A 125,256-nucleotide genomic window follows, 5' to 3' on the forward strand; every position below is an offset into this window, starting at 1 on the left:
TTGGATTTGACAGTACCAAAAGTTACATAGTTCGTTCTTTCATTCGAAGATTGAGCAGATTCGTGAGAAGATGTCATTTGTTTCACCATCTGACATCTCTGTTAACTCTAGACTCAGTTTATGTTCCTTTGAACCAGTAACCATTGAGTTTGTTGAGAAACTAATCAGTTCATTACCTTCCAAATCCTCAAGTCTAGATCCTGTACCAACAGTTTTGATAAAGCAGTGTATACACCAGGTATCGCCAATAATTATGCATATAATTAAACAGGTGAATTTCCACAGTTGTGTAAATCAGCCATTGTACGTCCTTTATTGAAGAAACCGGGTTGTCAAGAATGTTTTGAAAAACTACAGACCAATTTCGAACTTACCATACATATCTAAGTTGATCGAAAAATCTGCTTTAACTCAAATCAATTCACATCTGGCCAACAATAATTTATTTACGAAATGTCAGTCAGCCTACCGAGAAGGTCATAGTACCGAAACCGCTCTCATTAGGGTCCAAAAGACGTATTGAGGGCTCTTGACAAGTGGGATAATGTTATTTTAATTCTTCTTGATTTGTCAGCCGCTTTTGACACCATCGACCATAAAAGTTTGATACATAGACTTCGTCACAGATTTGGTTTTAATGGCACAGTTCTTAAATGGATTGAATCATACGGTATATTTACAAGACAGAACAATGAAAGTGAGTGTTGGGTCGGTGGTGTCAGGAGTACAATTTCACTTGATTGTTGTGTCCCCCAGGGTTCCGTACTTGGACCCGTGTATACACAGCACCTCTTGAGGACATTAAAATTAAACACAAGCTGGAAACTATGTGCTATGCTGATGATACTCAGTTGTATGTCGTCTGCTCACGTGATAATTTCCCTGTGATCAGGTTGAAAGTTGTATTCGGGAAATTCGTCTGTGGATGAGCAATAACATGCTTGCTCTCAATGAAGGTAAAACCGAGGTTATCAGATTTTCCTCTAAGTTTGTGAAGAGGAATCAACCACGGGAGTGCGACATTCAAGTTGGTGATGTCGTCGTCCATTCTTCACCTACAGTCCGTGATCTTGGCGTATTATTTGATTTATGTATGTCTATGAAACCACACATTTCCAATTTATGTAAATCAGCGTCATTTTCTTTGTGGAGAATAAGTAAAATCCGACACCTTTTAGATCAAGACTCGACAGAAAATTAGTCCATGCCTTTGTAACATCTAGGCTTGACTATTGTAATAGTCTTCTTTATGGTCTGCCTTGCAATCTACTCAACAAGATTCAGTTAATCCAGAACTCGGCAGCACGTGTAGTTTCCAGAACAAAGAAATCAGATCACACTACCCCTGTGTTGAGTAGATTACATTGGTTACCCCTTCAGAAACATATTGAATTTAAGATTCTCTGTATTGTATACAAGATTTTACATGACATGGCCCCTGTATATCTTCAGAAACTATTAACCATTTGCTCTTCTGGTCGTGCCTTACGTTCTTCCGTTCATGGTACAAATATGCTCTATCAACAATTTCTAATACAGCTTTTTACGGTGACAGGGCTTTTTCCATTTGTGCTCCACGTTTGTGGAATAGGCTGTCATTTTTATTGCGTTCATGTTGCTCTTTTAGCAGTTTTAAAGCTAATCTTAAACACATCTCCTTAAACAGTATTTTTAGATCTTTTTAGAACAGTTTTGTACCGCGCTTTGAGATGTTTTTACATGTAACGCGTTTTTTTAAGTAATAAATATTATTATTATTACTATTATTATAGCCAGTAGCTGTAACTTTTGATAATTTTTTTTCACTATTTTTTTTTAAATGTCGACTGCATTTTCTTGTTCTACTTTCCAAAGCATCTCGAGATCTAATGTTGAGCTTGTCAACCCAGCATGTGTATGTGTAGACTACATTAATTAATTAATCAATCAATTAATTAATTAATTAATTTATTTATTTATTTGTTATTGACAAGTGAATGCTGGCCCGGACTAGAATTCAAAGTGAATGCTGGCCCGGACTAGAATTCAAAATGTAAAACTGACGTATAGATGTTGTGTTGACAAACAATATAGAGAGTGTTTCAATATTCTTCGGGGAGTAGAACAAGAACTTGCACTGATACACAAAGCAAAAAAAAAATCAACAACATCGTGCATGTTTTTTTTTTCAAAATATTGCATCAAATAAATCCGTGTAGGGAAATAATCTCACATCGGAAAACGAAACAAAAATCATAATTGACACTGGGCTCTTATCATATATCTTTACTTTGCGTCGTCATTAAACAATTTTCTGCATACAAATGGTGACAGGATTGTATTCAAAGAATGGCTTACGTCCTATTATTTTATTTCTTGCTAACATTCCAAGTCCTCCCCCGCATAACTTATGGTCCATACCTTAATGACGTCATGTGCGACTTCACATGGCAGCTTGTCAAGTAGTATATTGCGAACTGCAGGAGTTGAGGTGTAGAGCTCAAGGACAGCCGGCGGTCCTATTTAGAAAAATGTAGTCAAAGGTGTTGTATCTTTTAATATGCTATCATAACCTAATTGAAATTTGATGAGGTAAAGTGAAAGCTCTTCGTAACTGATCCAATTTTTACTATTCGGAAATTTTCGCTTCTGCTCATTAGTTCCGAATCCCCTCTCCCTACTCCTCATCAGGAATTGCTTCTTTCTCTCAGATTAAAAACTCTCCTCCTGGCACAACTTAGTCCCGGGCTCACCTGTGTGCCTCGCCCTATTACATTCTTCTCTTCTGGCTCTTCATTGACAACTTCGAAAACAACGCCGTTTACCGTGTTTTCATAACTTGCCGCAACTGATAGCCTACCCGCATCAATTCCGCCCCCGCCTGTACGATAAATAATACCCGTCATGAAATTGTTCGTGCAGCCCACATTTTTGTACATGAACAGTTTTGATTACCACTCCTATGAGCCACCTTCAGAATGTGATATTGTTCTGGTCTGGTCAAACCCAAGTCTCTGAGTTTTTTTCGCACATTTTACCAGAAAGCAGCAGCAGAAGGGGACAACATAAACGTTACTACGACCACGACTAACCGTCAATGGGAAACATCATAATGGCTCCAAAAGCCACTGATTGGCAAGGAAAGGTGATGCTATATTTCTTCATTGAGGTAAAAGTTTGACCTTGACTTTGCTTCCTTTACGGCAATTTTTTTCTAGTTTTGCTAACAAGGACCCGGCTACCAAGTCGACATGAAATTAAACAACAATGCAGGTAAAACCTTATGTTCCACTCGCAAGGTTCCAGCGTCTTGAAGAAACAAGTCGATCTTTTCTTTGATAATCAAGGCACCAGTGTTGCGAAAGTCTTGATTTGACTTAACGGTGAATAAGTCTGAGTGCCATTTGCTCGTGGTGTATAAATTTTGCGGCTCCTGAGATACGGGGCAGAGCTTGTAACTCATATGAAGAGTTTCGAGAGAGACACAATAAGCACCTGAGCAAGTGAGACAGGAATTCACGAAAAGTAAATTCGTTATATCATTTAAGAAGCTCTGTTGTAGAAAAGGACATGTACAATGTAGTGTCGAAATATGACATGGCTTTTTCACAAATTATAAGTCATGTCGGGCGATACGCTGGGCCAATGTTCTCGTGCATCCTTAGCGGTATTTCCGTAATAACCTTATCATATACATCTTACATTCGTGACTTGGGCATCAAATTGTCAGAGTAATGACCGTTTTCGTGCAATGTCAACAATTTTTCTTCCGATTTATAGCGCAAGTGTGGAACGCTTCTCGGACGCGCTTCTGCAATTTTGGATAGTGTGTGTGCAATACACAGGTAGGCCCTACGTACCACACTGAGAAGGAAAAAAAAAGTCCCCTGGGGTCGGGAGGGAGGGTTTTTGGTGCAACGGTTTACCTGATTTGATTTTAATACTTTTGACAGTGATATTTCAAATACAGAGTTCAACTTCACGTCATATGACTACTTTCTTTATTACTACAAGTAATTTTATTAATTTTGACTGTGGTATTTCAAATAAAGATTTCGACTCCACACTGTCTGACTGCTTTATATATTACCGACAAGTCCTTATCTCCTCTCCAACTTGTGTATACACCACGTGTCGGCTGTCTTGTTGATTTAATCAATTAATCCGCTGATACGGACAGCGGATTAGCAAGTTGGCAATGTTTTCGGAGCAATTATAGTACTGTATATAAAAAGGTCACCAAGAGGTCACCTTTGCTGAAACGAGGAGTAGAGACAAGCAAACAAATAGCCATCAAAGATGGCGGCACACTGCAGAACGTCGAGATGAACTGGAGCGGCCCATGTTTTGGCTAATTTCCGAATTTAACAGGCCTCCACTCTTTTCTTCATTTCGTAATGGATGATGTGAAACCGAGGTATGTTGACGTATGAAAGTATTTCGTGCTGTTTCAGCGTTATACACTCAAACCGAAAGCAGACATGCGTGGGGTTCCCATCGGGTTATGTTGTGATCATATGATTATCACGTGCAGATCACATAGCGTGACACAGATTAACGCTACTCGTACGTGTAGTAATGTATTGTCGATTATAGGGTTCATAATTTCCTTTTCATCGTGTCACAGTGTGGTTAAAGGTTGAAGTCTTTGTCGAACAACTTCACAAGCAGCCACATACTATCAAACAATGCCCTTGACCTGATGACATGAATACCCATTGGAGGGAGGTGGTTCCCAGACACTACGCACCAAAACCACTTCGCACGATACCATCTCGTCCCATTCCATTTCGCACCAAAACCTCTTCGCTCCAGGAGTCATGTCGCCTCAAAACTATTTGACCCCCTAAAAGTAAAACAATGCCACTTTGCCCCAAACTATCGCCAACCGGTAATAAGTTTTCATCACCTCTCTATCATCCCAGGATCTGGGCTAATGTCTTGAAAGTGAATGCATTTCGAGAAATGACATCGCAAAATTCATGCAAGGCAGCTGATTTGTAGCATTTTGTACTTTGCACTTTTCTTTTTTCTAATTCTGTCGTTTATATGCAAGAATAAATGGTTCGTGGTAGCCAAAATATCCTGACACAGTAATGCTTCCAACTTGAAGCTGAAAACATAGCTGCAAAATTGTACATGTAGCGCTACGTGAAAATAAGCGCACCCCACTGGACAAGGTGTGTTGATGTGAAATGCTACATATTTACTGCATTTGGTCGTACTGATTTATCACTACTGAAGACTCAATACTATACTTCACTAATCTTGTCGTTTATTGGGTTTGGAATTTGTTCAAATACGTTGATCGCGTTCCATAAACATTGGGCGTGCGTTGGCATCTGTGTTTCTGGGAGCCGCCATTACCGGAAGTTGGTAATCACATCAACACGCCTTGTCCAATGGGGTGCACTTAAAGGGCCATCGGCATTGTAGCGCTACTGGTGAGCGAAGTCGCAAATGACCAAAAATCACCGACCGCCTCACCGTAGCGCTACAATTTTGCAGCTAGATGAAAACAATGCGGTGATATATCATAGCACCATTGTTTTAGGATGAGTTGGTAGTATTATGCATATGATGGTCCTATACTCGGAATGAAGTAGTTTTAGTACAAGGTGGTACTTGGGACAGAGTGGCATGGGACGAAGACGTACCTTAGCACGAAATGATTTTGGGACGAAGTTGTGTGGGGTGAAGTGGTGTTGGTGCAAAGTCACTGGATCCGAGGTTCTAAATGTTTGGACACTGAAACATTACTGCCCTAGACTTTTCAGCCCCATATATTCTGGCCCCAATTGGTTTCCACACCTTAACCTAAAATATTTCAACACTGCTTTATTATTGTTTCAGGGCTCGAAATATTTTTTTTCAACCACCTGTCCATTGGACAGGTTAAAATAAACCTGTCCCAGTCAAAAAAGTGCCTGTCCATAAAAGTTGTTCTGCTTATTCTTAGAAAATGTACCAAATTAAACTCATCCGAGACAAACAGTTTACATATGAATTCTAGTCTGGACCAGAATTCACTTGTCAACAACAGGGATGTAGATCATTTTGGTCACAGGTGGTAAAAATCAAAGTATAGGTTTTTTAAAGTGTTCTGTGTGAGCACATAAAGCTTGTGTAAAATGTCTTGATTTTGTACTAAACTCATAATTTTCAGAGCCGGCAAATTTTAGCTGACACCCAGTTGTTCCTGCTGCCTGTTGTACATCCCTGAACCTTAACAATGCTGTCTGCACATACATTTACACAGGCTGAGGTGACAAGTTGAAAACTGTAGTTGACATTAACACAAAAATTAGTGAAAAAATTCATCAAAAGTTACAGCTACTGGCGCTATAATGGGCTAGAACCAAAGCTGTCAGCTGTCAGCATCTTGTGTATGGGTAATGTGATAATGAGAATACTTTCGAAAATTGATAATGGAACAGAAGGTACCGGGTAGTGATTCAGTTCTATGCAAAAGCCACTGCAGGTGCCAATGTCTGAGTGCATCCTTTGTAGTATTTTCATGATAAGGCAGAGAAACTGTGCTGTTCTAATTACCTGACCTACCCTATTTTCTACCTTGCTGACCCAAAACTTTTTAAAGCTACATAAACACAGAAATAAAAAAAAGATAGAAAAAACCCATAAAATCACGCATTCATTACCTGGCATTTGATTTTTGCTTGAACGAGGATGTCTTTTATGTTTTTATTCCTTTGATATGTATGATACGGTTTTCTGGAAATATGGCCAGTATTTGATCGCTCTGAACCCCTGAAAATTGCATACTTAAAATATTTTGGAAAACATAAATCCCTGCTGACCTACCTACCCTATTTTTTAAACCATGTTATCGGAACAGCACAACTTTTTTTTGTCTAACATTATTATCGTACAAATTAAATTCGTGACTAGGGCATCAAACTGTCCAAGTAGTGACAATTTTCGTACAATGTCAACAGTTTTTCTTCCAATTTATAGTGCAAGTGTTGAACACTATCTCGGACACGCTTCTGCAAGTTCTGGATTGTGTGTGCACTACACACGTACGTACAGAGCGTGTGAGACATGTTTTGGCACTCATCCAATGAGTCTCTTGAAACTGTTCAATAGTGAATGTGCAGATACAGCCGCAGGGGATGGTGCGCCTGGAAACTGTTTGTGTTACAGAATGGGCGTTCCATACGGCTTTTTAGAACACGCAAAATTCTATTGTTCTCGATGGTAGATTTATAATAACAATTGGTTTATCTAGGCAAAGCCATGAAGCATCAGAACCCATCAACTACAGAGTGGCATCCTATCATATACACTGTGATGTTGAACTTGAGAGAAACATCAGAATAAGGCAGCAAAGTTATTTGAGTGGGAAACATGCTTAACTCTTATTGGACGACATAAAATGATTTTGATTGGCTGAGAGTTCCTGTCCCAGGATCCTGGTGTCTGTTATGAAGAGATTTCAAATCAACTTCTCTAAACATCTAAACTCCAGCAGCTACTCACATGGTTTAGCAAATAACACTTTAAGTTAGAGTCAAAACCACGAACATTAGATCCCCATGTCACGGTTGTGTTCATTTGTCAGATTTACACCGAACCTTTTCTATCCAGTATGTACATGTAAAAGACATGTTCCTTTTGTGCCATGTTGAATGTTGTCAAATGTTTTGATTTTAGTTTTGTGCAAAAGCAATAATGATCTTGCACTGCCAGTTTAATAGTGCATGGAAATGACAATGTAGTCGTTCTTCTCCTTATGGCTTTTACATTCAGAGAGTCGTCATGAGAGCTTCATCTATTTCAGTACATTTCATTTACCATGAACTGATGTCTGTGATACAGTATGTCTACATTTGAGTAACAGGGTATTTGATTGTATATCTGTTTAAAAAACAAATTATGTTTCATGTCACCAGGTTTGTGCCAGAATGACAGAGCAGCCACACAAAGAATCACTGCGACAGAGATTTAAGAATTTCTTTGGAAAAAAATCTGGTGGTATCACCATCCACGTCAAGCCAACCCGAGAGGAATTCTTTGTAACTGAAGAAGTTTTAAGGGTAGGTATACAATCTAGTAACAGATTGGTGCTCACATTCTCATCCAAATGTCAGCCATTAGACTATCTTGCGCTAGATCAGTGTTGACAGTCACATTAAAATGAAAGCCATGCAACAATTTGGTGCCACATTTTGATAAGTGAAAATTTTTTTGATACCTTTGCATTATTTGTTATATAAGCAATTGAGCTATAAGTACATGTACTCAAATTAAATAAGCTGAGGATGTACACGTACCTTTAACATTGTGTGTTAGTTTTATACTTCCTCTCACATTGTACGTGTTGGTTTATCTGATAGGCAAGTATGAGCTGGGTTGCAGCGGTTGGCTAGTCCTTGAAAAGTCCAGTTTCAAAGCCAAACAACATCTTCGCTTGCCGGGGTGTTGATGACATTCAACTCAAGTATGAATTGCCCCTTAAAAGTACTAAATGGTCGTTGAAATGTAGTCACTTGAAAAACAACTTTGAAAACAAAAGATACCTAACTCTTGCACTTCAGTAATACACTAAAAGGGCACAGTTGTAAATTCTTTCTCTCGTACTGTAAACGTGCAAATAGAAATGAAACAATCATTATTCAAAAGTTCTCTTCTTTCATCAGTCAACATTCATGGCGGCTGTCTGAGACATTTTGTGTTGCTACCAGGCAGCTTACAGGCGATAAGTAAACAGTCAGTCAAACCACAAGTAAGAAAACATGGTGTTTCCCACCAAAAGTAGTTGCTGGCCAACACAAATATGTAGGGTCTACTTGTTTGCTGATCTCAAATATAGTAATACTCTGTGTCATTCGTCCTCAACCTAGGGAGTCTGCTCTGAGTCCCCCACAAGTCAGCGGTTGAAAGTCCTACGTGATCTGAGTGATGTTGTTACCGAGAAACAGCTGGAGAACGTAAGTGTATGGACTTGTTATGTCCCTGCATCACTTGCTGATGAGATTTAAAAACATGCCGCAATTCTCATCCTACATGTGAGCAGTAGTAGTACCAGTATTTTTCAATATAATGCCAGGTCAAAGAAAAAAAGAGCAAAGTAGTGTAAAAGTTCTTCATTCTTGTTGTAGTTCCATGCAATGGTTTGATTTCTAAGGTATATAGCTACCTATGAGTAGTGTAGTATTATCTAATTCCATAAACTTGCACGTGGAAATGCAGGAAAATGTCATTGTAAATGTTATATGTTTCATTTTCTTGAAACTTTCACAAATGTCTTGGTTTAAAAATGCATTCAAATAGTAAAAATTAGTAAAATCATGTGTTTCTCCATGTAAGAACCAATGAAAAAAATGCTGACCCTGCAATTTTTCTGAGTGCTTTCGATAAATAATTCATCATCTATGTATCTTCTTTTCCTGGTTAGTAACCCACTTGTCTCTTCCTACATCTGACAGTCATTTGAAAAGGAATAGTTTGGAAATCTACACTGAAAGGAAATGACAATGCTTCAGTCTCAATTATGTGTGTCCTTTTTTGAAGACAGAAATTTATCATAAAGCTGTGTGAGTTTGATAAAATCTGAGGGTGCAGCAAGATGTATTATCTCAAACAGTACTGTAAAATGGGGAACATTAAAGGGACAAAGTCGACCATTTTTCATGAATTTTGTTTGATACGAGATACTACTTATATTGTTTGACATGTTGAAAGATACTGAATGAATGGGTGACCATGCATATATTCGACCCCGATTTTAGACAAATTAAATGAAACCATGACGAAAATGAATTAATGGTCATGACCATTAATTCATTTTCGCGATGGTTTCATGTATCGTGTCTAAAACCGGGGTCGAATATATGCATGGTCACCCATCTTTCAACATGTCAAACAATGTAAGTAATATCTCGTATCAAACAAAATGCATGAAAAATGGGCGACTTTGTCCTTTTAAGTTTCTCATGGTATTTCTTGTCTATATACTCATATCTATGACCAACACAATTATGAAGAAAAAAACAATACTTTTACACAGTCACCCACCTTAGTCCTATCACCCCATTTCCCTCTGTAGAGGTCCAGCTTTACCATAGAAAACAATGAGATTATTTCAAACCACAGTAGTGAAACTGAAAAGGTTAAAGAGAGAGACCAAAATTTCGCAAATTGATGTTGAAATGTTCACTTAGTTTGTGCATGTATTGTATCAGTGTTCATCTCACCACATCGGTATGACAAATGCCATGAAATGAAATCAAGGGATAAGACCCTAGTGAACCTGTAAGATACTTTGGTCAATCTTACAGCTAACAGGCAAGGTTTTTTGCCTTTCCACTGTCATTGAGTACACTAATATAATGATGAATAGTAAGACTACTGTGTGCTAGACTCTTTTTGTTCAGTGTTTCCGTGGATGCAGCTACCAACTGCATATTCACCAAGAGTGTGACTGCATGGCTCACAGAAACTACTTCAGTCTGCAAGAATGCTAACTTTAAATCCAGCTCAGTCTGTCTGTCTGTGCTGAAACTCTTGACTGACAACGTAATGGTAGAAAGAGAATCTTGAAAAGCTTAAATAATGCGGTCAAACTACGCTTGCTTTTGAAACAGTTTTTGCAGCTTCTTAAATGAGTCCCCTGTTAGTAATATAACCGGTATGATCATTTATCTGTGCGTAGAATGCAGTTGAAGCACTCTGGCTTGCCATGCAGGATTTGCTGAATCCTCAGATGTCAACGGAATGCAGGCACACGGCATTGAAGTTCCTGAAATGTCTTGTCACTGGCCAAGTAAGTGGCCTTTATGTCTTAGTCGTTGTACACACAGACACACACACTCATACACAGACACACACTACCTTATATACAGACACACAGTCGTACATATTCACATACAGGTACTCAGACACTCAGCCGTACATACTGACATACAGGTACTCAGACACTCAGCCGTACATACTGACATACAGGTACCCAGACACTCAGCCGTACATACTGACATACAGGTACCCAGACACTCAGCCGTACATACTGACATACAGGTACCCAAACACTCAGCCGTACATACTGACATATAGGTACTCACACATATGTTCTTCATTGACAATACAGTATCTTAGATTTTGAGTGGCTCTCCTTCTACTCAGGGTAATTAAGTGTCTGATGAGTAAAAACTAGGCCACATCCTGAATTTAAAATTAGTACATAGCTGCCCTACATCAACATCAATCTTTCTGACCCTACACAAGTCACCTCAATTATGGAGGTATATATAGTGAGGCCCTGTGACAAGCTGGTGTTGTTTATTAAAATTGATTTATGTCAATATTTATGAAATACATGTAAATCACCATAATACTCTAGAGTTGTTTGTGTCTGGAAATAGAGACCAGTGTTACCAGTAGGTTGTAACAAAAAAATTCTTCAGTAAACAGTCTACAATATCAGCTAAAAACTATTTTTATTACCCGGACTTGAATTTTGGTGCCAGTAAATTCAGAAAACTCGTTGACGGAAAAGTCAAACTTAGCTAAAGGAAATGATTGAAGATGTTGTTTTGTCGGTGATAAGCTAGAGTTTTGTTTGTATTGCTAGATCCAGGAAGGAAAAGTCCAAACCACACTCAATAAATCCTAATATTGACAAAGACACACCTGGTCCAAGTTGTTCCAAAATAGATCAATAAAAACTATCTACTGTTGGTTGACCAATCAGAGTGCTCAATTCAGGGTGTTTTATTTACTGGTAAAGCCTTGGTCACCAAATTCCAGAAACGAATGACAGCGCTGTAGTAAAGTACTGTCCAATCAAAAGTGAACATGTCATATTCTGTAGACATCTGGTACGTTTTAATATTCAAATTTGGTAACACAGCGGAAACCAGCTGCAACATAAAATCTGCTGTGCCCTAGAGCATTTATATAATGTGCCCTAGGGCATTTATAGGATGTTCCATTACATTGGAAGGCCATTTCACAAATAAAAGTTTTAATTCATATCCTAAACATGTTACATTGACAAAGGGGACGGTTGACGTAAACACATTGAAAATGAAAATATATCACTTCTGGGCGATAGTTTTTAAGTCGGATAAAACCCTCGTACTCGGGCTCTTCTGGTATATAAAGTCCAACCCTCGATAAAATGTCTCGGCCTGCGGCCTCGACATTTTATCGTTGGGTTGGACTTTATATACCAGAAGAGCCCTCGTACTCGGGCTTTATCCTATACATATCGCATATCTGAAAACCACAAGAAAGAGAGAAGCGGTATTTTGAGATTAGTCCTGCCTGGTTCTGAGAGATACAAGTAATATTTTATCAAAGTGTGAGATTTTAATGATGGGAGTGGCCCCCCATTAAGATGAGTAATGTGCTAAATGCAAACACTGTGGTCAGTTCAAAACAGCGCAATGGACCATGGACCCTGTCCCACTCCAGGGGCTATGAATGGATCTATTGTGACTACTCCATTTACCCTGGAGGCAGTCTCACTCCAGTGTCTGTAAAGTGACCCAGTCAAACAAAAAATTGTTTGAAGACATTCATGGAACACAATATGCATATAATTTAATAATGCTTCTTCAAATTTGACTGATATGCTATGCAGGAGAAGTGAATTTTATTTATCTGTTTATTTATTTTATTTATTTATTTATTTATTTATTTACAGTTTGAAAGACTTGAAATCAAGCGAGCATTGTTCTTCAGATTGATTAAAGACCATACAGTGGAAGAAGACCTAGCAGCAAGGTGAGCTTCAGTTTTATGTCAAAGTTCAAAGTTCAAAGGAACCATGTCAAGGCTTGTGCAATAGGTCAGCATTGTTTGCATTTCTTAAAACTTCCATGCAATGCTTTCAACAAATTCATATCAACAATAGGCTGATTCTCTAGAATTGGACCATTATATCATGGGAGAAGTGGTTCAAAAATGGAAACTCAAGTCCACATATCAAATATTGATAAAAAATATTTTTTGGGGGCTGTGTTTTAAATCTGTCCATTTCAATAACAATATATATTACTTCGTTCAACTCCATCACTCACTGTCAGTTTCAAAATGTGTGTTAATTAGTCAACTCACTTCTATCCATTACCAAGATTTGATCTGTTGAAAGCCCTCAGTGATAATGGAAAAATCATCACCAACTTTGAAGAAGATTTGGGACCATTCCTTTACGAATGGATGCCTGAAGTTGTCCATGCAAATAAGTAAGTCACATGTCCCTAGAATGCCTCAACAAAAGATGTATAACATTGAGAATATCTTGAACTGTATTAACTTTGCCAATCCCTTATCTTGGTAGATTGACCCTTGCAAAGTATATTTGTTGGAACAGTAGTAGACCATGAGGTTATTACAAAAATACTGCAAAGGATGCACGAGGACATTGGCACAGCGTATCGCCCAACACGAAGTGGAGGGTGATGCACGGCGCCAATGTCCAAGTGCATCATTGGCACAGCGTATCGCCCAACACGAAGTGGAGGGTGATGCACGGCGCCAATGTCCAAGTGCATCCTTTGCGGTATTTTCGTAATAACCTTATTATTATACATCTTACATTCGTGACTGGGGCATCAAATTGTCAGATGACCGTTTTCGTCCAATGTCAACAATCTTTCTTCTGATTTTATCGCACCAGTGTGGAACGCTATCTCAGACGAGCTTCTGCAAGTTTTGGAGTGTGTACACTACACACTTATGTACAGAGCACACACAAGACATGTTCTGGCACTCGTCCAATGAGTCCCTTGAAACCATTCAATAGTGAACATGCAGATACAGCCACATGGGATGGGGTGCCTGGAAACCATATGTGTCACAGAACGGGTGTTCCGTACGTTTTGTATAGCTTTTTTAACATGCAAAATTCTATTGTTCTTGATGGTAGATGTATATATAGGATATTTGCCAAAAGTGAAATGAAGATTGTGATGCAAGACAGCACTACCCCTTATCATAGTAATGTCTATCATTGTGTCAGTATGATAAATTTGACTATCCAGGTCTTGATTTCATTTCCCTCCTTCAGTATAACAATGTAGGAAATTCCTGGAAAGTAACAACAAGACATTAGGTCAGGTATAAACTTTGAGAAGTTAAAAAAGCATCATTTAATCTCAAATGGAACCAATACTCTTTCCTATTTTGTCCTCAAACTTTTTCGCTAGATTATCAAGTTAGTTCCATTCTTTTGGTGACTGTCCATTTCTCTCTCTTTCTCCACAGGGAATACGATTTGTTGTCTTTGTTGGTCAATGTCATCAAGTTCAATGCCTGTTACTTAGATGAAGATATTGTCTCCGGCTTTGTACAGTGAGTAGAGTGTTTTCCAGGGATTGAAATTTCTCACCGTTATTATTATAATTGCACAGATCTTATTTGAGAAATGGAGGTATCTCAGTGAACAAATGGGATAAAACACCTACTTTTTGAAGAGTGCATTATTACCCTTCACCTATTGTTCAGTTATTGTGATTGGATAACACGTGAACACAGTGAAAAAAGTGACATTATGAGATTTAGGAGACTTCCTTGCTTTGTGCAGTGATATTTCTTGTTGTAGATGCATTTTAGTTCTGTACATTTCTTTCCTCCACACAAACAAATTGTCATGCACTGGTTGTCACAAAAGGCATGTGTATTCCTTGGACCCTGGGGTATACACCAAGTTACAGTAACTTCAGCTGAATCAGTGGACATTCTGGTTCAAACGGTGATGTCTGTGCTTTTATAAAGTATTTGGCCAGTAATTTTAAGTATGTGGGTTGGAAAATGGAGCTGATTCAGAGCGGCAAATCTTGTCACGTCTCTTCATTCTGTGCTGTGACTTCTTTCCGCTCAGCAGGTTGGATACAAAAGTTTCTGTTCTGGGTAATAAAATTGATAACACATGGTAGCAAGGGCAATATCACAATTTGTCATTGTCTTCTAGGCCAGGGCTCATGCACGTAGCATTGATGATACACCCTGGCCTTTGGCTAGGGAGTTTGTTAGTGTGTTTGATTGAACTGAAATCATCAATTACAACAATATTGCAGTGTTTTTCCTTTTATGGCTAATTATTGTTATTGCAATTCTTATCATGATCATCAAAATTGGTATGTGCACAATGTCACTTATTTTGTAAAAATAAATGTGGTTGAGAGTTAAGTGTCATAAAACTGTCTGATTACAGTGAATGTTTGCATTGAAACATTTCACATTGAAAGTTCAAATATTCTTCCACACTCAGTAGATGTCGGTAAATGTCACAGGTATGCTGTTCTTTGTCTGAACTGTGTGCTTACTGCTACTCTCACTCCAGGAACACCTGTGTTATCTGCAGCCATCCAAAGACAGAAGCTAACATTGAGATATCATTGCAAGTTCTGGACACTGTCATCTGTTACAGCTGTCTACCAGTCGACTCTCTCCACCACTTTATCGAAGCCCTTTGCAGAACTGTAAATATTGAGAAATTTTGTCAGACGAGCTGGAAGGTAAAAATTTTAATGTGTTGTGAAATGTTGAGAAAACCATACTGCATTCAAATTTCTGCCTCCCATGATTCACCATCCAAAATGGCTGACATCAGCGTGCATGCTGCACATATGAGAGTTTTTATGGTACAAATATTTTTAAAGTTTTAATATTATGGTTGTATTCATTGATATTAACAAATTTATCTACTCGTTTTTCCTCATTGCAAATTTTACGTAATGTGATTCCAGGTGTAATGTTAATTATGGTGGCACAAAACCCCTGCAGAAACATAATATCAAATGCTCATATTTCTGGTGCCAGTTTGAAAATTGTTGTAGGATAGTAACATTTTGTTTTTTTTCAGTTGATGCGTAACTTATTGGGAACACATCTTGGACATAGTGCTGTGTATGCCATGTGTTGCATCCTTGAAAACAGGTAAGGTTATCCTCCATGAGATGGTGTGTGTCTATTCCCATGGTTGTGTAGAGCGCCCTCTAGAGAGAATGTAGATGGTGGAAAGTCACTGATGAATGACAGACATGTGCTGTGTGATTTCTCTCATGAAATGCACCACATCGGTAAACAAGTACTATAACTTAGCATACCTAATTACGAGACTTTCAATGTAAACGTTGAAAAAGAAATTGTATGCTGTGCAGTTCTGTGCCAGAACTTTAAACGTAAGCTAAACCGGATCATTGAGACTGTGTCAAGCTTGCTTTAACTTTTAGGATAAGACATCAGTTGTTCAGGATGGGAGATTAGACTGTGATGGTATGATGCCAGCTCAGAGCTCAGGTTCAATATGATTACCTCAAAGTGAGAATTCCATTTTAGGACCTACCAACAAGTTAACATACAGAAAAGTCGCTTTTCGTCAGAATAAAACTTCTATTTTTCTCAGCTTATCTCAGAATATTTTGCCATGGTGACATGAATTCAACCATTTCTGTCTTGCTCACAGTATCCACAGGAATGATTCAGCATTATTGCGTGGTGCTGTTTTCTTCGTTGGAATGGCTCTGTGGGGATCAAAGAGGGTGACGTCGTTGAAACACACTCCAAAGTCGGTACTTCCATCATTTCTCAAGGTCAGAATGAAAGTGTAATCTCTGAAATGTTCCACAATCTTACACCAAATCAACCATCAACTTACTGCAGCTGTTTATGGTTAAAATGTTTGGTGCATTTGAGTAATGCTACGTAGTTCAAATTCTTCTTTGCAAGGATCATTAATATATTGTTTTTGGCTATATGTCTGGATCTCAAGGTATAGGCTTGAATTCCAAAATAGCATATATTCATTGGATAAAACCAAACACTCTGAAGGAGAGCCCACTTTTCAAAACACATGCTGGGTCTCCTTTCACAACATCACGTGATCCTGGTAAGCTATTGGTAGTCTGATCAAAATCGACATTTTCTGTTTCAAAGAGAAGACATTGTTTTCTTCTTCAGCCTTAACATTATGTTGTATAGTGTTCTCTAGTGCACTGTTTTTGTGTAAACGATGAGGTGACCGGTAGATTTTATTTATAAAACATCACTCTGAATATCATCCAAACAACACAAATTGCTCTCACCAGCAAAAGGTAACTTAACCCTTTGAGCACCAAAGTCAATTTCTGTCACCTACATAAAATATACCTCAGTAAATTTTTTTCAGATTTTTGCCTAAATTTTGATAAAAAGTTCTAGCCAATGAAATGTGATGTTCCTTTGGTCCAAAATTATCAGAAAAATCACAGAAAAATTCATAAAAATTGGTAAAATGTTGTACTGAAATTTTGATGGGAAAAAATTACAGCACTCAAAGGGTTAATAAGTGAGTTCGTAATTTCGAAATGTTCTAAAGCTGAATATTTAAAGCTGTCAAACTTCTCTCATTGCATCCAAGGAGGATACTAGAATCTTTACTGTCTGTAGTTCACACCTCAAACAGTCAGTATTATCCATTGTTTGTCCTTAGTATCATTTTCTTCAATTGACATTACACAGTAGTCATCATCCAATGCTTTACAATGTCTTGAGGTGTCCAGCCTGAGCTACCCATCATTTCATTGCATAATCAAAGCAATCAGATTGTTAAAATCCATGCAACTAATGAGTTTTATCATCTGTTTTCTGTTTTCATAGTCCCTGGATAGCAATCACATGATCGTGTCTTATGAAGTAGTCTTGTCCATATCCAGACTTATAAAGAAATACGGACAAGATATTGAAATGGTGACGTGGGACGTTCTCTTGGATGTCATAGAAAAGCTCCTCCATCAAGTCCATGTAAGTGCATTCATTGTTATCTGGGTTTCCCCATGTTGTTTCAGTAAGGTTACCCCAGGAATACCAAAACTGTAAATATTAGAGGACTATTTGAAAAGCAGTTAGGGTAACATACCTGTGTGTTCCAAAACATTTTCAACAAAACACATGTACACTCAGACTTTCTGTTCCAGGAATATTCTGCAAAAATCACAATTGTTGAAAGATTACACACTGCCAGGAAATGTACATCTCCCAATATGTGAAAAATTTCCTGTACATTTTACAGTAGGGCCCTATCACACCTTGATGAATTAACCAGTGTATGCCGACGTACCAAATTTCTCTGAAACATTGGCTTGCTGAACTTACGATGTATTTTCAATTTTTTGGCTTATATATAGCATATTCATAATGTACACATAGGTTAAAAATAGGTTTTTGGTAAGCTAGACAAGTATCTTGATGCATTTTGACTTATGAGTAACTTACAAGTAACGTGTGTGAGCATGTGTCAATGAGCGCATGACTTACCTACAACTTATGGCCTGCATGTGCGTATGAGACATACACTAGCATACGTTGAAAAGTTTTGTGCTTGCATAAAACTTTTCAACAATCTCACCATACTACAACGTATACCAGCGTGCTTCAGCATGCTGTTAACTTATACAAAACTTACCCACAACATATTCGACATACCCCCAGTGTACTTGTCAAACTTTCCATGCGTCGGCATACGCTGGCTAAATCATCAAGGTGTGACAGGGCCTATAGGTATCCCACTGTGAGAAAGAAAATGTTTTCAGTTTTACTGTATGTATAAACTGTCCATTACCAATCCATGGTTAAACACCATACTTGACAAGAGTGTTGATAGAGTGAATCACATTGGAATAGGAAGACGCATTTCAAAGTTTATAGTTTTAACATCTGCAGGGTTGTCTCTTTGCATCTAAATGACAGGATCAGTATGGAACCAATGAGGCTGTGTTTGAGGAGGTGCATGATATCCTGAGTTGTGTTGAAAGTTTACATGAAAGTAATCAGTTCCATGGATCGGCTGAGAGACTATTTGATATCGTAGAAAACTGGACACATCAGAGACCGGTAAGTAACAATGCTAGTTACACAATTAAGCAAGTGAGAATGACTCTGCCATGTTTCTCACACAAGTTATCTCCAGTTCATAGTATGTTAAAGCTCCATTAGTTGTAACTTAAAATACTTATCATTGTGTTTGCCCTGTCGGTAAAAAACAATGTCTTCTTGTAAGCACAAAATCATGCTCGAAATACCTGGTATTTGACTTGTCAACACAACCAGTATGTGTGTGTGGTGTCCAGTCTTATTCTTGACTACTGAATTCTTGTCTAGACTAAAATTCAGTCGCTATGTTGAAAATAACATTGGATGCAGTTCAGGGTTGTATATATGTAAGGCTAATACTTTGCATTTCAACATGCTTTATGCAGGAAAATAAGAAATAGTTTTGTTTTAGAGAACAAAAATAATGAGAGCATTATCAAAGGTTACAGCCATTGTGCCCTTGACATCCAATGGTGACCTTGCTTCACTAAGCAGTCTTTTTCATCATTCGATTGTGCAGTAGACATCCAGGTTTTGAAAAGTTTTCAATTCATCCTGATGCAGAGATGACTTTAACACTTGACACCTAACCTTTGGTAAATCTGCAACATCCTGCAAAGGAGCACCTCAACTGAAATAAAATAAACAAAAGTTTAATTAAGTATATGTTGAGGGCGCTCACCAAGACTTTTTGACAGTCTCTTTGTGACTTTGCTTTCCTTATTTACAGTCATGTAGACATGTTGGTGGTGGACATACCAGATATCAAAGTTTTATCCATGAATAAATTTGAACTTTCAAAAAAAAATCTGTGTTTACTAGAAACCTGTAGAACTGCAAATAAACTATTTTTGAAGGGGTGATCTTTAATGGATCACTCAGATTGACTTCTTAAGGACTGCTGTCTTTTGCTCAACAGATTGTCAGAAGTACAAGACTTATTACACCAGAATGTCTTTACTATGCTTTTCTTTGTAAATTTTCAAACTCTATTATAAAAATCAAAGATGGAAAGTTAACACTCCATTTTTATTTCAGGAAAGTTCAGTGTTACGGCTGATAGCATACAAGGCCCAGGTCATTCACCCCACCAAGGAAGGATGGATCCAAAACCTTCAGAATCTGATGGATAAATACTTCAAACAAGACAAACGGACATGTATCAGAGTCAAAGTACTGACTGTCCTGTCATTTGTGCTGAGTTCAACCAGACATATCTACGAGGTAAGTGACAATGATAGCGCCTTCAGTGCAGTATGAGGGCAAAGTATAGTCGTTTGAGTTATGGTAGGGTTTTCAAATGAATATCTTGAATGAGCTGTTGTCACCATGCACTCATGACTGGCAAACTGATACTTTTGTAAGGAAAACCTCTCTTCTGTATATTTTCAAAAGCCAAACGCAACAAATATTTTCAGAGTTTGCACTGCTTTTCTGCTTTGTAGGACAGTGCACTTCGAAATGAAGTATCTAGTCATGCTTTCTGGTTAATCATTTCACTTCAGAATCTCTAAATGTTTTTACTGGGACATCATGGTTTTTCAGTGATATGATAAAAGTCTATGTAAGTTTTTTGTTTCATTGAAGACATCAATGAAAACAGTCACAACTGTGTGCTGATTAACTTTAATAAGGGATCAAAACTTTCTGTGACTTACAAGAAGGGGGCTATCATCATCAGACCCTAGATCCAGGGTCTGCACCACTACGAACATTTTCTGCTTTTTTCTCTCATGCACAGGATGATCTGATAGAACTGGTGGTCCTGCCTCAGTTATCTCACATTATTGATGATACTGACGCAGAAGTTAGAAATGAAGCTGTGCAGCTATTGGTTGACGTCGCTTTGGACTGTCAGACTCCAAGATTTATTGAAATCCTCAGTATCATGGAAAAGGTAAATGTGTTTATTTCAATCCACTGATATTACATGGCTGTTACAAGTTGATTGATGAAATAAGACAAAAGAGAGATGGATCTTGGAATATTTTTGTTGTGGGATTAGACTGTGGCTCAAAGATTATCTTATAATCAGAACAAGGAAACACTATAATCAGGTATTGAGTATTAACCAGTGCACTGTTTATGTGTGTCAGAAAGATGACTTAAACTATCAGATCTTTCTTCATTAACTAATATCAGCATACGTGTATTTTCATATATGACGTCACATGGTTATACCCAGTCTAAGGTACCATGTCATATCGTAGCAATAACTTTTTTAAAAAACTTATTGTCATTTGCAAAAGGGTGCAATCATCTAGAACTGCAGACTCTAGCTCCTGGTGATATACCATATATTTCTTGCTTATTATCCCTTGTACCCAGGATGGCCTGGCTCATGTAAATATTTAATCACATAACATCATAACAGGGGCATTCCTGATCATGGAATCAGAGACCAGGAATTTGGGAAAAGAAAATCTGCAAACCAAAATAGTTGACAGACGCTAGACAATGTATGCTGGAAGACAGATGACAGATGCTGCTAGTCACACCCATCTGATAATTTAGACGTCATTGACACTGTAGCCAAAATTAAATAAAATCCTGTAAAATATCAGTCAAACAACAAGGTCTTTTCTTTCAAATGTTTTTATTTGTTACACATCATCACATAATGAATGGAGCATCCTCTTTCCATTTGCTTCTTATGACAACTTTTCATATTGCAACTCTGTAGATATTGGAGAGGCCAATGGATATTTGCCTAACTCCTCCAGCGTCTCCTGAGACTGGTGATGTGAAAAAGCAACCACAAGTTAAAACCAGTGTGGATGAATACCAACTGACAGACATCAAGACAGCGGCACTGGGATTACTGGAAGTATTCAAGGTAAGGGTTATAATGGGTGATGTCATTTTGACTCATGAATTGTCTGAAATTTCACACAAAACATATCAGAAAATGTGCTGAAACTATTGAAAAAACAGTATGCCATGTTTTTCTTAGTACCACTGTGCTGATCACCTGATACACTCTCATAAGAAGGATTAGTTTATACAATATGGAAATGTACTGAGATTATTACATGTAGTGTTTCTGGCAGCTGTCAGGCTATTCTTTGTGTAGTACCGACAAACAGGTAAAAATGTGCAGTCCCTGCTGTACGAACCGAACATGGAGAAATTTCAACATTGCAAAACAAGAAAAAAGACAGGAAGTAGTGTATAGTTGTTTGATAAATGTCCCAAGCTAATTTCATCAATATTGCTCAACATCACACTTTTGGTGACACTTCATTTATTGAAAATCTGGATATGTTCATGAGTAATTTTACTCCAATTTCATTCCATGCTCTGTGTTATATCGGCAGTCTGTGACCTGTTAACAGTGACAGCCAGATATGTCGCCATAAAGAGTTTGACTTTTGCATTGCTGCGTATTGCAGTAGTGAAAATCATATACTTTATATTGATATTTTATCAATGTCAAAGGTCAACAGAGACCCTAAAGAGCACATGACAAAATTGCAAATAGTATGATATATCATCGTTTTTGTCTTTTTCGAAAGCAAGAGTAACTGAATGAAAACTTTTCTTTAATTTTCTTCTGCACTGTAGAACAAGATGTACATACTGCCATCGGTGCATGCTGTGAAAACCTTTGAGCTGTTGGTTCGTCACATCCACTCTCATTACTCCAACCATTACACGTCTGAATTGGCTTGCAGTATAAGATTTGAGGTAGGGGATTCTCTATATCATTGATCGTGTTTTGCCAGTCAGAACATACAATAAAAAAAACTATAGATTATTGAAAACTTTGTAATATGCATGTGAAAAGTCCATGAATACTCTGATATTTTCTCTAGAGTCCATAACTTCCAAATTCTGGACATATGCTTACATTGTACCACAAGTAGAAGTTGGGAAAATCATCTTTTTTATGGTATTTGCTAGCTGGGATCAATATACACAGATACACTTGTTCAGTACAAGAATTCTATAATTCACTGAAATAGGAGTATCGGTAAGTCTAGCAGCATGCCATAGTGCTTACATTATCCTGCAGTGGTTTGGACAAGTGTTTTTATGTCTGTATTATTCCAAGGGACTAGAAGTGAATGGACTTTTCTCTGAATAGGTCATTGGAATATGTGAAGACTTAGCCCAAGAAAAATAAAAAGTTTGTTTCTCATCATAGACATATTGCAAAAATGATGCGGTGACGAGGGTTTTTTTTCTTCTCAATTTTTTTTTATTCTACAACAAGAACACGTAAAAAACATGAAAACAACATAGGAATGCACGCAGAGATAAATGCACAGCAGTGTTGCTCTAGTATTTTTGTAAAGCAACAGTTCTGTGGTTTGACTTTTAGCACAGCAATGCACAGTTTTTTAGCGTAATATAACAGTGACATATTTGTACAGTTCTGGATGGAATGTTAATGCCAATTATTTTGTTTACAGTTCTGTTTTATACAGCTCAGTGTTATGCACTATCGTCATGTATTTTTTCATTGTTTTTTTTCATTTTCCCCATGAGCAGAAAAAAAGCGTTGACGCGGCAGGTCTGAATTGATGCATGCAAGGATGAGAAACAAACTTTTCTTGGCCTTAATGATATACTTTGATGTCATTCAGAAACATAGTGTGCTTTGGCCAGTAATATCAGGGTTGAATTCTTACTCTGTGGTCTTTAGAATGTACATGTACATTTTGTACTTACTGCAGTCTACTAGTACTGTGTCTGTCTTGAATAAACTGCACTGTCTGCAGAGTTTGCCTATGTGCTTGTGTGTCAGCTACCGGTATGATTAAACAATTCACAGAATATTTCGACAGATCTAACATCACACTTCATTTCTCCCGAGGGATTTGAACAAGACAGATTTTCAATTTTCCTCTTTTCTCTCTCATCACAGGTATTCAAGTGTCTGTTGAGAGTGCGTGCTGATCCGCTCCACAGGGTGGGTTACCCTGACAAAGATGGCGGAATGAAATACAGTCCGTATCTTTTAGTCAAAGAAAGGTGAGTATGTTTTTCACTAATTAGGTTTGTGATTCCATGTGGTATTGCTTGTCAGTGCATTTTATGATTGAGAATGTGGTATTTTCTGACGAATAAGGGAAGTGACAGCTACAGTATCTGCCAATGTCAGCCAGTCTGTGTCATATAAATAAAGTTTAAACTATTGGTGTATAACCATCACTTCACTAACATTGTGGACAGATTCAGATATACAGAAATTAATCTATGGAATATGTACATGTAACAGCTTCTGTTGATTCAGATGATTGTATAGTCTTAACTTCAATGAATTGCCAAGTCTGAACATTCTGTGCCTTTCCCATCACCCCAAGTCAAGTGAGTCACTGTGCATGCGTACAACTTACCTCCACTCTATGATACAAAAGCGTAGGTCTTACAGCCTTATACATGTATCAGTTTCCAAACTTTACAGTGTATATGACAAAAGTACTAGACTACCAATAGAGTTGTCGCTAATGTCATCATCATGGAACACTTTTTCTACTACCAGTGACTTCTCGCCTTTACTGTAGTCTTAGCTTTTATATTTTGAAGTTGATGATGACAATGGTTGGTACTCTATATCAATAACTTTACGTCATGCTGATAATATGCCAAACTCAAAATGTTAACTGAGTTAACGAATTCTGTAATTTCATACCAGGATTGGCGTGCTTGTATCTCCAATTTCATTGCTCTCAATTTATTGTAGATCAGACATCAGCAGCGGCAAGTCCCCGCCACCTCCAGCACCAACAACATCCAGATCACCAACACCCACCCCAAACGCAATCCAGTGTAAGACATCAGTTTTGCCATTCATGGATGGTTTTGTGACTGTCACGCTTTGCTTGAAACAAGTAAGTGCTTGATTCAATAAATTAAAGTGTATCAAATGATAATCAGTGTCTTTACAATGGTTTTTCCCTTGATTTCTAACTTGTGTTGAAAACATTTCACTCAATGTATGTCAGTATAGATTGCTGCAGTGTAAGCCCCTCATGGCCACACTCCGTCTTTCAAATACTTCCCATCCTTATATGATTATTTCAAACCAGTGTAGGAACTGATGTGGAAAAACTTGAAGAATGGATCAGTTACTGTCACAAAATTTGCTGGAAATGTTCATGATTTCGTCCATGTTCATTTTGTGACCTTCAAATGATGTGGCTTGGACAGAAACAGTTATTGAAAGTTGGAGACTTTACCAGTAGTAGAACAGTACTATTTACTGAATGTGGTTTTGAGTATGGTCAAAATGCTTGATCAGAATGCCCAGTGGATTTACATTCCATTGATTCCACTCAAGAAATGTACAGACAGGCAACTAAGTGGCAGCAAAATACAACCTCTTCTGTATTTGCCTGTAGCCTGAAAAATTCTGTGTACAGATGCACTGTAACCTCCAACTCCAACACAATTCACAACAGATGGAAGTCACAGGACTTCATGTTTTCATATAATTTGACCTTAGAGATGACCTTGCCTTCCATTTCACCATTACAACATCACCCAATGAATCTGCAGAGCTCTTTGTTTCATTCTCTCTCTGTCTGTAGTTTTCCATCAACAGCCTGGGTCAGCATCTCTACATCCTGGCCATTTACACATTCATGAAAGCTGTATCAAAACTGTAAACTCCTGACATTAATCTTCTTTTCCTCCCCATCATCCCTGTTTTAATTTTCCTTCACTTCCTTTGACCAGGAAACAGACTGGAGAGTCTTGGAGCTTGTACTTAAAGAAATTACAAAGGCACTTGAGAATAAAATTCTCATTCTGGCTGCTGGTGCCAACATGGAGAGACTGTGTAACAGATTATGTCAGATGGTGAGTGTGGTTCTTTGATCCAAAATAAAAATATTACAGATGAAGCAAATGTTTGTCCCCTGGTTGACTTGATAACCTCCTGTATAACAGGTAGCCCCTCTATTTGTACAAAACAGCCCCTGTGTCCTAGATACCCTTGAATACCAGATAGCCCCTTGTGTATCAAACAGTCCCCAGCTGTACCAGGCAGCCCCTCTATTACCAGATTGCCCCAAATTGACTTCCAGTCTGTATTTTTTGCCAACATTTATATGTAATATCACTAAATATTCTTATAAAGTTAAGTGAACTCAGAATTGACTATTAATTTATCTCTCATGCCAATACTAACATTTTTTTTAATCTTTCGAGATCCAAGACACCAACCTACCATCCAAGCTCAAGAACACACCGCAAGGTTTCAAAAGATCAGATTTCCACCAGAGCGTGTATCCTGTGTTGACGGCTTTGGCGTCTTATCATGCGTACCTTGACCCCCAGAAACAGGTAAACTTTAACCTTTCACCTCAGTGTGATGTAAGGGGTAGAAGCCCAATACCCAAGAAGTTAACAGAAAAACAAAAGATTTTATTCTTTGGTGCTTGGTAACCTACTTTCTACCCTCAATTTCACTAGAAGCACAGTACCTGTGAGTAGAGGGACTGTGTCTGAAGTGAGAGATACATGTACTTCACTCTTTGGCCTTGAGGCTTAAACTACATGGCAAATATCAATCCTCAAAAAATTTTGACCAAAAAACTGGAGTTTACAATAAGTACTGTCCACCTGGTCCAAAATTTTCAAAAGAATTACAGAAAAATTCATAAAAATTGGTAAAATATGTCACTATAATTTTGGTGGGAAAAATTACAGCACACAAAGGGTTAATACCTTACATATTATTTATCTTTTTGATTTGAAATGATCTATAATTGTAGCAAGAGATGATCCGTAGTTTGGAATCTGGTTTGCTGTCCAAGTGTGCCCAGCAGTGTGTCCATGCTTTGATGATATGCACCATTGAGATGCAGACAGTCATGCTCCGAGCCTTGCCTTCCGTACTCCTTGGATTATCCAAGATCTCAGCCACTGTTGTCATAGCAATATCAATGCTAGAATACCTGTCAAGTAAGTTAAGGCTAACTTTGTAAATTCTGATATCCAAAAATTTTCTTGAAAGAAGGGGTCCTTGTGGTGTCAAAGCCCATCCCATAAGCTGTTGACATGAATTTTGGCTGAAGGAACATTGGCACAATTGTGTGCATGCATATGTGCCTGTATACATGTAGGTCTGACAGGATGTACTAATGTTATTCCTCCACTGAAGTCAACTGAATAGGTGATATTCACAGCTGTAAGGTAGAGCATGCCTCAAAAAGTGAAAGACTTTCAATCAAACTTTCACCAATCAAACTTTCAACCATTCTCTTACCAAGTCAAGAGTGAAAATCGGGGTTCACCACGCAAAGTTTAGTAGTAAAGAAACAAATTATCTAACATTTACTGATATTTGAAATTCAAAATGGCTGCCATGCCTGTGTTAACTCTATAGAAAAAAATAAAGTTTTAGATATTCAAAAAAAACTAAAAATGTTTCTTTCTCCAAGAGCTTGAAACTAAGCACCCACAAGTGGTTGATCAGAAAAGACCTGTAAAAAATTGACCAGAAACACTTGTAAAAAATTGAGCATCCAAATATGTATTCCCTGGGACCATTTCCCTGGGAGCATTTGCAAAGAAACAGGTTGACATAAAACACCAAAACATAATACATAAGGTTTTTTGATGTCACAATCCAGCCTTAATTGGCAATCAGAGACATCTCTTTCCTTCAGAAAATGACAAGACTTTCTCAACTGTATTGTCATAAAAACCATCAACTAAGGCTATTTTTGTATTCCTGCAGCACTGACAAGATTACCAAAACTCTATGCTAACTTCAATGAAGATCAGTACATGAGTATATTTGCCATAGCATTGCCATATACAAACCCTTTCAAGTAAGTACTGATGGCCGGGATATGCAGTAATGCATCATTCTATCTCTTTGTTGATGTAAAACATGGAATGACGGTCAAGAGAAATTTTTACAATATTAGTGATTGCATTAATCTGTTGTCAGATAGACTCCCTAGAATAGCGGTAACCAGTTTTATAAATAATTTTTTAGAAATATGTAGTTCAAAATGTAACACAATTATGAAACACAAGACTTCTCGCAGAAGTTATTATTTACTTCAATTTTAGTGTTTCCATGTGTGCACTATACAAGGTCTTAGATTTATTTTGGATCTAAACACCAGATGTTAAAATTGTGGGAATTAAAATCAGATGTTGAAATTACGGGCATGAAAATCGGATGTTAAAAAAGTGTTACAAAAAATGCAACAGCACTGCTAATATGTCAAGCAGGCAACTATCATCTAGAGTACGAAATAGCTCTGGAAAAAGACAAAATAGAGAGACATTGCAGCAAATGGATTTCAATTTTACACACAATTGTAGATAACTAAGCACTGTACTTCATTTTAACTTAAGTTACTGTTACTAAAGAAAATGTTGCCAATAAAACAACTTAAATACAAAAAAGTAGGCTTTAAGTTAATGAATCTATTTATCTATTACACATCAGTCAAAAATTCATGTTCCAGATTTTTCTGCAAGATGTCCAGTCAATCATTTCCTGAAGGCCAATTTCAAGTGTTTTATAATTCCATGTGATATGTTACACATTGACAATGCAATTTTCCCTTTGTACTTTGATCACAGGTTTTCCCTGTATGTAGTATCCCTGGCACACCATGTTATTGCAATGTGGTTTATCAAGTGTCGCTTGCCATTCCGGAGAGATTTTGTCCGCTTTATCACAAAGGTAGGAATCACTGCTCCACATTCCAATGCATGCCTTCTGATAATTTGCAATGGTCACAATTAACTGCATCAAATATGCTACAAAATGACTCCCAATCTTATAATCATTACAAATACTACAGTGATCCTGAGAGACAGCAAAACTTTGCAGCGTTTTTTGCTTAGGCCAGTATCCCAGTAAATTTTATCTTGGTTCCTAAGTCATGTTACTGGGGTTCCCCTTGGAATATCAATGCTATCGTATTTGAGGACAGCAGAAATGTTACTTGGGCTCTCACACCATTTTCCTACCTTCACAAACGTGAACAAAACACCGCTTTGCATCTCACCATATGGTCAAAATCGATCACTGTAGGTACATTGGTGCTTTATTGAATGACATTAGTGTCACTGCTATCGTCAGATGTCAAACATGCATTTTCATGGCTACATGGCTGTACTTTTTATGTGTTTATCCAAGTAATGAATTACTGACAGCAGAATAACATGCCATCATCACAGGCATTGGCATAACAATATTGCTGCAAATGAATAAAGTTAATTACAAGAAATTTGAATTTGTTGGAAAAGTATGAACAAAGGTCTACAATATCATTTTTGATTTTCCTTTTTCACTGTCAGAAGCAACACATTTCTTACAGGGATTACTAAAAAAAACCGGAGATTAAGTTGCATCTTTGATTGTTTGGTTTCCCAAAGTATGAAAACAGGTATAAATTCTGTAAAATAGTTTCATTCTCTCAGTAGAGTATGATTGCAAAGTAAGCTAAAGTGCCATATTTCTTTACAGGTACACATATTATTCAATATGTGTATCTATTTATTATCTTTCTAATTTGCGCTTTGCAAACACTTTTGTTTTCCATTGAATTTAAATTCAGTGAAACCATTTGCATTTTCTTAAATCTCATCTGGAATATGCCCCTTCATGTGAGTGCCACCTTGGTCTTGCTTTGACCATAGTTGTAACTTCTGTTGTGCAAAATTTCATCATCCTGATCTGTAAACTTGCTATTAGGTTTGATTTAATGTTTTATGGATCAAGAAGATCACATTTTAGTCACTAGTCTGTGTTTTGACCTCTGACAGGGGCTAAAAGCCAATGCATTGCAACTATTTGACAGCAAAGAACCAGTCTTCATGAAACCTGAGATGAAGTTAAAGAGAAGTAGCAGCTTGACGGAAAAATCAAGAGGGTAAGAACCAATAAAATGACGTCATCATTTGTCTTGTGGTGGGAGGTGTCTTCAGAGAATGATATTTACAAGATTGTTTGACCAACAGGCACCGGAGTGCACCAACATCTGTCTATGTGGCCGAGCTGCTTGCATATGTATTTGTGGTGCACCCACAAGCACCCGAAGTGCAGCATTGGATATCCCTATGGCAGAGCCATGTTCATTTGCAACTGTAGTGCACCCACAGGCACATGGCGTCCACCGTCAGCAATTGCTATTGTTTAGCTACATACACTTGTATATACCGGTATGATGCACCCACAGGCACCGGGAATACATCAATGGCTATCTGTATGGTACAGCTGCATGCACTTGTCTGTATGGCACACTCAAAAGTCCCCATTTGTACGAGCCCAACAACCACAAAAACAGACAACCTAAGTTGCAAGAGAATAAACACAAATCCTGCATTCACTTTCCTTGTTCAGTTTTATAACAATGGTTGTTATAGTCACATTATTTGAGAAGCTCGTATATACTGGATAGCAAAAAGTAAACGTTGCTTCCAGGTGAAATGTCGTGTCTGTCATCATTTGGTCATCAATGAAATCAGGAGAGACTGTACGAATTATATGCTTCTTATGTGGTTTAATACATGTCATAGTAAACTCATTTTATCTGGTGAAGAGCTGTAAACATTTTAAGAGGTCTTCTGTTCTTATGATCACATAAGACAAGTCCTTGTGATGAGGCATTAGGGGAAGGCTGCATTAACTTGCATGGTACCTGAAACCCGAGTTCTTGCCTGACCAACTCGGGTGACAAACAGAAGACTTTTAATCCCCAAGGTGTGAATGTTCCATTGTTATGTTTATCTAATCCAGCTGGTGCCATTATAGTGCCATTGTAGGAAAGGCAGGTCTGTGAAATTGATCCTCTAGGGAAGTCGGGTATTCCTAAGTTAATGGAGGTTTCCCGTAATGGAGTGAACAATAGAAAATTCAAACTGTTGCAGTTTATATGAATGGGAACCCCTCTGTTTGTATAAAAGAACGGTCCCTCTCAAAAAAAAAGTAGAGTCTGGGAACAGAAAGGAATCAATATGATCTCTGTTATAGAAACTGATATGATTTTTTTATGACTTGATTTTTATAGATAAACAAAAATATGAGATTGATTTATGAATTGTACAGTCATTTCACTGTATAGAATATCATCAGCTGGAAGAGAGAGAGCCTTGAAAGTGGACAAATTTATTTTTTTAGAATTTTCAAAATTTGCTTGATGACTTCTTACTGTGAGATTTCTGAAAATATTTTCATTGTTTACTTCAGTTTGGGTTTCATTAGAGTCTCTATTGACATGAATGGCTTCCAAATACTAAACTGTATCTGTATCTTTGGTGCAGTTCCCATGGTCCGTCATCACCTGTAGCGACAAAAGTACCTGAGACACTGAAGGAGAAAGATCAGAAAGCGATAGATGAGGAACTGTTGAATAATTTACATTTAGAGCTAACTGCAACATGTATCGACCTGATGGCAAGGTACACGTTTTCAACCTGCTCAGCATTGCCAAGAAGGTAAGATTGCTAAAACTGTCAAAACAGCAAATAGTATCTCCGGCAGATAGTATCTCCATATGACTGTTGTACCAACATTGCGTATGGGCAACATGCGGTGTAATGGTAAAATAGTTGTCAGTCCCCAAACATGAGATGTAGACATAGGTACATTGAGGGGATGCTAGCCCCATACATATGAAGAGTGGCCATATGATGAACAGAAATTTTAACCCGATCCCCCTCATTCCTTGTAAAGAGGTCCACATTCTCCATTGATAACAATGAGTTTGGGCTAAACCATGGTGGTGAAAGGGTTAAAAATGGTCACATTGCCTGTAGTCGCTTTAACTTGCAAATCCCATGGTATATTTAAATTTTCATGTTTCTGACATACTAGTAGACCAAGAAGCAGTGCAATAACAACCAGGTCTGACAATCGTCTCAAGGTAGTTGGTGAAAAGTTATAGAATTATTAGTCCCCACGGACACTGTCTGGGGAAACTTAAAGGTTTGGTCATGTCCGTGCGTGCATGCGTGCGTGTGTCCATCCATTCACACAGATATCTCAGAGATGCCTGGAGCGATTTCATTCAAACTTGGTACAAGGATTACTCCTTATGTCATACATATGCATGTGGATTTGTTTTGTGATACAATCCAATATGGCTGCCGTGCAGCCATTTTGTTACGACTTTTCATGTACGGAGCCATAACTCAGAGGCATCTCAACCAATTTTATTCCAAGTTGGTACAAAGACATTGACCTATGTCATACATATGCACGTCAATTTGTTTCAGGATATGATCCAATATGGCCGCATGGCGGCCATTTTATTACAATTTTTTCATGTCGTGAATCATAGCTCAGGCACGTCTCAACCGATTTTATTCAAAGTTGGTACAAGAACATGGACTTATGTCATACATATGCACGTTGATTTGTTATATGATAAGATTGAATATTGCCGTATGGCAGCCATTTTGTTACGATTTTTTCATGTCCAGAATCATAACTCAGATATATCAACCAATTTTGTTCAAAGTGGGTAGAAGAACATTGACTTGTATATCATACGGTACATATGTACATTGGGTTTTTTTTCATGATATGATTCAATATGGCTGCATGGCGGTCATTCTGTTGGGTTTTTTCCATGTCCAGAGCCATAACTCAGGCACTTCTCAACCGATTTTATTCTAAGTTGGTAGAAGGACATTGACTTTTGTCATACATATGTACGTTGATTTTTTCACAATATGATCCAATATGGCTGTGTGGCGTCCATTTTGTTATGTTTTTTTCCATATCCAGAGCCATAACTCAGGCATGTCTCAACCGATTTTATTCAAAGTTGGTACAAGGACATTGACTTATGTGATACCGGTACATATGCACGTTGATTTTTTCATGGTAAGATCAAATACATTGGCTGCGTGGAGGCCATTATGTTACGATTTTTTTATGTCCGCAGCCAGAACTCAGACATGTATCAACCAATTTTATTCAAAGTTGGTAAAAGGACATTGACCTATGTCAAAATGTCTATTTGTTTCACAATCTAATGCCAAATGGCTGCCTGGTAGCCATTTTGTTATGATTTTTTTCATGTACAGAGCCAAAACTCAGACGTATTTCCACCAATATCATTCAAAGTTGATACAAGGACATTGACTTATGTCATACATACATGTATGCACATCAGTTTGTTTCACAACATGTAGCAGTATGATGTCAATTACTGAATTTTCATAATTAAGCTGATATGTCAAACATATACTTTATCAAATTTCATGAAACTTGGTACAGATGTTAAGCTCACATTGCTTTAACATTGAAAAGACATTTATCAGTGTCATGTTAATTAATTTCTTATTGCATATGTAATGAACTTTCCTAATTAGAGTGATATCTCTACAAATACTGCATCAAATTTAATGAAACTTGGTACAGATGTTGATCTCATAGTGTTGTAAATACAATTCAATGACACTGTACGGTATCGTTTAATTAATTGCTAATTTGCATTTACATGATGAATTTTTGTTTTTAGGGTGAATGTCCAGAAGCACTGCATCAAACTTTATGAAATACGGTACCAGTGATAATCTGTCAGTGTTATGATTGGATGTAAAAATGTTTGGCAACATCCTGTCGATGAATTACTAATTGACTCATTTATTGACCTTTTGTAATTAGGATGGCGGCCTTCATTGGTTTTATGTTTTCACCACCATGGAACTAATTCTTGGCCATTGAGCGCCATCTGTATCGCAGAATTTTTATCACAGACCTAATTAATTAAGACGACTCTGTCCTCATCAAGGACTTGTAATTAAAGTACCCAATAAAAAGTGGGGACTGTGTCATCAACGATGACTTGTTGCAAAATGTATTAGTATTCTGGCACGATTGAAAACATCCCTTTTTGCAATTTTTATAACCAGCAACTGGCTAATAGTTACATATGCCTTATATGTTCATACCCTGTCCCCTTTCTCTATAGTGTCTAGTATTGCCCTTCATAAGATGTCTTCAACAGAGATTTTGAACATATATTATGTTGAATAATATGACTTTTCGTATCGCATGTGTATTTAGTAGATAATATTGAAGCTAATTCATATCTCTGTAAAATTTCTTTATCAACAGATCAGCTGTAGCTGAATTTCTATTGGCTGGTGGCCAGTCCCAGTCATGGTTGCTTGGCAACAAAGTAGTAACCATAACAACCAGTGGTGGGGGAATCAGCATGAGCAGGAATGGGTTGTGTGACAAATGTACAGCTCTTGTCAAAAAGAGAGACTCATCACCAAGGGAAGGACCATCTCCGAAATCCCTAGCAACCAAGGAGGAGGAGGAGGTGTCTGCTGCCATGGCGCCGTTGCCGTCGTCAACACAACCAGTCTTGCATCACAGAGAACGTCAACGGTGCAAGTCTGGGAGCAGTCATCGAGTTGACAGTTCAGGGAATGCTCTTCCATTAAAACCATTAAAACAAGAAGACCAGCCAGAATTGACTCATTTGTCACTGATCCCATCCATGAAATCCGAAGACTCCAGGCTGACCACATCAAGAAGAGACGATACATCACAGAGTCTACAGGTTTCAGTTTTACATAGTAGTTCACCACAGACAAGTCGGTCGAGCTCGCCGACACCGAAAATGGGATCTGCTTCCGTCACTGATACCGGAAAATCTGACGATATCCCGGCAGTCAGGCCATCACAGTTGTCAATACCTGTCACAGAGAAATTGTCATTGTCATCAGTGAGAGGCTCGCCGTATCTGTGTAATTGCTGGTGTCAGGGATGGGCCGAGGTGCACATCCGGTGTCCAACCGGAAATTCCTCATGGATGATGAGAATTCAGAACCAGCAGTACTTGGCGCCGGCAGTCCAGGAATTACCACTGACGGATTTGTCAGAGTTGATACTTGCCAATGTTAGACTGGAGAGAGAACTTCTGGATACTGTCACACCAAGATCACCAGGTCAGTGTGTCCAAAATTATGACCAAAGCGTTTTAGGTACATGTATATTCCAAAATCATGACTCCAATGTATTGTTCATGCAGAGCGATGTAAAGCATGTTAAAAAGTTTGTACGTGCATGTGAATGTTTGTGTACTTGACAGTTACCGTTGTCATTGATGATTCAAGTTTAACAGTGTGCCATAATGTCATTGAAAAAGTGTAAATTTTGATTCCAAACTGCAACTTCAGCCGTTGTTTATTGAAGAAGATACTTTGTCTTTTGATAAAGTAATTGTCAAATTATTTATCCATCTTCAAGTGATATGTAACAAGACAACAATAAGTGTTGCTTTTCTGTTAACAGGTGTCAATTCCTTTGAAAGAGATCACACAGAAGAAACACAGACGTATATTGACCAGTCCATAGCCAGCGAGGCATCTGATTGGTCAATTAAGGGCTCTTCCAGCAGCAGTTCTGCACCCCTGAGGAGGAGCAGTTCTTGCCCAGATCTTGTAAAGTCTTTGAGGGGACTGGACGCAGGCGTGACTGATCACAATGCTGAGCTTGTAAGATCTTACGATGCCACTTCGAGAGACTTGTTCCAGAAAACAAAACTGCTACAGTCCAAGTCCGCAATCGAACCTTTAGAGAGAGACAGGAAACACAGTGACCCTACGGAAATGAAATCCATCCTTGAAAGAAGGGTGGCACAACGAAAGCAAGCCACACAACAACAGCAAGAGCAAACATCCAGCACTCAGATCAGTTCATCACAGAGTGATGAGACTCAGTCCACACGGCCTGTCATCAGGCTTGAAGACAATGAAGGCAAGGCCAAGAGCCAACCCTCTAGCAAAACTGAGATCAATCCTGCCAAAACCGTGCAGGAAAGGAGGGGGCCACACCAGTTACATAAACAGCCGTTTTCAGTGGACATACCAGAGAAGGTTTCCCAAGATGAGCTGAGCCAAGAAGATGCAGTACACCCTCTCAGACGACCACGTGGCTACACTGTGTCTGTTATGTCACCTGCAAAACATGTGCAAGACATCCAACCCAAGGAGTCACAGTCTGAGATAAAAAAGAAGAGATCGTCAACATTCAGGGAAATTCACAGAAGTGGTGTAAACCCTGGGTAAGTATGTGTGTGTATGTGTGTTTGAGAGAGAGAGAGAGAGAGAGAGAGAGAGAGAGAGAGAGAGAGAGAGAGAGAGAGAGATTGAGAGAGAGAGAGAGAGAGAGAGAGAGAGAGAGAGAGAGAGAGAGAGAGAGAGAGAGAGAGAGAGAGAGATATGAGAGAGGAGAGAGAGAGAGAGAGCGAGCAAATGGCTAAGTTAGAGAGTGAAGTGACTACATGTATGTATGCTTTCTGCAATCCAGGCAAATTTTAATTTGACTTAGAATAGAAATCATCAGTATTCCGATGCCCGTTGTCAGGATACACCAATCCTGGAATTCTAGACCTATCAAGGTACTGTTTCAATTGAAAAAATATTGCTAAATGGATATTTTCTTTGTGTTCTAGGTTTGTATTCCTTCAGCTTTACAACTCACCATTCCTCAGTATGGGTGAAGAGAGACCTCGGCTGTTGCCTAGCAACCAGGTACAGTCCTTTGATAATCTCACGAGCATATTTGTAAGAATGCTGGTTTCTGTAACCCTGTCATCACCAGACTGTGGTATGTCCCAACAGTGTTCATTAGAGTGGATGGACCTATATACTTAGAAATAGGGGTGTAAGGTTGAATGATTGAAAGAGTTGCGTGGTCAGTGTGCTAGATTTTGTATGAGCGTCAATACATTTTATTGTGTGTGTATAACTTTAAATGTGGGGTCTGACTGCAAGCTCTTGCAAGCTCTATTATAACAGTTTTACAAATCAATACAATTACCCTGACGTAAGTTGTTCTGGTGTATGCATTGCAGGTCATTGAAAGAGCTGTTAAAGTTCTGGACCGGATACCTCCCTATGAGACACACAAGATTGGTGTAGTTTATGTTGGACCTGGCCAGGTGAGTGGTTCAATCCTAGAAATCCCCTCTGAACCTCGTTATCAGAAAATTGAAAGCCCTTGAAGAATTTATATGCTACCTCATATTAACATTGTTGTGTTTAGTCAAGAAAGAAATCTTCATTCTTATTCATTTGTAAATAGACAACTTGTACAAGTGTCAAATATAACCTGTTCTGTCCTGTCCTGTACTGCACTGTATTATACTGTACTGTAGTGTATAGTGTACTGTACTATACCCTACTCTACTGTTCTGCACTGCACTGCACTATACAGTAATGTTGTTTAATATTTTGTTGTGTAGTGTTATGCAGTGTATTGTGGTGTACTGTACTGTACTGTACTGTACTGTACTGTACTGTACTGTAATGTACACAAACATTTTTACTGTGATAATCACTATTAGATCAGTACCATATATATCTAGATAGTTATTGGAAATCATCCATTCTTACTGCAACCAGGGTGACAAGTAATCTTTTAGGCCACTCTTACACCATACATGTGTATTTCAAAGTTCCGGCCAATAAAAGTGACTTCTCAAAAAAGTCAAATTATCAGAAACGATGCTCCCAATAACTGTGACTTTGCTCCCGTCATGTAAAACTGAATAACTTCACTCTGTATGTCTTCCTATTGCTACTGTAAAACAGGTAAAAAACCAGGCAGCTATCCTGTCCAATGTGTATGGTTCAGGGCGGTATGTTGAATTCCTTGGTGGCCTTGGGCAACTCATCAATTTGCAGGACTCCGCTGCCAATGAGATTTACACCGGAGGGTTAGAGTGCAATGGAGCTGATGGAAAATTTGCATACAGTTGGCAGGATGACGTCATGCAGGGTGAGTTCTTGATTGGTTGACTGATTGATTGATTGATTGATTCATTGACCTGTGTGTAACAGCTTTTACCCAGGCCTAGTCGAACACGATACAGAGGTTTAATAGGAAAAAGGTGCTGTGTGTGTGACTGCAAAATGTAACAAAATTATTTTTTTGGCTTTTGCAAAGACAAACATTTCTCCCCAAGTTAAGAATCTGGCTCTCAGTTCAAGTCCAGAGCCTGAGCATGAAATCATATCAGCCATAAAGTGCTAACACTGGATAATGCAGTTATTGAGTCTTCAAAATATCAGTATACAGCTCAACCCAACAGGCAGTATGATGGTATTACATCACGAGATGTCTTCAACCATGAACAAGACAATATCAGCAGCTGTTTCATTCAGCAAAGCAGAAAAGATGAAGATACATTTGGATAACCACATAGCAATAGGAAAGATGTGAAAGATTTGAAATACTTACAGAAATCAAATTCTGTGTATTGATGGTTTGACCTATGTGTAAAATAGTATATTACAAACAAAAGCCAGAGATACTCACCTTGTGATTTCTAATGAAACTGAATTCTAGTTTTCCTTACTGTTCAATTTTGTAATTTGCAGTCATATTTCATGTGGCAACTCTGATGCCGAACAAAGCGTCTGATCCAAACTGTAATCAGAAGAAATTGCACATCGGCAACGATTACGTTACAATCATATACAATGACAGCAATGAGAAGTACCCACTAGGCACCATCAAGGTATGTTCTTTTTTCATAATTGCTTTGTCAGGAGTGACCGTATTATGTATGTGAGTGTGAAAGTCAATTTTGTCGCCGCTATAAAAAATATACCCTGGTCAATTTTTTTCAGATATTTGCTGAAATTTTGATAAAAAACTGTAGCTGATGAAATTTGATGTTCATTTGGTCCAAAATAATAAAAACAATTACAGAAAAATTGACAAAAATTTGTAAAATGTTGCACTCAAATTTTGGCGGGAAAAATTACTGCACCCAAAGGGTTAATGAAATAAAGTTCAAAATAATTCACCCATAGCATGTCCCTCATCAGCTAGTGTCAACTGACAGTTCAATGTGTTGTTTATAGCCACTTTTGGTTAAATTCATTGCCTTTATAGAACAGAAGTTTCATCCAGCTTTTAATGTCGGAGAATTCAGTGTGTTTTTAAGCCACTTTTGGATGAATCTTTGCTCTAAAATTAGAGAATCTTTCATTCATTTTTGAAATTATCCAGCCATGTCACAGTTATAGTTTTTAAAAGAGTTGTAATTGTGTGAAGAAGCATAATTGTCTTTTAGATTGCAATAGAAACAGAATATTTTTGTTTGTAAAATGCCAAGATATGTCCACATAGTAAATTTTTATATCTGTCAGAGGTTTGGAATGAGATGCCTTGAGCCAAAGCATTGCCAAAATATAATTGTTTTTCAGTCAAGCTGTGAAAACGTAGTATTTTTTGTGGTACCATTTCTTTGTCTACCAAGGCAAATTTTGTTGACTGCCTCTGTGATATCCTTGAATCTCCAAAAATATGAGAGAGCTTGGTGTGAACTTGTGAAAAACAGCAAGAGCTGCAATCCTCGTGCAAGGTGATCAAAACTATAGCATAATTTTGGCAATTTTTTTGTCTCTGGATGGCTAACCTGTTCTCAGATGATTAATACTTAATATATCTCTGTGGCACAGTCTGTCTTCCATCTCCTAAAATTCCTAATCTCTTGGATTGGAGGAATGTTCTGAAATTTCCACGGTTCAGCCTTATACCAATACGTGAATTAAGTGAGATTTCCTTGAATCAAGGAAAACGTGCATGAATCAGCAGTTTGTCAGTTGAACATAGAGGGCAGCCTTCCGTAGCTATTTCCCTGTACTGGTATATTTGTTTCCTACATGTTGGAAATGGAAATGATGATAATTGTTACATATAAAAGCATCTGTCCTTTTTCAGGGTCAGTTTAACTTTGTGGAGATTGTGATCCAACCTCTGGACAATGAAAGTAACATTATCCATGTCCAAGCCAGAGATGGTGAGTAATGCAGATGTCTGCCTCGTAGAAAACTTCCATTGGTCTGGCATTCTATATCAAACCAAATTCAAGATCATTCAGACAACTCATTCATTTTATGGCAGAAATCACAAAACGGAAAAACTCTGTCAGTTATGCCAGTAAGAATGCATAAATGTCAAAAACTTACAAACAATCAGAGTAATTCACCCAGTCTTTGCAAGTTTTCACATATATGATACCGGTAATTGATAACTTGCTCAGTAAGACTATGCTGAGTTTTGACGACAGTCGTTTTGCAGGGCCACAAGTTACAACCAGCAGTTAGGTCATATAAATACATGTACTGATGACCAGATTTCTTCGAGTAACTAATAGTAACCAGATTCTGTTAAAACTGTGTCATGATGAATACATGTACCGGGGTAAACCGTAGACTCCTATTTCCTTCTATGAAGTTTTGTTAAAATTTTCAATTGAATATCTTATTTTGTTGTTGAACAAAACTTGTCCATGAGAACGAAAGAAAAAAATTAGTTTAGTTTAATTCACTACTTTTACAAAAATAGAGAGAATTAAACCTTCAGCAACTTCCTAGAACTTTCTATCAGCTGTTATGAACCATTCTTTTCAATTGAGTATACTGGTATAAGACCAAGAAAATTAAAGTAAATGCAGTTTTGAAATTAAATGGATGACAAAAATTTGTGGATGTGTATCTATATAAAGTTAATTGCTGATGCAGTTACAATCATTAACTGTTAAATTGGTATACTAGGGTGATGTGGCCATTAGATTATCTCTGGGGTGAATTAATTAAAACTTGAGGATTTAACACTTATGAATTTGCTACAATGTCAAGTCTAGTACGGATCATGAAAATGCTTTCACAGCATTGAACGCTACAGTTGCCACACACTTGATTTAATGTCTTAATTTTCAACTCAGCTGTACTTTGCTAATAATCACAGTCACATCTTGTCTTAGCCATTACTGCCTCACCTCGGAGTAGCCACCACTGTCACTTCTTGCACTAGCCACCATTCTCAGCCATTAACATTATCTTTACAATCTCATTTCAGATTTGAAACATCTGATGGGTAACAGTGTTCCGAAGATTGTATCAGACAAGAACGTTGCTATGCTCTCAAGGCAGATGGCATTACATGCAAATGTGAGTGCATTTGTGACTTTAGAGTGACAGCTTTTGTCAAATACTCTCTGGTGCCATGTTACAGTTAATCCACCATCTTGTCAAGGCTTTGCTCCACCCTGTGTTAGTTATTTCTTAGGTTTATTCTTTTATTAGATACTTTGGTAATAATTTGACTTTTCACAGAATTGCCTTTTGTATATTTTGTGTCTTCAGATTCAACACAATCATACGACCAAGATTGCTGGTCCCTTTCAAAGTAGTTTTATCATGTGTTGCATCTGAACATTGAAAATACAGAATGAGATTAAAATTAAATTCCTTTGATATATTGCTCTGATTGAAGAGTGAGAATAGATATGCATTATTTTATCCGTTCACAAAAGCTTAAACACGCAACCCATGTCAATCTTCATTTTTGCAGTATTCGAGGGATAAATTAAATCTGGTATCAATTTCCGTTAATTCGTCAGATAATTCTCAGAAAATCTGAGACATCAAAATCATCATTGGTTTTCATCATTGTTTTTCTTCTGATAGTTGGCGTCATTGATCCACCAAAGCATGAGTAAAGGCAGTGTAGCTGGTGCCTATGCCTCAAACTGGCTTGAAAGACTTCGTCAGATCAAACGACTTGCCAGCAAGATTCAGCAGGAGACACAAGACCAGACTGCTTCACCAAGTCGTAGACCTTTCGGAGGACGTTCACGCAGTGATTCCAATTTTGATGATTTCACAGACTTGGTGTGATGATGACTCGGGGTTTTCTCCGTAGGGAGCGTTGTCTTGCAAGTTGATAACTTTTCTGTTTCTGTGAAAATACAGTGGCAATTAGGTCACTGCAAATTTGCATATGTCCATATATGGTATCAGCCATATCAGCCATGTGTATTCACAGAATGACAATCTTGAAAGATTCTTTGGCAAATTGGCATTTTTGATTCAGATGAATACGGTATATGTGACCATGATTGAAAGATAATTGGGCTCACAAAATTTGCATATATCAACAGAGGTGTGTCGACCATATTTATTTGCACAGTGCCTCTTTTGAAAGACCATCATCCGACAGATTGCCACCTTGATCTGGTTGAAAAAACTGCCAGTGATTGAACGAGAATTGGTCACTGCAAATTTGCATATTTCCATATATGGTAAAAAAGAAGTAACGCAGGTTTATTCACAGAATGCCATATTTATAGGATTATCATCTGGCAGGTTGGCATCTTTTTTGTTCTGGTGAAAATACTGTAACAGTTATCAAAGACAATTTGCTACTGCAGATTTGCATATGTCCATATTTGGTCAAAGTTTCAGCCATAGTTTCTCTTAGAACGTCATTAATACTGTCAGTTTTTGATGTTTGCTTGTTTTTGCATTGCCATCCAAGTGAAAATAAGTTGGCTATTGTAGATAGGGGAGACTGAATTTCTTTTAAAAACAAGACTGTAATTTTATTTATTGTGAGGTGGGCATTCGATTCAGTAACCTTTGACCTCTGAACAGTGAGGTCTTGTCAAAGGAGAATTTTAATATAGCGTTAGTGATGTTGATGATTTATGGTCTATGACATGTAGAGAACACTCCATCATCTGATGTAATTGATGTCACTTGGTGTATTCTTATTTCACGATTGGTGAAGAAAGTTGCATCTTATCTTGTGTATATCCATGGAAACACTCAACAACTATAGGAGGAGTTAGTTTCTTTCTGTGTTGCTGTTTATTCTATTTGATCAAGGAAACCAACAATGTTGTTCCAAGTCTCTCAGTCCACTACAGTGTATTTGTTTTCAAAGCCTGCTTTCTGTTATTTTATTGTAATTTCCATCTTGCTCCAGACCTGTGATTCATTTCGGCGGGTGACTGCGGTCATATCGACCTTGACATTGCATCTCCAGGACATTCAGTGACCCAAACCGTGATGCCTTTATGTGAGAGTAAGGTCAGCTTTTATGATGGTTGGAATATTGCACGGGCAAGTCTTTCGAGGGTTTTTTTGAGCATGTGTGGAAAAAAAACACCCACACCAGTCACTTTGCAAATCCATGCATATGATCCTGAGGGGCAATACTTTAATGCAGGTCATTGTGGTCTCCCACAAAAGTCTGTGAATGGTATCAAGTCTTCCGATCTGTGCTTTTGCTACAAAAGCTGGAACTCAGAGCAATTCTGACTACCAAACTATATCACTGCATAATGGACCTGGAAGTAAATCACAGCCCTGACACGATCTGTGCCAGAGAAATCCAATTGAAATGGATAGACTATCATCTTGTTAAATTCCTTTGCATTTGGTTTTAATTGATGTCACAAGAGTTGTAAAAGTTTCACATTTATCAGAGTGGCTTCTTCTAGAATTGCCTTTTTCTCCACCGATAACAAAGGTGTTTTCACAGTTCATTACAAATGCTTATAAATGTGTAGATATATTTTATTGTGTACTTGCAAATTTGGATGTAAAACTTCAGAGCATGACTTGAAAGTTTAATTCTTGCTTTGTTGCAGCCATAAATGTTGCTTTTTATTTTCAATATGTCCAAATTCCATTTGACTTTCGGATTTGATTTTGAAAAAGAGACTCTCATAGTATCAATAAATCATTTTGTGATGAATTTGCAGAAAAATTACGATAAAAAACAGCATGCAATTTCTAAATTCAGTGGCTGAATTGAAAGCTATATGTTGCCAAACAAATCTTTGGATCCCCAGGCAAAAGATTAAATTATGTACAATTAATATTTCTAGCATATCAATTGGTATCATTTATGAGTGAATATTTTGAAAAACTCCAACAATGGAGTGGTGATGACTTTATTATAAAATTTACATGATCAGATATGCCATCATTTATTTTTTTGAATTTTTGATTTTCTTTTGGTTTAACCATGCAATACACTAATGAACTGTGAATTAACTATTAATCTAAGTGATTGCAATGAAATGATGTATTTTGCTTGGTTGTCAAGACATGTCTGACTTCACTTACTGAGAAAACTGTCAAATATGATAAACTGTATATACATGTATGTAGGGTAGCTCTACAGATGAATAAACCGTAATGTTATGTTGAAATGCTAAACAATGGTCCCATGTTGGTATTTTTTTATCACAACTGGAAGTTGTGATATAGAGGTGGTTTCAACCGGTGTTTGATGTCGTCCATTTCCGTAAACGACAAAAAGTCAAAAACTGCTGAACAGACTGCGTTAATATTTGGTACCGATACATAGACTGGTTCCAAGGTTCCAATTCCGAAAAATGGAGCCAAACGGAGCGGAGGTTATATAGTTTTGGGAAATTTCTAACCCCCCTTTTTAACTAATTGATTTTAGGGGTCTTTCATATATGTAGTTTTGGAATGTACACCAATCCTGCATTGTGGACTGTTTTATGAGTTGTGGAACAGAAATGAGGTTTTGATGAATGTTAGAAATATGCAGGATGGCTGATTCAAAGTATAAGAGATTTCTATGCTCTTTTGGGTATCAAAAGCAATAAAAAAAACCATATTTCATAGTTTAGATTCTCACTTTTGAGATGACCCTAAGCATTTGTTATGTAACATCCTTGAGTCAATATACAGACTTTGACATTCCTGAGATTAAGTATCCATGACCTCACATGTTACAGTCTTTCACTACCATGGTATGGCCCAAACCCATTGTTATCAATGGTGAGTGTGGACCTGTCTACAGGAAATTGGGGTGAACAGGTTAGACAATGCCATGACAAGTTGCAAGGTAGCACCAGCATAGAGTCCTACGCATGTCCATGTGTTCTCACAGGAAATTACAGGGAAAAAATTATTTGAGAAGTTTCTCTCCTTTAAATAGAAGTATATAACAATTTAAACCTGTCATGGATGGATTGCTCTCAAATGATCTGAAACACAGTTATTGCCCATTAGCAACAAATCTATAGCAAGATTTATGTAAAGTTCATGAACTTACACAAGGTATTAGACAAAAGATGACCATGACTTTGCTACTTTTCAACATTTATTTCATTCAGATTTCCTCAGCTTAGTGTATAATTTTGTAATCTTAATTACTGTCAACTTAGCTTTACTCACTTATTCTAACCTCATTATTCTTACACTACCGTTATACCTTATAACCACAAAATTTCAAGAGATGCATATATGATTGTCACTTAACAAACAATTTACAAATATGTCTTCTGCTGTTTTCTCCATATACATATACATGTCCCTTTCTCATAAAAATGGGCTTAAAATCGCAATGTGAAAAATAGTCTTTCAGCTGTATATTGCTCATTGACTTCGTGGTCTGTCTAATTAGTCTCCACGGACACCGTCCGGGGGGACTTATAGGTTTGGTCATGTCCATGTGTGCGTGCCTGCGTCCGTGTGTGCATCCGTCCGTCTGTTCACGCAGATATCTCAGACATGCCCAGGTCAATTTCTTTCAAACTTTGCACAAGGATAGTACCCTACCCCATACAGATGCACGTCGATTTGGCCATGTTAGAGGACTTTTAGTTTACACCACCATAGACTACCATGTATAAGTCAGCTGTCTATAGAATCCCATGTATAAGGCCAAGTAAAATAAAAATTTAGTTTGTCATCATATTCATATTGCAAAAAGGATTCAGTGACACAGTTTTTAGTCCCCATGGATGAAGTCCAGGGCCTTATAGATTGGGTCATGTCCTCCGTTCACGCAGATATATAAAATATTTTGACAAAATCTCCCGTGACCTCGGTGACCTTTGACCTCAAATATACATATTTGTCCATAACTCAGTAACCACAAGTGCTACACCCTTCATATATGGTATGATGGGACACCTTATGACGCCACATATTGTACCTCATTAATTATGTGCATATCTAATTTGAGCGAGCCAATAGAGCTAGGTCTGATTTTTGGTATATAGGGATGACTTAGCAATTCAATTTTTTTGACAAAATGTCACATGACCTCAGTGACATTTGACCTGAAATATACATATTTGTCCATAACTCAGTAACCACAAGTGCTACACCCTTCATATATGGTATGATGGGACACCGCATGACGCCACATATTGTACCTCATTAATTATGAGTAGTTTCACAATGTGCCAGTTGTGATCAAGTGCCATTGGCGCTATTTTTTATTTCTCAATTAAAGTAGAACGTGCCTCAGGGAGACAAATATTTGGAATTTCAAATTTTCACAATACTACCTCTTGCAGGAGGCTCAATTTTAGCTCACTTGTGTCACACTAGTGGGCTTATGGTTTAGCGATGTCGGTCTGTGTCTGTCTGTCTGTCTGTATACACAATACCTCAAGAACGGCTGGACAGATTTCAACCAAATTTTGTACATAGCTTTAAATATCCAATGGCAAGAACTCATTTTGGTGGGCATGGTATGCATATTAATGAAGTAAAGTTTTCATTTTTCTGTTACATGGTTGTCTATGGGACGCATGATGACCATAGTGATGAAAACTGCCATATAAATTGTAATATGCAAGAAATTATAATATTTAGAGCATCATGCCAATTTAATGACAATTTGAATATTGTAATTAGTGGTAGAATTCTGAAATTGGTTCACCAATTTTGATAAAACGTGCAGATATTGAAGTGACAGACACAGTGTTGATGGTATATTAAAGCATACAACATGCCACGCAAACGCAATGTTTGACCAATGCTTACAACTTCGGAGAAACAATAACAAGCTGTACTTACAGTAAAGCAAACTGAATAAATTAAATATAAAGTATTTGTACTAAGCTCATTCATCAAAAACCCAAGCATATCCTAGAAATTTACACAACAAATCCCGAGATCCTACAAATTTACAGTATAAATCTCATAAAGTTACAGTGCTTGTAAAAACGTCAACGTGGTTAAAACGGGACTCCCAATCGCATGTAACAAAGAGTTATCGCTCAACATTTGAGTTAGTCTTATGATCTTCACAACGGAAATCTTTCTTTTCTGAATATTTATTGACATGCCCCGAGGTCCGCTAGAACCAATCTTACCTTTTTTCTTCCCCTCTGCAACAGAGCTCATACAGAAAGGAGGAGACGAATGCTGGGATATGTTTTCAAGCAATTGCAAAATAGCCCTGTTCACAAAACTTATGCTTCCTGCTGCTACCTCCATGCTTCAGGAAATAGGTGGAGGAGAATGAATGAAAGGCAAGCTGAAGCTAAATGACAAATACCTTTAACATATGGCAGACAATTTTGGCTTTCCAAAATTTCAATGAGCAACGCAAAGTGCCCACTACAGACATGCCTAAAATCTGCTTCACTCAGGTCTACTAGGACAATGACGAGAGTCAAAGTCAAAATTAAGTTTTGATACTACACAGGATTAGAAGGTTGAGTAGCGAGTTGATTGGGCAGAAAGTTTGTTGCACTGATCGTTGCCTGCTTAGTAGAGATCACAGGGTCTGGCGAGCAATATTTGTCTATAAGTTATGTATATGATCAATAAATGTCTTGTATTCAACTTTTTTTCATTATGACACAGGTAAGGCTTGTTTAAAGAAAAAAAGTTTAATACAAGACATTTATTGATCATATTCATAACTTCTAGACGAATATTGCTCGCCAGACCCTGTGGTACAGATTGGTAAAGTCTATCTGTTCTGCAACTACCACCGTCCGCAACGAAACCGTGAGTCGATCCGAAGCTGGAAGCTGAAGTACTTGACGAAATATGGTCGCAGGTTGCCCGGTAAAGGTTGCGAGAAATTCTTTGACAGTCACGGAATCTGACGTTGCTGAAATAAACTGCTCATGAGTTAGTTTCATCTTCTTAATTTTCTGTTCTCCTCTCCTCTCGGAGCGTTGCATTCATTTCTCGTCATCGGTATCATACGCTAATTCGTCAGACATCTATTCGTAGACGATCCTCCAGCCGAATTCGCTCGTCAGCTAATTTAGATAATTTCATACGATAAGTAACGAGACAAATACCTTACTTCAGAGACTTCTTTGCTTTTTCGTTTGCCCCTTTGGAGACTGCATACAATGAGACTTCCAGGTGATCAGATACTCTTTCTTCGTGCTCAAACTGCTGTCTGTTGCATGATGTACGGAACTTCGTAAGTGTCACCCTCACATTCTGGGCAGCGTAATGAATGGTTTCTGAATTGTTCTAACTGAACTTCCTCTTGAATCGTGCGAGGTAGCTTCAACTGTCGAGATGGGGCAAGAATTGCCAGTAATGATGCTACGCCAGGTGGCGTTGACGTCAGCTCCTTAGTATCTCTGCAGTGTTGACTGTTGTGTGGACATCGTGGAGTTTCGACCGAGACTGAAGACAAAAGACCTTAAGTTTACGCCAATATTAAACACCTATTGCCTGGTCATGAGGGCTAAAGCGCCCGTCTATCACCCCGAGGGACCGTCTGTTACCAGAAACACATCGCTATTCCCCGAGGCCGTAGGCCGAGGGGTATAGCGATGTGTTTCTGGTAACACACGGCCACGAGGAGTAATAGACGAGCGCTATAGCCCGAATAAAGACCAGGCTATAGGTGTTTTATAACACACCACATGCTCATGTTGTATTGTTATATAGTTTTTAATGTGTTTTGATATTTTGCACCACAACAATCCATTGTGACAAGTTTACCTGGCGATGTGCGGTTTCAGTTGTACGTACGTGGTAACACTATCTTTCGAAAAATATTCTAAGCATACCTAGCGACATCCTTAGTTGCACTTTAATCTTTTCCGTCGATGAGCTGTTCAAATTCCTACGCTGTTGGAATGTTGGAAAATGTTGGAAAATCTGTTTTAGGGAATGTGTCGTCACCTATCCCGGACGCACATCACGTTCTAGTCACCGCCATTGTTGCAAAGCTGCAGACGACACTACGGTCACGTGACCGGGCACTTTTCCAAATTTGGTCACAACTATTTCCTTAGGGAAATAGCTTTTCAAAAATACCCTCTGACGTCACTTTGTCGAATCGATTGGGACTAGACATATCTATTTTCTCGTCACGTGACGTATTCTGGCGAATCGCGACACGGAATGAGCATGTGGTGTGTTATAATATATATTATAACATCTGGTGGAGCTCTTGGAGTATGTAAAGTTATCACAGGCTTAGTTTATTTTCAGTGAAAGACAGAGTGCATATTTGTTGAAAACCAGCATTTTCAATGCACAATGGGGTGAGCATGGAGGTAAACCATTTGCGAAAGCTTCCCTTGAGTCTCTTCTATTTCATACAAACCTGTTTGAAATTTGGAAGACAAGGTTAGGTTTTCCTAGCGATCCGATGCGTTTTCTTTGAGTCGGTGCAGTAGTGAGTAAGTATGTGAGGGGTGAAACTCACCTGTATGCAATCTTTCACTTGTTTGTTTCTTGTCTTACTTTATATTTATGTTTTCATTGTCTTTTTGTCGTGTTTGATTTTCTTGTTTTTCTTTGTCATTTTTATCTTTTCTCTTTTCTTCACGAAATGAACCTGTATTTTGGGCAACCTGTTGGAAAATAAATAAATAAATAAATAAATAAATAAATAAATATTGCGTTCACCCCACTCACTCATCTCATATGAGAACAGAACAAAACATTGCACCAACCCCATTCACACACACTTACAAATCACCAACTTGAACCAAGTCTAGGATAAGGGCAGTGTTATCAGTACAAAATATGACGAAGGACAAGATTGCTCATCACAACCGATAAAAACAATTTTGTGGACAACTCCCCACAGGTGATTTGCAAAATGATACGTTTAGAATGAGACTTTTGATAACTGCGATTAAACATGCTTTCGATTTATTTTCCCTCATCTTAATTATTCTTGTCGTAAAACATACTTTTTTGATTCAAATCCAACAGTTATGTTGAAAAATAATGCCAGTCAGTACAAGAGTTGGTCTCCTCACAATCAGACTAAACGATCCGCTGCTCAACGGCGCTCTCTACGCTCCCTCGAGCGACCGATCTTTCAGTCCAAATCACAATAGGATTGCAAAATATAAGCAATGCTTTCTGCCTGCGATATTTAAGGGTCAAGTAGCTGGTTCAGTGTCAAGGACAGTTTCCAGTTCTACTCCCAAAGCAAGCTGAGATAGCATTCAGCTTGTCCACTCAACATGTATATTCATAGGGGGACGCCTACGTGTCCGTCCCCAGGGGTTGGTAGGTGTTTCGTTGTATTGCTGATAAAGATATATTCTACCAAACTTCCGCTCGTTAAACCCATGATTCACTGACGTGGCTTTACATCTAGTTAACAAAATCGTAGTATTTTATAGAACTCAACTCTTCATAAGATTGGAGTATATGATTTATGTAACCGAGAGTTGCTCGGTAAATGGCGTACGCGACGTATGTTTTCTAATTGGCAGACTTGGAAATTTATTGTCAATAGAAAGACATTCCGTTTCTTGGAATCGTTTGTTCACAGGTGAATTTCCTTTATAATAAGATACAATTTACTTTTATCACTAGATACGCTTCTTCTTTTTTCAAGACATTTAACACAACAAAGATCGTTGAATTCATATAACGGCGGAAATCTGCTGCCACTGTACGTGAAAACGTTACAATTTTTACAGGACAAATGTAATGGCTGTGATTGAAATGTATCCGAGCAAGAGCTTATTCGCGGTCACTCAACGAAACCGTGGGCTAATGTACTGTATGGTAAAAGTACAATTGTTTCTTGATCGAATTTTTAGACTGGAATTATGAAAAAAGAAGTCAATTTCTGGTTTAATTCTAATTTAAAATGACTGTCTCGTCCGAAGATATACGCTATCGCGTAAGACGAGCAAACTCAACCCGTTACCTGAGTCGACCAATAATTGCTATACCCATGGGGGCTACCTCCATGCTATACCTGACAAGCTCCACATGCACACAAATCAAAGTCGAAAACGTGTAGAACAACCTTGGACACCCTTTAACCACCACAGAAAAAGTGTAAATATAATTTGACTTTGGTCTGGTACGGAGCCGGAACAAGTCTACAAACTCATGTAGACCATTTAAGAACATGACTGGAACTAATTTAATTGTTAGAATAGGATATTTAAATTGTTCAAATTTATCGAAAGTTTTAGTTGCCCGAACAAATTGAAAGTGAATTACACGAAAAAGAAATGTAGACGAGCTTAAATTTTTCAATAATTTATCTTCTTCCACCGCCATCCCCATAAAAATCGAACTCAACAAGGCAACAACCAAGCTTGAATACCCTTTCCACTACATGATGTATTTATCATGTTATTTTACATCGCCCATGGACAGGAAAATTCTACTAACTGCGATGTTGGTGTTTAAAAAAATATAATGATCTTTGAGTTTCTTCTTCTTCCACTATTTCAGACCACTCTGTCTTTCCTTAGAAGAGAAAAAATGTGTGGCGACAACGGATTAGATAACTCACCGAAATCTCGCACCCCATGAGAGTGTTACCGCCGGCAGGGAGGGGAAAGGCTGCTCCTAGTCTAATGCCAAACCCCTTCTCCAGGTCAAAGCCTGGTAGCCCCAGCACGAGATTAGTCAGGACGCGCCTGGGAAACGCCTGACCCTACCGCCAACACCTCGACGTGCTCCTCTGTATTTACATCACACTGCCAACTGCAAAACTCTATCCTCAGTTTCAATCAACTCCGACCCACTACCGTAAAACAACAAAATCCCGCTATCCCACTTCTTTCTCTGCATGAAAACTATAAAAGAGGAACCAGAACAACTATATAGGGAAGGTTGATGGTTTCGTTGAATGTTAAATATTTAGTTATAACGTTCTTATCCGGCGTTCAAAGTCAACGTTGAAGCTCTGCATACATCTGCATAATAGTCTAAAATTTAGCCATGACCTTTACTCACCGCATATTTGACACCTAATTGATTAACACCTTGAATACAATGATTGTCGGACAGCAGTTCAACACTATCGTATTCCTTTTCCATTTCAAACATGACATCAAAACTAAGCACATGATGTTGCAAACAAGGCTTTGCAGTCACCTCTATTTGAAAAAATTCCAGTTCAACAGGCAAGATCGTTTCAAACTTTGGTATAGGTAGCTTGGTATCATGTTTTTCGTTTTAATATGTTCCTTTGCAAAATGTCCTTTGTACTGGAGATCTTTTTCTCACATCAGTAGTAACATGTATAAAAAAGATTTAAGACGTCGCTCTTTCATTAATATTTTATTTTCTCGCCAAACACATGCTGCTTGTTTCCGTATTTCTAATTGTTGTAACATTATTTAAAAACAGCATTGATACCCATGAAACTGTACAAATTTTAAAAGACCTTTGTATCACTAAAAGTGTCCCGCGTAGAGAATGTGTGTATCGTCTACGAAAAATATAAGATAGCCATGAAATATGAATATTATTCATACATTAAGATTGGTATTTATTAGGGTGGTTGAGAAAGCTCAATACAGATTCAACAGGGTTAAAGTTTCCTTTGATCTCCGCTGTACATGAAAGTATTCACTGGACATCTATGGGTAACACTCAATGAAAATACGTGTTGTCAGGCAAAGAGTACCGTTACATAGATTTGAAGAACATGAGGGCTCTATCTTGATCGAATTTCCACACCGTATTAGCTCAGCCTGAGGTACAACTTAGCCTGCGGACCATGGATAACCAAAGTACTCCGCATGACAGTGAAATAACTAATCTCCGCAAAGTCCACCGACATTGAATATGATACTGGGAGCTTTAACTGATTTCTCAGCAACCTTTCAAATCTGAAGCTCAAGTTAGGCAAGAGTACTGTTCAGGTAATAGACAACTTAAAATCAGGCACTACTTTTTTACGAACGGACTATCTTCGTTGATAACCAAAGCACAAACCGCATGACCGTCAACTCACTCGTCTATACAGAGGATCCACCCATACTGGAAAAGAATTTAGACAGGGCACAAAAACAAAGCAACAAAAAAGACAATTTTCTGCACTTCGGCTGGACATGGGGTCAGTCAGGGTCATTGACCCTACAAGTACGCTGGAGTAAAGGAGTTTTCGGCATGCAATTCTTTGTCCTTTTTGGTCCCAATTATAATTTGGGGAAGATGCCCGATTGTTTCGTAGCTAAGGAATGCAGATTAATATCGTAGATATCCGATATACCGTCGGCAAAACCGGGCCTGACATTCTAAACTTCAGCTAATAATAAATTATGAACGCTATCTAAAAAGCGATAATTGTATGTTGTAAATATCAGATGTATCGTTGAAAAACTATTTTGCCTTCAGGCCCGACTTTCTAAACTTTATTTATTTTTTATATTGTGAAGGATATTTAGAAAGCGATAATTATCGTAAATATCCGATATATCACCGTGAAACAAACTGTCACCCAGCGAGGAACATTCTAAACTTCAGCTAATTTAGGAAGTTTAGAACGATATTTAGATGAAGCTAATTGTAGTTAAACTTTATAATTTAGATATGGACTGTCTGATTCTATAAGTTAGATTTCTAAACTTTAAGCTTAATGTTCTAAGCTTAGATTTAGATTTGGATCATTCTAATTTAGCTTTCTAAACTTCTAGCTAATCTTTCAAAAAACGATAAAACACAATTCCGCACCTTAATGACCTACTCACTGCACTCAACAACATATGTAATTGTAAAATAGATTCCGATATGTTTGCGCAGTCGCCAACTTGACATAATTTTAGAGTCGAATTAGCCAAGAAGTAGAGGCAGCCGAATTGATAACACTAGTTAATTTTAACAGAACATTGAAATACATTGCTTACGTAATTACATCACACTTGACAGTATCGCAGCACGTGAGCATGTCGCCCGAGAACTTGGAAGTCCACGGGAAGCTGGCAAAGCTGTTGAGCGATACCGTTGCTTACCTACTGCGGATACATCGAAAATCTGAAACTGGATAACAACGCATTGCGGAGGGAAATCGCTATGGTGTAGCCGATATTGCTTTGAGTATAGGAGTCTTCCTCAGAAATACGCAATTCTCCTGTGTGGACGTGGATCTACTGATAACGTGGAATTCAGTACATGCAGTACAACCCCTGTTGTACGTTATCTTATCGTGTAGAATCTGCAGACTGGGTTCAACACCATGAGTGTGCGTATCACTGCGAGACAATACTTTTGGGGAGTCGCCGTAGCATTTCTACTGACCCTTGTCGTGGTTTACACATCATGGTTCCCAACTGAACATCTGAAGAGGAACTTTACAGTGTAAGTAATTCCAATCTGACATCAAATAACGACACAGAGACGGGTGATGGCATCTTCCAAAGTTATAATTATTGATTATCGAGTAATAACGCAATCGTTACCATTGCCGCTATTTGCAAAAAACGGCTCACTGCTTACCATTGAGTAAAAAATACAACACTTAATATGCTTCCTTTCTCCAATATCTCGGCTTTTTAAGTCTCTGGAGACAAAAGTTAACATGAAAATGGCGATAGCTAGGGTTCAGACAAAAGCGTCAGGGAAGTGAATGGTGATCAATACTAATCGAACACACAAACAACTATGAGTTATCAATTAGGACGCCACTGCCCGGTAGTACTCAAGAAAAGCAAGGCACATCGAATACCTGCACATCTTTCTTGATATTTTGCATTTTAAAAATTTCCCGACAGCGTGTTGTGAAAATGCGTAACTTGAAGGCTTTTGACACTTTAATGATTAATCTTCTTCTATCAATCTTATGATGGTAAATACACTTGGGCTAGTAAAAATGTGTGCTTCCCGAAATCCAACTTACCCCTATTCAAACTGTCTGGCCCGCAATGTGTATTTTTTTCTCCGTTTGAAGGAAACTCAGGCGAAATAGAGATTTGGCAAAAAAGTTTAAATCAAGCATGATTTCAATTGTGCCCTCCAATCAAACATAAGGGACTGGTCAGTTTCTTCAGCCTGGGGGGGGCGGTGGATTCATGGGGGGGTCACCCTGTTTTGACTTTGGTGATAGGGGGGTCACCATGTTTTTGAAATGCCCAATAGGGGGGTCAGTGTGTTTTTGAATTTTGACACAGGCTCATCATTGCCTTAAAATGCTAGTGTCAGCCACAAACACTGCATGAAAACCCAATAATTCAGATAAATTCACATTAATGAGTTGCCTGTATTATAGTATAATACACGTGAATTCACATGAATCCACATGAATACAGGCTGGCTGAATACAAAAAATGGATTCTTGACTGTATTCATCTGTATATGCACTCTTCAGCTAAAATACAGGCAATAATCCATGTTAATACAGTAAGTATTATAGGGTTTTTATGCAGTGAAAATTCATCATTCAGTTGTATTTTTCGGCGCGCCCTTCGGGCGCGTAACTTTAATAATCAGTCATATTTTTCAGCACGCCCAACTTTAACATATCAAGCATACATACATGACAGATATCTGTATGTTCAATATTTTTCAGCGTGCTCTTCAAGCTCATTACTTTAATATATCATACATCTTTCAGCATGCCCTTCAGGTGCATGACTTTAATATACAAGGCATATATATCAGAGATATCAGGATGTTTCATATTTTTGGCGCGCCCTTCGGGCGCCATACTTTCAGAGATATCTTGATGTTTGCTAAGTGAAAGTGTACCATTATGAAATCTGCATTTCATATGAAAAGGATGACAAATTCCTGATACTTTTCTGTTCTCTCTGTGAGAATTCAGTATGAGAAAGCAACATGCACAAATATTTCACAATATATATTTGATACAGTGACTTATTTTAGAGATAGAAAAATGACAAGATATCTTTCCTTCTCATTGATGCAATTATTTTCCTTTGTTTCATAGGTTTTCTGTAGAAAGATGCTTTTTTATGAACAAAATAACAGTTAAAAAAGGCAGTTTTTGTCATTATTAGCTGTGCTTTTATGGTTTCAATGTTACACAAGAAAAGGTCCTCTCAGACACTGTACACATCAGATTTGGCTAAAAAAGCTCTCTATGGCTCCTCAGTAGATTTAATGGATGGTTGGCAAGTCTTAACACCCATCAAAGTTTTTGATTCACTGCTTTTTCCTCTTTGATATTAATGATTGACATCCATTTCTGTACAACAGTTCAGGACATCTGGTTAAGCAGAGAAAGTGTGAAATACATTCACAGCTCATTCAAAATACAGCTCATTCAAAATGTACTGTATTTAAACTTTAAGATTGACACTTTGAAATTCCTATCTTACAACTGACATGTCAACAATTTCACTAAAACATACCGTAGAATGACTATTTAAAATATAAATATATGTAAAATGTAAAATATAATATATATATATATATATATATATATATATATATATATATATATATATATATATATATATATATATATAATATATAATTTATGTCTATCTTTTGTTTTACCTTTGTCGCGCCCGGGGGGGGGTCACCCTGTTTTAGAAATTTGGAATAGGGGGTCACCCTGTTTTCAAAATTTGGAATGGGGGGGTCAGCCACTTTTTGACGTCAGCAAAAAATAATCCACCGCCCCCCCCCCCCGGCCGAAGAAACTGACCAGTCCCTAACTGTGAAGCAAGCGTGCAATTACAAGTCCGACAACATTGGCTCGATCGCAAACCTGCATACAGTGTACATAGACTCCAACTCCAACTGGAGTCTGTAGAGAACCATACAAGACTGGATCTGTCAGTCTAGAATATGCACAGAAATATGTACTTGACTACCATTGCCACTCACATTCAAGAATTGTATGGAAAATCCAACTTCATTGCGCTGTACCACCCAATGATTCGATGTAACTGACAATCTGCAGGGAGAAGCATGCCCTCTGACACAATTTTACGAACAGTGTTACTTTAATACCGTCGAATAAACAACCAAAACTACGATGGTTATATCCAGGAATTGTAGAGTGTATTGCCAAGTTGATGTGTTATCAGAGCAGTAGTATTTTTGGGATTGTGACAGAAGGCAACTGTCATAACACAGTAATCGCACGCTATAGTGCGACCTGGATTTGTGAGTTTACAGTGAACAATAGAAAAAGCGTTGAATCCATACATTATCACCGGTATGTTGCTGTTGAGTATGAATATTCAAAATCACAAAAAAATTGAACGCCGGAAGATCAGTGTGAAGCAATAATTACACATTGCAATCATGGTGATACTCGCAAATAAGGCGTTCGCAAAAACTTTTCTTCAGGACTAAATTGAAAGATCTGTCACTCGAGGACGCTCCCTACGCTCCCCTCGTCTTACGTTACGTAAGCAGGGGGGGGGGGTGTAGAGAGCGCCCTCGAGCGACGGATCTTACAGTCTACTTCAGGACATCCGTTGAATGTCAGCGATGCTGTGACACTATACGGTTCACTCTCTCCAATAGAGAATTAGGCCCTAATTTGGAACACAGAAAGACTAGTCGAGACTCGCAGTTTGAATGACAATATTCATTAACTTTACGCCAAGAAGCCACTCATTGTAACGTACGTCATCACATATACGTTTAATGAATGTTTGCACACAATAAATGCAAAGCCATTATATCACTCCTGTAGGTGTGGATGTCAAGCGGGATCAGATTGTGCCAGACCTGCAATGTCAATATCATTATTTACTTCTTATTACAACTATACTTCTTGGTAGGCCAAAGGTCACGAGTGAATGACCTTTCCACGTAGTATATGATAATAGAAAATTTTGTATATTTTTCACGATAAGTACAATTGGCTCGGACCTATATATGGCATTTTGGACTTCAGCAGGGAAAATGGGCCTCTTTGCATGGTGTCAGTTACATCTCCTGAGAAGCCCTAGAGCGCTATATTGATAAGTATTAGCAAAAGCTGATGTGCACAGTTTCTGAGAGGACCTTTCTTATCGTTGAAACCATAAAAGTACAGTTAGTGATGACAAAAACTGCCTCAAGCTTGTTAACTACCATAATTTCACTCCTGAAAAAACACCTGTTCGGAAATGCGTCACATGAAGAAAATAAAGTTGCATCAGTGAATACGAAAAATATCTTAATCTTGTCATTTTTCTCGTTGTAAAATATGTCACAGTATTATGAAATATTAGTACGTCTTGCTTTCTCACTCTGACTTCTAGAGGAAAAAAAGAAAGACAAGGTATATATAGTAATAATAATAATAATAATAACAAGGCAGTATTGCTGAAGGCAATGAGTACTTGGGCCGTGATAGAGTAATTTTGAGGACAATATATACTACTATTCAAATATGGTCTTGAATTTCCTCCTGTCAATTAGGCATTTGATTAACTGGTTATTAAACGAAGCAATGGCCTGACAACGGCAAAATATGTCTAGCAATTTTTGTGGAGTTTGAGGCAGGGGTTCTTTATTTATAGTGGAAATTGCTTAAACTCCTTAAATATTCAAATTACAGCAAATTTCTTTTGTTCTCGATGGTAGATGTCTCATATTTAGATGGGCATATTTAGATTTCTACCCTATAGTTATCCCTACATACCAAAAATCGGACATCCAGCTCTATTGGCATGCTCAGAATAAGATATGCACATAATTAATGAGGTACAATATGTGGTGTCATAAGGTGTCCCATCATACCAAATATGAAGGGTGTAGCACTTGTGGTTACTGAGTTGTGGACAAATATATATATATTTGAGGTCAAAGGTCATTGAGGTCACGTGACATTTTGTCAAAATAATTGTATTGATAAGTTATTCCTATATACCAAAAATCAGACCTCTAGCTCTATTGGCTCGCTCAAAATTAGATATGCGCATAATTAATGAGGTACAATATGTGGTGTCATAAGGTGTCTTATCATACCAAATATGAAGGATGTAGCACTTGTGGTTACCGAGTTGTGGACAAATATATATATTTGAGGTCAAAGGTCATTGAGGTCACGTCACATTTTGTCATAATAATTGTATTGCTAAGTTATTCCTATATACCAAAAATCAGACCTCTAGCTCTATTGGCTCGCTCAAAATTAGATATGCGCATAATTAATGAGGTACAATATGTGGTGTCATAAGGTGTCCTATCATACCAAATATGAAGGGTGTAGCACTTGTGGTTACTGAGTTGTGGACAAATATGTATATTTGAGGTCAAAGGTCATTGAGGTCACGTGACGTTTTGTCAACAAATTATATTGTTAACTTATCCCTATATACCAAAAATCAGACCTCTAGCTCTATTGGCTCGCTCAAAATTAGATATGCGCATAATTAATGGTGTACAATATGTGCGTCATAAGGTGTCCCATCATACCAAATATGAAAGGTTTAGCACTTGTGGTTACCGAGTTATGGACAATAATGTATATTTGACAAAGGTCACATGATATTTTGTCAAAATGTCTGAGATATCTGCGTGAACCGATGGACTCACTGATGGACTCACGGACGGATAAGACCCAATCTATAAGCCCCCTGGACTTTATCCGTGGGGACAAAAAACTGTGTCACTGCATCCTTTAGGCAATATGAATACGATGAGAAACTAAATTTTTATTTTTCTTGGCCTTATACATGGGAGTCTATGGAGAACTGTCTTATACATGGGAGTCTATGGAGGTGTAAACTATAAAGTCCTCTAACACGGCCAAATTCGATCGCATTGTGAAACAAATCGACGTGCATCTGTATGGGGCTGGGTACTATTTTTGTGTAAAGTTTGAAAGAAATTGACCAGGGCATGTCTGAGATATCTGCGTGAACGGACGGACGGACGGACTGACATGACCAAACCTATAACTCCCCCAGGACTTCGTCCATGGGCACTAAAAACAACGCAACAGTTATTACAACTACACCGGCGGTAGGTTCATATCCAGAGCCCCGTACGGTCTGCCGTCGTCGCTTGAAAACAATCTCATAAACCTGGTCATATGGGCAACTGTGTATGGGCAGCTGGATACTTTACTTCCCGGAAAAGGCGAGCTGTCACGTTCAAGCTCAGGATTATTTGTCGATCAAATTTCAGTAAATTTACTTTACCTAGATGAAATTTTGTCTATAGGCTGAAATTTCGCCGAAGTTTGACAAAATTGCATCGATTTTTCAGGTTCATATCCGACATTTTTGAGTTTTGAGTGCAGACAGAAGTAAGTTTTGAGGCAACATGGCTGCGACCCCATGTTGACCCCTAGCCCTGCGTACGATGCTATGTGCTACAGCTAACACACAGCATCGTACGCAGGGCTAGCGAGAGAGTTGCCGACATCGACGGTTATTTACGAGAAGTGAATAAAAGACTGTCATTTTTGGAAGCGATCGAGTAGCTGAGGTAGGCTGGGATATGACTTGGGCCCCAAGAACGCTGAATTTCGGCAGTAATTTGGCTTTTTACGTCAAGTCCCAAAATGGATTTGAAGTCACCGACCCTACGTATGGGTCTTTGCAGGGCTGTGGTGAGCAGGGCGATTAGCTGTAGCGGAACACACAGCATCGTACGCAGGGCTAGTTGACCCCAAGTGAAAATGTGTTCGCGATCAAATCTTCCCATATTTTTTTCAGAATTTTCAACAAAATCATTGCTTCTTACATCTTTTGTAAAATATAAAATACTAAAATAAAACTGCGATGTGCCATGTCTCCAGATTTCTAAAATATCGTTCGTTGACCGTTCGACGGAATACTCATTTCGCAAACTTGTGACGCAGTTGAAATTCAATACTGACCGCCAAATAATCTTAATGAGACGAGATCATTCTAGACATCCTCCAAATTATCCAACCATTCGCGTTAGAGTTCAGCTCGCTTAGAGTATCATAACATTCTTCGGTCTTCGTTTAGATCGACCCTAATCTCTCCCATTTAGGAAATAAATACACAAGCTACCTTGACAAAACTTCGTGCACCATCCAGGACCAAACGCACTACAAATCTGTCCTGACGTCATCATCTCCTTACATGGTAATCGGCATACCGTATTTTTCAGCAAAGGAGACACAGAATACGTCGGAGTATTCAGTTTCAAAACGTATTACATTGTGTGATGTTGTCATAAAAAGGTAATGTTACTGCAGTGGTATAAATTACAAAACACAAAAGTTCAAATCAGTTTATTTTGGACTGGCTTTACTCAACATTTCATATTGTTTCTTATGTAAGATTTGACCACGTGCTTACTGGCGACCCCTTTACATGCAAATTTTGTGTCAAATGGTGTGTTCTCCTGGAAAAAAAACGTACGATTTCTATATGAAGGAGGCGAAATTTGCCCTCAAAACTCGAAACCACCCCTTTATGGGGTGTACCTAGCTATTTTGAACGAGCTTCTCGAATCTGCAGCTCTATTTCGAAATGATGGTCTGGTTTTCTCAGCTCAAGGATAAGTGTTCTCCATCGCTGTGGGCATTACTATTCTCAACTGGGGGTACAGTTTCCAGTCGTAATGTTTTTCATTGTGTCCGGGATATAAAACCTTTCCTTTTCACACTTTTACTTTGATTAACACTAGTCCACATCTTGTCAGCGATTAAACATGTTCCAAGTTTAAATGTTAAATTCTGGTCTCGAGCCCTCTTGTTCGACCAAACTGAAATTACCCCTCCCACTTTGGCTCGTCCAGTGGGTGTAGCAAGGGTCGTGCCATCGCCTAGGAAACGGAGGGTGCATTAATTGTTGCATTTCGATGCACATTTTGATTATATTCAGAAGATTTTGTGGCAAAAACTCAGATAGAGAAGCATTAATATTCACATCTCACTTATTCAAGACTGGCTGAGAGCAGCACTTCCATTCAGTTAACATCATTACGCCATTTATTATGCCAAGAAAGATGAAGCCAAGACATTTTGCCCTCCCTGGTCTCAGCCAGAAATGGTTATACCTTACAGAGTTTTTTCCCACGGAATGAAAACAAATGTACTTGGGCTGAGGCCCAAGTACAATAATAATAATAATAATAATAATAATAATAACAAGGCAGTATTGCTGAAGGCAATGAGTACTTGGGCCGTGATAGAGTAATTTTGAGGACAATATATACTACTATTCAAATATGGTCTTGAATTTCCTCCTGTCAATGAGGCATTTGATTAACTGGTTATTAAACGAAGCAATGGCATGACAACGGCAAAATATGTCTAGCAACTTTTGTGGAGTTTGAGGCAGGGGTTCTTTATTTATAGCGGGAATTGTTTAAACTCCTTAAATATTCAAATTACAGCAAATTTCTTTTGTTCTCGATGGTAGATGTCTAATATTTAGATGGGCATATTTAGATTTCTACCCTATAGTTATCCCTATATACCAAAAATCGGACATCCAGCTCTATCGGCTTGCTCAGAATTAGATATGCGCATAATTAATGAGGTACAATATGTGGTGTCATAAGGTGTCTTATCATACCAAATATGAAGGATGTAGCACTTGTGGTTACTGAGTTGTGGACAAATATATATATTTGAGGTCAAAGGTCATCGAGGTCACGTGACATTTTGTCAAAATAATTGTATTGATAAGTTATTCCTATATACCAGAAATCAGACCTCTAGCTCTATTGGCGCGCTCAAAATTGTATATGCTTATAATTAATGAGGTACAATATGTGGTGTCATAAGGTGTCCCATCATACCAAATATGAAGGATGTAGCACTTGTGGTTACTGAGTTGTGGACAAATATATATATTTGAGGTCAAAGGTCATTGAGGTCACGTCACATTTTGTCATAATTGTATTGCTAAGTTATTCCTATATACCAGAAATCAGACCTCTTGCTCTATTGGCTCGCTCATAATTAGATATGCACATAATTAATGGGGTACAATATGTGGCGTCATAAGGTGTCCCATCATACCAAATATGAAAGGTTTAGCACTTGTGGTTACTGAGTTATGGACAATAATGTATATTTGAGGTCAAAGGTCATTGAGGTCACGTGAAGTTTTGTCAAACAAATTATATTGTTAACTTATCCCTATATACCAGAAATCAGACCTCTTGCTCTATTGGCTCGCTCATAAGCACATAATTAATGGGGTACAATATGTGGCGTCATAAGGTGTCCCATCATACCAAATATGAAAGGTTTAGCACTTGTGGTTACTGAGTTGTGGACAAATATATATATTTGAGGTCAAAGGTCATTGAGGTCACGTCACATTTTGTCATAATTGTATTGCTAAGTTATTCCTATATACCAGAAATCAGACCTCTTGCTCTATTGGCTCGCTCATAATTAGATATGCACATAATTAATGGGGTACAATATGTGGCGTCATAAGGTGTCCCATCATACCAAATATGAAAGGTTTAGCACTTGTGGTTACTGAGTTATGGACAATAATGTATATTTGAGGTCAAAGGTCACCAAGGTCACATGATATTTTGTCAAAATGTCTGGATATCTGCGTGAACCGATGGACTCACTGATGGACTCACGGACGGATATGAGCCAATCTATAAGCCCCCTGGACTTTATCCGTGGGGACAAAAAAACTCTGTCACGGCATCCTTTAGGCAATATGAATACGATGAGAAACTAAATTTTTATTTTTCTTGGCATCATACATGCGAATCTATGGAGAACTGCCTTATACATGGGAGTCTATGGAGGTGTAAACTAAAAAGTCCTCTAACACGGCCAAATTTGAAAGCATTGTGAAACAAATCGACGTGCATCTGTATGGGGTTGGGTACTAGGCGTGAACGGACGCACGGACATGACCAAACCTATAAGTCCCCGCGGACTTCGTTCGTGGTGATTAAAAACAACGCAACAGTTATTACAGCTACACCGGCGGTAGGTTCATATCCAGAGCCCCGAACGGTCTGCCGCCGTCGCTTGAAAACAATCTCATGCACCCGGCCATATGGGCAGCTGGCCGGATGCATGACTTCCCGGTCACGTTCAAGCTCAGGATTATTTGTCGATCAAATTTCAGTAAATTTACCTTACCTAGATGAAATTTTGTCTATAGGCTGAAATGTCGCCGAAGTTTGACAAAATTACATCGATTTTTCAGGTTCATATGCGACATTTTTGAGTTTTGAGTGCAGACAGAAATAAGTTTTGAGGCAACATGGCTGCGACCCCATGTTGACCCCTAGCCCTGCGTACGATGCTATGTGCTACAGCTAACACACAGCATCGTACGCAGGGCCAGCGAGAGAGTTGCCGACATCGACGGTTATTTACGAGAAGTGAATAAAAGACTGTCATTTTTGGAAGCGATCGAGTAGCTGAGGTAGGCTGGGATACGACTTGGGCCCAAGAACGCTGAATTTCGGCAGTAATTTGGCTTTTTACGTCAAGTCCCAAAATGGATTTGAAGTCATCGACCCAACGTACGGGTCTTTGCAGGGCTGTGGTGAGCGGGGCGGTTAGCTGTAGCGGAACACACAGCATCGTACGCAGGGCTAGTTGACCCCAAGTGAAAATGTGTTCGCGATCAAATCTTCCTATATTTTTTTCAGAATTTCAACAAAATCATTGCTTCTTACATCTTTTGTAAAATATAAAATACTAAAATAAAACTGCGATGTGCCATGTCTCCAGATTTCTAAAATATCGTTCGTTGACCGTTCGACGCAAACTTGTGACGCAGTTGAAATTCAATACTGACCGCCAAATAATCTTAATGGGACGAGATCAGTCTAGACATCCTCCAAATTATCCAACCATTCGCATTGGAGTTCAGCTCGCTTAGAGTATCATAACATTTTCGGCCTTCTTTTAGATCGACCCTAATATCTCCCATTTAGGAAATAATACACAAGCTACCTCGACAAAACTTCGTGCACCATCCAAGACCAAACGCACTACAAATCTGTCTTGACGTCATCATCTCCTTACATGGTAATCGGCATACCGTATTTTTAGCAAAGGGGACACAGAATACGTCGGAGTATTCAGTTTCAAAACGTATTACATTGTGTGATGTTGTTAAAAAAAAGTCATGTTACTGCAGTGGTATAAATTACAAAACACAAAAGTTCAAATCAGTTTATTTTGGACTGGCTTTACCCAACATTTCATATTGTTTCTTATGCCAGATTTGACCACGTGCTTACTGGCGACCCCTTTTCATGCAAATTTTGTGTCAAATGATGTGTTCCCCTGGAAAAACAAACGTACGATTTCTAAATGAAGGAGGCGAAATTTGCCCTCAAGACTCGAAACCACCCCTTAAATGGGGTGTACCTAGCTATTTTTAACGAGCTTCTCGAATCTGCAGCTCTATTTCGAAATGATGGTCTGGTTTTCTCAGCTCAAGGATAAGTGTTCTCCATCGCTGTGGGCATTACTATTCTCAACCGGGGGTACAGTTTCCAGTCGTAATGTTTTTCATTGTGTCCGGGATATAAAACCTTCCTTTTCAAACTTTCTCTTTGATTAACACTAATCCACATCTTGTCAGTGATTAAACATGTTTCAAGTTTAAATGTTAAATTCTGGTCTCGAGCCCTCCTGTTCGACCAAACCGAAATTACCCCTCCCACTTTGGCTCGTCCAGTGGGTGTAGCAAGGGTCGTGCCATCGCCTAGGAAACGGAGGGTGCATTAATTGTTGCATTTCGATGCACATTTTGATTATATTCAGAAGATTTTGTGGCAAAAACTCAGATAGAGAAGCATTTATATTCACATCTCACTTATTCAAGACTGGCTGAGAGCAGCACTTCCATTCAGTTAACATCATTACGCCATTTATTATGCCAAGAAAGATGAAGCCAATACATTTTGCCCTCCCTGGTCTCAGCCAGAAATGGTTATACCTTACAGTTTTTTCCCACGGAATGAAAACAAATGTACTTGGGCTGAGGCCCAAGTACAATAATAAAGTACATTTGTAATGCGTCTAATCTCTGAACAGAGCTCTAGGCGCAATAGTGACAATACAATAAAACAGAGGAAATGTTGAACCACCGGGACTGGAGACTACGTAAACGAAAAAGGTTAAACTACTGTTTAAAGAGAAAAGTCTTGAGGGAACGGCGGAAAGAAAGGGTAGAGTTGGAGTGGCGAAGGTCAGAAGGAAGTTTGTTCCATAATGCAGGGCCAATGTAAGAGAAAGATCTCTCGCCAAACGTCTTCGTGGAAACTCTTGGAATACTGAGAAGTCGAGAATCTGAGGAAGAGCGGATTTGTCTTTTTGGAGTGTATTGATGTAGAAGTTCAGAGAGATATTGCGGCCCTGTGCCCGTACTAGTGAATTGAAGCAAGTAGATACGACTTTGTTGTGGATACGAGAACTAATAGGCAGCCAGTGTAATTTGCAAAAGGGGTTGAACATGATCGTACTTTTTAGCATTACAGAATAGACGAGCGGCAGCATTTTGCACTCTTTGCAACACGTCTATAAGCTGTTTAGGGCAACCAGAAAGGAGACAATTGCAATAATCTAAACGAGACAGAACAAATGCAGAGACCAACGTTTGAGTAGCCTGTACGGAGAGAAAGTGACAAATAGAGCTAATTTGTCTAATTTGAATGTATGCAGCTTTGAAAATATTCTGCATATGTTCACACATATTCATGTTACAGTCGAGTGTGACTCCTAAGTTTTTGACACTCGGGGCGAAAAGTATATCAAAATCGCCCAGAATTATGGATGAAGGGAGAGATGATTTGGCAGCTTGTCTGGGTGAAGATATAAGTATTGCCTCTGTTTTACTGTCATTCAACTGAAGTTTATTAGATGTCATCCACTGCTTGATGGCAGTGATACAACTTTGCACAGATTCAACAGTTGATTTTATTTGATCGATTGTGGTTTCCTTGTATAATTGATTGTCATCGGCAAAGGCGTGGTGATTTAATGAGTATTTTCTGACGAGGCTAAAAAGAGGGTCAGTGTACAAAACAAATAGGACGGGTCCAAGAACTGAGCCTTACAGGACACCAAAAGAGATAGATGATGTTGTTGATCGTATGCCATTGATAGTTACAGTTTGAGTTCTGCCTGAGAGGTAAGATTGAAACCAGGATAGAGCAGTTCCGGAGATGCCAAAAGTATGTTCAAGACGGTGGAGGAGGATGCCGTCATCGACAGTATCGAATGCAGCAGATAGATCTAAGAGAGTGAGAATGGTAATTTTGCCAGAGTCCAAGGAGGTCAGAATGTCATTGACTATTTTCAATAGAGCACTTTCAGTACTGTGGTGTGGTTTGTATGCAGACCGAAGAGGATTCAAAAGGTTGTGGGAAGTAAGATGAACAGTTAATTGTGATAGAATAATTCTTTCAAGTATTTTAGACAAAAACGAAAGGTTTGAGACAGGTCGGTAGTTTTTTAGTTGATTTGGGTCAAGAGATTGTTTCTTCAGCAGTGGTTTAACAAGAGCAGTTTTGAAACTAGTAGGGAATATGCCCGATTCAAGGGAACGATTGAGAACCCGTGTGATGTATGGTAACACGGTGTCTAGCATTTTATCAACAAATCGTTCGGCATTGCGTCTAGGTCGCATGTCTTTGCAGTGGAACTTAAAATGGCATTCTTTACAATATCATCGTTTACAAGATTAAAGTTACTGAGAGGCATACCTCGAAAGCAACTTTCTGAGCTCAAAGGCTGGGAGATATTTTGACAATCAAGACTGGCTCTGATTGTCTCAACTTTTTCTTGAAAAAAGTCCAGAAGTTCTACTGCAGGGAATATTGTTGGTGTAGGGGAGGCTTTTTTAGACCCAAGTAATTTATGTGTGATACCAAACAGTTGCTTCGATGTACGACTCTCACTAACCTTATTACAGAAATAGTTGTTTTTTGCTGAGTGAACAAGTTTTGTGACAGCTCTCTTATATATGTCAGAAAGGCAGTCGGACAAACAGAAAATGACAGACGGGCAGAAGCGATACCAACTGTGCTTTTTGTGACTTTTGAAATATTCTTTTTCTTTGTTTTAGAAAATTAGAACATTTTCTCTTTCTCTCTGTATGAGTATGTCACAAAAGTATTAATCACGTCAACAAATGCATTTGTGTACAAGACTGTCACTGACTGAGTGTCACGATTGTTTAGAAGTAAATTATTGTCTGGACGAAAACTGCGTTGTCCATAAAAACATAGTAATGTGATAACACTCATAGGGGAGTCGGCATTTCGATTCTGCTTGAGGTTTTGAACATGAAACTTGAATTTGCAAAAACACAACAAAAGCATTCCAAAATAAACGACACAACTAGTGGAGTTTAATTTCAACCTATGTGTATTTCTGAATTCAATTTCAGGATATCGAATATGAACAACGGACATCACACTGACGTACCAACCTCGGTTTCGACAACACTCCCAAATATTGCCTGTAATTCAACCAAACACATAGTCTTTATTAAGACTCACAAGACAGCAAGTTCAACTACCAACTCCATCATTCAACGTTTTGGTTTTACGCATGGATTGACTTTCGCCCTACCGAAGGATAATCATATTTTCAGTACCACAGAGTTGTTCTCCCGCAAAATGCTCCTCACACAGAATCCGAGGCCCGGTAGAGGTCGCTCTTTCGACATAATAGCCAGTCACCTCAGATACAACAGACGGGAACTTGAACAAGTTGTCGCTAACGGGACCTACATCACCATACTACGCGATCCGGTCCATAGGTTTGAGTCAACATTTGGTTACTATGACTACGCTAAGAAGCTCAAAATCTCTGGAGTGAAGAACCCGATTGAAACATTCATGAAAACCCCGGATGTATACCGCCAGAAACTAATGCAAGGATTTATGAAGGACGAAATAAGAAATGGTATGTTGTTCAGTCTGGGTTTCCATCACCGTTTTGATGACAATAAAGAGGTTATCAACGAGACGGTAGCAAAATTAGACAATGAGCTTGATTTGGTGTTGATATCGGACTACTACGAGGAGTCTCTGGTCTTAATGAAAAATGTATTGTGTTGGGGACTGGACGATATTTTGCACATTAGTAAAGGCATACGGAGCAAAAGTCGGCGATATAAACTTAAACAATCAACTGTGGACAAAATACGAGAGTGGAATCACGCCGACGTACTTCTGTTTGAACATTTCAACGAGACCTTTTGGAGGAAGGTGAACGGCTTCGGGAAACGTTTCGACGACGATCTCAGGGAATTCAGACTGAGACAAGAACAATTCTACGATCGCTGCGTCGATCACGAACGAACGAAGAAGATACAACAGCGCGAAGACGGATTTGTGATGAAGGAAAACGCCGATGCAGATTGTCGCATTAGTTTCATTCGTGATGTGGAGTTTCATGCCATGCTGAGGAAAGATGCGATGGGAATATGAGATATGTCATTCCAGTTTTTGACCTTTGAACTTATTTGAATGCGTAATTTGGTAGCGTAATAAATATATTCTGTGCACTTAAACGCTGACTTTATCGCCACTTGTTTGCACCGTTTCTTAACTTCAATTTAAGCTCGCGACGGATGTCACCTCGGTTCAAAGTAACATAAAGAGATAATATTTTCAACTGTCCATGCTGAATTCGATCACGTGATTCCTTTTCAAGGCCATGCGCATTCTTCATTTATGACGCAATTCAAGTGGTTCCAAAGATGTGATGTCCAAAAATATCGAAACAGAAAGTGTTGACTCATTTCAGCTACACCGTGTACCGCGTCTCTTGCAGAGGCGGACTAAGTCGATTTTTCATCGAAAATAGTTGAAGGTCGCGCGGTGACTTATCATCATGTACGATGAATGAGAAGTAGTTGAATTTTGTTGTTTTTAATTTTACTTCCCGCGTAGTTTATATGTATACTGGGTCACATTTCTCTATATAATAGATGCACACAATTTTACACAATTTTTTCTCAATCTGACCAATGAAACTGCTCTCATTTAAAATGGACTGAGTATTCGTAGCTCCATTGCTATGTAGTTATGATATATGTAAAATATGAAATTGTTTGATTGGATTCATTAACAACGATATTTGACCTTGCTTATATATCCCCTCTTTTCATGCCTCTCTGTTCATGTTTGACAGCGATGTTTTAAAGCCCCAATAGCTGCGAATTTTATGCATTATTTTCATGATTTTATTTTCAACCAAGGTTGGTTCGTGTAAGTGTGCTAACTGAAGAACATGTGTAGAAGTATCACTGCTCACTGATTTGGAACATACCTTCGCAATTTAACAGGTTAAATAACAAAAGGGTGCCGCACTTATAAAATGGCGCACCCACGGAAAAGTACAAAAAATGGAGTATTTCCTGCACATATCAAAAAAGAAACAAGCATGATGTCATTCACTTGAATGCACAACACATAATGGCAACATTTTGTTGTTGTAATATTTATTTTCTCCAGTCTGTCACATGATAAGTTTTTTGAAAATGGCGGGAAATCTAAAATGGTGTTAAAACGTGAGAATTTAATTGCGACTTTCGACGCTAATGAAAGTGTTATACACTTTTTCAGTCTTTAAATGGGTCTTATTCAAAGAAAACCCTTGGAAAACTGAGGATATTTTGAGATCGGTTTATTGCACAGTCGCAGCTATTGGGGCTTTAACGTTGTGTATTGAATCATCCAATTTATTTTATTTTCAACGTTTGAAGCATTTCATTTTCATGTGGCAATGTCTCATAGTAGATATTAACAAGCAAAACTATTACGCGTGTCATCTATTCCGTGAAGGGTAGCTCTTTATCATCATATTTTATTGACTGCCTCTAATCGTTTGTCTGGCTTTAAAGCTGGTTCTAGGTAAAATCAAGACGAATATCGTAAGTTTTCAATCAAATCTAGCTGGTGTATTTTCCGAGAAAGGTAGTAAAATTTTCGTCAACACAAAAAACAACGTCAAGTTTGTGTTTTAGCAATCATATAACATCAACAATATCGCAAAACGCCCAAAGTAGTCTTCAGAGCTAAAGTGTGTGCCTGCAGCGACCATTTCAAGCCATCTTTCGTTGAGTGTCGATTACAACCGATCCTCAAATGTTCTTTGGGATGATCATAGCGGGGCAAGTGTGCCTTCCAAGTACGTCTACTAGTCCCTCGCTGTATATTGTGAATGCTAACACCAATTCTCATAACAATTTTAATCTCTTTACGATGTCTTCAGATGCGTGTTCCTTATTTCTGTACTTATTTGTTCGTTACACAGATTTTTTTGTTTATTTATTTCCATGTTTACTTATTCGTAAATCCTGTAAACAAAGCCAGCTTCGAACAGGTGCGAGTAAGCCTGAATTTTGTACGTTACACACACAGACGACCTTGACTGTTTATTCGACTCAGCAAGAGGTTACAAGGTTGTAAAGGGGGCGCTTTACATACACGTAACCACAGTCCCTCCACCTAAACACTATAATTGGACATGCCATGAACGGTTGTGTCGGGTGTAATCCATTGGTTTTTAATGACTCTTCCCTGTACTGCAGAGCAGTGAGGAAACTCAACCCCTGTTGGATCTGTTCGTGATTTTAAAGTACTGCAGAATGGAAAAGAAGCTCAACCCTGATAAAATACCAATCTGATTTCATTTAATAATATTCATATTATCAAACGCCCAATCTGATTTTATCAATAACATTCATATTTCATAACTGTCCATATATTTTACTAGTCGATAAATGTCGTATAGACGGTACAATTAGTATTTGACATGTCCAAAAGAGCTTGAAAGTATTGAGTTAAAATAATTACTGTGGATCCTCCAGAACTATTACATGTAATTGAAAAGGTGAAACTGACGTTTACACCCAAAAATCTTCTCAAACAATCCAAGCACGAATTATCCAAGCACAGTCCCTCAGGAGGTACTATGATGCCTCCATCAGGAAGGACTGTGACCCCTCCATCAGGAGGGACTGTGACCCCTCCATCAGGAGGGACTGTGACCCCTCCACCAGGAGGGACTGTGATCCCTCTATTGTGAGGGATTTTGTTTGATCCATGTTGTGCCAAGGGGTCACAGTAGAGGTCGTCATCAACACTTTTAAACATACAGGTTTTAATTTAACAAGGCACTCACATTCGTCCCAGTTAAATATTCCTTATACATGCCCTGGTCGAGTTAGGATACGGTAAATCACATTAGGCGCTTTAAATAAAATTCTATGTTTGCCGTGTTGGTTGGTTTTCAGAGAAAATTAAGAAAGCAAACGCAATTTTAACACTATTACAAATAAAAATATTATTTTTCCAAAGGAAACGAAATAAAAATTGAACCTATGTTAATACACTTGTGTTTTTTGTCTGTGTTTTTTCTGGCTGGCTGTAGGTTTTTCAAAAATCCAAGGACGGAAAACAAAGAATTTTCTTTAAATGGCCTTACCAAGTGACGCTGTGTTCGTACTACTTATTTTGTCACAATGGTGACAACCAGATGTGAGTGACAGAACGACATGTACATCCCGTCCTTGTGCTGTACGTAAATGTGTTCCTGACACGCCTAGAGGATTATCTGTTTTCATAGCGATATTGTCGCCAGGTTAGAGACAGAAGAGGCGCCAATTCAGCAGAGCGAAATGCGGACAGTGACACCATTACGAAGAGAGTCGCGACGTTCACCATAAGGCCCTCAGGTCAAGCTATGAAATGAACAGTATGAATAAAATGCTTGTGAGCAGTAAATAAGATAAAGTTGTCTGACTTTCGAAAAGGTAAACTTTAATTACTGAAAAATTTTATATTCAATAAGAAATGAATGTCTTACAATTGAAGGACAGATTATCTTAGCCCAAGAATTTGGCCATTCTTCAATTTTAAGGTTGTTTTCTGGGCTACATTTAAACATAAATTGTCAAAGTTGATAATAATGCAATCCGCACTTGTGTCCTTATAAGGGTAGTGTCATCATGTCTGGCCTTGACTCATGGACTGGACCTTTAGACTGGACTTTGGCATGAAAAATCGCATTCATAAACTCGATACAGAATTTCGGAATGGAATTTTCTAATCAGACTATGATGAAATTTTAAAGCATGCTTTAATATTTACTCGATGATGGTTTTTGTCAATCTTGCTTTTGTGTCATCGATATCTGTTGAAATACACGCATCGACAGCGGCACGACATCAGCAACATCAACGGCAGTACATCGAGTTCGAAATCCTGCCTGTTACTCTCTCATTACTATGCAATTTTTACAACAGTTGTCATGTTGGATGTAAATACTGCATCACAGCACAACGTTTATACAACTATTTACCCTATGACAATGATAGGAAGTTCATCTTTGCATGCAAGCTGTTATTTTTTAACATTTCAAATGAAATGGTGATATTTTTAAGGCATCAAACTTCAATAGTTCATCAATCGAAAACACGATACAGTTCCGAATATCGAAATTCAAGTAGCCTTATTTCAAAGATGGAGTGAGCTAGAGTCTAAAGTACAGACGGGAGCAAACATACATGTTTCGAAAAGATGATAAAATGAAATACAATGCTTCCCTCCCTGCCTATGTCCACCACACCGTATGACTTTACTATTAAAATATCTTTCGTCTTCGTTCACGCATTTGCCAGGGAATTTCTTCTATGTTCGGGTTCCCCTCCCTCTCCATCTCCGTACGTGACAACCCTCTGTACAAGCTCATCAAATATTGATATGCCAGGCATTCGCTTCTGATCATCTATAACGCACTACTGTCAAATGTATGGGAACTGACAAGCATGGCAAAACCACAGGGAGAAATACGAATTTCACGTAACCTTTGATGATAGCTGTGACATTTTCAATAATGAACTTAACTGAACTTGAAACACGGCGGAGGGACAGTGCTTTACACAATAATTGCAACGATTGAGCACTTGACCACACACTGCCGTTAGTCAATTAAACACTGATAAAAAGGATGTTGTGTTGACCTTATCAAGAATCAGTCATTTGATATTCCGCAGTATACTTAACCGTGAAAGGTCATTAGTATATCGCGAGACATTGACCGACGTGATAAGTTCAACTTCAGTCCCTCCACCTACTGTGGTTCAACACAATAGTGTCTAGATAATAACAGTGTGGTCAAGTCACCGGGTTTATAAAGTAAATTGAGCACAGGGTATTGCAAGTAATATTCGTCTAGAAGTTCTGAATATGATCAAATGTCATATATTAAACTTCTTTCATTATACAAGCCTGACCTGCGTCTAGTGTGTGCCTATTACTTTACCCTAGCTATTTCAGTATAGTATTTCAAAGAAAACAGTCTATATCTGTTAATTGCCCTCCCTAATCCCCTTCATTAATTTGTTCTGCCGATCCCCAACGTGGCGCTTATCGCCCGGACCAAACAACTCGTTAGCAGCTCATAAGGTATAATGAAAAAGTTTAATACATGACATTCATCGATCATATTCATAACTTCAAAACGAATATTGCTAGCAATACCCTGTGAATAGAGTGGAGACCATTGATAAATTACAGAGTTCTCTATCAGAAATATCACAGATATCATCAAAAGAGAGTGTAATATTTTGATTTTCGAGTAGGTTCTGTGGTAAAACGGCGAAAAAGGCACAAGCAGTGACGGCAACAGCAGCAGCAACAAAAACAACTTTAATCTAAAAAATCAAATGGTAGATATCTCGGGAACACTCGGGTAATATTTTGATGATTCTTTTGATAAACAACAAAAAATGTCCCTTATTCGAAGAGTTTGGGCATCTACGGCTGCCACGATCACTTGTTTGCCGTGATATGATATCACTCTGACAAGCTGTCAAGACCACTTGCTCAGCATGATTGCGCGAAATAACACACCTCAGATGGCTATGTTACTATACCGATTGCCTCACTATGGTGATAGTGACGTGGTGTGAAAGTTGGAAGCTCATATCCACGACAGGCGCTGATCTCCGAGCATCTCTCGCTTTGGAAAAGTGATCGATACATTTGTTTCATCGACGGTTATTTGCACGTATTTTCCAATGGCGTTGACGAAACGGCTCGTCTACTTTTTCGCGTGGCTGGCCGTTTGTGCCGCCGCGTCGATTGAAAACAAGCAAAAGCCAGAGACGGTAAGCGTATTTTATTTATTTATTTATTTATTTTATTTACCCATACTGAACCCAACAGGCGAAGCCCGATAACTGGATTTAGTCGATATAAAAATGTGCAGAACAAAGCAAAATTTAGGACAAGACAGAGCAAAGAAGAGCACACAGAAGAGTGGTTTTTTTACAAGGACAATTACCTTTTAGTGATAAGCTGTATAATCGAAGTCCTCACCCGTACTTGTAAAATTGGCAAAAAAACTCGCATAGGTGTTCCTTTTGCGGGGTATGATTGCGTTTTTTCATTTGTTTACGTATACATGATTTCCATGGAAACAATACCTGAAATAAACTTCGACCACAGTGCCTCCGTATAGTTTGGAGGGACTATGCTGAGCGCGAGGGACTATGGTCAAATCTTTAGTGCACAATCCGTGTATACTCCATTGGTATTGGTTTATCATTCCTGAATATGCACTCTAAATCTATACTCAGTAAAATGTTTCGAAAGATTCAATACTAATCTGTCGCACTTCAAGAAAACGATGTATCAGCGTTCTGACTCAAGGCAAAAAACACCTTTTTATTAATTGGAGTAAACTTTGAACGATGTCACATGACGCTTTTGTCAGCCTATGTTGGTATCAGCAAAACGAATGAGTTGAAGGAAACTGTTCAATGCAACTTTTCAGCGTCACTCTATCTTCACAATGCTTATTTGTTGAAACTTCTTCAAGAATCCGCATCGATGAAATATCGCCGGTTTAGATATTAAGTCATGGGAAACGCGCAGGCTATTTTCGAAAAGACGTGTCCATTAGCAGGCGAGTGGCCGGTTTTTTCATCATCAGCGGGTTAGGATATGTAATTGTTTCGCTCAGCGGGCAATGAGCAAGGAAAAGCCTAACAGGTTGACAGAGAGTACGATTCGGTTGTTTTCAAAGATTTGCCAAGATGTGTGGAGGAGAGGGCATTTTGGAGCTTTGTATTTGGGAGAGGGGGGTTTCGTTTGGGGAAGCTGGGACAAGGTTGGGAAAGTCGTACCTGTTTTAAATTGTGATGGGAGGGCATCTACGAACAGCTTTATTTGTCTCCCCTTTTGTTCAAGATACTTTAGAAAGATAGATTTAGATGGAAAAAAAACAGTAGTTAGATTCTAGATTGTTACTATGGGTGATATTATTCTAATTTTCCGTTCACAAAACACCTCGGGGGAAGGAACTTGAAAAAATCAGAGGCGACTTTTTAGAATATCACCCAGGTGTTTGCATACGCAGCCTAACCATTTGGTATGTTACACTTTGGAGACTGTGCTAATAAAGCAAGCGCAGTCTGCAAGTATCGTCTGAAAGTATAGACACATGTAGGGCGCTACCGCTTTACTGTCTGTAGTGCAAGCATAGCTTGCGCTTATCAAAATTTGAGGGGCCAAAGCAGCTGTCAACGTTGTACGAAACCAGTTACGCGACAAAATTGCGAGGAGTGTATTGGGTCAAGAAGTTAGGCTAAACAGCTTGAACTGTAGGGTAATTCAGTCTGAATGTTCAGTTAGAGGTGACGAACGTATTTGAATTTTTTAGAATTCATACCGAAAATCGAAATTATATAAAATTTTCCTTGTTCATTGTTTGATAAGTTACAGGCTATGCTTTAATTTGCTTCCAAACGAAATTTGATGGAAAGAAAAACGAGTCTACGAATAGCACAAATACCATCTTCAAATCTCTATTTTGAATTCAGAGACAATTAGAGGAATGTAAAACAGCGTCGTGTAGGTTAAGTCCTTTTAATAAGCCCGGTCTTCTGTGCCTGGCTACATCATACGCACTAGTTTAAATTCATCAACTTGCATGGACTGTGTTCAAGTTTTGGTCTTCGTTAAAGGTATAGGCTGTGTTCACAAACACCAGTCTTGATTGAGGTGGCGGGAGAATCGAGCAAATTTTCTCTGAGCTGAAAGTGTCCCCTAAAAACATTAAAATGATTACGACATATTTTATAATAATTCTGAAGTCTCCTCGAGAAAGAGTTGTTTCCATTCCGTAGAGGCGATGGCAGGCTTCCCGTTTCATTGTTTCATACGGAAAAACACCGTTTTTGGTAAAAATGCGAAAATGCGATCATTAAGGCATTAAAAAAAACACTTTAAAGAAACTACGTTGTAGGTTAGCTCCCCTAACCTGCCAAAAATGTATAGGTGATTGATATATGCACAAACTAAATCTAACATGACATTTATTAGTAAACGTCATGTAATTATTAATGTCTGTTTCGATGAGTTAGCTTCCCGTTCTACCATAATAGCGTACGGCATGACGCAACGCAAAATGCTTTACTGGCATGACGTATCACATGTCATAGCGCACCGCATGACGTGTGCATGAAGGCATGATTGATGCATGTCATAACAGCATGTTTCATTAACGGTCGAACTGCCTGGGCCGGCATTTCATTCTATACGCCATACGCTAGATCTCTATAACTTTAGACCTAATTATGACAATCAATTGCGATTGAGAAACTTAAAAACTTCACCTTCAAAGGGAGAATTAATTTTCACATTTTAGTCATGAAGTTGCACATTGAGACTTCCATTTTCCATCAATCGTGTCCTCTGGTTTGTTTGACAGATACCGTTCGTATCTCTGGCTGAAATTGTAGCCAAAATGGAAGAAAAACATTCTGAGAGTAGCAAAGCCAAACGACAGGTCGAAGCGGACTTGATCGAAGAGTTTCCTGAAGGTTTGTATAAAAAATCTTTTGTTTTCAAAATATCTGCACCAGACGATCATTCTAATGTTTCACTTTTTAGCGTTTTTAACAACGGCATGCCCATGAAGAAAATATAGTAAGCCTTTGAGCGCTCTATCTCGATATAAGGGTCCGTTGATTATTAAAGAGACATACAGCGAACGAAAATCATAGCGTTTGACCTCAACCGCCCACCACTACACGAAAATTTGAAAATGCGAAAATAAGACCGCCAAATTGTCATTTAAACTTCCTTCTAACGCGATATATTGCTGAAATAGTTTAATAGAAATTTAAACTGCTGACATGCAGTGACTGTTTCAGAGTAAATCTGAATTAATGTGATTAAGTCTTGCACATATACCAAGTCACTGGCGAAGGGTCGAACCCGAAACGTCCGTATTTTTAATCCTCTACACCTAATGTTTTTATCTGTTGTTTTTCCGGCATTGTAATTTTATCTGTTTTACACTCGCACTGGTGCGGTTTTTATACCTTTCTAAAGGTTTTTACGGAGTTAATTCAGGGTTGGCGACCATTTTGAATTTAGGTGTCGTTTATTGAATATTTGATAATAAGTTGCTGTATTACTAACGTTTTGCACTGTGACCCCTGATTTTTATTTTTGATTTCGAGTTTAGAGTCTCCTGAGGAAAGTTTGTGCAAAAAGTTTAAATCTTTCAATTTCAGGCGCGCACTACCCGAACCAGCCTGAGTGCGCATGGTCAGTCCGGACTGATTGCATAGGGGATAGATTTTTTGGTTTCTTTCACTGTGCCATGTATTTGTCTTTTGACAATCAGAAGTTTATCACCATGCTGCATCCATTATCTGATGCGTTTGATTGCCTAATATGCCAAAGCAAGCAAGGGTAGATTACTAATCTGTGGATGCTGTCACCAGATTATCATCGGATTAACTTTGAAAAATCTGATTTATCTACTGCAAAGTTTCTCTGAAGTTCATTTCTATCTGCAAACCTTTCCTTAAAATCTCGCCTTAACCCTTTGAGCGCCAAAGTCAACTTTTGTTGCCTCTATCAAATATACCTCAGTCTATTTTTTTTCAGATTTTTCTCAAAAATTTGATATAAAACTGCAGCCAATGAAAAGTGATGTCCATTTGGTACAAAATTAAGCTTATCTAAAAAAACCCAAAAATTCGTAAAAAATTGCAAAATATTGCTCTAAAATTTTAGTGGGAAAAATTGCACTAAAAGGGTTAGAGTCAATATGCTGCCATATACGTACATATTGAAATGAAAATACCTGCCTGAAAGGTGATACGTGTGGCGATGACTGTTATGAGGCAACAGGCACCTTCAAATTCTGTGAACACTGAAGAACCGTCTTGTCATCTTACATTTACAAGAGTTAGAAAAATTTCATACGCAATTCTTTTCTTTCTCTATTCGGTTCCTGATCTCTTTTTCTGTTTTACCTTAGAGCCAGCCTTGGCTTACCAGACATACAGAACGTGTAATCACATCATCCTGCTAGTGATCGACTTTTCGGCGGATGAAGGCGGCAGTCCCATATTTCAGGGTGGGACCTTGTCGTATCTGTCATATAAGAGGGACGAACCCCCAACGAACCCGGTTTATGAGGAAGCGGAACAAGTTGTTCCAGGTGTGGACCCCGATTCTCCGACATTTCTTTCACCTTGGCTGGGATATTACCCAGAATGCAGCACTGTTGTCTTCAACGCGACGCTGACCAATGCCGCGGGTGACGTCACCGCACACGGATCTTTTCAAAGAGAGTTGGGTAAGTATTTTAACATGTGAGTCTATCTCCTAATGCTGAGTTACTTCATATACCATGTGCGAAAATGAAACTTATCGCGGATTATCTCTAACATCCTTATGGTGTTGCGAGTACACAGAAGAATGAATTTTATAATATCAATTTTCTGCGCTCTAGCCTTGTAGCCTATTTGGCAAGACCAATTAAATTCTTTGTTTCGCGTCTACTCAACATTTCTGAAAGGTAAGCGATTAAAACCGCTCAGAAAATTTTACACAAGCAGGTTTTATCTTTACTTGATTGTTTCCATGCATGCACCCATTCAAGAATCACCATATTCAAATATATCGTGCTCTTTCTTTCCAGAAAAAAACTCCAAAGACCTACTCGAGTGAGGGACATGCACACAAAAACAGAATTTCATTACTTCGGCCTGAGTAATCGGTGGTCGAAAGTACAAAATGAATCATTACACGTTACAGATAGGGAGCCAGACACAAGTTAAACATTTCGAAACTGTATAGGCATTGTACATAAGGTAGAATGAACCTCGGCGATAAATATTCGACTCACAAACTTTTACAATCCCTCTTTGGTCTACCAATTGAGGGGAGGGCGGCTCATTCTAAAGCTGATGGATTACATATATTTTTCAAGTTTACTTTTGTGAAGTTGAAAATTTGATTTTCGCCACAGAGTTAACACAGCGATGTTGCATTTTGAATTTCAAGTGTCGGTAAAGTGTTGATAATTTGTGTCTCCAGTACCAAATGTTGATGGGTGACACCAGATTTGTTTTCTTTATTTCCGAAAGGGAATGGTTCTAAAGTTCCCTTAGTTTGAGCAAAATAAAGTTGTTTTTATAATGTCGAGGTGCGTACTACCTTAATTGTGTGCGAATGTAAATTTGTAAATGATCATTTCCATATCTGCGTGTAGGAGAAAAGTCATGTTGTGTCACTATGACGATCGGTTACTCGGATTTTAGTGACGTATAAGGAAAAAATATTCATGTAGAAGCTCACACTCTTTTTTAAAAAAATCTTTTCTATAACTCCTTCAAATAAGTGCCTTTATTTTATTTTCTCAACACACAGCTTGTAACTGCGACACTGGAATAGTGAAAGGTGATCCACATATCCTCTTGTTTGACGGCACGAAAATCGAGATCCAAAGTGACTGCACCTACATTTTGGCAGAGGACTGCGAAAACGTGCCTCCGCTATGGAGTATATCTGTTACAAACGGGGCTCTCATTGGGCGCAGCAATCGCCGACGAATCGAGGCCGGTCACGTGTCCATGTACAGCCACAAGATTGACTTGTACGAGAACAGCACAGTCAAAGTAAATATACTTTTATGCATAATTTACAGAAATGGTTTTTATGCTAGATATAATGAAGCCAAGATGCCGAGATAGAGTTGGTCGAACCAAACAGCTTTTACAATAATTTCACATTCTTGGTGAAGTAGCGTCTCGGGTACTGGCTCATTTTATTTAAGGTAGTTAACGCCTCGACATCGACATTTTGCCTATTCCCTATCAAAATAATAAATAAAAATCAGAGGGTTGCCACACAGAATTTGGTACAAGGGAAACAAATTACTCAATATTTACCGACACTTGTAATTCAAAATGGCCGCCTTCCCAGAGTTAACTCAATGGGTAAAACTATAACTTTCGATTTTCACAAAAATAAACTGGTGAAAATTTTGTCAAGATGAATCCCCGCAAACGGTAGGCCATAAAAGTGTTGCAGAGAGTCTGTCTCCGAGGCGCATGCTACTTTAAGTTGAACCTTCATTTACACGGGAGTAGGCCTCTGATATTTTCAGCCTTTGATTCTCTTCTCAATGCTATCTCTCACAGAGAAGGTGCAAAATCACCTAACATTCAGTTTGCTTTTAGAATCACTCAGCTCTGACATGATGCTTTGAAAATGATAGATTGCAGTGTTCATGATATGTAACGAAATTCCTGATCACCATCACCACTATCACCACTACTACCGTCATCATCATCATCATCATCATCATCATCATCATCATCATCATCATCATCATAACCACCACCACCATCACCACCACCATCATAACCACCACCATCATCACCATCATCATCATCATCATCATCCATCATCATCATCATCATCATAACCACCACCACCATCACCACCACCATCATAACCACCACCATCATCACCATCATCATCATCATCATCATCATCATCATCATCATCATCATCATCATAACCACCACCACCATCATCATCATCATCATCATCATCATCATCATCATCATCATCATCATCATAACCACCACCACCATCACCACCACCACCATCATCATCACCACTACCATCATCATCATCATCATCATCATCATCATCATCATCATCATCATAACTACCTCCACCACCATCATCAGCAGCAGCAGCAGCGGCAGCAGCAGCAACATGATCGTTCGGTATGTTGTCTTCATAAGTGTTCTATCAAAATATGACAAATGCACATAGTTTATTTTTGTTTTAAACTCTGCAGTGTGACGGTCGTTTTCTGAGAAACCAAAACAGCGATATAGCTCTGACCCCTGACCTCAAGATTGCCATCGTGCGGGCCCCCGGTACGGTGGGTCTCATCCTACCGATAGAGGACGACATTTACGTCGAGTTCGACACTGATCACACGATGAAGGTAGGCTTGAAAGAGAAACGTTGGCAGGGCAGAGTGTGCGGTCTCTTCGGTAATGACAACGGTGATCCGAGGGACGACCTCTTGGTGAACGGTGTCGTCGACCCGAAAGGATTCAAGAAGAGATGGGAAATTAGGTGAGTCATGAATACGAAACACTATTTATCAGGAAGTCACTTTACATGAAAGAAAATTTCAGCATATTTTAAAAACGATTCCTTGGCAATGAAATGCAAAGTTATCCCGCTGCAGTTCAGAAAAGGGTCATATTAATTTGTTCGCTTAATTTGGCTTGTGATATATTACATTAGAAAAATTCACTTCAAATGAAACTCAAATTCTGACGGTTCAATAGAATAGTTTGCAAACTTTCTTTTTAGCTTTAATAACTTTCAGCTGAGTCATTGAGAGAAAAACGCCGATTTCCCCTCAGGGGTAAGAGAGAAATTGAGTTTCACACTGTGTTGACCAGTTAGATACTCTGAATGTCCACGCCTCAGCTTATGGAATCTCTCACCCACGGTAATGCGCCCCCAACGGCACAGGTAGGCTTGTCCAAAGGCAAACGTTTATTGAAAATCCTTGCTTGTTTACTCCAGTTTCTGTAGCACGGGGTTACAGAAAACCTGAATTCAGAGCGGGAGAAAGACACACTGCGAAGCCAACGGCGGACTGCGAGAAGGGTTTTAAAACAGAGTTTTGCAGTCAGATAGAACAAATATATCTGACATCCGGGTACTTCATAACGACGTTGCTGACACGGGCAAGCTTATCATGACGTGTCCATGTACACAATATGGAGAGAGGCCTATGACAGCTCATTACAGTTTGACTTTGTTACCAACGCCAATTTTAAATTCATTCGGTTTATTCATTTATTCACTCACTCACTCATTCATTCACTCCCCCATAAATCCGTTTATCAGTCGTCCGTTCATCTTCTTGTCGTTTTGTTTTTTATCTATTTCAGCTGTCGCAACGAACAGTAAGAAGACGCCACTTGATCCTAACAATTCAGACAACATGGTTTCGCCAAGAGATTGCTTGTTGATTCTATCATATCGGGCTGAACACCTTTCTTTCCTATATTCTTGCAAAAACTTAAATACATATATCCTATGTGTCATGAATTCTCTCTAATTATAGAACAACTATTGTGCACTTGAAATGTTCGTCTGTCCATTCTTTGTGAGATCAGCCAGGGCTAATCAGTTTCTTACAATACAACAGGGTAGAGAAATTACACAATACATATGTCACAAACTGGATGACGCCAAAACTATTAAAGACTCGTTATCCGAGGGATAACTCTTGTTAAATTTTGACTTATGCGTAACTGATCCTGTCAGCCGGAAAATCGATTGGTCAGGTCACGACACAGGTTTGTGCAAGCGCTCAGAACATTTTTACATTCCGCAATCAATAATTTATTGGTTGAATAAATTTTGATCAGTAAACATAGTGATATAAATCTTTAGAAGGGCATGATCAACGATGTACTAAACGTGCTAAACCTGTTGGCATACAGTCCCACCCTTCGAATAGCGATACTTGGCTTGCTCACTGCACTGTTTATATATACGTATACAATATGTGTTGAGTGCAAGCTGCAAAACGGGCGGGCGGTAAACTGTATATCTCTCCGCACATTTATTGATTGTTGTAAAATGCGTAAATATATATATATATATATATATATATATATATATATATATATATATATATATATATATATATATATATATATATATTAACAAGCAAAAGTGGTACTGACGGACTTTGAAACGTTTCGAGTAACTGTGATCTAACCTTCCACACGAGCCTTCAAGTTTTCCTGACAAGGGGCACAGAAAAACATGGCTCCCTTTTTCACACAATAAGGGAATTTTCAAATGATCCCCCCCCCCCCCCGATTCCAACCATAATTCAACACATGATAACCCGTTTAATTTTGAATTCAAAGTATGCAAATTTGTCACGCGGGAGCGGCGTGGTTGCCTGTCAATCAGGTGTAACTCATAAATATCAATATTGGTGATGGCCTGCATAAGTTGACGACATCCTGTTGTGATTCAATTGATTTCCGCTATCATCGCTATTGTCATCACGATTCTATTTCAATAATGACAGTTATACTAGACAGTATGTAAATGTGAACACTCAATTCATAAAGTGTGACAATGGCCGTATAGACTTACGGATGTTACATCATGTATATTAGTCAAAGGGGCTATTTACTGTTGAAGTGTGTGTGTGTATGTATGTATGTATGTATGTATGTATGTATATGTATATATATATATATATATATATATATATATATATATATACTTATATAATATATATATACATACATACATACATACATACATACATACATACATACATACAGACAAACATAGATTTGTGAGTGTGCGTGTGCTCATGAGATCTTATGATCGATTTGATTATATATATATATATTTGTATGTTTAATGATATGGATACTCAAATCTATTCACGGTCACAGCGAGGCCTGAGTCAAGGCCTAGAGGCCATTGCCAGGCTCGGCCAATGACCTCACTCTATCACGCTCCGATCGAGACAAAACCTGGGAGACTCAATGACCGTCTAAACACTATGGATGTAGGGTTTCTACCTCAATGCTAACACCTATGCTGTGGCACATCCCTGGATCGAGTTTCTCACAAACCTTTGTGTGAATGCATGGAGATAGCACATAGCGAATGCTCCCAAGGCCTTGAAACACGAATTAGTGTTACGGTTACGGTTCTATCACTGTATTGTTTCACAATCACGATAACACAAACAGCGGTACCAGATGACGTAATCTCTGCATAAACCAGGCTATTTTGCACCACCAGCAGGAAGTAAGCAGGAAATTCCTACAAACAACGAACACTAGCGTACCGTCCTATTTTTAGTTGTTGCCAGACCCGGAATATATTTATAGTTGTAAATCAAATACGGTCACGCTAAGTATCTCAACTTAAAATGCATGATACGTCATTTTTTCAGAGTGCATTTTCGTGAATAGACAAAGTCTACAAACAGTACAAAGCCCACTGCGACATGCCTTGCCGTGGTGGTTTCCATGAACAGTATGACAAAAAATGACTTTTTGAAGGTAATCTCTGATGATTGAAAACAACTTTGATTTGTAAACACCCGTTTGACAATCCCTCTATTGGACTGACGGGGCAGATCTTTCGGATCAAAACTATTAACGATGACATTTAGAAATAGTTAACCCGGTCGTGCTAAGTGTTGTCATTCAGCTTCCGCTCAATGACGTCTTCGGTTCGATGACCTTTCAAAGATCAACTTCGTTACAGTGCTACGTTCTACACATTAATATCCAAACCTCATTCACTTGTCTCTTTTTCCGATAACGATAACGAAAAATCTGTCACGATCACAGCCCAAACGCAGTGCTTTGCCGATGGAAGTTACTACTTACCCTGCCCCGGTCACTCCACGACAAAGCCGGGCCCTGCTTATTAGTCAGGGGCATTGTAGTCAACCTGTCTATTTTCAGAAATTGACACCAGGGTTGTTTTTGCCACGTAAACATGAGGAAAATATCCCGGAAAATATGGCCGAAAATATGGAAGCGATGTAAAAACTATTCGCAACTGTCCTCCCGCTACGATTTGAAACATTCCTTCCCCATCCCCTTGTCTTCTCTTCATTTATATTTAGTGTACTTGTATATGGAATACTATTTTTATGCAAATATATGACCTTGAGAAACGGAATTAACTATCCCTGCCATTTGACAACAAAAATTGCCAATCAACCCTTTCCCCAACCTTTTGATACCAAAAAAACATGCTCGCTCGACGGCCAAGAAATCGTTTGTGCCGAGTGACTCACTTTTATATCACGAACACATTTTGGCTGCCCCTGTTATTGACTAACTTCTGTTTACGGAGGTGAAAAGAACGACGTTGATAACTTTGGCGGCGCGACTGCGCAGATGATGATGATGATGATGATGGTGGTGGTGGTTGTGGTGGTGGTTGTGGGAGATGAAGCGATAGTGAGAGGGATATTGGATCACAACAAAGACTGACAACGTTAGCGAGAAGTTCATCGACTGGACCAGTAATTGTTTATCTGCTGTGTTTCAAGTACGATGTTACAAACAAGTTGGATGTCTTTCTTATACAATCTTGATGCAAAATGCTACTTTTGGCCCCCTTTCCCCCTTTTGACAGTCTCCCCTTCCGGGTCGTTTGAAAACATAGCAGATATTCGTTGAAATTCTACCGATTGTCCATCTTTGTTGGTGCTTTATTCCGCGGTACGTTGTTCGACACTCAGTCCGCATCGTTTGCATTTGCTGTGAGTGATTTTGAGTCGAGTGGATGTGCAGTGAGTGGATGGGCTGCACGGCCTGTATAGGTTGCTTGCTGCCACAAACTTGACCTCTCTACACTTGAGCAATTTGCAAGAGCAAAAATCCTTTCAGTGTCGCTTGATGGGCAATTGAAAGCCATGCAAGCGTGGTACATTACATAACATTTTGCCTCTCTAGTCATGCATCTTTTCAATTTCATTTATCTCCGAGTCCTTCCAAGTTCGCACAAAAATCACGAGCACAACAGAATAGTGATCCAATCGCATTCCAGGTACTGTCAAGACTTTACAGACGCCTCAAGGACTTCACTCAGCTTGTACCTCATGAACATCAGTTAACATGGTTCTCTATGGAGGCTAAACAAACCAGGAAGTCCACAAAACAAAGGAAATAACAAAGAGAGATGCAATTCGAATTTCCTCAACAAGCGAGTTAAAATCACGTTTTGAAAAAAAAAAAATCAGGAGGGAAAATCGGTCAACAGTCTCAAGACTGTCTTCGGAACCCTATTGAAAACCCTGACGTGAGCCCGTATCAACTTGAACGAAATTATTATGAGGGTGTCTGGTGGATCGGGAGGAGGGTGGGGTTATGGTCATGAAGGTGGATCACAGACTTTCTCCTTAGTAATGGAAGCAAGCCTCAGAGAATTAGTCGCATACGAGTATTATTCAGATACATGTATATACTGTTGAAGGGTCACAGATTAAGTCACGACTCGAAATATCTGTTAGCTGTCAAAGAGGCCAAAAGCCGTGTTATTTCACTTGAAAGACAGCTGCCACCCAAACACAATTTACAGAAACAGATACCCCCGTCCTTTTGATGTTTTTACGAGAGTTTAGTGAAAAAAGAACACACTTATAGTCAGAGGGAAACAAGGCAGCAAATAAAATACTAACAATGCAGAGGCGGAGAAACAAAGGTCGACATGGTATAGCGTCAAAATACAGTTCCAGATTGATTGAATAGGCGGTGGCCGAACGTCTACAATGCAGAAGATCGTCGATGAGATTGCAAAACAAGCCAAGCAGAGAGTTGTCCATGAAAATTAAATGACTTTGACGAACTTGAAAGTTTTTCGGGGCGTCAAAGTACTTTGTTTTGTACTAGATATTCTCAAAATGTCAGTTAACAATCCCCGTGATCACATGTTCAACCCACTATCATTACGGGAACAAACACTGTTATGATTTAAACGCTTTACTGTATAACGAAGAGGTTGATTGTTAAAATGCTAAACAAAGGAAAACGATGCGATTTGAATTTTCCGTTATCTTTCACAGAGGTCACAGCGTCAAAAGATGACTCGTCAAAAGAGGAAGTTGAATTTTGTGAACACAACAAACGTTTACAAATATTACTCATGTCGATCCTTAAATCCACGAATAAATATTTAGTATCATTCTATTGATCAGGATAATTTCTGATGGTTTTCTTCACGGGACAAGGCCATCTAGAACATCGCCATGACGCGAATACATTTCTCTGTTTTCATCCGACTTCGTTTCAGTTTGATCGGTAAACTTCAACTGGGAAGTGTTTTCCAGAAATTTACCCCCAACTACTTGATATAAGCGAGCAAATAAGACAGACTGTATCACTAGTTATTAAAGGTGGTAATATACTGTTCCTATTGAAAGAAAAAGGCTTAGAAATCAATCTTCGAGTTAAAAAATGGATTAAGTGCTGCACTGCAGTTCAGACACACAAACAATTACTGGAACCTCGCCAGTGCCAAAGAATCCACTCAAAAATAATATTGTTTTTGTTCATAGATCATCGTTTGATTTCAGTGACTGTGATCTCTAACCACCAGTGTTTGAATTGTGTCATAACAATAATGAGGCCTTATACAAACTTGGACCAGGACCAGCTTTGCGCGTCTATATTTTAGGCCGTCTACATTTAAATCCATTTCAAGTATTATATGTAGGATCCGAATCTCCTCTTAGACCAAGACTAAAGTAATTCGACTCTGGTTCCAACATTGAGAATTTTAAAGCTGACTTAAAGAACACCGACGTCGACTCAGGTCCAAAACAAATTGTCCAGAGTGAACCCATTGCAGTAACCAAGCTTCAAAACGCATTTCTGATCATCAATCGGTAATTTGTGTAAAATCGGGAAAACCTGGACATACCGTAACGTTCTGTATTCCCCTCCATGACCTTTAATGAGACCTAAAGTTTGGCTCTCCACTTGGTTGTGATCTTGACACCGGTGTATTCGATGGTCAAAATTGATTACGACTAATTGATTCGATCGACTATGATATATGTAAACGTTCTATGTATGTATGTGTATATGTATGTTTGTAACAGATGTGTGCATATGTATGAATGTATGTGTTTACGATGCATTCGTTATTTTCATTTTATATCAGCGTTTCCATACAACTCCTATGTCTCCTTAATCATCTTTTTGGGGAGTTTTTATACCTGTAACTGTGTCATTACCTATTTTCTCACGTTCATCTTAATATTTATTCTGGATCTGTTTGCTCTGTACAAGAGTTAATCTGTATGTGACGCAGATAAACGACGAAGGTCTTCAAGCAGGTATCGCCCTAATTCCCTGTTGACTGTAATCACATTGTGATGCTAACATCTAGGAACAATCCGTGGTAAAAAGGACCTGCAGTGGAAAAAGACAATTGGCTGTTGTTCTAAACACCACGGGTCGAGTTCTGTGACCATATAAGGTAATTTTACGTGGTTCCTTCGACTGCTCCCTTAACATCGGGTGACAATTCCACCTCGGGCGTTGCCAGCCAATCCGACCGTGTACTAGTACCAGCATTTCTGTGCGGTTATTTTTCCTATGCGTGACAAGTTAAATGACGACGAGGGAGGGAAAGTGTTATGATTTTAGAACATCCCCCTTCTGCTACTCCCTCTTTTTTGTTGAATACGAGAAGCTATCATTATTACAGGTATTGTAGAGTTAGGGTAAATTAACTAGTGAGAGCGTTTGCCCCCCCCCCTCCCCCCGGCGCTTTTTCAAATCTGTGTTGCGTCACGGGACTTCCCAGGGCATGACTATTTACAACTTGAAGGTGAACGCATATGTGTTGTTTACGGTCCAAGCTACACTACCCCTTCAAACGTCGGCAAAAAGACAGAACAACTCAAGTTGTTGCACCAAAATCGTTTTGCAACACAAAAGGGCGACAATTTAGAATATGTACACAACAGGCCTTTACTTGGCCGACGCAGGAAAACAATGGTCTCAGCTGTCATTCACTGTGTCAATTCACAATGCGACCTTGCTCTTCGTCGAACAAGCTGCCCACCCCTATGACAAGTATCAAATGATCCGTGCTGGTCCGGGTCGTCTCAAGTCCATATATGGTAAAAATTTTGCTTTCCTCAGGTATTAATAGCAGGCAGCTGGGCCTGGATGCATCATACTGAAATATTTCATCTCACAGTAAAGGTAAGTCTCCCGTTTCTTTGCACAGGGACAGTCATCAGGGTAAGAGTGCAGTTTCCCCCAAGAGAGCAAATGCAAGCGATATCAGTCTCGTTCTTCACAGTTCATCTTACCGGCGGCCATCTCATATTACGCCCAGATTAAAATGTTTATTTGGTAGAGAACATCAACGTAGTATAGGTACCACACCCTAACCAGCATGGTGCAAAGCATTCATCATAAACTGTCATTCACAACTTTGCTAAAATAGTAAGATCTAGCACAATGTAAACTTTTTGTGGCACAATTTTTTTAAGTGTGGCTTAGCCTTATATAAATTGAAAACTTGAAAAACACTATTAACCAGTTGAAGGAAAGGCGGAAAAGTTGAAGACAAAATTTCGTCCGCAAAAAAAATCCTTGCAATACCACTAGGACAAGAAAGGCAGTATGTTCTGGATTTAGGTGTTTACAGATATTGCAGATACATCTGCGGTACCTTTGCTTGAACTAACCCCATCCACTTTTCATTGCAGACTTTCAAACGCAGCTCGGCTACTCAACATGTGTGACGAAGACGTTGCCGCTTTGGTCGTAGACAATGGCTCCGGTATGTGCAAAGCCGGTTTCGCCGGAGACGACGCACCCCGTGCTGTCTTTCCTTCCATCGTAGGGCGTCCACGTCACCAGGTAAGTTTTTCTTCGTCGTTGTCATGTTGGCCAATGGGAATGCTGTCATTGACCATAGCAGCGCGTTTCTTTAATTAATGCACCAAATCCTTTCACTTGTTGAGATCACATAGTCAGGTCTCATCGTCCAATCACTTGGGTACACTTGTGCATCCATGGTCCAATCAACGCTTAGATTCAATTATCTGGTCAATACATCGCCAAAAGACGAGTGAAGAGAGAATTGTGATCGTTGGGCTATGTCGTCAGCGTACCAAATCCTCAAATAGGATGTTCGGCCACAAACGAATTCGAATAGATGATTATTGTGTGTGCTGGTGTGTAGTCGCACTCAGTTTGAATAGTAGGGGTATGGGATTCGTTGGGCAACCGCGACAAATTCTTGAACAACTGAAGAGTTCTAGCATAATGGTCACAAGTCTAGAATCATCTTACAACGGCAAAAGCCTTACCTTTACGTCGAGACTTCGACGAAGATTTAAAGAATCCGTGGTCTGCCGACACGACAGTGCGACCACACCTTGAAAATTGGAGCCTTGCGACCTTGAACGCTGTTGTCATGCAAATGAAGAACCCGCAGGATGCACTTTTCCTGTGAACCAAACCATAGACAAGTAGAGTCCCGCTTCTACAGTCTATCATAAAAACACCTCTCTGTAGGTGGATATTGTGTCACCTTGCAGTTCACATACCACAAAAATAATTAAACAATCTATAAAATACTTGCTATTAAACTTATTAAATTTAATACTTACCTCGATCTAAGATGTCCTCGTATGAACCCGAGACTTAGTTTAATTCGTATCCCTTTGAGTAATCATCCCGCGTCAAAGACCGAAATGTCCGCATGCTATCAAAAGAGGCGCGGCGAAGTACACTTTAAATGGACTAAGCATTGACGCACTGCTCTACAATGTACTTTCATTCACTGAGTAAACAATCTATATGCCTGAGATCAATCCATTGACTCAAAACAAAGTGAACCTTCAACGTACTGGGATTCTATAACCCAGGGGTTGTGGATAATAAAATGTGCAGGACAAATAAAAGTCCTTGCATTCAGGTGGAGACCGGGGGCGGGAGGTTAGCATTGACTTCTCGATTCGAGCGAGCAGTTTCTAGCTTAACTATACGCCAGTGTTCCGCCATGGAAACTGTCACGGTCCAAACGGGTTGACACTCAACATTCCAATTTTGTGAAGTATTTGTTGTTCAAAAATGCTATCAGAAGTTTAACCAATTGCAGGAGAACTTGTGATTACGGAAAAAAACCCACAGGTTGCGGTAAAGCCCCTGGCCTCCGAATTTTACCGAAAATTCCGAATACCACGATCTTACCGAGGCTTGGATCCTTATTTAGCTCTTCAAAAGATTTTCGTAGCTTCGGTGCCGCGTGTATTGACATTGATTTATTGAAGACTAGTGTCCCATGACCTGGTTGAACAAAACGATTAAGAAATAACAGTTAAAATGTTCCGTTTTTTCTCAGCTCTGAACTAGTCTGGTGGCGCGTCGGTTACCTGGGTATTTGTAATTTCAAAAACTCATTTCTGATTGTTGAAAAAGAGGATGTACATTTCTTGGCGTGTTGGTTCGTCTATGTACGTGCCAAGGTGGTCTTATCATACGGGTCAAAAACTTTTGAATAGGACCATTGAACCTCCTGCGTATAAATTTCTTAACGGAGTTATCTTTGTCACCAGGGTGTCATGGTTGGTATGGGTCAGAAAGACAGCTACGTAGGTGATGAAGCACAGAGCAAGAGAGGTATCCTTACTCTGAAATACCCAATTGAACACGGTATTGTAACCAACTGGGACGATATGGAAAAGATCTGGCATCACACTTTCTACAATGAATTGCGTGTAGCTCCAGAGGAACATCCAGTTCTGCTCACGGAAGCTCCCCTGAACCCCAAGGCCAACAGAGAAAAGATGACACAGGTGATTGTCATGTTAGAATATGAATGCATTAATCTGTGAAATATATCCTCAAGCTTGTTTGAATTTCATAAATGTGATGACATGTTAGTGGGGCAAATTTGGCAAGATATGTTTTTTTGGAAATACGAGTATAGGTGTAATTAACGTAAAATCCAATATTACGATTTTCATACATATCTTAAAATTTCTTCTTGACACCTGCGAAGAGCGAAAATTTCAATTTATGTACAAATTAATGATTGCAAGATGATATATCAAATTATAACGTTTTGATATTTACTGTAGGAATGGAATAATATTTCCGATCATGCAATGGGGTTTCTACCATTATTCTTGGTGTTTTTATCAAATTTTCTCAAAATCCTTCACCTCGAAATGTGCCAGTGATTACAGAAAAATTTTTGAATATTTTTTAATTGCAGATTATGTTTGAAACCTTCAACACACCAGCCATGTATGTAGCTATCCAGGCTGTACTGTCCCTGTATGCCTCTGGTCGTACGACGGGTATTGTCATGGACACTGGTGACGGTGTAACACACACAGTACCAATCTATGAAGGTTATGCCTTGCCCCATGCCATCCTCCGTCTGGATTTGGCTGGTCGTGATCTCACAGACTACCTCATGAAGATCCTTACAGAACGTGGTTATTCATTCACAACCACAGGTATGTAAAGTTACGAGTTATTCTCAGTAACTGCAATGACGGTACATTCATTTTATTCAAGCACAATTCACATTGAAGAAACACCTAGCAGAAATTTTGTGTCATATTCAAAAGGCCCTGACTATCAAAAATACATACCTCTGTAATGTCTATGTGAGATGTTCTTACAACTTTCTTTATATTCTTTCCTTTCAGCCGAGAGAGAAATTGTTCGTGACATCAAGGAAAAATTAGCCTACGTAGCTCTAGACTTTGAACAGGAAATGGCCACAGCTGCTTCAAGTTCATCACTAGAAAAGAGCTATGAACTGCCTGATGGTCAGGTGATCACCATTGGAAATGAACGTTTCCGTTGCCCAGAAGCACTCTTCCAACCAGCGTTCTTGGGTAAGTATCTCTCTTTGTATTCTGTCTTCATGAATTAGAGTCATGTGGACTTAGTCAGGCGATATCTGCCTTTCTGTTACTGCAAATAGATGTCTTTGGTGACAGTTTACCACACAACACTGGCTACCTCCTGTTTGACTCGTGTACAGTTTTGTCACAAGGTGTCAAATTGTATGAACTTCAAGTACAGTTTCGAGCTGCACCGACAAAAGTAACGTTTTCTTTATACTTGATTTTGATACAGGTATGGAAGCTGCTGGCATTCATGAGACCACATACAACAGTATCATGAAGTGCGACATTGATATCCGTAAGGATCTGTACGCCAACACAGTTCTTTCTGGTGGTACTAGCATGTACCCAGGTATCGCTGACCGTATGCAGAAGGAAATCACTGCCCTGGCTCCCCAAACCATGAAGATCAAGATCATTGCCCCACCAGAACGCAAATACTCCGTCTGGATCGGTGGTTCCATCTTAGCTTCACTGTCCACCTTCCAACAGATGTGGATCAGCAAACAGGAATACGATGAATCCGGTCCATCCATTGTCCACAGAAAGTGCTTCTAAGAAAACGCCGTGATTGCTTTAAAACTTAACAAGTGACGTGTGATAATCAGTTCCAAACGTGCCTGGACACACTGTAATTACTACTTGCCATTTACTTTTTCATGAACTTGATACTTGGCCAGTGACCGACATTGGAACAACTATTGCGTCCATATTCGGAATTCAGCCGTGTTACATGTACCTTTAATAGTTTGCTTCCACTGCGGAAAACAGTATACGACCAAAGGGTTGGGGTGCCTGGTGATACACCTGTCCCAGGTTTACATCCTATTAGAAAAATGAAAGACTTTAAAACCGTGAAAACTATCAAGTGGGATTTCTTTGAATACATCTCATCATTAAATTAAACAGCGTGGAGAAAATATTCAGGTCATTCTGCAAGTTGTTTAGTGTACATACACAGAGCAAGATATTGACTTTTGACATTTTTCTTTTCGAATTTAAACTTTTCTGAGGTTAATGTAAGCATAATAAAATGCATTTGTAATATTTTTTTACAAGTCCTAATAAAATACACAGAAAAATATACTTGTTGTGAAGAGTTTTTCTGAATTGTGTGTGCTGGTGCCCGGTCACTTGATCTCCAGTTGCTGGATTTTCTCATATAATTGCGCCCTCTTTCCGCGAGTTAGTGCTTTATGAAGAATTAGGTCTGTCACAGAAACCAATCTCATTTGATGGTTACCATTCTGGGCGTACAAAAACAAATCACTAAAAAATTCAAAAAATCTGGAATCCTTGTCATTCACGTAACAATCAAATAAGTTTATTCGAGATGAATTAGGAGTTGATGAGAAGTGGTTTGAATTTGGTTGTTTTCACATAGCGCCCTTATTTTAAGTCCCTCCAAGCTGTGATCTGATGGACTTTTGTGACATTTTTGACGTTAGGCGTAGGTGCGGTACGTTGCGAGTTAGAGTCCGATCGAAAACTTGCTGGATTAAATTAGCGTAACTTCGGAATACTTGTGAATATTTTTGTAGATTTCCTGTTTTTATTTTGGGAGGGCGTCGCTTTAAGTGTAGAGTTTGTTGTAGGTCTTCTTGTTCTCTATTGGCTAATCAAATTTACACTGCGTTGACCTTTAGATTGTAGCATGGCGAGTTGTCGTCTTTTATCCAGCTCAGCAGTAATTCTATGAAACAAAAAGATTTTCTTCAGACTACGGGCCGCGCGGATGACACCATATTTCTGTCACGGCAAATTCCGTGTATACCACCCTTTTCGTTACACGACTTTTGTTAAAATACTCGAGAAGTTCACAGTTCGATGTCTAAAATACTGTCACTGGTCACTGTGCATTCAATTAAATTCAAGTGCTCCTCTTGATTGAGGGCTTTTGTTCGGTCAGTGAAATCCAGTTTGTTGTACATTCAAAGTTATGTCAAAAGCACAGTGTTCAGCTTGTCCACTCAGCAGGCCTGTTAGACTTGGTTCAAGTCGATGATTTTTTTTTAAAATAAAATAATGTATAATAGTTTCTCTTGTCTGTGTTAGCGCTGGGTTGGAAAGCTGTTAGCCACTGTGGCGAATAGTTTCAAATTTTTATTAGCCACAGACAAATTTTATTAGCCACACATTTTTACGAAAACGAAGCTTTCTATAATGCTATAATCTCCAATATCGGTTGCATGCACAAGAATAAACTATCAACACATCAACCTTGTATCCAATTGTCTTCATTTTAACACTGGAAATTGCTTGATTCTGGACCGCGCTGCAAATCGACAGCAACACGCAACGTTGAGACCACGATTAAAATGAACTGCAACACGGAAGGTTTCGGACCGCGATGCAAATCAACTGCATGACAGCAACACTGAACGTTCGGACTGCGATTAAAATAGAAGTTTGGTTACACGTAATTACGTTCCATCAGTATACGTAGTGTTTTTGTCACGTCATACAAGACGTCGCGTACATGTGGCACAGACGTTCGGAACGTCATCAAACGACACTTCTACACGTAGTCTTAATTACGTGTAGTAATTTTTAGATTTTCTTGGTGATTTGCGGGAATTTAGACAGGAAATCTCGTTAAGTATGAGTATCATTGTAAATTAGCAAACATCATTGATATCACAAAATTCAGTAGAGTTCACCTGTACAAGACGTACGTGCTATGATTTCCTGACATAAATGAAATGTTGTCGTCTATGGTCTAATTCAACTTTTTACCTGAAGCTGTCACGAAGATTTCCCTAAACCACATAAATAACTGTATAACAGAAAATCGGTAAATTTAATGCGAGGATACAACGAGCTTGAATAGTCCTCGCGTAGAGAAATTAATTGTTTCTTAAAACTTAGACGAATTTCGTATGTTTCTGAAAAAAATACTGCAAAATCAACCCAAAAAATCATAACTGAGCATGGATACGCGTACGCCACTGTGTGCCTTCAGACGTACACGTAATTAGATTATGACCTCTCTAATGAACAACAACACGGAACGTCGAGACCGGATGCAAATCGACAACAACACGGAATGCGTCGTTGGGATGGCGATTTTAATGAACATCAATACGGGACCATGAGGACCGCGATGCAAATCGACCACCATTAAAATAAGACCTCGATAAAAATGTGCAACACGGAACGTCTAGACCACGATGCACCTAAATTTCAACACCGAACGTTGTGACCACGATTAAAATGCGTATGTCTACTGTAGCAAAAGTCGCGAGTGTTCGCTTTGCTTGCTATACATTAGACAAAATGACGTCAAATTTATCGCGAGACTAGCATGACTAGGGCTCGATTGCAATTGCGTCTGCCTGCATTTTCAGTTCTGCGATAGTCATTTATGTGCATGCTGTACACTATACAAATTGACGTCAATTCTCTCGCGAGACTAGGCTCGATTGCAATTGCGTACGTCGGAGAGAACAATACGGAAGTAGATATAGTTTTTTCGCGAATCGCCGAAAGAGAAGCGCAGATCAACAAAAGATTAAAAAACCCCACGTTTTTGCTTATTTTGCGGAATTTTTTCAACAAAAATCACTTTCGCCACTGTGGCGAATTAGGATCGATTTTTCTTCGCCACTGCTGATTTCAATTCGCATTTGCGAACGTGGCGAATGGGCAGCGCGAACATAGCTTGTAGCTCTCCTACTTTATACAAACCTATTTGGAAGTTGGCAGCCCAGGCTAGGTTTTCTCAGCGATTGAACGCTTAACCTTTGAGTCTGCGCAGTAGTGCATTACTTACTTTCCGCCGGATTCATCCAGGAGTAGCTCCCCTGTATATAACGTTCATCCCACTCATTGCGTTCACCCCAATCTCGCGTTTCACATGAAAACAGAACACAAATCATTGCGTTCACCCCACTCAAACATTCACAAATCACAGACTTGAACTAAGTCTACCAGCCTGTGTGTTTGCAAAGTCAACATTTTTGACGACTGGATTTTAGTCCGTACCACTGTAAACAGTATAAACACTCAGATGTCTTAGCAAGGCTAAATACTTTGTATTACAACATACCTTGAATAATCAGTAGAAATCTACACCTTTTGTATGTGACAAAAATAACAAAATGGTACAGCTATTGCCCCTTAAGCTTTTAAATATGTCCTTCACTTAGAAGTATATCCGCCAGAAGCACATGAAGAACTTGAAATTGAGATCTCGGAATAATTTGTGGCTGCGAACTCTGCGCGAATCGACATCTGAAAATGGACTTAGCGCATGGACAACTGAACGAAAATAAACTGCAACAAATTGACTGGCATGAAAGATCTCAAACGAACAAGAATAAAAAAGACTAAGTGTAGAGATTTAAACCAAATCAGCTCTACATTTTCCTGGAATAAAGGTAGCAAGAGACCTTACAAAGAAACAAAATGTGACGCATTAAGGAAAAACATTAAGTATATTCGACCTGAACGTGTTGCGCAATGTGACATACTACTGCTATGTTGCTTATTATTCATGAGCTGTTATTACTATTCATGAGGCTAGAATCTCTGTCTGGGCACCACATGTACTGTGTACTGGTCTCGTGCTCCAGCCAGTCTCCAGCTATAGTCATCAACCTCGACACTGTATTGTAGTATCTAATGGAATAAACTAGCATTCTATATTTATAATACTCGCTGCCTCCAGTCTTTTTTACAGCCCTTTAACATCGGAATACAAGCCTTCCGGTCCCGACACGTCGACACGCAACCAAGTGATCGACAATATACCATCATAATCGATCATAACCCCAGTCACGTCACAGGTTATATTTGCTCAGCTGCAAAGTGTAGGTATCGCCATTGCGAGATGCCCTACCATCGCGAACCACTTCAGTATCACCATCATAAGCTCCGTTTACCATTGCTCATTGATCAGTCAAGAAAAATATTACTTCAGGTCTGCTGCAATTGTTAATTTCTATACTCAATGATGCTTTAATGTTTCCGACTAGAAAATGGCCGAAATGAGTGAACTTATCAGATATTGTTTGAAGTAAAGTTACTGTAGATATCTAGCTCGGTTTCTCTTCCTTAATTAACAATTGTCAATGTTGACTAGCATGCTTACGGACTAACATGCTGCTTTTGTTGTCTCTAAAATGTTGCAAACGTTTATTCATCATTTCTCAATGCTTTGATTACGTTTGTGTGATGTTGATTTGATAGCGAGTATGTCTTTGTGCGTGCTTCATGAACTCTACAGGTGTAGAGGTCGCGATTCATGAACTCTCCAGGTGTAAAGGTCGCGATTCATGAACTCTACAGGTGTAGAGGTCGCGATTCATGAACTCTTCAGGTGTAGAGGTCGCGGCCAAAATGATTACAACAACTTAGCCTGGTCATTGAATCACTTTTATTTATTTATTTATTTATTCATTTATTTATTTCGAACTCCAACACAGATATGATACAGTTAAAAAACCATATACATCCGCACTTACAGGAGGATTTTAGTAACAAATACAAATAACATGATGTTTCAGGACAAGAAAGCAAGTTAAAACAAATGACATGCACAACAAGGACAAAGTAAAAATTCAAAAGCAAACGCTTTTAGCTTTTCTTTTAAAACTCGAAACAGAAATGTTAAAAATTGGAGTTGGAGTCAAGCAAAGCGGCTTTGACTACGATGTCTCCGCAAGGTGACTCGGTGCCGTACCTATTGATTTCGAATCCCATCGAGCAGTAACTAGATTATCTCAATGCAGTAATAAAGATAAATTTACTTTGCTATCTTTAAAGCTTATGCTAGGAAAGCTGTGTCCATTTGTCGCAGTACCTTGGCCAATCGATGAGGGCCCAGTCTTTAGGCTCCTGAGTTTTCCTTCCCAGTGGTTGATTGGATATCATATTTCTTTACAAAAGCTTTCAATGTCGTATATTATTGTCTTCTGAAACGATCTCCCGACGTATGTGCTTGAGTATCGAAAACGTGTCTCGCTGAAATTCAGAATCAAAAAACAGATTCACTGACATGGGCTACATATCGTTATCCAAACATTCTCAAGTGTGACACAATAAACATGTTTTGTCACGGTGTTCTTGTATGGAAATTCATCTCCGTTGGAAACTAAGAATGTCAAAGCTTAATTTTCGACCTCAACACAATTAATTTTTGCCTCTGACATTCTCGCAGGCTAGAGCATAATTGTCCTCCGCTGACCTACGCTAAAATAAAGCGCTAAGCTGTTGCCGTAAAGGGGCTTGTGGTTACGACGATTGCCTTTGATTGAACATTTTAGTTTCTGCAGATTGACCCGACCCCGGGACCCGACCTAAACACAGTGGCTTTTGGGACACGTGACATCAAAATCGGATCGTAGGCTTTTGATATTTTATATCGGAAAACTTATACTAGTCGAACAGAAAATCATTGAAAAATAGCTTTCTCGAAACCGAATACCTCCTGGTTCTACGATATCTGAGATTTTTTAATACATACACATATGTGTATGTATGTATGTATGTATGTATGTATGTATGTATGTATGTATGTATGTATGTATGTATGTATGTATGTATGTATGTATGTATGCATGTATGTATGTATGTATGTATGTATGTATGTATGTATGTATGTATGTATGTGTATATGTGTATATGTGTATATGTGTATGTATGTATGTATGTGTGTCCAGACGTCACCCTATGAAGTAACCCTAGAGTCGACAGCCACGAAACATGTGCACTTGGACGTGTATGGTTTTGCCGGTTTTTGTAATTTAAAGTTGAGTAAACATCCACAAATGTGTGAACTTAAAAATATCGATATGAATGCGTTAGTCACTCTAATTCAACACGTTCACATACAGCAGCACGTTACATTCAGATGCCGCCGAGTCATTGAACTTTTCAAAACCACATCCTGTTTGTCTTGACAACTACTCGTATCCATGACTTACATTGCAACGGTCTCATGAAAGTTGACGGAGCACTTTGAAGCCGTTGGTAACCCCCGGTGTTTTGTTTCACTGTGATGTGATAATAATTCATTTTCCTTCCGTACTGTCTGTGGCATGTGATATCTTTTCGTGTCTGCAACGTTACTTTTCTAAATCAACGTCGCAAAAATCGGCCAATCGAACGCATCAAGCACAATTTCAATATTTGCTCTGCATGACACAGAATGCAAAACGGCATTCCCCTACCGTTTAGTTGGGCATGCGTGGTAGGTCAGACAATCAGCGGCGTAGACCAGGCTGTAGACATGACTCATATTTCGAAGTCAGAACAAAGGAAATGTGGATATTACTTTCGTGTTGGGTAGCTGTACTGTGTTATGTGAGAAGGAGGAACTCCCTTGACATTCCAGACATTTTAGCTGCCAACATCGTTATCGGTCAAGAGTGCGACTGCCAAAGTTCAACTCTTGGGCAAAGGTTGGTGGGATGAAAGTTTACCCTGAGAGCGACGACGAAACGCACCGAGAGAAAATTGCCGAGAGTAGTATTTGCGTCGAGAAGTTTCTGTCATCGAAGCGACAGTTTCGCGCCATAAAGCAACTTTTCAAGCGAGCAAGCAAGTAGTCAACAAGATTACATATTTCGGCCAGATAATTTCCTGCGGCGAAGTGAATGATGTCATCGAGACATCAAATTTGAAGAGGAAATCCGCACTTTCTTCCATGGGCACGCTGTTAGTTAAGTGTAACCGAAATTTGGATGCAAAACGAAAGAACTTTCCGAAGTATTTCAGAAATTCAACATCTTTTCTAATGATACAGAAGAAAACTTTTCTGACTTGGCGTAGCAGCTATATTTGCGTAAGCTTGAAAATATATCTTGAGAAAGTGTTCCTACAATATCCTTTTGGCACATAAAGTATGCTTTCTTGTCGCGGACAGCGGACAATGAACTGCAAATTTCAGTGTAATGGGTGTCAGTAGGTTTTATACTGGTACCTTTCGTATCGAGTTTTAAATCTTCAAAACATATACATACCCGATTAATTTCAAGTTCACAACACGATGTTCCGTAGGTTACCCATTAAACGTCAAAATCGCGCCCATCTAAACATTGTATACATCCCGATTCCTGTCGCCCTGGGATTTAAATGTGCATCCAATCAGTGAACACTAGAGAGTACTCCTGGCTGCCTGGTGCATTTGGGATTGGGGATTTAGCCGAGCGGTTTTGTCTGTGGCTTTCTCCGCTAGGTGATTGGGTACCATAAGTTGTGAGTTCGAACCCGATTGAAACCATCGTATTAACTGCTCTCCACGCTGCTCTTTATAAGGAATTCTTGCCAGCTTCTACACATCGCTATGTAATCGCCCTACGACCATTCACCACACTTCAGTGTCCTAGAACAGAAAACGTGAGTGACAGCGGGTGGGCTGCACATGAAGTTTCGTTCAAAGATTTTTTTCAGAATGAAATCAATGTAAAGCAACTGTGCGAAATGCAAATATTACTACTATGCAAATATCAATCCTATAGCTAGTATGGCTTCCTGTTTGCCCGCTGTCCACTGGCTTCAGGGTAAACTGGCTTCTTGTTATTCCCTTCCTTAATTTAAATGTACAATTTAATCATTTCGTTTGTCAGACTGAATCATCATTTTACAAATATACTTAATTTGAACTCAAATGAGTCGCCTGAGATGCGAAAGACAGTTTCAAACATGTAAAACTCGATACTTGCACTGTATGATTTGATATAATGTTATTAAAAGTTCTTCTCGGTTTACATAGCCCTGGTGCATTTTGATTTTACAATAAACTTGCATGAGTTTTAAAAGGTCTTTGACCGAGTCTTTGTCGCACTGCATCATGGTCACTGTGCAGCCTGGGGGTGGTTAAATATTTGTGCTCATAAACGGTATGTAAGGTCAGACAGGTCAAGGGATTCTTACAGTATATGGTAACGTTGCTTGGGTCAGTATATCGGTTGTGTCTTCCTGCTTCAGGATATTTCATTTAGTTTGTATATGCATGTCCGAAGCGTTCCTCTGCGATTAATAGGTCATTGGCTTCCATCATTTGATGATGCGCATTTTAAAGTCAGTAAAAGCCGCCCTTTCAGTCCTCTTCATGCTGTGTCTGCATTGCGATGTGTGGCTGCTCTCAACAGGTCAAGGGTACCGGTGAACAAAGTTCAGAATGACCTCGCAACGCATATGGAGGTGCAAACAAGCAATACTCAGCCTCTCAAAGAACCAATTCAGGACGAGATTTGTTACTCAATTCCGGTGTTGAAAGTATACCTTATTATGTCACACGTTTCTCCGCCATTGTAGGTTCAATAGGGCCACGTCAGTGACACTCAACGATACCGCATTTACATCAGCAGCTGGAATTTGACATTTACACGTGTTTCTGCAGGGTGTTTGTTATTTGCATTTTTAATATTTCGATGCGCACGCATCGGTATCAGAAACTCCGCTGATCTCTCTCCTCAGGGCGCTTTAAATGTCGCCTCATCAGGGAAGTTGCATTATGGGATACATCACTCCAATTCATACTATTGAGCCACTCTTTATTTTTTTTCACTTGAACAGGAGACGAACAAAAGACCGATTGACAAGGTCGCTGCTCGACGCGCACGATTAAAAGCAACACAGCGCATAAATTGACTGTCGCTGGTACCAGCCTACCTTTTTTGTTGCCCATGTATGGTATTGAATGAACGAGACTGAAGGTAGAGCCTTCGTATCAATCGAGTTACTGTTACTGACATGTCGTGAGGCGACAAAATATTGCACTTGGAAAGCAGAAACGCATTGCATCAAACCGGGATAAATACTGAGAATTACCCCCCCCCCCCCCCGCAGACTCTTAAGGAAATTGAACATAAAATTAATCACTCTAAAGTTTCATTTGTTCGCTTGTAGTTAACAGCAATCTCCATTTTATATCGGTCTTTATGAGCACAATCATCAGTTAAAAATTTCATTGTACTCTTCTGATAAGTCCTGTTATAAAAGTAGTCTTTTAAGGGGAGTTCATAATTGTTACACGCGGTAAATTCCGTTTATTGCATTTATCAAATAGAAGAGACTCGACTTCGTCTAGACATGAATCCTGGTTATGTCATGAAACTAGGTCGATCGCCGTACAGTGCGGTTTTCAGTGTTCTTTTCGCTTGGGCGTTATCGCTGGCCTCTCAGTTGTTGTAATTGTTTACGATTGAAATGACGTGCCCTGTTGAACTTCCACGGGGATTTAGGCTGGTCGGCGCGGTTGGTCGCCAAATTGCACTGCCAAAATGGATTTCGAAAGCATCGTCAAGGTGGGTTAACAGGTTGTCGACTGCAGTCTGTGTTCGCAACGTCCAGTACCGCCTGCTCATACAGAGCGTGATACCCTGGCTGAGCGTTTAGCAGCCTGCTCACCCCTGCTGCAAGAGTGATCATTACCCGGCTAGTATCGTCTCACGCCCATATATGGTTAAAATTTTGCTTTGCAAAGGTAATAACAGGCAGCACAGCCTTGGATGCAGCATTTCGCCATCTCTCCTCTTGCGATAAGGTGAGTACACTCTTTCAACACATTAATTTGGCGCTTTTGCTGAGCGAAACCCGAACTTTGGTCCTTTGGCAAGCCCTTTTCCCGTTTCCGTCAGGGCTAGGCCGTGAGTTCCAGACAGACCGTGAAAACCATGCCTATCCGTTGATTCCAAGAGGTGCTGAAGTGACTACGCGGCACCACACCCATCAACGCCTGCAAAAGTACAACCGCATCGTGTTTGGTACAGATACCGTCAGCGCTACAGATGCATTCGAATGCATTCTTTTTGCACAATTTTCGTTTTCGTCCAACTTTCCCCCAATTTTATTGTTGCTGCATTTCAGTTGCTTTTACCGAAGTAAACGAGTAGAAAAAAATATGACATGCCGCTGAAATAAGTCAACTATTAATTAATTTTCATTTCAAAAGTGCAAATCTACAGCGATAACCGTAAGAGCGTTTGGTTTCGTGATTTTGCATGAATGTATGCTTTTGGTGGAGCTTTCATAAAAGTCGCATTTGCATGATAGAATCAAGATTGTTGAGCATCTGTTGTGTGGTTTGTTGCAGCCACTAAAAGACCCAGAGACAACCATCCAACATGTGTGACGACGAAGTTGCTGCTTTGGTTGTGGACAATGGCTCCGGTATGTGCAAAGCCGGTTTCGCCGGAGACGACGCACCCCGTGCCGTTTTCCCATCGATCGTCGGACGCCCCCGTCATCAGGTGAGTCAGGCCGGCGGCTTGAGCGTGCCCGCGCATGTGCAATGCTGGTCAGAGAGAGAGACACACAGGAGCGAATGAACAATAGACTCAATTGTATGAATAACCCTTTCACTCTTTTGCGACCGAGAAGAAATAAATGTTGTGAATGAATGAAAATGACACCAAAATGTGGGTGTAGACTGCTTTTTATATAAAGCATTGAGATTTTTTATGAAGACGAATAGTCTGCTTCAATTGCGCATGTAATAATTTTGCATATATGCATGCTGACATTCCTGAAGTTACTGTGAATTTAAAAAGAACAGCATGCACTCTTCAAGAGTTTGAACGTGTGAAATCACGTCCGAATATCTCGTGATACAGTTTGTGTATTTTTTTTTACAAATTAAAATACATTCGTTATGCACTTTGGTTCGGAACAGTCGAGTTTGTAAATAATCTGAGTTGTGATAATCACCACATAGTTCAAGGTGTGTTATCGATGTGTAATTTCATCGAAGTCTCCATGTCTAGCAAACTAAAAGGCATATTCTTTCACTAGGGTGTCATGGTTGGTATGGGTCAGAAAGACAGCTACGTAGGTGATGAAGCACAGAGCAAGAGAGGTATCCTTACTCTGAAATACCCAATTGAACACGGTATTGTAACCAACTGGGACGATATGGAAAAGATCTGGCATCACACTTTCTACAATGAATTGCGTGTAGCTCCAGAGGAACATCCAGTTCTGCTCACGGAAGCTCCCCTGAACCCCAAGGCCAACAGAGAAAAGATGACACAGGTGATTATCATGTTAGAATATGAATGCATTAATTTGTGAAATATATCCTCAAGCTTGTTTGAATTTCATAATGTGATGACATGTTAGTGGGGCAAATTTGGCAAGATATGTTTTTTGGAAATACGAGTATAGGTGTAATTAACGTAAAATCCAATTTAACGATCCTCATACATATCTTAAAATTTCTTCTTGACACCTGCGAAGAGCGAAAATTTCAATTGATGTACAAATTAATGATTGCAAGATGATATATCAAATTATAACGTTTTGATATTTACTGTAGGAATGGAATAGTATTTCCGATCATGCAATGGGATTTCTACCATTATTCTTCGCGTTTTTATCAAATTTTCTCAAAATCCTTCACCTCAAAATTTGCCAGTGACTATAGAAAATTTTTGAATATTTTTTCTTGCAGATTATGTTTGAAACCTTCAACACACCAGCCATGTATGTAGCTATCCAGGCTGTACTGTCGCTGTATGCCTCTGGTCGTACGACGGGTATTGTCATGGACACTGGTGATGGTGTAACACACACAGTACCAATCTATGAAGGTTATGCCTTGCCCCATGCCATCCTCCGTCTGGATTTGGCTGGTCGTGATCTCACAGACTACCTTATGAAGATCCTGACAGAACGTGGTTATTCATTCACAACCACAGGTATGTAAAGTTACGAGTTATTCTCAGTAACTGCAATGAAGACGCATTCAGCTTATTGACCTTCCGTAAGAAGATGCGGTGTTGCGGCAGCTTGAAAAAGCGAAATGAAAAAGAAGGCCTATAGAATGTCAGCATTTGCAAACATACTTCATTTTTATGTGTTTCAATGGCGGAAACAATTATTCTGATTTTTTGTCTTTGTTTTGTTTCAGCCGAGAGAGAAATTGTTCGTGACATCAAGGAAAAATTGTGCTATGTAGCTCTAGACTTTGAACAGGAAATGGCCACAGCTGCATCAAGTTCATCACTAGAAAAGAGCTATGAACTGCCTGATGGTCAGGTGATCACCATCGGAAATGAACGTTTCCGCTGCCCAGAGTCAATGTTCCAGCCTGCTTTCTTAGGTATGTTATTTCTCAGCTCATCTGTCAAATATCCAAGCTGTAAAAATCAGTATGACGTGTCAAGCTAGGTGTGAGACTTTACGCTACGAAAGTTTCACATACAATGGAACACGTACATAACACCTGCCCATCTATTATGGTTTTTTTCTCATTTCGTTTTTGCTAAGTCGTTAAAGTTTGATTAAAACAGAAAAAAATAATGTGAAGTAACCTTTCAACGGTTTATTTGCTTGACTTGTTGGTAAATGTACCCATGCTGAAATATCATTTTATTCCTGTTCTCTAATAATCGAATTCGAATTTTGACCGTGATGAATCTGCACAAACTAAATTAGCGAAACCCAAAATACATAAGCAGGCGTTAAATATACATGGATAATTGACGCGTTAACACAATAGCCGTGTCAAAAACTCAAAAGCTTGCTTCGATTTTAAGCAGGTTAGTTTAGCAAAAATGATATACCGTTTGAAATTTTTGAATTGCTTCTATAATAAACCACGATTTGAGAGGAAAAATCACTAAATATCTGGAGAAGGAAAAAATGCTAATTATCGACGGAAATTTCTTCTGAATTCCCTGCAGGTATGGAAGCTGCTGGCATCCATGAGACCACATACAACAGTATCATGAAGTGCGACATTGATATCCGTAAGGATCTGTACGCCAACACAGTTCTTTCTGGTGGTACTAGCATGTACCCAGGTATCGCTGACCGTATGCAGAAGGAAATCACTGCTCTGGCTCCAGCAACGATGAAGATCAAGATCATTGCCCCACCAGAACGCAAATACTCCGTCTGGATCGGTGGTTCCATCTTAGCTTCACTGTCCACCTTCCAACAGATGTGGATCAGCAAACAGGAATATGATGAATCCGGTCCATCCATTGTCCACAGAAAGTGCTTCTAATATGACATATCTGACTGAAGGACTTGACAGGACTTGTAGGTCAAGTGCTTCTAAGAAAAGACCGTAATAGCTTAACAACTTAGGACGTAATATATGACAAACACTTTCGGAGCATGCCTCGTTACAAGAATCAAATTGCTACTAGCTATATCTCGGTATTTGGGAGACTCTTCTGTACTCGATGTTTTGAAAGCAATTGCGTTCATATTCGGCATGCAGCCGTGTGAATACCTCAATCTGATTCCATTGCTGACAACCGTAAGCGACAAAAGAGCGTGGATCCTGAACTTTGGTGCTATATCTGTCCTGGATTTCTGTAAATTTGGAAAGGTGAAAATTATCATCTGAGATTTCTTTGAAGTTTAACAGAAAATATTTAGTTATTCCATAGGGTTTGTATACACACATCAAGAAATGAAATTGACAGTGGTTTTTTTTTTTTGCATTCAAACGTTTCCCTAGGTTAATGCCAGCATAAATGACATTTCACTCGTAACATTTTTTACAAATCACCCAAATAAAAGACGAAATATATCAACTTTTATTCTGTCATGTCTTGTTTCTTTGCATTCTGCAGACCACTGGTGGCCAGTCGCTTGTTGTTCAACTATTCTATTTTCCTCATTTTAGTGCGCCCTCTTTCGCCGATCAGTACTTTCCGAAAAATGACTTTCACTGAAACCGCAGTCGCATTTGATCGCCGCATTCTACGGTTACAAAAGGAAATCAATAAAATCAAAGAGCTGCTCATCCTTCGGCGACTAATGCAATGAGTTTCTTCAAGAAGTAATTAGAAATCGGGGGAAGTGTTTCACATCTTTCGTTTGTTGTTACTGTGGGTGATAAGTTTACACGTACACTATCACGATTGATTACTAATGAATATTCTCAAAGAATTACACATTCAAAGAAAAGTGAACAGCTTTGCCAAACCTGTTATCCATAACACTTTCCCCTACTTTTACACTTTTATTTCGAGGAGGGCGCTGGCGTCGATCTTGTGTAAAATCTAGTTTCATGGTTTCAGGGCCAAGATTTCTCTAGGTTCTAATTTCTCTGTTCTATCATCAAATCAATTTTGTGTGGACTCTTCCCAATTAGTGTATAACCTGGATCAGTTTTCATCTCCTATCCAGTCCTTTAATTTATGCCACTGTAACACGTGACCCTGTTTGGCACCAATGTCATCTCCAACTCCATCGTATTTGATCTCCTCCAGACCGAGCCCTTTAATTCGTACCACTCTTTTGTTAGAGGAAATTCAAGTGATAAGCCACGAAGTCTTTTAACATGTCTATCAAAGCAATCGAGAAGTTCTGAAGTTGATATCTGTCATTGACCATCATAATGACACTGAAGGACATATTTTGGCTTTAAATTCTCTTCTCTAATGTACTACCTGCTCCAACTTCGTCGAGTGCTTCTGGTTGCAGTCCCGCTTCTAAAATAATGTCGGAATGCTGGTCAACTCAGCCTGTCCATGTTCGCGCAGAGTCAAATGCTATGATTACGGCTGAAGTTAAGTCGGGACAATAGATGGTTTTGTCAAGGCTATCGCTTTGAATTTCAACATACCCAAAAGAATTAACTAATATGAGGTTATTACGAGACTACCGCAAAGGATGCGCGAGGACATTGGCGGCGCTAATGTCCTCGTGCATCCTTTGAGATAGTTTCGTGATAAGGTCAATTCTTTGTTTGCCGTCCTTCGATTTTTGAAAAACCTACCAGTCAGCCAGGGAAATATACAAACACAGACAAAAATCACAAATATTTCATTTTGTATTCGATTTCTTTGGAAAATAATATTTTTATTTGTAATAGTGTTAACATTGTGTTCTTAATTTTCTCCGAAAACCTACCAGCACGCGGACGGCAAATAAAGAATTTATTATTATACATCTTATATTCCTGACTGGCGCATCAAATTCTTAGAGTAGTGACCGTTTTCGTGCAATGTCAACAATTTTTCTTCCAATTTATAGCGCAAGTGTCAGGAACGGACGCGCTTCTGTAAGTTCTGGATATGCACTACACGTATACGTACAGAGCACGGGAGAGACATGTTCTGGCACTAATCCAATGAGTGCCTTGAAACCGTTCAACACTGAGTGAACAATACGAGTAGATATACCCGCAGCGGGCTGGGGCGCCTGGAAACCGTACATGTTACGGAACGGATGTTCCGTGCGGCTTTTTTTAGCGCACGCAAAATTTTATTTTTCTCGTTGGTAGATGTATAATAATTAAAAATTACATGTTTCAATACAACCAAAATAGTGAAATATTATTTAAAAAATGAAATGTCACATTTCTTGTCCCTTCACTCGTAATTACAAAAATGCTCTTCCCTGGGAGGACACCCATGAGAAGTGACGTAGGAAACAAAAGTGTGATATCGGAAAGATTTATGATGGCGCACTTCAACTTGAAAAATCCGTTCAACCCTAGGGATACGTGTTATTAGATATTCGAGACCTTGGGGGCCGTCGATAATAAAAGCTGACGCACGACAAACGTAATTCTTTCGTGGGGGGGGGAGGGGTTAAAAGCTAATTTCGTTTTGTGTGCGTCAAAATCGCATAAGGATTTTCTATTGTTTTCGAAGTGCAACTTTGCAGCGAGAACGCAAAACTACCTTCGCGTTCATCGCGAACAATGACCACAAAATACGGAGACAGAAAAGAAAACGAAAAGACATGAATGTGAAAAAAAACTTCTATGCGTTTTCAACGTAAAACATGTATGTGAAACATTTTCCTACGTGCGAAATACATTAAAATGTTCTGTCTTAAAAAGTGGAACGCGTAAAGTGGGGGTTTTATTAATTAATGTGCCCTTCCGGTATTTTTTCATGGGCGTGCGGATCGGAGAGGTGCGTGTGGGTTTGCCAGAAACAGCATCATAATACGAAATTGATTTCCCGTAAGAACTTTCGTTTTAAGGGGGGAGGGAGGGGGTTTCAAGTAAAACGAAGGAATTACGTTTCTTGTGCGTCAGTTTTTATTATCGACGGCCCCTTATCTGTTCATAATACTAAAGTATGTGATAGTTGTCTTGAACAGGTTATTAAACTCTACTGCTGTACGAAGAAGGTCAATGCTGGGGCTAAGAAGCTACATCACCAAGACAGAAAAGAGATACTGATGTAAGTTGTGAAGAAAAATGTTAACACGTTGATTGGATCAGCTCTCAACTTCCTCAATCGAAGCGTAGGTGAAACAAACGCATATTTGTCAAGAAAATTTAAAGAAGATTCGAATTTGAAAATCGTTGTGCGTATGAATCAGGATCATAGATAGTATATACAAAAGGGGACTGTTTGAATCACAGACGACCCATTGGGCTCTCTCTTTTGTCCTTTTCAATACACCGGTTTCTCTCGTGGAGCTTTTTTCACCTTCCTGCATATACTGACGTCCGAAAAGAGCCAGGGTTGGTAAATTAAACGAGAATATACAAATCAACCACAACAAAGAAGTAGATTGAGTAAAGCGGTGATTTAATTTTGGATCTCAAACGAACAACAAAATAGAAGAACCAGTGTAAAGCTAACACCTTAACAAACAGAATTTCATTGAAAGTGGCATCTAATATGTGACACATTTTGGAAGACTGCAACGTAAGTCCTCAAGCTAGTTACGTCATGCACACGGGTTCATCAAGACAAATTTACCTCGTCGACGATTTTAGTATTTCAATGACATTATTCTAAAGTTTTGCAACACGCTTTATCATTTCAATTTTATTTCTCATCTCCCCTTCACACTTTGCTAATCCACCGACAAAACATCGTCAAAAGTTTGTTTGATGGTGGAGACAATTCAATACTCTCTTTTTACGGTGGAGTTGCACTTAAGGTAGTATGCACCTCGAAAGTGAAAGACTTAAGCTTTTGCTCAAACTTTTCTAACTGTATATATCAACCATTCTCTTTCAAAATAAAAAATAAAAATCGGGGGTCACCTTGTAAATTTTTGTACTAGAGAAACAACCCCAATTTTACCGATATTTGACATTCAAAATGGCCGCTATCGCTGAGTTAACTCTAACGCCATGGGAACTAATTTGGGATAATTGGGTGATGAAGTAATGTCGGTTTTGTCTGCAAACGTCAGCTCATCTGTTTTTCTTTTTACATTATACACTTGTTTTTATGAGTAATTTGTAATATTGCAACCTTCAGCTGTACGGCACCCGACAATTTTGAGAAATTCGAAAAATATGAAGATCCAATTATCCCAAATTAGTTCCAGTCATGTTCTCTATGGAGAAAAATACAATTTTCGATTTTCGAAAAACTTAGCTGGTGGCAAGTTTGCTTACACCAAGAGCTTTAAAATGAACCCCCACAAGTGGTAGATCAGAAAAGAATTGTAAAAGTTTGAGAGTCAGAATATATATGTCCCCGGGCCCAAGGCGCATTGTACCTTATCCAACACACTCTTTTCAAAGCGATATTTCTTTCCAAAGATGACATAAAACCCCCTCATACCGTATATTTTTAAAAAGCTGAGAATCTAAAGTTTAGTATTGTAGCAATAGTTTACTCGAATGATGAAGGGGCTATATATTTAGGGTAGAAACCTCAAATTTGGTAATAATGATAACAATTGATCTAAGTCAGAAACATGATACTAGCCTACTTCTCGAAATGTAACATAACATTATGAAATAGAGAATATGTTCCCAGCCCCTCTCCCGACCTGTATTGTCTATTTTCATTCTTAAATGGAAGGCGTTGAAAGACTAATATTAAAAAAGTGATTAACATCATGATAAGCAAAATTGAAATGACTCATATTTCAATATAAATGCAAGAGTTTTCTTGCCAATAGCATTTAAAGAAAATGTGAAAATTTCACAAAATTTGAACCAGCCAGCGCGGTGCGGAGTTGAATTTTTAAAAAAAGGATAAAAATCGGCGATCGGGTGATTTGCATAATCTTGCATAACTTTACGCTTCTTTCGCACCCAAGTTACGACAGCTTGTCATGCTAAGACGTGAACCAATCCAATATCTGAATCCTCGGTTAATAAATTAATGGAAACTAAATGAATCTTTGCAATTTGGGAAACAATGATTTGGGGAAAATCCTCAATGTTATATGCTGCGCCACCTTAAAGCCCCAATAGCTGCGAATTTTATGCATTACTTTCATTTTATTTTCAAACTAAAATTGGTTTGTGTAAATGTGCTAACTGAAGGACATGTGTAGAAGTATTACTGCTGACTGATTTGGACCTTGCCTATGCGTTTAACAAGTTAAATAATTACGAGTGCCGCACTCATAAAATGGCGCCCCCACGGAAAAGTACAAAAAAAATGCAGTATTTCCATGCATACACACATCACGATTATAAAAGAAACAAGCATGATGCCATTTATTTGAATGCACAACACACGATGGCCAACATTTTGTTGTTGCAATCTTTATTTTCTCCGTCACACGATTAGTCTTTGAAAATGATGGAAATCTAAAATGATGTTAAAACATTTGAGTTTACATGACACTTTCGACACTTATGACAGTCACACACACTTTTCAGTCTTTAATGGGTCTTCTTCAAAGAAAAGTCTTGGAAAACGGTGGATATTTTGAGATCGGTTTATTACACATTCGCAGCTATTTGGGCTTTAGAGGCATATGTAAGTTGGTGATGGCACTCTGATTTTGTTTAAGTTGAGCGAAATATGCCTGCCATGTAGACTTTGGTTACAGCATGGTTGCAGACGACATCGGTCAATGTCCTTGACACATACGGTGAAAAAACCTAAAATTACAAATTTCTTCTAAGATTCTTGTATCCTATTGGAAGTTCAGGCTTGAGTTTATTGAGCGTGCAGCAGACGATACGGTTCTGATGCATTCTCTCTATCCTTTGCTTTGTAAAATATTTCTTCTTTTTAGAAACTTCGTTTTCAATATTCTCCAAAGTGCCTCCCTGTTTTCTCTCCTCACCGCCATATATTGCGCTCCTTCCCTCGGAACCCTTCCACAGTAATTTGTAACCTTTGGATCGTTTCTCACATACAAGTCATATCCCCGTGACGAGTGCTCACTTTCAATAGTATTTCGGTCTGAGCTAATAATGTCGAGAAAAGTTATGACATTCCGATGCATCGTTTATGGGGTTTCCTAAGACACTACCATCCGAATAAGAATCTTCTCCACAAAGAAGATCGCCCTATCGGTTTCGTATCTAGTATAAGTATTTCGTATTTCGTATCTAGTATAAGTTAGATTGATTGCCGAAACAGATTGAGGTAGCACTACCAAAAAGCACAACCTTTATTGCCATAATAATGACGATTATTTATCTTTGCTACTCTAATATTGGTTTGCCGACCCGAGGTTGTACCGCGGAAGGGCCCAACCTTGATACCGCCCGTATGCAGTATGACAGAGATCCGCAACCCTTATCAGTACTGTGAAGATTTTATCATATACTTTATGACGCAATATGCCAATTCTGTAAATTTTTAAAATTAAAAATGAGTTCAATGTCAAAAACTTTATCGCCATGCGTAGCAATCGTTGTATCGCCATTGATTATAATCTTTGGAAATTGCATAACGGAAGGTCATCAAATAGGTTAAAGACCTGTAATTAGTTTCTAATTGCCTATCACAACAGCGTTGAGCTAAGTTTTTAAATTTAATGACATTCGGCGGGACAAATCCTGTTCACAGGTGTTAGACTAATGACATGTTCTTGTGTGCAAGTGCATTGGAATTTTATACCAGTGATGAAAACAGCACCCCCAGCGTTGACCATGCTGAAAATGATGCCCTCTCTACAATTTTCGCCAAAACTCTATATTAATTACTACGGAATATTTCGGCCATTTTGCGCAACTTTCTTTATTTTGATTCAAGCAGACGATACTCATTTGAAAAAATATGTTTACAATTTAAGCTCATGAAACACAAGCATCATTTCCTGTATGCAAAAGTCAAAGTCAACACTAATATTCTTCGGAACTAGCTTTTGACCCGGCAGTGAACTACTGGTCTGACACCATATTTGCACAACATCTAAAAGAGCGTAAATATACAATGAAAACACAGTAAGACCGTCTTAAAGAACTCTTCAAAATAAATAAAATCCTAAATTACAGTGTGGCTTGGACTTCCTTTCTTAACTAGGAACATATTCGTTGACAATTGGGTCGATTCTATTACGTAATGATACGCAATCATTATTCATATACAAAGGATCTATTGAAATATAAATTTACGTGCGAAAGCTCTTCCATTTGAACGATAGCCAACACTTTCACACAAATCAACAAATCACGCTGGTGCAGTTATTTAATCATTCGAAAATTTTATGTTCTTGAGTCTGTTTGCCGAAAATTTTCACGGCACCAGAATCGATTGATCAAGTCAACGTTTACGATTGATGAAATACGTTTACTTTGTATTTGAAGTAATTTGTGTTATATATATATATATATATATATATATATATATATATATATATATATATATATATATATATATATATATATATATATATATATATATATATATATATATGTATAATATGTATGTATTTCGTGACATTGATCTAAAGATCACAGTTTAGGCAAACCAGAATATAACAAAATTATTGGATGTGACATTTAATTTGAATGACGGCAAGTTAAATCTGTATTGTACACCACACAGCCAAACAATGCAGTCTAATCACCCGCCAACTACAATTAATCACATACCTAACGCAATAAGCCAACTCATATCAACAATATCCAGTGATAAGGTCATCTTTGATAAATACAACCCTCACTGCAACCATGGACGTTAAAGGACCTGTACCGGCGAAAAATATACTTATAAGGTTACAATTTCAATGGATAACAAAAGGCTATGACACTCCATTATCCTTTTATAGAATATAACAAACTTGATCCCGGAGATCAAGTCCCTGGCTTTTTTACTTCTTTTCTTCAACACAGCGTTGCGGTAAAGTTGTTATACCATGGATGTAAAAATATAGAACCCATGGTTAAACCGACCAAATTCAATTTGTTAAGACCAACCAATCAACGAGGGGAAGTAAATTTCTGGAAACTAATATAGGTAATTCAAGAAATTCCTTCAATTTGTTGATTTGTTGATAAATATTTCCCATAGTGTTCCTAACTTCACAAGCTCTTCAATAGATCCAAAATTGAAGTGACTTAGGGGCCGTCGATAATAAAAGCTGACGCACAAGAAACGTAATTCCTTCGTTTTACTTGAAACCCCCTCCCTCCCCCTCAAAACAAAAGTTCTTACGCGAAATCAATTTCGTATTATGATGCCGTTTCTGGCAAACCTACACGCACCTCTCCGATCCGCACGCCCATGAAAAAATACCGGAAGGGCACATTAATTAATAAAACCTCCACTTTACGCGTTCCACTTTTTAAGACAGAATGTATTTTCGCACGTAGGAAAATGTTTCACATACATGTTTTACGTTGAAAACGCATGATAGAAGTTTTTTTTCACATTCACGTTTTTCGTTTTCTTTTCTGTCTCCGTATTTTGTGGTCATTGTTCGCGATGAACGCGAAGGTAGTTTTGCGTTCTCGCTGCAAAGTTGCACTTCGAAAACAATAGAAAATCCTCTTGCGATTTTGACGCACACAAACCGAAATGAGCTTTTACCCCCTCCCCTACGGCGCGCCAAATGTTTCAAAAATATTTATCGTCATAGAGTAAAAATACACTGTCAATTTTTCCTTCTAAATAAAGTCTTAAACGTGTTTGAATAACAAAGAAAAAAATTCTTTCGTCCATATCATTTTATTTTATTAATGTACTTTTTCACAAAAATAACATTCATTTGAAAATATGTGTCATTAAATATTAAAATGTGTCTGTACAGATAAAGATGACGTGCAACCGTCGTTCTTGATTGAAATAAAAATTCGATGGAATTACGGAAGAAAATAAACGAGAAAAGTATTATTGCAAAAAAGGGGAGAATGTTATGTAATACTTAATTGTAAAATACCATTTAAACCGTAATGAGAAGATAAACTGTTTGCAAAAATTTGAAAATACCACAATCCCATACTTATTGACGTACATACACGTGTATTTGATATAAAGGTGCAATGAATGCTGATTATAAGGGAAAAAGCAAAAAAAAATCAAGCACGCACACAAAAAAATATTGAACTGCTTAAAAACAAAACCAAAAATAGTACTTTCACTACTACAAAAAAACAAAGCGAACCACCATCAGGTCTGACTAAAAAAAGAAAGAAAATCACAACTGAAAAGTCGACCGAGATCGCGCTGGCGTTGAAGCTGAAAAGAAACCAAAACGAGGTTACAAAAAAAAAACAAAAAAAACGAAAACGAGGTTACCAAAAAAAAAAAAAAAAAAGTAGAAAAAAAGAGGGCCGTTCGAGAAAAGAATATACGGATAGTTTTCAATCGGATTCGAACCCACAACATACGGCATCAGTCGCCTAGCTGAGAGGCCTGAGACAGAACCAGTCAGCTAAATCTCCACTCCCGAAAAAGAGTGGTTCAATAGCCGGCTAAGTTGTTACATTATTCTGACTGAGACCCTTCAACACGTTGTAGAGTTCATGAAGCACTCACGCACGCATGCTCACTATCATACATCGCACATACACACTTTATCGAAGTGAAGAAACGAATTTCAACGCTTTAACTGGGCGAACGATAACCTCGGGGACAATTCTGTCCACCAGCAGTGTTACCGACCCAGGATAGAAAATACAGATAGTTTTCAATCGGATTCGAACCCACAACATACGGCATCAGTCGCCTAGCTGAGAGGCCTGAGACAGAACCAGTCGGCTAAATCTCCACTCCCAAAAAAGAGTGGTTCAATAGCCGGCTAAGTTGTTACATTATTCTGACTGAGACCCTTCAACACGTTGTAGAGTTCGTGAAGCACTCACGCACGCATGCTCACTATCATACATCGCACATACACACTTTATCGAAGCGAAGAAACGAATTTCAACGCTTTAACTGGGCGAACGATAACCTCGGGGACAATTCTGTCCACCAGCAGTGTTACCGACCCAGGATAGAAAATACGGATAGTTTTCAATCGGATTCGAACCCACAACATACGGCATCAGTCGCCTAGCTGAGAGGCCTGAGACAGAACCAGTCGGCTAAATCTCCACTCCCAAAAAAGAGTGGTTCAATAGCCGGCTAAGTTGTTACATTATTCTGACTGAGACCCTTCAACACGTTGTAGAGTTCGTGAAGCACTCACGCACGCATGCTCACTATCATACATCGCACATACACACTTTATCGAAGTGAAGAAACGAATTTCAACGCTTTAACTGGGCGAACGATAACCTCGGGGACAATTCTGTCCACCAGCAGTGTTAGGGAGCGTTCAGTTTTTACGGCCGGGGTTGGGCCGGCAAAATACAGGGGGGGGGGTCACCTCAAATTTGAAAACTGCAAAGGGGGGGTCATGTATTTTTCAAACAGCTCAGAGGGGGGGTCACTTAATTTTCATAAGCATCCGTCACGTCAAAAAGCAGTTTCAGTGTTCAGAAATATTCTGGGAGATCAGAATGATTTGCTGCATGATTTCATTCTCTGAAGTCATTTAATTGTAAATCTGAACAAAAATATAATTATCTATCACATGAACATCTTGACTTGGCAACTCTGAGGCATGTCTTATTGTCAATGGAGCTCACTGAGGGCAATGAACAATTCCTATTACTTATATATGAGAGATATGGCAAGTTTTAAACTGTTACCTGTAGACTACTAGTACCATGAAAAGTTAAATAATTCTTTTAGGTGAAATTCTAAAATCCAATTTCCTGCACACATATCCATTTGTAACCACCCTAGTCTAATCAAATACATTCATATTATTAATCAGGAGTACATAATTACACAGATTTACCTATTTTTGTATTGGAAAAAAATTATTCATAGTTTCCTCATAGACTCCCATGTACAGTGAATCTACATTTCGGTGAAATTCCAAAATCCAAATTTTGGCAAACACATCCATTTGTTACCACCCTAGTCTAATCAAATACATTCATATTAATAATCAGGAGTACATAAATACACAGATTTACATATTTTTGTTTTGGAAAAAAATTGTTTATAGTTTCCTCATAGACTCCCATGTACAGTGAATCTACATTTCGGTGAAATTCCAAAATCCAATTTCTGGCGAACATCTCCATTTGTTACCACCATAGTCTAATCAAGTTCATTGATGTTAATAATCGGGAGTACATAAATACACAGATTTACCTATTTTTGTATTGCAAAAAAAAATTATTTATAGTTTCCTCATAGACTCCCATGTATAGTGGATGAACACGTTCAGTGAAATTTCAAAATCAGATTTCTTGTACACATAATATGCACCTTTAACCATCATATTCTAATCAAGTACAATTATGTAAATTATTCAACGTCTGTATATGCTCATGTACAGCAAGTTTTTCATTCCAAAAAAAAATGTTCACAATTTTATCATAGACTCGTATGTATAGTGGATGAACATTTTTGGTGAAATTCTAAAGTCAATTTTTTTCTCCACATACCAGTTGTAAGTACATTTATGTCAATTATCAAACATCTATAAATGCATAGATATAGTTTTGTATTAAAATAGTATTTAAGTTTTCTCATACACTATCATGTATAGTGAATCAACATTATCAACAGCTGATCATCAATTAAATCCAAATATCAAAATTTTTTACGCACACGCTTCCGCAAAAATATTGCGATCTACGTGTAATTTCTGTCTAATCCCTTTAAGGGGTAATTTCAAAATTATAGCAAATCAGAAGGGGAAATTTGAACATTAACACTTTGTGAGTTTGTGAGGAGGGTCATTTGAAAATATCTGAGAATCATTTTTTTGATTCTATCCCTCCAAGGTGTATGGTTGTGCAGCTTTACTCAAGCAATGTGGGGGGGGGGTCATGAATTTTTTGTCATCTTAAAAGGGGGGTCATCAATTTTTTGGTACAATGGGTAGGGGGGTTCACTTATTTTGCTTGATGCGCAGGAAGAATTTGCCGGCCCACCCCCGGCCATAATAACTGAACGCTCCCTTACCGACCCAGGATAGAAAATACGGATAGTTTTCAATCGGATTCGAACCCACAACATACGGCATCAGTCGCCTAGCTGAGAGGCCTGAGACAGAACCAGTCGGCTAAATCTCCACTCCCAAAAAAGAGTGGTTCAATAGCCGGCTAAGTTGTTACATTATTCTGACTGAGACCCTTCAACACGTTGTAGAGTTCGTGAAGCACTCACGCACGCATGCTCACTATCATACATCGCACATACACACTTTATCGAAGCGAAGAAACGAATTTCAACGCTTTAACTGGGCGAACGATAGCCTAACCTCGGGGACAATTCTGTCCACCAGCAGTGTTACCGACCCAGGATAGAAAATACGGATAGTTTTCAATCGGATTCGAACCCACAACATACGGCATCAGTCGCCTAGCTGAGAGGCCTGAGACAGAACCAGTCGGCTAAATCTCCACTCCCAAAAAAGAGTGGTTCAATAGCCGGCTAATTTAGAGTGGGACACCCCGCAGAAAAAGCCCAACATGTAAATTGAATAATTCTCAATCTGATTGTTAGAGTTTAGTGCCAGAGGGTTTTACACCATCACACTCGGATGTTGGACAAGATATTTTGGGTATTTCAGCGATAACTCTCAGCTTCTAGTCTTCAATATCATCTCATGGACGTCCAAGTTACCGACACGTCCAATTCTATATTAAACAGTTACAAGTGGACAAAACATTCGTGGTGGTTCGTCGGCTGCCAGCGGTCCCCTCGCTCATGGCGTGCCTCAATGTACCCCTTTGAGATGGTAAGGTAGCGGCCGGCGGTCCCGTCGCTAGTACAGTACACGCCGGCAACCAGCGATCCCCTCGCTGTAAAGTGTAGGGCCGCCTCTCCCAAACCATAGACAGTCTGTGCCCAAACCATGGAGTCCTACCCCAACAAAACGATGGCTGCTGCTAGCCCACGGTTACGTCTGGTTCGATACATAGCGGCCGCCGTGTGGGTATGCATAGTAAAATTGCATACCACGCAGCGCAGCGGCCGCTATGTATCGAACCACACACGTATCCCTTGGGTTTAGCCTCTAAACGGAGTGTGGCAAAGGCAAAAATAGTCAGGCTAAAACACTCCGTTTAAATTCGAGGCAACGTTTTCACTTGTACATTTAAAACGCGAACGCGCCCGTCTTGACAAACACTGATCAAGCAGCCGCTATTTCTCTGTAGCTCTGGGAGGCAGGGCTGTGAGTTACCGGCGTTATACGGCCTGGCCGTATAACGCACGCCGGTAACTCACAGCCCTGCCACCCAGCGCTGTGTATATAGGCTACTGCACAAATATCGTAGCTCCATATATTGGACTGTGTGGATATAAAGCTTTCTGCAATGGGGATCGACATGTCTTGTATGTGCCGGTCTAGCTGGGTAGCCCTGCGAGTATAGTGAGAGTGTCTGGCGTTGCGAAGGCCGGACACTCTCGCCATACTCGTAAGGCTTGTAGGGGCAGTTGCGTCGCTCATCTTGTCGAACACGGAAAACGATGGACGTTCTCTCAACACGCGGCAGATTTCTTCAAAACTATTCAATTTATCATGATTTTGGTGATCTTTGAGGATAGACGAGGAATTACCAAACAACGAGGTGGTTTATTATTATGGTATTGGAACCCGATGTATCGAACCACACGTATAGACTGTGTAGAAATCATGTAACGGCGATGACAGTGCGGCTCGGTGGAAGGCCTGCAGTGGGCTCCCTGCCATACCGCGCTTAAGGCATAGATAAGCTTATGTTCGCAGTGTTGCTATGAAAGGTCATGGGTTTGTACGTCTCGCTCGTGATCTAACCTGTGGACTGCCTAAAATTGGCTCAGTTAACTTGACTCGCTGGAACTATTCACTGTTAACCTGGACGTTCTTTAGGTGATATTGCCCACTTCACTTCATCAAGTACGGTTTCAAGTAGCTATGCGTGGCAGGGCCCAGCCAAACAGAGCTAGATGTCAAAGTTATCACTGAAATGCTCATTTAATATTTCGTCAAACATTGGAGTATGTGGTGATTGGATTCCCAGCTGTTTGGGATTCGTCAATCGAAGGAAACGAGAACCATGAGTTTTTTGAATAAATTAATTGTAATTTCGCGCGTTTTGTTTTGTTTTTCTGTGGCGAGTGCTCGGTTTTTTTCTTTCTTTTTTTTTTTCTTTTTTTTTTTTGGCTGTGGCGAGTGCTCATTTGTTTTCTTTTTCCACAGGCCCACGCGTTTTTTTGTATTTCCTGTGTTCATGGCATTTTTTATTTTTTATTTTTATCTTATTTTATTTTATTTTATTTTATTTTATTTTTTGTAGATGATGTCCACTTTTGTATAGAGCCATCACTGCCGAATTTTTTCTCTGATATTCTCTCTTTACTGTCAAAGCGGCTGGTGGTTCATATTATATTTTTGATTATCTATAATACGTTTATTATGAGACGTAGCGCTTTTTAATTTTCTTAAGTACATAAATAATTTTATGTATGCATGACTCTTTTTTTGTCTGATTCTTTTATAATGATTTTCTGTATGTGGTTCACATTTTCATTTTTTGTAATATTTTTTCCGTGTGGTAGTAGTGGTTTTTAGTGATTTTCTTGTGAATTTTGTGGACGTACCACTGTATAACATATTTTACTCTTTTTTGTAAAATCAGCACTCATTGCACCTTTTACGCGAACTATTATACGTGTATGTATGTCGATAAGCATGGATGTATGTTTTTTTCAAATCATTGAAAATTGTTTACGCTTTAAAGATTTTGTCTCAAGTTAAAATGAAGTATTAAATGACATTTCTATCTTTTGTTTTTTAATTATACTTTTCTTACTTATTTTCTTCCTAATGACACCGAAGTTTTATTTCAATCGAGAAAGACAGTATATTTTTGCACTGAATCGATAAATATTTTTGAAACATTTGACGCGCCGTACCTCCCCCCCCCCCAAACGAAAGAATTACGTTTGTCGTGCGTCAGCTTTTATTATCGACGGCCCCTTACCGAAGTATAATCAAATCGCACAATAACTGGGGAATCACTGCGTAAAGATCGACCAGCTGTTTGTAATTGGCGGGACAAGTCTACATGCCCGTCAAAAGGTGGCTGTCAAGCCAAAGGTGTCGTTCACAGGGCCAAAGTATCAACGGGAGGCAATAAGGGAAAGGTTTACATCCGCCGAACTGATAACAGGCGCTTTGCTTCTCACATGCAATCGTTCCGTGACAAAAAGTATGAGAACAGCACTGAACTATCAAAGTTCATTTGATGACGCGTCCAATTGAGTGTACGTGTATATTGGATAGGCCATAAACGGCTGTGTCAAGTGTAACCTGTATGCGCGTTCAGCGACTTTCCATGTACAGCAGAAAGGAAAGGAAAGTTTACGCTTCTGAACATGTTCAGTGATTTTTAAAGCATGGCTAATCAGACAGGAAGGTCAACATTTGATTAAATGCCAATCTGATTTAATTAATAATATTCGTATATCTTAACTATTTAAATTTTTGCGCAGTTGATAAATACATTTCCGCCTGTGTAAGTGTGCTATAGATTGGTATGATTTGCATGTCAATACGAGTACACTGATATTGAGACGTCGCACACGGTTCCATCAAACACGTTCTGAGCCGAGTATATAGTGAACTGTACCCAGATTTGCACAATTCACTGTCATCAAACTTTCTTGAACTTTTCAGAATCTTGTAAGTTCCAATTTCCTTTCTAAAACACATCAATGATTGTCATTGCGTTGACGTGAGGTTCTACATTTTACATCGAATCAACACGCTCTAACAATTTTCAATATACGACACAACAAATACAACTGAAGTGTGCTATAAACTACGTTGAATAATTAAGGGACAAAGTCGCGGCCATTTTTCATGAATTTGTTTGATACAATATACTACTATATTGTTTGACATGTTGAAAGATACTGAATGAATGGGTGATCATGCATATATTCGACCCCAGTTTTAGACACAATAAACGAAACAATCGCATGGTCATGACAATTAATTCATTTTCGCGATGATTTCATGTATCGTGTCTAAAACCGGGGTCGAATATATGCATAATCACCCATTCATTCAGTATCTTTCAGCATTTCAAACAATATAAGTAGTATATTGTATCACGGTCCCTCTATCACATAGAGGGACCGTGATTGTATCAATTTTTGAAACGAAATTCATGAAAAATGGCCGACTTTGTCCCTTCAATGCTAACATAGGTATGGCTCCTCGTGGTGTTACAGTACTGCTTTTGCTGTCTACTGTGATAAAGACATGGGCAGTATAGCAAGTGTGAAAATTTAGAGGAAGAAAAGAAATTTATAGCTGAACAGACAGTTTTCCTTTGGCCTAATGATCTTATTTGAGTGTTGTACCTCGCATTGCTTACCAACTTTCTCATTTTGTAGTAAATATTTTTTTCAGAAACATCGCCAATTTGTGACGGTTTGGTTTTTTTGTAGCGGCAAATATTTTCTTTCTTCCTGTTGACTTTTATCATGTTGTGATGCTAACACCCTAAAGCAAACCTTTGTTGAAAAGGCCTTACAATGGATAACAATTGGCTGTTGTTAAAAAGAACATGGATCGAGGTCTGTGACCATATAAGGTAATTTTGTAGCTTCTTCCAAATATGCACCCAATTCAATGGGTGACATAACCTAGAGCCATGCCATCCATTCCAACGCATACTAACCACTTTTTGAGGGCCATTTTGAAAAGTGTGACAAAACAAAGAAATCATTTCATGATTTCATGACATTGACCCTTTCCCCCCTTTTTTCATTGAAAAGAGTATCTAAGATTGTTTAAGAGTTAAGGTCACGATTAGGGTCAGTTGACCAGTGCGTGCGTGGCTGTAATTCCTCAGCATTGAGTTAAAATGTAAGTCCACAGTGCTTTACCTTCTCATCAGAATTTCTTACGCAATGAGGCCTTGGTTCCTTCTTTCACCAGAACAAAGTGCGTGGATGAAAAGGTCACCTTTCAGTCCTTCGTAATATACAAACATTAATTATATACAAATACCTATTCATTGGAATCATTGGCAAAAAAATACCTCATCTCAAACAATAGATGACATTTGTGTACAGCTTGTGGAGTACTTTATAATGTTAATTTATTACAAACTAGTTAGCACTCGCACTATGGGATAAAGTAACCGTGGCACTTGTTATTTTTGCATTCTGTTGTCGAAATTTTTGGGCACTAAAATCGATCAGTTAATTCCACATATGACATATGCTTAAAGTGACAATGAGAGAATTAAAACGACTGAACGACTTGAATGTACTAAATGTTTATTATATCGATGATCTCATCAGTTTAAACAATCCTGGTATATCCAATTATCTACACCACATCTACCCAGATGATTTAGAAATAAAAGAAACAACTGAAAGTGTGGACTCGGCTTCATACCTAGACGTATTGTTTGACATTAGACAAAATAAACTATATACTAAGCTGTATGACAAAAGAGACGATTTCAATTTTGAAATAATAAACTTTCCCTTTTTGTCGAGCAATATACCATCATCTCCAGCTTATGGTGTGTATATTTCACAACTCCTTAGATACAGTAGGCCTAGAACATGCAATTCATATGAAGACTTTCGAGTTAGACACAGCCTATTAGCTCAAAAGTTAGTGAGGCAAGGGTTCTCAGAAAGTAGATTAGTGAAATCATTTAAGAAGTTCTACGGTAGATACGGAGATGTTGTATCAAAATATGACCTGTCTGTTACTCAAATGATGAGTGACAGCATACCAAATTTTGACTCACAAAAGTAATTTGGTGAATTCACCAAATAACAATGGATTTGTCGCTTTGGGTCAATCTTGACGGGTGCAGCTGGCTGGCAGGGTACGCTTACCCATTCCGGACACCTGGTACCACCACTATTTCGTGGTTCAAGATGACCCCATTGCCTTTGTTATTTTCAATATGTTCCTTGGACCTGGTAACTTTCTTAGTTACCTTGAATGATAAC

General features: G+C 38.8%; 5 protein-coding genes and 2 long non-coding RNA genes across 9 annotated transcripts; 5 read left to right on the forward strand and 2 right to left on the reverse strand.

Annotated features, from left to right (window-relative positions):
* The first annotated feature begins 4,262 nt into the window (after positions 1-4,262).
* LOC139150938 (tuberin-like) lies at positions 4,263-43,770 on the forward strand. Its single transcript, XM_070723423.1, has 34 exons — positions 4,263-4,396; positions 7,893-8,036; positions 8,844-8,930; positions 10,655-10,765; positions 12,647-12,726; positions 13,077-13,187; positions 14,209-14,295; positions 15,287-15,461; positions 15,809-15,882; positions 16,412-16,538; positions 17,584-17,727; positions 18,673-18,816; positions 19,834-20,019; positions 20,537-20,692; positions 21,479-21,631; positions 22,360-22,482; positions 23,666-23,772; positions 24,485-24,632; positions 25,480-25,602; positions 25,954-26,088; positions 26,520-26,709; positions 27,488-27,581; positions 28,351-28,453; positions 29,542-29,648; positions 31,039-31,212; positions 33,845-34,686; positions 35,033-35,804; positions 36,195-36,273; positions 36,597-36,683; positions 37,336-37,522; positions 38,125-38,264; positions 39,476-39,554; positions 40,616-40,707; positions 41,227-43,770. The coding sequence occupies exons 2-34, from the start codon at positions 7,905-7,907 to the stop codon at positions 41,434-41,436; spliced, it is 5,559 nt and encodes a 1,852-aa protein (XP_070579524.1). The 5' UTR covers positions 4,263-4,396; positions 7,893-7,904; the 3' UTR covers positions 41,437-43,770.
* Positions 43,771-47,260: 3,490 nt separating this feature from the next.
* On the reverse strand, positions 47,261-90,727 carry LOC139150944 (uncharacterized). Its single transcript, XR_011556303.1, has 3 exons — positions 90,632-90,727; positions 49,013-49,160; positions 47,261-47,979 (listed from the first exon to the last, which is right to left on the reverse strand). It is a non-coding gene; the product is annotated as an uncharacterized lncRNA (long non-coding RNA).
* On the forward strand, positions 53,454-71,745 carry LOC139150939 (galactosylceramide sulfotransferase-like). The gene is made up of 2 exons (XM_070723424.1): positions 53,454-53,877; positions 67,812-71,745. The coding sequence occupies exons 1-2, from the start codon at positions 53,756-53,758 to the stop codon at positions 68,857-68,859; spliced, it is 1,170 nt and encodes a 389-aa protein (XP_070579525.1). The 5' UTR covers positions 53,454-53,755; the 3' UTR covers positions 68,860-71,745.
* Positions 74,291-82,880, forward strand: LOC139150936 (uncharacterized). The gene is made up of 6 exons (XM_070723421.1): positions 74,291-74,549; positions 77,156-77,267; positions 78,722-79,042; positions 80,119-80,366; positions 81,563-81,849; positions 82,683-82,880. The coding sequence occupies exons 1-6, from the start codon at positions 74,460-74,462 to the stop codon at positions 82,699-82,701; spliced, it is 1,077 nt and encodes a 358-aa protein (XP_070579522.1). The 5' UTR covers positions 74,291-74,459; the 3' UTR covers positions 82,702-82,880.
* On the forward strand, positions 88,613-94,274 carry LOC139150941 (actin-1-like). The gene is made up of 7 exons (XM_070723425.1): positions 88,613-88,779; positions 89,451-89,513; positions 90,026-90,179; positions 91,883-92,122; positions 92,545-92,791; positions 92,987-93,178; positions 93,423-94,274. Exons 3-7 carry the CDS (start codon positions 90,054-90,056, stop codon positions 93,746-93,748), a joined length of 1,131 nt encoding a protein of 376 aa, XP_070579526.1. The 5' UTR covers positions 88,613-88,779; positions 89,451-89,513; positions 90,026-90,053; the 3' UTR covers positions 93,749-94,274.
* A 4,282-nt stretch (positions 94,275-98,556) lies between these two features.
* LOC139150943 (uncharacterized) lies at positions 98,557-102,542 on the reverse strand. 3 transcript variants are annotated; one of them, XR_011556301.1, is made up of 3 exons: positions 102,068-102,542; positions 101,155-101,516; positions 98,557-99,154 (listed from the first exon to the last, which is right to left on the reverse strand). It is a non-coding gene; the product is annotated as an uncharacterized lncRNA (long non-coding RNA). The 3 variants fall into 3 exon arrangements; XR_011556302.1 differs by having other exon boundaries at positions 101,155-101,549; XR_011556300.1 differs by lacking the exon at positions 102,068-102,542 and having other exon boundaries at positions 101,155-102,061.
* A 687-nt stretch (positions 102,543-103,229) lies between these two features.
* On the forward strand, positions 103,230-107,685 carry LOC139150942 (actin-1-like). Its single transcript, XM_070723426.1, has 6 exons — positions 103,230-103,682; positions 104,232-104,388; positions 104,930-105,169; positions 105,588-105,834; positions 106,047-106,238; positions 106,822-107,685. Exons 2-6 carry the CDS (start codon positions 104,263-104,265, stop codon positions 107,145-107,147), a joined length of 1,131 nt encoding a protein of 376 aa, XP_070579527.1. The 5' UTR covers positions 103,230-103,682; positions 104,232-104,262; the 3' UTR covers positions 107,148-107,685.
* Positions 107,686-125,256: the final 17,571 nt, after the last annotated feature.

The sequence above is a fragment of the Ptychodera flava genome, chromosome 15 (genome assembly GCF_041260155.1).
Source record: "Ptychodera flava strain L36383 chromosome 15, AS_Pfla_20210202, whole genome shotgun sequence".
NCBI classification, from domain to species: domain Eukaryota; kingdom Metazoa; phylum Hemichordata; class Enteropneusta; family Ptychoderidae; genus Ptychodera; species Ptychodera flava.

Bases quoted from the DNA above. Each gene is read 5' to 3' on its own strand.
- LOC139150938 (XM_070723423.1), top strand. From the start codon at position 7,905: ATGACAGAGCAGCCACACAAAGAATCACTGCGACAGAGATTTAAGAAT. The intron at 12,727-13,076 runs GTGAGCTTCAGT...TCCATTACCAAG, and splicing joins GAAGAAGACCTAGCAGCAAG to ATTTGATCTGTTGAAAGCCC. The intron at 40,708-41,226 runs GTGAGTGCATTT...TTCTTCTGATAG, and splicing joins AGATGGCATTACATGCAAAT to TTGGCGTCATTGATCCACCA.
- LOC139150939 (XM_070723424.1), top strand. From the start codon at position 53,756: ATGAGTGTGCGTATCACTGCGAGACAATACTTTTGGGGAGTCGCCGTA. The intron at 53,878-67,811 runs GTAAGTAATTCC...ATTCAATTTCAG, and splicing joins CTGAAGAGGAACTTTACAGT to GATATCGAATATGAACAACG.
- LOC139150936 (XM_070723421.1), top strand. From the start codon at position 74,460: ATGGCGTTGACGAAACGGCTCGTCTACTTTTTCGCGTGGCTGGCCGTT. The intron at 77,268-78,721 runs GTTTGTATAAAA...GTTTTACCTTAG, and splicing joins GATCGAAGAGTTTCCTGAAG to AGCCAGCCTTGGCTTACCAG. The intron at 79,043-80,118 runs GTAAGTATTTTA...CTCAACACACAG, and splicing joins ATCTTTTCAAAGAGAGTTGG to CTTGTAACTGCGACACTGGA.
- LOC139150941 (XM_070723425.1), top strand. From the start codon at position 90,054: ATGTGTGACGAAGACGTTGCCGCTTTGGTCGTAGACAATGGCTCCGGT. The intron at 90,180-91,882 runs GTAAGTTTTTCT...CTTTGTCACCAG, and splicing joins TAGGGCGTCCACGTCACCAG to GGTGTCATGGTTGGTATGGG. The intron at 92,123-92,544 runs GTGATTGTCATG...TTTTAATTGCAG, and splicing joins ACAGAGAAAAGATGACACAG to ATTATGTTTGAAACCTTCAA.
- LOC139150942 (XM_070723426.1), top strand. From the start codon at position 104,263: ATGTGTGACGACGAAGTTGCTGCTTTGGTTGTGGACAATGGCTCCGGT. The intron at 105,170-105,587 runs GTGATTATCATG...TTTTTCTTGCAG, and splicing joins ACAGAGAAAAGATGACACAG to ATTATGTTTGAAACCTTCAA. The intron at 106,239-106,821 runs GTATGTTATTTC...AATTCCCTGCAG, and splicing joins GTTCCAGCCTGCTTTCTTAG to GTATGGAAGCTGCTGGCATC.